We start from the raw sequence: 125,993 nt of genomic DNA, 5'->3' as shown, positions 1-125,993 counted from the left end.
GAAAAGCAAAGAGAAACAGCAAGAAATGCTTCTGGGTGGGGTTGGCAAGGCACCTGGGAGGAAATGCCAAAACAAAACCTACAAGGCTTTCAGCATTACAAATGGCTAGTAATCAGACCTACACAACCTTGATCTGCTCATCTGGGCTGAATGCTGTCATGAAGGAAAAGTGAGGTAGGAAGATGCTCTTTTAAAGCCTGTTATGTATGCTTGGTGGCCAGAAAATTCAACTTAAAAAAAAAAAGCCTCCCAGTACTCTGCTTGAGAAAAATCACCCAAAAGACATATTTGGTTATGAATACAAAGTCCCCCAGGAAGAGACAACCATGGGGAGGAAATAAATTGTCCTGCATGATGAAGAGAATTTACGATTTGACCAGAAGCAGTTCCCAAGAGAATGGAGGCGTGGGGAACAGGGGCTGATGGGAAGAGGAAGGAGACTGAGGGCAGTGAGGGATAGGCTGATAGAGAGCAGCGAGCCAGGGCTGAGGAAGGAAACTTGGCCAGAGAGTCATTGCCACGACAGCACAAGGATGGTTCTGTGCTCCAGGCCCCTCTCTTGGTGAAAGCTGGCAGTCCTCTGGCAGTGTTTGTAGGGCTTACAGACTACAAGTATCTGTTCAATTCAGGGAGAGAAGGAGGGGACCATCTCCAGAGATAAGACACTGGTGTTGCCTGAAACCACCCAGATCACACATGTGTCCAGTTGTCTAGACCGCTCTTATGTTTATATCAAACCACACAAGAACGGCTGAGAGCTGGTGGTAACTCAGCAGTGAAAGTAAGGTCTCATTTAAACCTCATATCTGGGCTATGCCAACTCATTATTCCCCAATTATCAGGCATGGACACCAAGTTTCAGAACACTAAGTACATTGTCCAGGGCTGGTCAAGCCAGACTGCCTGTTCACTTGGGAGGAAGACAGGATAGGGTCTAGTTTCTGGGCAGGTAACCTTTGACACCTGACAGATAAGTTGGAGATGTGAAGTGTGAGATGTGGCCAGGTCCCAAGGTTGAAATGGGAAGAATGAGAGGAAGCAATAACTTCCTTCTCAGCTAATTTGGGTCACGCTGCAGAAGAGAGAAGCAGAGACGCTGTCACTTGGCCTCACTCCTCTCTCAGAGCTTGTGTCTTGGAACCATCCACCCTCTCTTGGTGGATGTAGAGTCTCTACTTAAGAGACTCTAGCTCTTGCAGTTCTGAGCAGTCAGATGCTCAGGGCTATAGGCCTATGTGGTAGCCCTAGCTACATGTGGCTACTATTTAAATGTTGGCTGAAATGAATTAAATAAAATCTAAAATGCAGTTCCTCTGTTACTATTTTTGGTCTCCTCTGGTTTCCCATCTTGCAAGTTTTCAAGACCCTTCTGAGCACTTCATATCCACTTCTACAAGCACTTTGTGACCATCATGGGTGATCGCAGCTTCCACACATGCTTCCAAGAGCTTCCACGCTCTAATCCAGATTCTCCCTATCCAGATTCTTCTGCAAGCAGACAATCCATGTGTTAGTTCTTCAAACCCATGATTTCCCTCCTAGAAAGGGCAAGACATGCTTCTGCTCCTTGTGACCTGAGTCTAGGGACAAAGTGAAAAACACATTAGGAGGAAGTGAGTGACCGACCTTTCACAATCCTACGAAGTTCCCTGCATGGTCCTCGGGCTGTGATCATCTCTTAGAAGATAACCAACATTTTCCTGACTCCTACAGTTTTCACTACATGCCAGCCCTGGCGAAGGAAGCCTCCCTTTTCTGTGGACCAAGACTAAGGAGGAACTAAAGGGCAACAGACAGATGATGTCACATGGTGTACCCAGAGTAGAGAATGTCATTCCAGTTCTCTTCCCCTCAGGGTACAATTCCTCAAAGTCAGGGTCAGGTAGCTGGCAATGGGAGGGAGGGTGGGGGAGAATCAATAAGAAAGTCAATTATTCTTCTAAAAATAAATTTTAAAAAATAGAAAGTGCTTTGCCCACAGACTACGAATGACAAAACCTCCCAGCTTCAGGATGTTGGTTCTGAGCAGCAACCTTAGTTCAGATTGACTCTTTCGGCTTCCACAGGTATCTTCTGGTGATCACAAGGGACAGCATAATGATTTTCTTTTTTTTCATGTATTTTTATTGTAATTAATAAAAGGGTTACATCACATTCACCAGATAGAAGGTGCATTACTTCACATGCTTTCTCATGTCTTGGTCCCCATTTCCCTCCCCCCACCTCCGCCCCTCATCTTGTTTTCCCCCCTTCCCTATCCGATTTCAAATAACCAAATACAAATATATCCAATATATCAGATAACAAAGTGAGATACTGTAACAATATGAGATAACCAAGAGACAGCAAAAGAGATGAGAGATAACATAGTACCTTAAGAACAACAATCACTCATTATATGGCTTTTATTCTATATCCTGGACGTCCTTTCATTTAGCATCATACTATATGGCCTTATGTATCTAGGTTTTGTTCTATTGTAAATCTCTGCTAGGAGAGCCCAAGGTTTCTACTGATTATGACAAATGAGGGAAACCACTGAGCCTATGTTCCTTTGAGACTGACTTACTTCACTGAATATGATTTCCATATATGCAAAGTAAATGTGAAGAGATCTGGGTTCAGAAATGAGTTCAGTGTATTATCATCAAAAGACAAGGGAGGCCAGGCACGCCTATAATCCTAGTTACTCAGGAGGCAGAGATCTGAGGATCACAATTCAAAACCAGTTCAGGCACAAAAGTTTGTTATCTCCAAGTAACCACCAAAAAAATGGAAGTGACACTGTGGCTCAAAGTGGTAGAGCACTAGCCTTGAGCTAAAGAGCTCAAGAACAGCGCTCAGGCCCAGGCCCAAGCCCAGAGTTCACACCCCTGTCCAAAATTGTTGCGGGGGGGGGGGGGCGGCGGAACCAAGGAAGTCACAGACCTAGAAATATCAACATGGCCTTGTATGGGGCAAGATGCTCCCACAGACTCTTGCCATCCTGTACCTGGAGGTGTAGGGCTGATATTACAGCTGCCAGCTCTGCTGCTCTTACAAGATGTAAAGGAGCTAGCATCTGTTATACACACACATGCACACACGCTTCAAACTTTCCACCAGTCATAGAAGACTGGCATTTCTCTCCCTCCATCCTGAGCCCCCAGACTCAGCTGTTAACTGTTTTGCCTAGCACTTTCTTCTAACACTACCACACATCTATTCTCACTCAATTCCCTGGAAAGCTTTCTCCCTACTTGCCCCGATCACCAGAGTGGGCTTCCTGCTGCCCCGTCTACCTCATTACCCTGGCTAGACCAGTGAAGTCCTGGTTCATTCTCATAGATCTAGAGGCAGGAACACCTGTGCTTGTCCCCTGCTTTCCAAGTCATCTTGTCCAGGTTCCACCAAGAGGTTAATTTTTTGCCTAGCTGTTAGCCAAGAACATTTTTCAGCTGTGATGTTAATCTCATCTGAAACTGCTCTATCTTCTCATTATTTCTTTTCCAAGCTAGAATATATAAACTTCTAGTTCTTTGGGTTTTAAAAGCGTTTTATGCCATCTGGCATTTACCACCTTGTAGGATGAAGTGTGGTTTATTTAAAAAAAATCATTAGGTGGTTAAGACTTGGCAGCCACTGTGCGAGGCAATACCAGACTCAGAACAAAAACAATGTGTCTCATCTATAAGGGGACAATCTAGGGGGAGGCTATGCTCATAAACATATGCAGTGTTGGGGAGCAGAACCTGAGCACACATTCAATGGAGGGACAGGGAGTCCGGAAGGCTTCATAGAGTAGATGTTGAGCACCAAGTGCCTTCAAAGATTTCACTTCCCATACACATTAACTTGTCAGAGTGACCTTTTCCCCTAAACTTTCCCCTTAAAGACCGCAAGCTTAAGATCTCTCATTGACACCCTAATCAGATGTCACAAATTAGTAGCATCTAGTCACCCTTCCCTTCTCTGTGCCATGGGTAGTCTGCTGTAACTAAACCCAGAATCCTGTTAGGTGCTCCAACAATGGATATACAGTAAAAACCAACAACCCTCCAGTACTGAGACTGTGACTTAGCGACACCCATCCATCTTGGACTGAATGGACACTTGGGGAGGCTGGCTAGTAGCATCACCTGGGATTCAAAACCTTCCAGATCTCAGGCAACATCTTTCCGAGGTGGGAAAGTATTGCCCAAAATTTCCTGAGTGATCCCATTGGGCAAGTAAGGGCGAGAATAATTCCATACAGAAGTCTGCTAGAAAAGACTCAATTTGTTAACTCAGGTGGGCCATGCCTCAAGTTGCTGTTCCAGAGAGCATTTTTCTGAGCAAGGGGAGTCTCCAAGGCCAACATCTGGTCTACACACAGAGACCAGGAGTGAAGACTTGGCCACATAGGTTGACACTGTCACATCATCTAGATTCTAGACACAAAGGAGGTTGAACTGGACCACTTTGGAACTCAGGAGCTGGTCCAGACACCCTTTTTTTTTTTTTTCCCAATTACTTACCACAGTATGATGCCCTACCAACTTAGTAATGGTCATTTCTTATGCTCATTTCTATCTTTAATAAATGGATAAGGATTAAAGCTGTTAAAGCAATCAGCATAACTAAATGTACTTAATTTTGCTCAATTAAACTTTCCCCCTAAAGTCATTAAATTTGCATACAGCAAAGGAAAAATGAACTTGAAAATCAATGAAATGACATTTCGTTGCATTCAAAAGTGCACGCCTTCATAATCAGACCTGTATCACTGCTATTTATTGGAAAGTCATCCTGATAAATAAGTATCATAATTATAGCTTGGGGTTAGAGATAACAGAAAAATATTTACTTGGAAAGACATGTTAGTGTCAACAATGCTATCCAAAAAGAAACATTTTATTTCTTCATTACTCTATAATGGCTCAAATCCTTAAGAGAAAAAAATGTTTGTGACTCCTGAATCCTTTAAGGATTCCAAAATTCCTCCTCTGGGAAGAAACAGAAAAGAAATCTGCAGAATTTTCTGTCCCCTCCTCTCCCCCGTCAGCCCCAATACCCTTTGTCACTTGGAAATCTTGGAAGTAAAAGTGTTCTTGTCTAGATCCTGTATTGTGAAGTACAGACCTGTTTGGGTATAATGAAGTTTATAGCCAGCTCTTTCTGTGCTGAGAGCAATCTTGCCGATTTAAATTGGGAATCTGCAGCTGTGGGGCTCGGGGAAGGGGAAGGCGGGGGCAGGAGAGAGTGGGCTTCTGTGACCTGGCACTGGTCCTTGCTGATCTCAAATACAGACTGAGAATTTCTGGGACCAAAACTAAAATGATAAAGTGGCCACTACATTTTTAAAAATCCTCACACATCACTGAATCCATGTTTTCTCCTAGACAAAGCCATATTACAAAGGAAAGCCTATTTCATAGGATTTTTCACTCCCTTCCCATCTCTGAATTGAAAAGAAACAAGATCCAGTTTACAACTTGAGAATATTTAAAGGACCCACTTATAACTCCTACAGGTTTTGGCAAAATGACCTTATCTGTTCTTTGTATAATGCAATTCAGATTAAAGCAATGTGGGGGCTGCCCCCCCCACTTCCCACCAAGGACCAAAGAAAGGACTAGGCAAATGAACTCTGGTTCTCGGGGCCTGGAGGACAGCCCTCCAGCCTGACCATCCTAGACCCATCAAATCTCAAGTGGCAAGAACAGGGCCAGCAATTTCTAGGTAACTGGTGCCCATGAGAGGATCATTCTAGAACATTCCCAAAGACATCAGAATCAGGGTATCACTGTGTTTGAGTTAAAGCTACACTGCCTTTCCTCCAGACACAAATGCAGGCAAGAACATGGAGCTTGGGATTCAGGGGATGATACTAAACTGCCTGTGGATAACTGGAGGCAAAACACATTTTCAGCCCCAGTCATTATCTCTAATCCATCTGTTCTCTGTAGAAGAGGGGAAAAAAATGGGAGATTCGCCACAGATACCAAAACTTTGGATAATCTAGGACTTCTGGCCACCACTGGGTAGCAGGAGTGTCTGATTTGAGCAGGGGCCTGCAGTCACCGCTCTCCCTGGAGGCCTTCTCCGAGTTGGGACCACAGCCCCATAGGCCCTGGCGCCAAGGCAGCACACTAGGATAGACACATGCTCCATGGTTTTTAATAATCTTTTTTATTTAATATATATAGTACATGTAAACAAGTGGCATAAAATCCATAAAAATACACCTTCCTATTCTCCACACTTTCCTCCATCCTGCCGTCAGGAGAGCCATGGTGTCACCAGCTATTTTAAACTTGCCTCACTATAGACAGCTCTGCTTTTTGAAGATGAAGAACAGCGAAGTCGGCAGTCTCCTTGCCATCCCCTCTAATGCAAGAACATTTGCAAGTGCTAAAATATGTAAAATACTGAACTTTAATACTGCTTGGTCAGGTACACAGAACCTATTACTACTATGCTGTCATCCAACTGTTTGTACCATACAAACAGGCTGCTGCCATAGTACTCCAGGCTGATGCCAGAGGATTCCCTAAGGTCCATGTTCTAAACTTGCCAGAATCATACCTGGAGCTTGCTGGAGAAGTCACGGGAAGGACTTTGAGGTTCTTTGAGAATAAATAAATGTAAGACTATTTTTAATGCTTCCCAACACATGATAATAACAGCATGTGTTTTGTTTGTACACAGAATGTCCAGTCATTAAAGGTGAATCAACACAAGGGGAAAGGAGTTGTCAGAGGACAAGAACACAGGGTAACGTTAAAAACACTATGGGAGAAACCCTGTGCTGGGTATTCAGTGTCCACTTGAAGTGCAGGAGACACTGCTCACACCTTCCCTTCACACCCCCCCCCCAGGGCAACCCTCAGTTTTCTGGGTCTCCACATGACTGCTCATAACCACAACCCCTCAGCTGTATCCCCTGAACCTTGAAACTGATAAAAAGCTACAGAAACAAAAGTCAGCCAATGCAAAGGAGACACCACAACATGTGTTTCACAGAATGTGCCCGGGAGGGAATGGCTCTGGGTCGGGGAGGCATGGACCATGTGCTCCAAGGCCACGCTCCTTGGTGGCATGTGCGGCAGCTCGGGCAGCGCACGCCGGGCCTTGGCCAGCACAGGAAGGCAGAAAGGACAGCGCTGCGGTGGGCTGGGAGTGAGGACTCGGCCTTGCTGGGTCAGTCTGCCTGTGGCTGACGAGACTGGAATTAATGTGACCAGCCACTGTCGTGGTTTTTTATTAGAACTTAAAACCTAGAAACCATCCGCAGAACCATGAACCCTCATCACTTTGAAGAATCTCACTTGACACAAACTAACAAAACAAAAAAATCCAAACAAGGAATTCAAAGCAGGTTTGGAAATTTTCCAAACTAAAAACAGTAAGAAAAATAAAGGGGGAAGATTTGGATATACTAGTTCCTCATAAGAAAATGATGTTTTATGAACCAAAATTATACCAAAAGGCTTAAGGCTTTGTCTTATTAAAGACGGACAATCTGGAAAGTAAAATGGAAAAACAAATGATTTTTCATTTATTTTTGGCAGAAAAATTAGTTATGTTCTATTATATCTTATAGTAAAAGAAAAATTACCATACGCTACAGTCTACTGTAAATGATGTCTACTCAAATATACATTAGTTTCTAGATGCATTATATTTGAGGTTGTTCAAAATAGTTTCTTAAAACTGTAGTTAAACATGAAAAAAATTTAAAGTGGTTTAAAGGTATTAAAATATAAACATTTGAATACTAAAAATGAGAAAAATACACATTTACTGTTTTTCTCCTTTTTTAACCAAGAATAAGTACTTGTAAGCATCTTAATGAGTAAATAGCACTTATTTGACAAAAAATGTGGGGTGGAGTAGGGATGTGACCATAGGGCCCTGTAGCTGGAAGTTGAGGAACTGCTCCTGCCCACTGGGGCTGAGAGCTGGGTTGGTCACAAGCAGGAAAGCTTCATTCTGAGGGTGGCACAGAGCAAAGACCGGAGGAAGGGAGAGAAGCGGGAAATTCCACATGGCCCCTCCGCAACCCAGTGTCAAGAATCACGGAAATGTCCGAAGGCCATAGCGGGAGGGGGCCAGGGCAAGGGAAGCTGTGGTCACGTGCTGGAAAAGCAGCCCCACACAGTGTCTGCGTCTGTGCCTGATCCGCACAAACACCGCAAGTCCACACATGGATCATTTGCATAGCAAGTCTCAAAGGCTAAGTCATCTCTATAGTCAGAAGACATTCACATTGACCAGATGAAAAGTGTTCTCGGTGAAAATCACGAACAGTCCGAGTTAAAGGAACACATGACTTAGCAGCATCCGGGCTGTGCTCTGTGCAGCTGGGCTGGGCTGCAGTCACTCCTTGACAACTTCCAGGACTTTGTAAACACTGTTCTGAAACACGGTGGTAAAGTGGGGTCTGGACTCCTTCACCAGAACACTGCACAGCGGCGTCTTCCCAGCATTGCCAGGGTCTTCCACGTCCCAGATTTCAGGCATGCTGCAACCAGGTCTAGGAATGAAAGCTCATGTTAAAAGCACACACATCACAGGGTAGCACGTGTGCTTCTCCCAGTCCCAGCCCATCTGCCTGAATCTGCATCTGAATCCCATCTGCATTTAAGAATCCTGAGACAGTTATCTACATAAATGAAGATGCAGTGGGAAGGGGCGTGAAGACAGAAACAGGTCGTAGAAGAAGTTGTTTTTAATATCATGACTTTAAATGTAACTAATCAAAAGGCCATATAGTAGGATGCTAAATGAAAGGATCTCTAGGATATAGAAACATAAGCCATATAATGAATGATTGTTGTTCTTAAGGTACTATGTTATCTCTCATCTCTTTTGCTGTCCCTTGGTTATCTCATATTGTTACAGTATCTCACTTTGTTATCTGATATATTGGATATATTTGTATTTGGTTATTTGAAATTGGATAGGGAACGGGGGAAAACAAGATGAGGGGTGGGGGTGGGGGAGAGGGAAATGGGGACCAAGACATGTGAAAGGGTATCAATGTATGGGAATTAATGCACCATCTATCTGGCAAATATCATGTAACCCTTGTGTTAATTACAATAAAAAATATATGAAAAAAAGTAATCACTACAAAAGTACCTAAATGTAGACGTGAAAATGTAAAAAGAAATGGAAGTTGCTGGATTATTCTGGGGACTGTAACAATAAATGTGGCCCTTTTCTCATTCTTGTAAGTAAAGACTGACATTATTCTTTTTAATAGCTATTAAATCTCACATGTATTTTTTGGCCATTCCTTCATGTCCAGGCATAATGTACCAAACACTATTAAAAACATTGCTTAAGTCTATTACTCTATATAAGTTAAACTTGCATAGGCAGTGTTGCCACTGTGTTCAAGGACAGGAAGCTCTTGCCATGTGGGCCCTGGGAAAGGGTTCAGTGTACATTCCACATCTCCAAAGACACCACAAGCACCAATGCCAGCAGGGTTAGGGGCTTAGGGGTGTTCATCCTTTTTTTTTTTGCAAATCCTGTGGCTTGAACTCAGGGCCTGGGCACTGTTCCTGATACTTTCTGCTCAAGGCTAGTGTTCCAGGTTTGTCTGCTCAGGCTGGCTTTGAACTATGATTCTAAGATCTCTGCTTCCTCTGAGTAGCTAGGATTACAGGCATAAATCACTAGTGCCCGGCTGGGTTGTTATTTTTCACTTCCTCAGGCTTGTCAAGGCTGAACTATTATCACACCAAAAGGCCAGAGGGTATAGTTAAATACACAAGAAACTACCATGAGTTTCCCAGAATACAACAGCTCAAACGCAACATGGCTAAGACATAAAGTAGGCCCCAATTTTGGGGAAAGCTTGTTCAGAGGCAGAGAGTCTCTAATGCAAATGCAGCGCAGGGCTACCTTCTCATGTGTCCTCATGCCACTACTACAGAGCTGCCAGCACTCTGCCTTAAGCTCAAAGAATGAAGACAACTGAAGTAAAGCTTCTGAAAAATACCAAGGCAAAGAGAAACAATTTGGGAATTTATTAATCAATGCCAAGATAATTCTTTTATGGTAGAATATCCATGCAAATCATTATGAAGAATCAGATACATGATTAGAAAAGAGGACTCCAATCCAATTTTCTGTAAAGTTCTTCATTCATATCTTGAAAAACGTGGTGTATGTGCACTCAGTTGTGCATGTGTATGCACATATATATGTGTGTGCATGTCTGTATGCCATGGAAACAATACCAGCAGTCTGCCATATCATGCATAAGCTTCCCATGTCCCAAGATTATAAAGACCTCGCATTGAATATTACTCACTTGGACCTTCTTACACACCATGATTCTTCTAGAATGTAATAATTCACTTTTAACTTTATCAGCTCCCGCTTCACCTCTTCAGCAGCTTTTCGACTATACATGGAGTACACTATTTTTGTTCTGGCTCTTTAAAGAAAAACAAGTAGGTGAAAAGGTTAGAGGTTAACGGGATTTAGTCAGCACTATTTTGGAGAAAGCACAGACTAGACTAAGAGGATGAATGACAGCGGACCAGGCTCGGGGATCTCACAGGTAGGCCTGTGAGGGAAGGTGAGCTCAGGGCGCTAGTGCAGGCAATGCAGGTTCCAGGTACCCAGCCTCCTGTTTCCAAACTCAGTTTCTTGTTTGTTCACTTGCTTTTGCTTTCAAGATCTTCACCACACCATCTCATGTAAGGGGCCACAACAAATCTAGCCCCAGACTACTCTCAAGAGGCACCCAGGTATAAACAAAACTCAGCATCCTATATTGTCCTCTGTGCGATTTCAGAATGAAGAAAAGCAAAACTTGTCCTACAAAATTGTTCTGGATATTAGCTTGTGGAAGCTGATTTTTTTTAATGAAAAACCTTTTCATTTCTAAAATATATACTGTTAGGCAAATACTATACTTATAGGATCTGCTTAATCATTCAAGAAATGAATAACTTCATCCATCCTAGGAATATATCAACGTTAAATCTATTACTTCTAAGAGGATATTTTTTAAAAGAAAAGAAAGTCTCCCTAAAAAAAACCAACAACAACAACAAAAACACCTAATCTCATTTTAGGAAGATATATTGATGAACCAGAATAAACCCTCTTTGAAAAGGATCGCATTTTGATGGACTCCTCAAAATTCCAGAAAAAGTGGACCAGAAAACCTTAATCACAACTGACTGAGTGTTAATGGGTCTCTAGGCTGCGGGACTAAGTTTACCTCTACCTGGAAGCAAAGACACTAAGTGGTCGTGTTGCTGCCTGTGGAGCCCTAACAGCTGGGCTTCTAGCACAGCACTCAGCCCTTGAAGCCCAGACCTCACCACCTTGGATTCGCCCCACCCAGGAAGTCCAGATTCTGCCCTCTTTGGTCCTCTGCTGGGTGGATTCGCAGAACTCAGGCCAGCCATGTGCACCCACCTCAAGCCTGCATCCTCGTAATGTGGGTGATTCACAACAGGCCGCAGTGCAGACAGCTTCACACTGGCCATGGTGGGCATAGCACCCGCAAACACTGCATCTGCAACGAGAGGAGGGTCTCAGGACCAAGCCCCTCAGCAGGTTCTCCTTACCCAGCTCAGTGACTTAACAGCGGACACAGAGTGAACCCACACAGTGACAGACAGGAGGTCAGCACCCAGGCTGGCCCAGCTGCTTTCCATAGGAAACACAGTCTAACCTCCCACTTCTACGGTTCTTCTTTTGTCTTTTTTTTTTTTTTCTGTAAACACCTAAACAATCTTTCCTGATTCTGGGAAGCTATCAAGTTGACCGGAAAAGTTCCATAGCACAAAAGAACTCTGAAACACGACTTGACATTCAATCAAGATGCCGCCAATCCTCAGATAACAAGTCTCCCTTCCACACATGAATAAAAGATCACAATCCACAATGCAAGAGGAGATGGGAGGTACACTGAGATTAAGAATTCATATAGAAAACAAGCATAACAAACTTAATGCTAAAGTGTTATAAATTTGTCTATATTTTCTAAAATTCAAATCTATGGAAAACAGCAGAACAAGTTAGTGAGAAACAGAATGGGTATTTCCTTTCAATGTAATATTGGGGTAAGAGTGTGGGGAATCCTACTCAGAGATGACTGTTCTGCTGCTGTGTGTGATGTACTCTACTTTGTCTGATCTGTTTGTTTACCTGGTTTGGTGCTGTATCTGATCCACTCTATCAGTTCTTCTTGGGGCAAGTTGCTAAATTCTCCCACGATGTTCCACTGGGTTTGCAGATTTGCTGAACCTTGAATGGACATGGCAGCTAACACAGCAAAAACCACAGCACTCGGATGCACTTTGTAGAAGAGCCACCCGAACAGCTGAAATCAAGAATACATGACAACCATCAGCACGGCAGAAACCCCCAGAAGAGGGCCAGGCTCAGCCAGGGCCTCAGAGATAGTGCATTCCCTCTGCAAACATTCTTAAACTATGACCTGGACCAAAGGGAAGGAGACGTCAGCACGTGGGATGGACCTGAATGCAGACTCCTCTTGTAACTCCTGTTTCTATTCAAGACCCAGGAAAGCCAGGGGGCAGCTACACAAATATAAGGGCCCTATTGCAAATCGATAAGAAGTTCAAAGCAGGCTGGGGATACAGAAAGGGGCACTTGCCTTGTGTGTGCAATGCCATGGGTTTAATTCCCAGCACAATATACAAAAAGTTCTAAACGGCAGGAGCAAGGCAGACTAGCCCACACACTGGACCTGGAGAGACCAGGTGATGTGGAGCCCTGGATGCTGTGCAGAATGAACAGCCACCTCTGAACAATGCTGTGTCACCATCTGGCTACAGGACGGGACTGAAGAGGAAAGGCCTTGGCGTCCCTGGGCTGTCTTTCCTGGGCCAGCCTGGAAAGCAGTGATAGAATGGCAATGCCTGCGTAACACGGGTCCAGCACTCTGATGGAAACCTGGGGCTGGGGCTGGGGCTGGCTCCATTGGGCCACAGCACTCTGCTCCCTTCCCTCCTCCCATAGAACCGATCTCAAGCTTCTTAAAGGTATACATGCACTCTGGCTTTGTAATTTTTCCATCCACCAGTCCTGTCTCCATTCTAGAGCCTGGCTGTAGCTAAAGGATGCTGTGTGTATTCCTACTGGCTGGTTGATGGACGAGGGGACTATCAGTGAGAAGCAGAGCAAGGTGGCAGTTATCAAGGAAACCAAGCAGTACACAACCACAGCTGGATTAAATGAAACAAAATGTACACTTACTTGGTCAAAGTGTACTCAGTGAAAGGACACTCAATTAATGTACAGTCGGAACTTTTAAGCCTAGTAATGCGCCAGAACATACAATATTTTTGAGTATAACTAGAAACCAATTGTTAGAATTCTTTGTAGTATTAATCAAAAGTTACTGTATGGTGAAATCCTGCTTCTCGCAGTAATTGTGTGGTCACTGGTGGACTCAGCTGCACTGATTAGTGCCTGTTATATGTTGAGGGCTATTTTAAAAGTCAAAAGGATGTACAATGGTCAGCTTTGTTCGACACCCTTTAGGAAGGACAAATATAAAGACAGGAAGAAGAGCTGTAGCCATGACAACCACTCAGCATCAAGGCTGGGTGAATCCAATCCGGCTGCTCTGACTCCACCCCAACCACGTCGTCACCTGGCGGGAGCAGATCAAAGATGCCATGACACACATGTGCGGTGTCAGGAAGAGCTTCAGCCTCATGATCAGAACACCGAGGACGGCGTATGCCAACAGCTGCAATGCGTGATAAACCAGCTGAAAAAGAAAAAAAAATGCAGTTTTAGAATATACGGCTAAAGATACAGGAAAGGATTTTTAGCAACAAAAAATAATGCTTCTTTGCCTTTTGAAATTTCTAGAACAACTTTAAAAGTTTATTTTAAAACTGTACCATTTGAGCAGTAACGCTTCCATTTTGCTCACTCAAGCCTGCCCTTAGTGGAAACATTTCTCCATCTACCCCTGTGTTCCCAGCAGACAGAGGTGGGAAAGGGATCAAAAGAAATGAGTGCTGCCTCCAGACCTCACTCAGGCCTGAGCTGCCAGAGTGGCCAGGCTGGGCCTCCAGGAAGAAGATGGACAGTTTGGGCCTCCAGGAGGTGAGGGCAGCACCCAGTCACACTGGGCTGCAGGACAGAGCGAGAAGAGGCAAGTGGTTCCACGTGACATCACAGTGCTTGGAGCACCCAGAATCTCCTGTCTGAGCTCTCTACCAGAGTGGAGAGATTCCTCCCTACTTCACTGTTTCACCAATGAAAGCTCAGTGACCCGGCACAGTATTCTCGTAAAAATACATCCTGGGCTATCTTGATAATAGTGAATGACAACTGTCATGATCCCTAGAACTAGAAAAGCAGTAAGACAAGTGAAGTTAGCAATGCCGTATTTACCTCGCCATGATCAAGAAGGTGTTTCCTGAAAAGGAGAAAGACAAAACATGGCTATTGAATCATTACCACACACTTCATATTTTTGCATTTTTATCTTAAAAATGCCTAAGGTCCCATTATGTAAATCAAACCACTGATATCCTAAAACTGGTACTACAAAAGCATTTAAGACAATTTAAACATGACAAGCGTACATTATATCCTGAATATACGATGACTTGGCAATATACTATGCCCATAGCACACACCACGCATGGGGTTCCAAATCCACCATGGGTATTTAGCAAGAAGACCTCTTCTGCCTGCTTTCATATGCCTCAATCCCCAGGCTGCAGTTGCAGTGGAGACAATGTGGGCCTTGCACCACTGCCCTCTAGGAGGCATTCAGCACCAGCTGTGGCATGTACAAATATCCACCACATGCCACCCTCACCTCTGCTGGCACCTCTCACTTGTCACAGGATGCATGATGAGTGCCAGGCTGCCTTCATCACCATTGTCTAGGAAATGGCACAATCACTTATGTCAAAGCCTGGATGGTCCCCTTTGTAATTCATATCATCTCTTAAATTCTATCACACTACACAGTCTCTCTTGGCTGGTCCCATTTCTCATCCCTGACACCACATCCTTCTGCTTGATCGTGATCCTCTTCCTGCTCTCCTCCATCGCAGTGCTCTGGGGACAGACTGAATGACCCCTCCCAAGACCAGGGAAACCTCTGGCTCTTCACAACTAGTGCCCTCTCCTTGTTACCCCATCCCACTGAGTTGGTTTCTTTTCTCACAGAAAACATTCACACCTGTGGTCTTATCATCATCCCTCTCAACTAAATTGAACCCTTTGGGATCTACCTACACACCAATTCATCCACATCCATCCATCTACCCATCATCTGCTCATCCCTCCATCCAATCAATTTCACTGAGGAGCAATAATATAGAAGAGCATCTTTACCCTCAACAAAGCTTGCATAAAAGCCAAAGGATACACACAAAGTCAAATATCCCCATGCTTCTCAATGATCTAATGGTAATGAGTGCTGTGAAGATCAGTAATGGGTGCAAGACAAAAGGGTATGAATGCTTAGAAAGGTACACACTAATCAGCCGAGCCAAGTGGCCTCTGATTGGGGCCTGATGGAGCTGAGCAGGATACCCTGGAGCCCTTGCTGGAAGAGCTTTTCCAGCAGAGAGGACAGAGAATGCTAGAGCTCCATGGAATGGAGGTCTAATGAGCCCTGAGTTATTAGAGATGAGAGAGATGATGTGAGAGCAGGAGATACTAGAGAGGCTTAGGGCCAGAGACAGTAGAGGAGTCTGGTTTATTCTAGGTATTGTAGAAAACTGATTAGAGAGCAAGTGTCCATTTCAAAGGATCCCTTTGGTGCTCTAGAGGATAATGTCTAAGGACATAGGAAGGAGTGAGTGAGGAGGCCAATGGAGGTGGTGGCACCTTAGACCAGCATGGAAGTAGGCACTGTGGTGCCAAGGTCAAAAGAATTCTACAGGTGACAAGGGCAGGGTTTACAGGTGGTCTACAGATGATGGGGCTTCAGACCAGAGTGAAATGAGGCTCAAGTTTATTTCTGAGCTGTGCCTCAGAGAACAGAGGTACCAGGAGAGAGCAAAGGCGTGGAAGTTTCCTGGCAGGGAACACAGGTGCAATGCCGTTTTATAAAAAATGAGATTCTTTCTGGACACCTAGACCACTGTAGTCACACATATACAAACCTGCAGCTCAAGGGAGAAGTCTGACAAAAACAACACACACCTCTCAGAATTTATAATTTTAATAATTTGTGCTGCATAAAATCTGATCTGATAATCTGGCTTCAAAGACAATGATACATTAGCAAACTTAGTAAATATTCAGAGCAGCTATAAAGGTAAAATGAACACTTTATTCTTTTATGCCAGGTAAAATCTACCAGGTCCAGTTTTTTGAGCACCTACAATGTAATACATACATTTGTTTGGTACATTTCTCTCTGACGTTCTGACCATTTACCATGGGTGTTTCAGCCAGGGTGGGGAGGCCCAGAGCAACAGGTCAGCCTACATCAGCCAGGACTATTTCAGGCTGATTTCTGGTGATTCATTTTCTACTATGTAAAACGCCCTCTACCTGATGTGTGAGTGAGGGTGATAGTACTTTTTCATTTAAATATATAATATCTACCTTCATTCCTCTGTATTCCACCATGGCATTATTTCAGTTTTTATGCCACTCCCAATCAAGCTCTTATCTACCTGCATGGAGCTTCTATGAAGCTCCATGAAAACGTTCCATGAGCTGTAATCCCCCGTAATGGAACAGTGTTATGTAATCACCCCATACAAGACAGTTTCACATGAAGAAGAGCTGAAGTTACCCCATATAGGCAGTTCTATGTGAAGTAGAGCACTAGTCATTCCTGACTAGTTTTACATGGAAAAGAGCTACAGTCACCCTGGACAAGAGTTTTGCTTCTGTGAAAGTTCCTCTTTGCCTTCCAAAGCTGAACCTGCACCTTGGAATTGTAACTTCCACAGCTATATAGAAACCCACCTCACCTCAAATGAGGAAAACCTTGGCATTACACACCCAGCACCCATTTCCTTGTTTCCAACCTATCAGCTCCAATGCTGAAGATACAAGGAGGGCAATGCACTCACAGTGTTGAGGGGAGAGGGCTGGAAGCATGACTACCGTGTCCTGTTAAGCACTTAACACATAACTAAAGGAGAAGGAACATTCTCCAGTCATGCTTACCTTGTATTTGGCTGCTCCTTGCCTATCACACCCCACATATCAATAATGATCTGAAAAAAATTTTTAAAGACTTTAGCAAAGCTATTTTAAGGGGAGAAGTTTTTGTTTGTTTTTTTTTTTAACTAAATCAAGTTCTAAAGGCCTGCTCTTCTTCACAGACTGGAGTCTCTCTGGCCTAAACATGTTTCTGAGTTCAGCAATATAATCAATTTTATTTTCTTTGATTAATTATAATATTAACTTAGAAGTTACAGAAAGCTATAGAAATCATTTACAGATAAATATTAGATACATTTTAGGGAAATACATAAAAGTTAAAAGGCAATTGAGGCTGGGAGTTTGGCCTAGTGGTAGAGTGCTTGCCTAGCCCCTGGGTTCGATTCCTTCACATACATAGAAAAAAGACAGAAGTGGTACTGTGGCTCCAGTAGTAGAGTTCTAGCCTTGAGAAAGCCCAAGGACAATGCTTAGGCCCTGAGCTCAAGGCCCAGAACTGACCCCCCCAAAAAAGGCAATTGAGTAATAATTTACATAAGCAACACAAAGTTGAGTCAACATGGCCTCTGACCACATCCTCCAGAACACATGACCATCCAGACTTAAGCCATGATCCTCCAGGGTCTACTTCATACTAGCAGAGAGCAGAATATTATAAATGCTCATCAAAGAATACAGTGTAAAAGTATAGAATGTTTCAATAAATCACCACAAAACACTATCAGTTCTTCATCTACCTAAATATGTATGTAACTATTACATAAAAACAAGATATTCCTTAATCCTAAGAAGGGTCTTAAGTGACAGGCTCACCTTTCTAACAATCGCAATGAATATCACAAGGACAACTGGCAACAACAACGTCTTCGTATACCTGAGCGGAGTCTGAAATTCAGATACTGGTTAAAGCAAAAGACTTTACAAAACAAGATCTCATCCCAAACAATGAGATCTTGTGTTTCTAAAAATATTCAAGTACAGATTATGAGTGTAAGTATAGAATATGAACATTCCTACCAGGGAGGTGATTTCTCACCTCCCTGAACTGGCAGCTCTGAGTTGTTCAAGTGCACAATCCCTGAGTTCCGATACCCATGGAGACAGAGACAGAAATGAAGTCATGCCAACCTTAATAAATAATTTCTTTCATCACAGAAGTTACAAACAAACCCTCAGCAGCTTGCATGAGGTCCTTAGGGACACACTACTCTCCTTGACAGTCACTGTCTCGCTGAAGGAGCGTGCCCTCGTGTGAGCAGACACCTCCTGTCCTAGATGCTCTTCCTTTAAACTCTCCCCATGCTGCCTCTCTGTCCACCATCCTGTGCTAAACCAGGAACACTATGAACACAGAGGACAGGCTGGGAGGGAGCAGCAGGCCTCAAGATGGCTGGACCAGAATGCTGATGGTGGGCTGAAGTCAGGTTGGGGCAGACACAGCAGACTGTGTGCACGCATCAGCGAAGTACTTCTGGGTAACACATTCATACACAACCTTGAAGGAAAATGTGCTCCAGATGATAAAATATAACAAATCATACAAATAGTATTTAAAAGGCAGAAGTCACACAAACAGTATTTAAAAGGAAAACATGCACGTGCTTTTGAACCAAACCAATTCTGATAGTGCTACAAAATAATACTTTACTTAAAATATGAAAATCCATCCCTATGTGTTAGCAAATTTTGTCTTTACAACTTCTGTTTGCAGCATTCTACCAGAAACTAGCGGCAGTAACACACTTGTTCAAGACCATTAATTCACACTAGAGGCTTCTGTCTCCAAACGCTCTATATCCTGCTCTCTGGCTTCCTCCTAAATATCGGAATAAAGCATTAGAAAGAGAAATGTTGGAATGAAATCGCATGTGCGATGATATTTATAAGCAATGAGGTCATTTAAGCAACGATAAAATGAGAGGAAACCTAGGAGCAGGAGCCTGACGTGTTAATGCTGCCTTTGAGCAGAGGCAACTGAGAGCCTCTGTGCTCACCCAGGCTCGACGCCTACTTCCAACTCGCCAGATGAAAAGGCCACATTCTTCAGGGCCCGTTAATGTAAACAGGAACATCACTTTTAAGCTGACAGATTTTCTTTTTCTTTTTCCTTCAAACTGAGATAAGAGCGTGTGCAGAACCGGAAATAACCAGGCACCTTTGTGTAATGAAATCGGGTGGAAGCCAGGAAGGAGACTGGACGTGGCGCCTCACCTCCTTCTCCATGAAGTCAAACTCTGCCGCACAGGTGTACAGTAAGGTGTCAAAATCCTTGTAACTGAAGAACTTCGACGTTAACAGGTTGCCAATATGAGCCTAGTAAGAAATAAAGTGAAGATGTTAATGACATGAAGGCAACTATTGTAAGTGTGTTTTAGGTTTATCGCCGCTATGCGGTGTTCTCCTGTACTAGGTTCGTTGTTCTCATGCTGGGTTGCTGTATGGAAGAATACACTACCCACCTACCTCCCATTTGCCCTTTTACTACCAAGTGGAGCACCCAAGCCCCCACCTAGGCTCTCACTAGCACCACAGGTGCCCAGTTCACAAGGGCTTCCTTCTCACCGTGGTGACTGGGGAGGAGGTGTGGGCTGCAACCTCACAGACCTCAGTCAGCCATGCAGACTGAGGGGTAAAGGAAGGGAGGGCTCATCCTGGATTCTGCAAAGCCATTACAAAGCCTGCTTGAAGAGGCAGAATCCGGAGCTGGGGTTGCAGCTGCCTTCTGACTGACAGTTACTCTCCCAGACACGGCCCACGCTTATCTCCCCCCAAAAATGAGATGAGGAAAATGGAATTCCTTTCACTTAACAGTGAAATTTCCACTACTTTATGATCTAAAAAAGTGAAAAACTAGGCTAGGTGTAAGGGCTCATGCCTATAACACTAACTATCTGGGAAGTAGAGATCGCGAGGATAGGATTTCCAGTTCCATGACCATCCTGGCCAAAAGTGAGTGAGACCTCGTCTCAACAAGTAAGCCCAGTGTGGTCATGTGTTTGTAGTCCCAGCTGTGGGGAGACACAGGTAGGAGGACAGAGGTCTGAGGCCATCCCCAGGCAAACACACAAGACCCTATCTGAAACATGACCAAAGCAAAAAGGGCTAGCATGTGGTTCATGTTGGTAAGACACCTGCATGAAACCCAGTATAGGACTATCCAAAAACCCAAGACTAGAGAAAGGACTTCCTAAGACATAACATGCCATAATCATGTGGAATAGAAGGTCCTGGATGAGAGGAGAGCTGATAGGTGGCAATGCACTGCAAAGCACTTTGTCTCTGGGGGAAGAACTAGGAGGTGCAACATCTAAGAACCAGAGGCCCAAAGCAGCAGAAGGAGCCATCCCAAACACAGGGAGGGGAATGTCAGCACAATGACGCTACCACCTCTGTAAAGAGCTTAAATTAACTCATCACAAGATAGATGCTCAAACTGGCTTAAGGCAGAAAAAAGTCCAACAATCTGTAGTCTACAAAAGATCAAGTTAAAAGTCAAAAAGTTGATAACAAGAACAGAATAAAATAAAACAGGTCAATCTGAAACAAAAAAAAAATCTAAGCTACAATTTTAAGGTTTCATAAAACCAAATTCAAACAATACATGACAGAGATACTGGTGCTGTGAATAGCTAGGCAGATCACACAATCAAGTGCACTGACCAATCACCACAGAAAATCAAATCTAGATCTAGAAAACACTGAAGGAACTGAATTGAATTGATGAGCAGACACTACTCATTGGAAAATTTAAATACTGCTCCACAGAATTAAAAAAAAAAAGAAAAAGCTAACATAAATTGCATAATAAACTGCAAACAGAATATAAACTTTAAGATCACATAAGTTTTCCTCAACACAGTAAAAATTTTTACATGTTCATACACCATGAATATGTTAACACAATAACTGTTAAAATTGATATACATTTTTTCCTGATTGTAAATGAAACAAAACTAGATATAACTAGGAATGGCTTTAAAAGGCCCTTTACATTGGAAACTAAGTAACAAAATTTAATAAGCCTGGGATAAAAAGAAAACTGCAAATAAGCCAACTGATAAGCCACAAAAAGTCCTGGACAGAGAAAAGTATTAGCTGCAAACACTGTTACAGGAGATTGAAATCCAGAGCAGCAAGGGATGAGGAGCAAGGGGGGAGGGGGGGGCTGGAAGAGAAGAGCATTGGTGACAGGGGCTGGAGGGTGGCAGGAGGAGATACTCCACAGGTGGGCCAAGGGGAACCGAACAGCAGTTAGACAGGGGCACATCCAAGATAACAAATGCCCAGCAAGGCCGGAGTGCAGGGATAATGAATCACATATAGGAAATGCAGCATACAGGCAAGGACTCCCTCCAAAAACACACGCTAACGATGTGACACACCTGCCCACTGCCAGCTCACCCCCACATCATGATACAAACACACACGAATGACATGAGGTGACACACACTTGCCCATTGCCCTCTCCCCCTCAGGAGAGGGGCAATGCTTCAAAACATGTTACCCATGACAGATACATACTATAGCATCTGTCAAGTCAGAAAAGTGGAAAGTTAACACACAGAAGACCATTTCCCATATGTGCAAAAGTTTCCGAAGGAATTTTGTTAACAATATCTGGTAATAATTCTTTTATAAGCATGGTTCATTGGACAGCATATATGAAATGGGCAAGTTCTTCCAAAGACACAAACTACCCAAGTTCACTGTGGGTAAATTAGATTGTTTCCTAAGGAAGTTTGCCATCAAAAGCAACTCCCTCTGGAGTTTCTGGGGGCCATTTCAGAAGAGAGAACATTGGACCAACTCTACACATTCTCTGATGATGGAGATTAAGCTATTCCTTAACGTTACTCTGAAACCAAACCAGACAAAATCATTCCAAGAAGCCAGCCACAGCTTATACTCTTGCTGCAGGAAGAGTCATCCCCCTGCAGGAATTTGAGTCCCAATGCCACCGACCAGAACACACAGCCAGAACAGCACAGCTCAGCTGCCCACCATGCCTGACTGTGGGCTTCCAGAAAGCGGGTGGAAAGCCTGGCACATTCCCCACCCAGACCAATGACAAAATCAGACAGAATTGTCACAAATAGCCATTCCAGGTTCCAGAAACCAAGCAGAAGGACATAAGGCATGGAAGGATTCTGAGTGGAAGCTACAGGAGTCATCTCCTGCCTAGGTGGCTCCATCCACCATGGCTCAGACAATGCAGCTTAGCTCACACTGGGGCTAGGGAGACATGTGGTTCTGGAACAGGCTGACCTGATTTGTGACAGTGCAAAAACACCTGTGCACAGAGGTGTTCCCCTTCATAGCTGTGCAGTCAGCAGGGAAGGAAACACTTGTTTCTGCTAGGGCCTGCAATGGTGACCCCAGTCCAGGGACAGAGACCAGCAGGCTATCACAGACATCACAGTGAAGCCGAAATGAACTGACCAATCATTAGCTGCATGCTAAGTTACGAGCCATGGGAAATGTCAGCCAGAAAGCCAGGCTACAAATTAGAACCTAAAAAGAAAGTATTAACAAACAGTGCAACAAGGGATTGAGGCATGGAGCAGTAGAGTACGGCCTAGAAGGCATGAGGCCCTAAGTTCAAACTCCATATCACCAACAAAACCAAACAGGGAAAAGCTACTATGCACAAGAAGAATACTTAACAGTTATAAAACACAAATCTCAGCTTATTCTAGCTCTTGGTCAAACAACAAAAACAAATAAAACATTGTCTAACTTAGACAAATTTAGGCATGGTAACTATAAATGAACTTGTCATGGTGCTGAGCCAGAGCAGCAGGTGCCAGGGGGCTCTGAAGAGGAGGCCTTTATCTCCTACTAAAGGAACGGAGACATGCCAGAAGCTGGAAGCAGGATCACAAAATATGGGCAGAAATCTCTAGTTTTCTTGCTTCAAATTTTTTAAATTTTTGTGATATACAAAGAACAATGAACAAAGAGAATTCTGTCAAGAAATTGTCAAGAATTATATGCTTAATCACATTTGTTTCCTAATATTAAAGCTGAGCAGAAGTCATTTTAGAGTCTCATTTAAATGGTGTTACATTACTAACTCAAATAAGTTATGATTTCCCTGCTGGATCTTTTTGAAACCTACTACACTTAGGCAAGTTTGTACTTACATCATCTGTGATGCCAAAAACTCTAGATGTTAAATACTTGAGGACAACGGTCCCAAATAGCCAGAAACATCCTTGGATGACCTACAAAAGACAAAGAAGACGAAACTAACATCATTGCTTCAAGTGCCTAAGGAAAGGAAGCGAGTGTTTTAACTCTAAACCAAGTATACTTCTATCTCCAGGAGAATCTTGCTAAAGATCTGCCTTAATTTAAAATAATGCTACTCCCAAATGAAGGGTTCTGACCGAAAGGAGGCTTTCAACGGGACGTGCAGTGGCACACTCCTCCCACTGAGTCTCATGGGGCTCCTCCCGACAGAAACATGGTAACTAACACACATACCAAGTGAATGCCCGTGACCCGGCCTCAGACCACGCACTTCTCAAGACATGTTAAACTGAGCCCTAGCACATCATAAACCCAGATCTCCTGAACGACAGACCTCAAGAATAAAACATCAACCCAACAATGAATTCTATGTCTGCATTACAACATTGTACTAGGTTAGGCCTTACCCATAAACTAAGTTCAGACAAGTTCATTTTCAGAAGGTATGGTTTTACTGCCAGCACTCCCTGAATAGAGAACATAAAAGTTAATACATACAATTATTCCAAACAATTAAACTTTCAGGAATCTAAAATTAGGCACATCGCTGAGTCTCTACACTCCATCACTATGCTTATTTCAAACACTTGCCTTTTTTTTTTTTTTAATCCAAGTAGGTCAGTTAGTGACTTTGCAAAGTGAAAAAGAGAACCATGATTTATAATTTCCTAACCTTGGACATAGAGACCAAATCTAAGTTCACTAATCCAGTCAGCACAGATCCAGTCTATGAACCAAGAACTGCCATTGGTAAGTTCCTAACACAGGAAATTACTAAGGACAAACTACAAATGAGATTTCAATGGATCTGCTACACACTTCTCTGTTTGGAAGTACATGAACTCCCAAACTACTTGACAGGGGAATAAACTTGGTCAAAATAGAGTCAGGGATCAAAACTTGACCTTGGAAGTTTTCTCAACACCAAGGAACATAAAATATGGTATGATTCATTATTCAGTTTCAAGTGATCAAATGCAAATGGGAATGTGCAAGTATGCATGCATGCACATTCTATCTTCTATCATTGCTGGCATATACATATCTGAATTATGCATACACACACATCATTATACTGAAATCATACCATAGTGAGAAGCACCTAGTAAACAACAAGAGACCTAGCGTGCCTACAGGTGCTCAACTTAACTCAGTGGCTACAGCAGTCAGCAGTAGCACGTGAGGAGGAGGTGTGACCCCATGCACATATATAGTACATGTGACAATAATCTGAGTAACTGGAAAATCAGAAAACATTCATGTCAAAACAGTGCAGGAGCCAGCGTGAAAGTGAACATTACCTAGTGCTAAGGAGTAATCTCGATTTGCAAAAAGTGGGGTGATAGAACTCCTGAAATTGGCATAACCAGGGCTGCAGAACTAACTTCCTTTAGACTTTTATAGTTAGACTGACACTTAAGAGAGAAAAGGAAAAGGGAAAGGGAAAGGAAAAGGGAAGTAGAAAGAAAATGATTCTGAACAAACCCCCAAAACCAAAACACAGGAGAGGAAGAAGCTGAGGGGGGAAGAAGGTGCAGGCTGGGGCCACTGACAATGAGGTGCCCTGCTTTCTGATATCAACTGCCTGTGGTGTCCTGGAGTGAGAACTAGAGCTCATCTCACAGAGATAGATGTGCCAGAAAGTGTTCTTGCTGAACCTGATCCTGAGCCAGTGATCAACTTACAAAAAACCCACCATGGTCTTAGCACCATGACTTACCCAGATGATTACCAAGGAGGAAGCATAATAAGACGTCAATAGCATTGAGTTCCCAAACATCAAAACAAAACAAAGTGCAAGAGAAATCTGGAAAAATCCGAGAAAAGTGTAATTAGAACAAAGGCAGCGATGTTCATTGGGAAAAGGGCTAGGACTGGGGTGGACACAATTCAAAGCATTGGAAAGCGGGAGCGGAAAGGAAAGAGTCCACTCTCCACTCATCACTTTCCTTCCTAGAGAAAGATAGAGATAAGCCCTGGACTTCTCCCACTAGGGATGGATGGAGACAGACCCTGACTGCCCTCCCTAAGGACATATGCAAACAGACTCCATGCCCACCTACAGACTCCTGTGCATCTTTCCAGGTACCAACCTGAAGAAATCCAAGTTCATGTTTATTTGAAGGCACACCTATGTATTGCCAAACCAGCCTAACTCATTCTATTAAGGAACCAAGCAAAGTACTGCACTGCAAGGTTGACACTCAGATCACTGGGCACCCAGCACCATCAGCCTTCCACCTCTATTGTCTCATCCTTTCACATCTAACATCCAAACCACCATCCACATGGCACACTGCAAGTAAATCACATGAGTAGAGTTGATTGATAAAAGATACACACATTTCACTATCTGAAGAATGTTAACAGATGGCTCCAAACCAATTTACCCCCCACAACCAGGGCAGGAGAGTTCCTGCTGCTTTGTATTATGAGCCCATTGCTTATTCCTTTAAAAACTTTCCGATCTAATTGGGAAAAGAAATTACCTAATTGTTTTGCTTTTTCATGGTTTTAATTGTGGATGAGAAACAGTATGATTTTTTTTCTGTGTATATTGTTTACTTGTGAACTGCTTTTTTAGTACTGTACAATTTTCTGTTGGGGTTTTATTGTTTTTCTTAACAGATATCATTATATACCAAAGCACATAGATATTTATCCGTCAAACATACATTAGATTTGTCCCAGTTCATTATTTTAACCTTTGAAGTCTTTTTTTTTTTTGCCAGTGCTGGGCTTGAGCTCAGGGCCTGAGCACTGTCCTTGGGCTTTCTCAAGGCTAGAGCTCTACCACTTGAGCCTTAATATCACTTCTGGATTTTTTTCTATGTATGTGGTACCAAGAAATCAAACCCAGGTCTTCATGCATGCTAAGCAAACACTCTACCACTAGGCCAAACTCCCAGCCCCCTTTGAAGTAATTTTGTTTCACAATTATTTTCTATAATTTTGTTAGTCAAAATTGCTAGTTCCTTTAGCTGTTCAAAATTATTTATAAACCTTTAAAAATAAAATACTCCATAATTGCTTGAAGCTTTGTATTTTATCAACATACACATATGTATGTATTCCAAAGTGGATTTTAGAATTAGCTTTAGTTTGGAAGACTATATTTTTTTCTAGGATTAGTTTCCTTAATAACATTTACATAGAGTAATATTTGTCAAATGCTGAATATCTGACTTAAAGGCAACATATATTGCTCTCTTTATTTAGTCTTCACACATATTATTTAAATTGTTATTTTGTCAGTAGTGGAGCTTGAACTCTGTCTTTGCACATCTTATAATAAGTATAAAATTCTCTGCAGACAGATCATGAATATGTTTATGTTTATTTTAAAAAATATTATTTCTATTACTATTATATTCTATAAAAATAGAAGAAGGAACTCTACCAAACTCGTTCTAGGAAGCCAATATTACACTGACACCAAAATCAGATGGCATAACAACAACAACAACAAAAAACTCTGCCACTCTGTCCTTGATAAACAGAGATATAAAATCCCCAATAAAAGCCAACAAATTCAACATCACATTAAAAAATTATACAGCATGATCAAGCTGGTTTCATTTTAGTAATGCAAGGAGGGTTCAATGCCCACAAATCAATACATGTAATACAGTACATAAACATAATTAAAGATAACAATCACATGGTCATTGCAACAGACAAAGGTAGAGTCCTGGACAAAATTCAACATCCTACCATTAAAAAAAAACTCGGGAAAAGGCAGAAACAGAGGATCACACCTCACCATAACAAAGGTTGAAGACAAAAAAACTAAGCTGACATTCCACTGAAAACATAAAGCATCTCCTCTACCTCAGGAAGAGACTGGGGTACCCGCCCTTCAAAACCACTGTATATGGTATATCATGTTTGAATTCTTACCCAGGGCAATAGGCAAAAGAAAGAAATAGAATGGATACGAGTAGGAAAGGAAGTCAAATTATCCCTATTTGCAGATGATTTGATGTTATATTCAAAGGATCTTAGATTCCAGACCGCTAAGACCTCAACACTTTTAGCAAAGTCACAGACTACAAAATCAAATGCAAATGCCAATGACCTTTCTATACCCAAATTACAAACATGCTGAGAAAGACATCTAGAATGCGATCCCATTCATAACAGCTTCCAAACAAAACAAAAACCCAACAATTAAAACAGCATGGCCTGTGTGAATGACACACTTGTGGCTGTTTATTCTAATAGTGAGTCTCATCATAATCTCTCTGTACATAATGTTCTTTTGCATGTGTCAACTACCAGAGAATATAAACTAATAATGACATACTGTATTAACACTAGATTATGAGGGGAAGAAACCACCTAATTTATATTAAAATTTATATTAATGACAGAAAGAATACAAAGTTTTCTAAGAGACAAACATGCATCAACATCAACCAAACAGCCCTGGGGTCACCAAGCCACAAGGTCATTCCAGCAAAGTCCCACGGTACTCCTCTATAATCTCCAGTAGCTACTTTCTTACCCCCTGCTCTGCCCATTCCCCCTTCCACCGTGGTCTTCTACCCTGACATGGGCTCCTGACAGGCCCTACAGGACTTGTTTCTTCGCTCTTTAGTCTTGGCTGTCTTTGTTTCATTCACATGTGTTTCATTGGAGATTGACGCTGTACAGACACTGATCACTGGGGCCTGTCTTGCCTGCAGACTGCTGGTCTCTAGTTCTAGTCCATGTGGGACCCACATATGGGCAGAAGATGCTTGCAAGTGGGCTTCTGCACTCCATGGGTGCAGAGGGGACCATAGACACAAAACCCACCATTGTGTGTTTCCCTTTCTTGTACCGCTGTTGACCAATAACTCAAGAGGAAGAATAGCCTCAATCAGATAAAAAGACCAAATTAAAATAAAACCCACTTTGTGTGTTTCCCTTTCATGAATATTGTTGACCAATAACTCAAGAGGAAGCATGGCCTCAATCAGATAAAAAGACCAAATTAAAATATTCTGGGGGACCTATTAACGTCAAATGACAGCACCTAGTGCTGGAATGACACCAGTCTTCATTCACTGTGCAATTCTATACAGTTTGATTGGGAGTTTAAAGTCAGATTAAGTGGAAAGTAAATAATGAAAGAATTACCATGTGTATATAAACGATCTTCCGTAATTTACCTATGTCAATGTACCCCACGACATGTACTGCAAATAAGGATGCAATCTGAAATTTTTAAAAAGAAAGTATGTTAAAAATAAAAACCACATCTCAAACTTAAATATCTATAAGAATTAAGATGATTTTTACTGGTATGACTAACACAGAATGTGAACTTTCTGCTTATCTGACAATTTTTTATCAAAATGATTAACTGACAAATGTAGCAAATTCTGGCTGACTTCCTCCTCCTCTATGCATAGGTGTGGTGTGATTGTGAAAATACCATTCATTCCTGCTGGCCTCCAAACCAGGCTCCACTAGTGTTGTTTGATTGACACCAACAGGCATATAGCTATCATTCATTAACTGGAATACCAGGAGAGAGCCCAAGGGTTTTACCCCAGGAACTAAACTGAACACTGTAACTTCCTAGGACAGAAACTAACACAATTTAGCTACAAACATTACCAAACTAAAGAAGGACAAGGAGTCTAAAAGAGAAGATTCAAGAAGTACAAATCAAGCCTACTTAAAAATAATGATTAAAAAGCAGTGCAACGGGTAGGGCATGGGGTTACATATCTGTAATTCCAGTACTCAGGAGGCTAAGGTAAGCCCTAGGTACTGGGTTAAGACTCTCATATACATTAGATCATCTAACTTAACCACTATCCAGTAAAGTAAGCTCTTCTATTCCTCTGCTTTAGGAATGTGAAAAAAGTTTTTTTGTTCAAGCAGGAAAGTTAGTGAGTTGAGCTAAGAATTAAATTGAGTCTGGCTTCATTTCCGAAGCAAGACATCTCACAGAATGTTACAAAGCAATGTATGGAGTGCTTGACACAGATGACCAGCACAGAAAACACAGCAGAGGGGAAGGGGACAGAACACACACACAGAGGGAAGGGCAGGAGGGGATATGGAGACTTGGAGAATGATAAACATTCATCAACGTGGGGATTTGTCTCCCCATCCTGCCACCCTACATGTATCCACCCTACAGGAAAGAATGCAAGGACTTAACGATAAAGGAAAGACAGTTTACTTAAGAGAAACATTCATTTAAAAGCTACAGTCCTCCGCATTCTTCAAGCATATTAACAATAAGAAACTCAAATCTGAGTTCAATACATGCTCCTAATAAATAAGTAATATTCATTAATAATGAATCTCATACATCTGCTTTTCTAATTTCTCTTAAAAGCATTAAGCTTCTTTCTTTCTTTCTTTCTTTCTTTCTTTCTTTCTTTCTTTCTTTCTTTCTGTTCTTTTCTTTTGTGCCAATCCTAGGGCTTGAACTCAGGGATGGGCACTGTCCATTAGCCTCTAGCACTCTACCACTTGAGCCACAGTGCCACTTCTGTTTTTTTCTATGTATGTGGTACTGAACCAGTAGAACTGAACCCAGGGTTTTCTGCATGCTCGGCAAGCACTCTACCACTAAGCCACATTCCCAGCCCTAAGCAGCAGTTTTCTACTTCCACATACAATATTTCTGTAACTGCATCACATAATTGCTAAGTCAATGTAATAGCATTAACATGGTACCTGAGTAAGAAGCACAAACTGAGCGAACTGCCACGGAAGCATGAAGAACACATTGGAAATGCAAAGTGCAATCAGGCTTCCTCGGTAAAGCTTTGTAGCCCTTGAAAGATAAAATAAATATCAGTAAGTTTAACCACAAAATGGTCTAATATGCTCCCAACTGCAAATTAAGAGTCTCACACAATGTGGTTCTAACATTTTGAACATAAAAGGAACCAATGGGTCAGAATTATATCTCCTGACACTCAATCACAATTTCCCATGAAAAGTAAATACTCATTATTTCTGTAAAACTGATGCCTGGCCAGAGAAAGGGATAAATGGGCCAGCGTAGCCAATGAGTAATTTCAAGTTATAATACAGTGAGCTTTGTTTGGTTGTCCTTGTGTACAACCAAGGGTTTCACTAGGTAGCCCGTCCATGATGGTCTCAAACTTACAAAGCTCGTGAGTGCTAGATTACCACACCCAAGACACAGACAGGAAGCTGTGGTGCTGTGATAGTTTGCTGTGACCCAAGACACAGGTAGACAAAGAACACACATACCATGACCCAACATACACATGACCCAAGACACAGACAAGGAACATACACACCATGAACCAAGATACATACACAGCGTGATCCAAGACACAGATAGGGAACAACACTCAGCATGACCCAAGACACCAGACAAGAAACACACACATACCAGTACCCAAGACACAGACAAGGAACACACACACCATGAACCAAGACACAGACAGACAAGGAAGACACACCAAGAACCAAAACACACAGACAAGAAACACACACCAGGAACCAAGACACACAAACAGACAAGGAACACACACACCATGAACCAAGACACAGACGGACAAGGAACATGCACACCATGACCTAAGACATAGACAGGGAACACACACAGTTCCAAGAATAAGAAAATGAGGGTCGGGAGTTTGGCCTAGTGGTAGAGTGCTGGCCTAGCCTGCACAAAGACCGGGGTTTGATTCCTCAGTATTACATACATAGAAATAGCCAGAAGTGATGCTGTGACTCAAGTGATAGAGCTCTAGCCTTGAGAAAGCCCAAGGACAGTGCTCAAGCTCTGAACTCATGCCACAGGACTGGCAAAAAAAAAAAAAAAAAAAAAAGAATGCCTTTGGACCTGGAGTTTGGCCTAGTGGTAGAGTGCTTGCCTAGTATACATAAAGACCAGGTGGGGTTCGTTTCCTCAGTACGACATATGTAGAAAAAAGTTGGAAGTGGTGCTATGGATCAAATGGTAGAGTGCTAGCCAAGGACAGTGCTCAGGCCCTGAGTTCAAGTCCCAGGACAGGCAAAAAGAAGAAGAAAGAAAGAAAAAGAAAAGAAAATGAAGGGGGAGGGAAAGTAGGAGAAAAACATGGGAAGGAGTAACAATGTTCAAGAAGTAATGTGCCCACTACCTGATGAACGTAACTATAACCCCTCTATATATCACCCCAACAATAAAGTTTAAAAAGAAAATGAAGCCTGTGTTATGAGACAGTTCACATTTAGTTGAATCTTTAAAAATACAGAGAATTCAAAGATGCACAAAACCAAGTTGCTTAAACAAAATGTACTCCAAGCCTTATTTATAAATGGTTAGGATAGGTGGTGGTCTTTATACAGTTAAGATGGGACAGTCCTTCAGGTTTCATGAGCAGTCCTCTAGTTTTCTCAGCACTACGCTCTCCAATGACTACTCTTCCAGTGACTACCCTTCTGCCTGCCTGGGCCCCTCACCCCTGCTTCCTTTAGAATTACAAGGTGTTCACAGCAGGAAGCCTTGAACAAAGAAATGGTTCCAAAGAGCCAGGAGCTGTTGGCAAGGACTCCAGGAGAGGCTGTGTAACCCCTCAGCAGAAAAGCAAGAAGTCTGCCTAAGTCCTGAAAAGATGGAAGTGGCTGCCCAGATATACAGACTGAGCTTGGGAGCACAACTTTCACTTCCAACAAAATGAAAGCCATCCCCATGCCTGAAGACCAGGGACAGCGGCCACAGCAGTAGCCATCCTGGCAAAAAAGGGAGCATGCCAAAAGGACCACCACCCAGCTGGACACCGATGGCTCACATTAGTAATCCTAGCTACTCAAGAGGCTGAGATCTGAGAACTGAGTTCAAAGTCAGTTGGAGCATAGAAGTCCATGAGACACTTATCTCCAATTAACCTGCAGGAAACCAGAAGTGGTGTTGTGGCTCAAGTGATAGAGTGCTAACCTTGAGCTAAAGAGATCAGGGACAGTGCCCAGGTCCACAGTTCAAGCTCCAGGACTGGCAAAAAAAAAAAAAGAAAGAAAAGGAACACAGCCTGGCAAGGCCAGTAGTTCCTGCAAGGTGACTGTGAATGTGGTAAGAGAAGAACTAAATCCAGCAGTGGTAAGAAAACCCTAGAGAGAGTAAAAACTGAATAATAAACTTTTCAGTAAAGAACAAGGCGAGTAGGTGGGCCCGGCTGTAACAATAATCTAGGAGGCTGAGAGAACCAGCACCAAAGGCAGTTGGAACGAGCCCAACAGAAAACACAGAAGCCCAACACTGAGCATCCATTGTGTGGAAAACAATGCCTCCCAAAGACATCTCCTCAGCCAGGGAGCTGGACCTCTGAGTGTACTAGGTGGCATGGCACAGGAAGTGCGGGTGCAGATGGGGTTGATGTCACTAATCACCTAGTGCCTAAAGAGGACACACTCCAGACTGTCTCTGGAAGCAAGCAAGATGGCCACAAGATGGCCACAAGATGCAAAGTAGATGAAGGGCAGCAGAGGCAACAGTGGACTGACAGGATGACTATTACTGGCTGTCCTGATGGAAGAGGAACATGAGCCAAGAAACACAGGCGGCCTCTGGAAGCTGAGAAAGGAGGAGCTCTGTCTCCAGGAAGAGAGCCTGCCAACACCTTTGACTTACAGAACTACATGGAGGTAGGTTCAACTGACAGCCTCCCACCAGTCCCTGTGGGTTAAAGGAGACAGTACTCAGCAACTAGAGCGCAGTTATCCACAGCTCCTGGGTCAGATCAGAGGAAGCAGTAAGAGAAAAATCACAAGTTTGCTCTCACTGGAGCAGAGGGAGAAGAGAAACAATTCAGTGGCTGCATTGCACTGGAGAAAAAAACCCGAGCTACAGAACAAGGAGGCAGAAAAGCAGCTTCTGAAGGTAAATCTGAGGTGAATCCCTCCCCTCCCCCACCAAATCCTGGGGCTTGAACTTGGGCCTGGGCACTGTCCCTGAGCTTCTTTTGCACATAGCACCACCTACGGCTTTTTAAGTTTATGTGATATTGAGGGCTTCATGCATTTTAGCACTCTACCACCAAACCATATTCTCAGCCTCTCCAAGCCTTTTTGGTACAACATTTCTGAAAGAACTATCCAAAAAGAAACCATCTCTCAAGAAGCTGCAAAACCAAAGGACAGAACCAAAGGGGATAAATTCACAAATGTTCACTTTATGGAAAGATCGAACAGATGTTTAGACTCTTAGAACAAAGGATATAGGGACAGCAATAGGACTGGAGTTGGAAGAACTCTAAAACTTCTCAATGCAAAAGCCACCACCCACACCAACTGCGAAAAGTTGGGTAAAGATAGGACTGAGGCACACAGGTCTGAAATCCTCAAAGGAACACAGCTCATGATATGGGAGACTGAGCCACGAAGGGCTCAGGTCCTGAGAGGGAGGGACAGAGCTTGTATTACATAACAGACCTCAACAATTCTTCCAAATTCAGCACGCATTCATATCACAGTCTCAGTACAAGGCAAGTTTCAGATTTTATCATGCAATGCTCTATTCTTGAAGGCTCAATTTTGTTTCATTTTACCCTCTAGAGTAAGGTAACATACCAAACTCTGTACTTGTCAGTAGGAAGGGGAACAGTTCTAAGGCCCCCTGGTGTTTGAGTAGAGCTAAAAGCCGGGTTCCCATGTCCTAACCCAGCCCTGAGTTTCTAGCAGGAATTCTATCCCTACTGGGTGTCTGGGAATGCTAATGTGGGAAGGTAAATTACATGGGACTGCACCTGAGTATAATGACTCTGGAACATCTTTGCTCCACAGAGCTCCATCTTAGAAGACCAAGTCTAGCATAACTACCCTCCTTTTTCCATCCACTGTCTGTAGCAGGCTGCAATGGTATCAGAAAGACCTAGCATTGTGGAAATGTGGAATAAAACATCAATTGACTCTCTGTCAGCAGTCACTGTGGACCTAAGGAAAAAGGCAGGCCCAGGCAACATCTTTTCTAGGCTGCCCTTTTAAAATACCTTTACTAATTCAGCACACAAGATCATCCTAATTTATTATGCTGACCTTTAAGTTTTATTTTTATTATTATTAGTAAGAGGGTTTTAATCTGACATGTCCATGTACACCATGATTAGACTCACCACCTTTTTCACTACGTAGCCTAAACAAGAAATTATAGTTGAATCTACTTCAGACAGATCATAGCATAACACCCCAGGTCCCAGTTACCTGAGAATATGAGTCACAAGCAACATCTGGAGAACGAGGAATGGGTAGGAGAAGCTCTCGCGGAGAGGGGGTGTCCACATGACTCGGGTGCACTGAAAAGGAAGATGGAGAGTGTGATCCACTTGCAGTGTTTGCTGAGAAGTTCAAGTGCAAGCTGCTGTTTATAAGCTCAGAGAGGAGGGCTTTCCCCACACTGGTGGGCAGCACAAACCACACTACGGGAGTTTCCACAACCAGCAAAACAAGGAAAGGGGGAAGCAAGCACACGGCTGAAGAAGGCTCACAGGACGGAGCATCTGCCAATGGACTTCTCCATGAGCTACACCCCAGTTAGAAACCATGCCGCAGCAAGTGTGGGAGCTCAGGTAGGTATCTCTTGCCATTTCCTTTGCATCTACCCCATGAGTGGGACTGCCAGCAGCAAGGTGGGTTATAACAATCCATAATGTATTTGAGCATTACTAGTAGAAGTGATTCCTGTCTGAGGAATTAGAAGTTATTGCCAAGGCTATCCTCATCTAAACACCATTTCCCACTAATAGGACCCATGGCTGAGGAAAACAACTAGATCAGTATCTGGGGAAAAGAAAGTACAGATGACTCTAGGATACACTGTGCCACAAAGAAAACCTTGAAAGGCGAAAGGAATATGTCCAAGGAATCAAGAATGAACAAATGCATCAATGAACAAATAAGGTACATTAGAATTACTCTAACAAAGGCATAAAAGTACACAAAGCATTTGAGAGGAACTGAAGTAGCCTGAAACAAATGAAGAGCTATACCTATGTGTAAGGGATTAGAAGATTTGATTTGATAGATTTAGGAAGTCAATTTCTCCCTAAACTGACTTAGGGATTAGAAGCAATCACATTTAAAATCCCAGCAGGACACAGCAGCAAAGAAAGCTGATTTTATATTTATGGGAGCACAAAGGACCTGGAACAGCTCTGACGACGTTGAAGAAGAAGGCTGGAAACTCAGTATACAATATCAAACTTAAGAAGCTATAAAATTCAAGAAAGTATGAGACAAACTTAAAGATAAACAGACAAACCCGGAACCAAGAGGCCAGACACAAAGTGAAAACATAGACCAACATCCTATTTATAATCAAACCACTACTACAATTCAGTGGGAAAACTGTCTTTTCAATAAATAGTGCTAGATTAACTGAACACCTACTCTGGGAAAGTAAAGAAAGTGAGTCTTGAATCTACTTCAGACTAAACACAAAAATCTAGACAGAGCATAGACACACAAAAGCAAGGCCAATTAAACTTCTGGAGGAGAACATAAGAGATGATCTTTATGACTTGCAGTTTGTTTTTTTTTTTTTAAATCAGGACTCAAAAAGGACTGAACACTGATAAAAGCTTCCTTCAATGAAGAACTTCGGTTCATCAAGCAAATAATAAACAAGCAAAATAAAACCCAAGAAGGAGAAGGCAGCTGCAGCCATCCAAAGGCCTTTGCAGAAGGCACCCAGCACAGAGCTGCTCAAAGCAGAGACCCACGGGCCAAAGACCTTGCATTCTGTTCAATGAGCCAAGGATGTCAGTGGGTACATCCTACAGAGAATTTAAAGTAACACAGATAAGCGATGCAAAAATGGCCTACAGCATCAGGAGAAAGCAAACTAAGACCATAAGCAGACATTGTCGCATTTGACTGCCAATCGCTGACAGGGATGTGAAGGAAAACCCAGGTCCTTGCACTTTGCTAGTGGAGGGAAACAACGCAGAGGGACTGGGAGCATGGCCTAGTGGTAGTGTGCTCCACTGGCATGCACAAAGCCCTGGGTTTGAATCCTGGAACCACATACACAGAAAAAGCCAGAAGTGGCGCTGTGGTTCAAGAGGAACAGTACTAGCTTCTGTATACTTTTCATTTCTTTCAGTGAAACACTAGACGAAAGAAAGAAATATAGAAAGCCTTCTTTCTCCCCCTCTTCCTGTTACTTCTCCCCCTCTCCTCAGTTCTCTCTGTTCTCAACAGATGCTTGCCCATCAGCACAGCCCAAGTCCTGCAGCACCATACATGCCTCAATATCTGATGTCACAGCAAAGGAAGAGGGAGATCCCATCTCACCAAAAAGTGAAGGCAGAGAAAACTATCCATTTCCATCTACACAAGAACTTCTAATAGCAAGAGAGTAAATAAACTCTCTGGGCGGAGGCTCGATCCATGGGAACACCTGCAGACTTCTCTAAGTTTTAACTCAGTATGATTGACCATTGCTATGACAACCAAAGTGCCACTGACCATTCCTATGCTGGCTACTGTATTTTCAAGTTTCAGATTTGAAAGCCTTCTACATTTGGTTTAAATAAGGTGATTTGTCGACCTGTGCTACATTTTCACAGTTCCTTTGTTAAGGACAAAATTTTTCCTTGAAAAACCATGTGGAAGGTAAAAGGAAAACTTGAAAGGTATACTTCATACTATCTTAGATCCAATACATGGAAAAGCAGTCATTATAGAGCTTAAAAATAAGTAGTAACAATGTGAGGCATGAAAAGATATCACTTATAAGGTACCAATTGATGAGCAACAGAAATGCAGAGTACGGAGCTCAACGCTTGCCACCAGCCACAGGTACAGAGAGCACGAGAGCCTGCATCTCCTCCAAACACCCCATCATTTATCCACAGAGACACAATTCAAAAGAAATAGGGTCTAAAAATCTCATCATCTGAAAGTGAAAGAATATGCAAAAATCTATGAACGTAATGGTTTGAGTTGTCACTAGTATCTCACCTCAAACTGAAGTTCATGCTCTTATTCTAATATATGTCTCCACACAAAATATCACTGTTTTCACCTTCTGAAGCTCAACACATATAAATGCACTAGTTGTTTTGGCTATTTCAACAAAAATAAAATTGTAACTACAGTGAGTTACCTCTTCCTAAGATAGTGATATCTATTGTGTTTAAATAAGCCTCCTGAAGAGTATGAAAAAAGAAAACCAGCAGAAAAACAAAAACAAAAAAACAACGGAATCATCTGAATCCCACTGTCAGAAACTGAAAAAAAAATGATGCTCACATAAATGACTGTCAAAAAATCTAAGAAATCGTAAGTAGCCCTGGAGTACGTGGGTAGGAACACAGCAGGCCTTTGCGCTTCACAGGGAGTAGTCTTTCTAACTGCCTTAGCTCCAAAATGTCCAAGCATCGCTTCCCTCCAACATCTTACTGCTCACATACAGTGTTCCCTTCTTCCAATATCCAGCAGCTAATTCCCCTTTCCTCTGTCATGCTCACAGTCTGTGCTACAGAATGTTCTGGTGTGCACCACACAATGTGCATTCACAGTCTTTCCTTTGCTCACTGTATCAATAAACAGTTGTGCTGTCGCCAAGAGTGTAAGTATGGTATTGTCATCTACCAGGCCATAGCTTACACTCCTGTGACTCTAAATTCAAAGTGCGCATGACAGCGCTCATTAGTAACTCACAGATTAGAACAGTCTGCCAGTTACTCTGAATGAAATTTGTATGTGATTATTCACCAAGATATTTATAACATGGACAAAATCAGATGAGTCACTTCATACAAAGCAAGCTTACCATTTCCCTCCAGAAAAAGTCAAAGTCACAAGTGAGATATCTTACTAGGCATTTATTGCCAGCTATGATCAATTCAAAAGAAGATATTCATTAGTAGTTTGAATTTATATTAGAATTTAATTTGAACTAAACTTTTAGTAATAATAACAAATCAGAATAATAAGTTAAGCTAACAATTCCAAAGTTACTTATCCTTCTCTAAACATTGTTATAGGCATTCCACACACAGGATTTTAGTTGTACCTGAAGTCATCTTACAAAGTCCTATGAGATGCTCATGTATACGCAGATAACTATGCTGAGAGCGAAAGACATGCTCAGGTCACATGGCCATAAAGCAGAGGCAGGATCCGACCAGGTAGCCGGGAGCAGGGTACACACATCACAACGCTGTCCTCTCTAGAAAGGTACTCTACACAGGCAGATGTGAAAAGAATAATAGGATATGCTACAAAGGTACCTTATGCCTGAAACGAGCTTTCACAGTTCTAAAACTGTGAAAGTTGGGCACTGGTGGCTCACGCCTATAATCCTAGCTACTAAGGAGGCTGAGATCTGAGGATTGCAGAGCACAAAAAGTCCATGAGACTCATCTCCAACTAACCACCAAAAACCAGAAATGGGACTGTGGTTCAAGTGGTAGAGCACTGACCTTGAGCTGAAGAGCCCAACAACAGTGCACAGGCCCAGAATTCAAGCCACACAGCCAACCAAAAAAAAAAAAAAAACCCCAAAACTATGTGAAAGCCTCACAGACCCACTATTTCTTCAAATCAGTGAGAACTAGATCCCACATAATAATACATAGAGGGCTTAAAATGAACTTAAAGTGAACACCAGAATTTAAACTTTGGATCAAAATGATAAGATGGGTGCAGAGGCTCAAGCCTGTCATCTTAGATAGTTGGGAGGTGGCGATCAGGGGACTGCAGCTGGAGGCAGGCAGGCACGGAATTCAAGACTCCATCTCAACCAGTGGCTGGGCATGGTGGCACAACACCTGTTGTCTCAGCTGCAGGGAAAGTGCAGTAGCTGGGCACTGGTACATGCCTGTCATTCCTCGAGGCATGGGGAAGTAACCAGGAGGATCCAGGACAGCCCAGACACAAAGCAAACCCTACCTCAAAAATAAGCAAAGCAAATGGAGGCTAGAGGCATGGTTCAAGTGGTAGAGCGCTTGCTTAGCAAGTACAAGGCCCCAGTAGAGAGAGAGTAAGGAAATGTATAAATTAAATTTCAAGAAGAAATCATCCAGGGGTGATTCTGAAAACAATTTTGCTCACCACCTACCTCTCCATGATTGAAAAAGAAGCACAACACAGTAACCAGGCCTCCTAACCGGCTGCCACTGGAAAAGAGGAAAAGAAAAGTAATTCAGTACCCGAGATGCAAGTCAGACCTCAGAAGTAAAACAACGTACATGATCGCAGTGTCCCACTGGCACCAACCAGTTCTGCCACACTACAACTTCTTGTGCTGATTTACAAAACAGATTCCTTCCTTCACAGTATCACTAGAAAAAAAACACATACCATCCTTTACAAATCATCTTTTACTGCACAACTAACTGAAAGAATGGAGGACTCTTCAGTTGCACTGCTGCACATCAGACACTGCTGTTTCTCTTTTTTTCTTTAGAACCATGCATTCATTCACTTTACACAAATTGTTTTCCTTGGTATGCCTATTGTTATTAGGAAAGGACAGGGAAATCAGAGACAAGGGCTCCAGGAGACAGACACTGGGAAAAGTGAGAAGCCAATACTGCCTTCTCTCAGAAAGGCACAATCACACAAGCACACTAGACTTGTTCCACTACCTCGCACCCCGTCCCTGGCTAGACTTCTGCAGTTTTCCAGTACACGCTGGCATACACGTAAAATTCTACCACCTCCGTCAGTTGCAAATATCCAAGTGACTATCAGGCTAGCTACCACAGCTAGGAAGTTCCTGCTCCCTCACCACTCAGGAAGAGGAAGCAAGGCCAAACCATTGCTTCCCTAATCCTCACCCTTGAGGTTTTCTGGCTTAGTTTAGCTCATGCTGCTTTTTTATTATTCTGTTCAAATCCTTCTTTCTAGCCAGCAGAGATCAGAGGTAACAGGGAGTTAGGAAGAGGCCATCACAAGCTTTGGCTCTTACTCTTGAGGACATATGATTGTGGAGACAGTGGTCAACACGTGTCTGTCCCCTCGCCCCACCTTCAGAAGACAGGCAGGGCTGGGACCCCGAGCACATATGACCTGCAGCCCCAGACTACATGGGAGTTGGTGGAGTTTTCATTTCCCCTACAGAGCAAGCAGTATAGCGATTTGCTGCTTATGAGAAAAAAGACAGCATTAAAGGCCCTCAGGCCTGGGGTCTGGCACACACCTGACCTAGAAGGAGGCAAGTGGGGAACAAGAGGGTTTCTGAGCCATGGGTGAGGGAGTGACTGAGATTAATGGGGAATCTAACTGTAGGAGTGTCTAATTCTTTCTGCCCCTTGACAGCCTGAATGAGTTCAGAGGAATAGCAAGGGAAGTACAGACCAAGGAGAAGAAGGCAGATAAAGAGGCAGGAAGGAAGCTATATGGATAGCAGGCTCTGTGAGGGCTTCCAACGTTTGCCTCAATAGAAATGTTGCAGCACACTGACTCAACATTAGAAGGGTCAAAATACAGTTAAGTGTTTCTACAAGACGAGCACATATGAAATGTATGCGTGTGCACGCACACATGCATGTGAGCGTGTGTGCACACTGGTCCCAGGGTTTGTACTAAGGTCCCGCCTGAGTACTATCCTTGAGCTTTTTTGCTCAAGCTAGTGTTCTACCACTTGAGCCGCGGCTCCACTTCTAGTTTTTGGGTGGATAATTGAAGCCAGCCCAGGCTGGCTTTGAACCATGATCGTGAGATCTCAGCCTCCTCAGTAACTACGACTATAAGCATGAGCCACAGGGGCCCAGCTTCAAGGAAAGGACACTACTCACAGCTCTCTGAAACTTATTCTTTCTCTAATTAGCAGTGATCATTCCTAATCAATACAGGTAGTCTAAGCCATTCCTTCTACTGATGGGATCACTGACGCCATGAGAGGGAATCATTAGTGCACTCCAGGAAGGGGACAAAAAAATAGAGACATGGGTAGGAAATGAGAATCAAGAAGGGTGGAAATAGTTCTCCATTAGGACCTCTCCTAATGTTACAAGCAACAAACAAACCACCTTATCCTACCATCCACCAGTACACTAAGGGGCTTTGGCCCACTGGATTGTGAACTTCCTGATTCGTGGCAGCCGCTGTGGACCCAGCCCATAGCAGATACAAACACTGCTTCAGAACACTGCTGTCAAACACCCTCTCTTGTCGCCCATGCTCTCTGCAGCAGTGGTCAGGGGACCACTGCTCTACCTAGCTTCCATGCTGCTAGGTTCTCGGGAGACTAAGAACCGACTATACTGCCTACCTGCCTGCAGACACTCCCTTTTCCCAGCTGGAAGCATCACAATCCTTCCTGGAGTCTGCCTCCTCCATGGGAGGCTAAGTGTCTCCTCCCCCGACCCCCACAAACCTAGAGGCCTGCAACAGCCTCCCTTCTCTCTATACACCATTCTCAACACTCTTAAAAATAAAAGAATCCAACCACACTACCACTATCCACACCCCCTATGCTGGCTGCCCATTCCTAGGACTCAAAGCTACACATGGCAAAGTGTCTAAAATGCTTCCACGCAGCCCCTTTTCACTCTCCTTCCTCCCACCCAAGCTCTGTGCCACAGCTGTGCTGCTACAGACACAAGGACCATGACATGGACACAGTGTGCAAGAGTGTGGAGAGGGACCAAGCTGGTGGGAGGGCCGAGGGAAGCCTGGTGAGCCGAAGCTGGGGTGTCCCCAGACACAAGGAGAGTGGGCCAGCTCCAGAGAAGGAAGTAGCTGTTTCTATGTGGACGTCAGAGTCAGACAGAGCACAGTCTGAGCGCTGCTGGGGGTGCGATGGATGTGGACAGGTTGTCCTTTGCTAAATAACAGAGAGAACAAGGAGCAGGACTTGGAGGAAAAAAAAATATCAATATTTTCAATCAGTAACTTCCATCAATTTATGCATGCTAAACAGAAATACTTATCTTTTAAATATTCATATGCAACTGTTAGACCAAATGGATTTGATTAAAGATATGCTAACAGGCCAAGTTAATAGAACATTCAGGAAAACATGTAGTTGGAAAAGTTGGAGATGATACAATTCAGTCTATTTAAGGCATGCCGTTAGCCAAAAATCCAGCCTGTATAAACAGTAAGTGCTTGATTTTCTGAAGGTAAGTATATAAAAAAAATCACATACAATGATGGAACCAAAGTAGATATCATTCAATATAGGAAACTTAATGTTTTTCTAAAAAGGTTGGAAACTGGGAGAAGTGGGAACTTGATAATGAAAGTGATGAAAGTGATCCTTTTCAGTTACACTACTAAGCCTAGAATGCTAAGTGTCTCTGTGGGTGCCTTGGGTAGAATAATGATGGGGGACAGAGAAAGAAATATAAAGGCATTAAGCCAAATGAAAGGGTATGGATGAACATAACCAACTTGTAGACCTTTCAGTAACTTTTAGACCTTTCAGAAATATGACCAATGCTGAAAACTGTCCAGAGTGACAGAGCCACTCGAAGCCTCCCATGACCATTGTACATAAGAGAAGCACAGGCAACAGAAGATGAAGACATCATCTTAGAGTTGACTCAGTCCACACGTGGAAGAAACTGTCTTCTGCAGACTAGTGCAGCTGCAAATGGCCAGGCTTTCTGCACAGATGACAAGTTGCAAGAGAGAACTAAGTAGAGACAGGTAAGAATGAATATTTGTTCACAAAAGGCGGGCAAGAATAAAGTAGCCACCAGGACAAGAAGCAAGAAAAGTACACAAGTTCATGAAAAGGTATTTTATCCATTCACTTCAGCCAAAAGAACACTTTCTAAAGACAGACATTCTTCTCAGTACTTGGCAATCATGTATAATTTCATTCTTACAAAATGGTGTGTTCTAAACTCAGGCCTTCTCCCTCCTACCTGACTGATCGCTTCACAACAATTCTCCTAAAATTTCCCACTTCAAGCCTATTACTACTTTATACAACATTTGTTACAACTTATCTTCTGTCCTCTGGTTTCAGTCTTCACAGCCTAGGACTACCAAATATCCAAGAAAGATTCTGACCTAGAAGGTAGAAACCATAGCTAGAATAAAGTAATTTCTTTAAAGTACTCAAGCAACTATTTCAGTCTATAATCTATTACTCATTCCAATAACCAACTATCAAGGCAAAATGAAAACAGTCTCAAATAAACAAAGCTATACAAGTATTTACCTCCTGTTAACCTACTCTCAAAAATTACTAGAAATGCTCTGAAGTAGGCAAGTAAACCCAAGAAGAGGATGAATAAGCAACACAAAGCAGCAGTGAAGACAGCCAGCAGCATGGCGCCAGGATCTGGATTCTAATGTGCCCAAGCTCCTGTGCTCCCAGTTTGCCTGCCAGAGAGGTACCGTGGGAGGTGCTGGGTGCTGGGGCCTGTAGATGGAAGTCAGGTCATGGGAGTGTGCCCTGGAAGGAAAGACTGGGGACCTGGCCACCATGACGAGCAGCTCTGTGCCATCAAAATGCCCCTCCAGCTTTTCTGACCAGCCACAGGCAGGAAGCAGCAAAGCCAACAACTATGGCTGTCTGAATCTGTGAGGCAAAGGCTTTCATCCTTGCAAGTTGTTTCTCTCCAGTGTGTTGTCACAGCAACGGATGCTGATTGACACATGAAGGAAGACACCAAGAGTAAAGATGTGCACACCACCACAGACAGATGTGCATGCCATCACAGACAGCACATGCCAACAGACAGACGTGCACACCATAATAGGCAGTGCATGTTATCGCAGACAGTGCACACTATTGAAGACAGGTGTGCATGCCATCACAGACAGATGCCACTGCAGACAGACAGTGCATGCCACTGCAAACAGACAGTGCATGCCACTGCAAACAGACAGTGCACACCATGACCACAGCTAAGGCCACAGCTAAGAGAACATAGGCCACATTCTCCCTTTTATCTTACCTCAGCCCCCACATGTCTACCGCTCACATTGACCAGCAGCCCCATAATCCCTCTCAAGGTTCCTCCTCAAAGCCAGGCAGCAGAGTGAAATCAGAGCCTGCGGCTGTCCTGCTGTGAATGGTACTTCTGTCGCCCATACCACATTTTCACCAACTGGAATGACTCATGAGCTTGCCAATGGATGTCCTGAGGAACCGAGCTCCTCGAGGTCCAGGCCCACCCACAAGCACACTGGGGACAGATGTCCTCCCACACAGAAGTGGGGCCTGGTGGGTGCACTGAGGCAGGGGAGTGCTGATACATAGTCCCACTCTTCACAGTTCACACTCCTAACCTGGTACCTCCCTACCGGGACCAGGAGTGGCACTGCAGCACCACTGCCTGCTCTGTCCCCTGGAAACTGAGGGAAGAGCCAGAGCTTCTGGAGGATACACCCCATAGTATGCCACAAGCTCAAGATCTGCTGGGAGTCCTGGGAAGGAGCTGTGTCACCTCCAAAGTGACACATCTCTCACACTCTAATGAGCTGGTTGGTGGCCAGCAGCCCCTAGGTGGCTTCTGGCTGGGGACTGGTCACAGGAAAGATGAGGCAGTCACAAGGCTGGGACTTTTCATCACCTCCAGGGAGGGAAGAGGGGCTCAAGGCTGTGGTTCATCGATGGCCAGTGATCCATCAATCAGTAATACCTACGGAGAGAATGCTCACAAAGAGGTCTCTGAAAGCAATTCACTGAAGAGGGCAGGGCTGCTCTACACCTACCTCGAGCCTTGCCCACATATCTCTGACCTCCATCCTTTGTTACATCCATAAAATAAGCCAATGAATAGAGACAGGTTTCCGGGACTTTTGTGAGCCACTATTGCAAACTGATGAACCCCAAAAGGAGGTCTTGGGGACTCTATATAGCCACAGTGAGTTCGAAACACAGGGCTGACCATCTGAGGCTTGGAGCTAGCACTGGAAGTGAGGGAGTCTTGTGGAGCTGAACCCTCAACTTGGGGCATCTGACACCATCTCCAGGTGGATATGTGTCAGGATGAACTGGAGGGGGCACTGCAGAAAGAATGGCAGGGTGTGGTAGACAGCCTGTCAATGACCTGTAGTCACTGATGTCTTACGTGTAAAGTACAACACAGGCTACAGTAGAAGAAACAGATTCTGCTTTTCCACTTTCATCAAAGCTGCCTTTGGATAGGGCTAAAGAGATTATCTGAAGGTCAGAAAAAGCCCATAAACTACAAAGGCAGAAATAAGAAAATAAAGGCACATGTGGTGATGCAGACAGCAAGAAGGGGCCAGAGCAGCAGATGTCAGCTACAGCCAGCTGTGCCAGTGGCTGTGATGCAGGAAGCTGAGTCTGGGAAGCCAGTAAGAAAGACCCACATGATCCCTCTCTCCACCTTAAAACGGTGGACCTCAAAATTGTCTATTAGCATAAACTAATTATACAAAAAACTTGCACTGATATTTCCATACATGCCTATCATGTGTATCTAACCTAACTGCACACTTATTTTAGCACAACTACATTAAAAAAAAAAAATGAGACTATGTGACTCAGTACACATACAGAGATAATTCTGGCAGCAAGCCAAAGTTCCCACATCAGTCCTAAAGACAGTATGGTTTACTTGCTAAGTGTTTAGAGGTTCTTTCAGTTTAAAAGTAGCATAACTAGATCAGGTGTCTAGCAGTGACACTTTATTTCATAATGTAACTTCTGTTACTTCAAACCTTATCTCCCAAATGTGACACTGTATCTGTCAGATAGACAGCAGTTCTCAACAAAAGAACTTGTCCCTCAAGGCAGTCCTGGCCTTCTCCTGAAAGAGTGTGAGTGCTTCTGTGCATCTGGTGCATAAACAGACCCTTCCACACCATCTTTCAAACTTGCCATTTTCACTTCATTCGCCCAATTCACTAATTAAAAAGGGTTTCTTATATAAAAGTCAGAAATACTGGCATCTAAAAGTATCTTTAAATCGACACGCAGATATATTTTCCTTAGGTGAGACGTAGTTACAAGATAATTGCTATGTATCACAACACTAAGCTACAAACCATAGATTCTTGAGAACCTGAACACTGTGTGCCAAGCCATAATTTCAAAGCAAAGACAATAATGGGGGAAGGGCAGGTTCAAACTCCCACCTTATCCCAACTTAAAAACCAAATCCAAATGCCCTTACCTCTGAAGCATGTCAGGAAACATGACAAAGGCAGTGTGACAAATTGTCAGCAAAGAAACCTAAGGCCTTTAAGATGTGTGCTTTAGTGTTAGGAATCCTTAACAGTGATGTAAACAGGTCTCATATTAGCTACTTATGTAGAACAGACTTAGAAATAAGAGCCATTAAAATCATTAATATCATTTGGCAGTAATTGGTTTTCCCTTATGTTTTGATTTAACTATTACATAATGGTTATGCCCAAATACCAATAAATAGCTAAAACATATATAAATATCCTCACGATATGCTATATTTAAGCCTCTAAAACCATTTTGTTAAAAACTAGGTAAATGCAAAATAATGTTATAATTACAAGTAGACATTTTAGGAACATTGTAAAATTGAATAGTAAGTTATTAATGACTATTAACTATGAGCTGTTTCTATTATTATGATGTATCATAAATATGTACTAAAATATGCTTACCTTAAATATGTGCCATATATGAAGAATAAGGCCATCATTAGTCCATTTAAAATAAAGATTACAGCAACATAAAAGCAAGCAGGATCTCCCAATCCTTTAAAAATAAACAAAATGTATGTTCTAGCCACGAATGTCTTTATGTGTATCTTTATGTGTCTAGCAATTCATATTAAACAGAACCTATTTGGAAAATGGCTGTCAGATAAATCAAATGGCTGCCTTGGTTGGCATATGAAGGCAGGACACCCGGCTCAGAGAAGAACTGAGGAGAGCAGGGCAGCTGCCACCTGCAGCTCCACCTCTCAAGGAGGTATGAATGGAGTCTAGGCCTCTTCTGAGTCTGGTTATGAAGTAACAGTCCAAAGCTGAAGCAAAGTCAAGAACTTTCTGTGGAAGGCATTTGCCACACCCAGTATAGCCCCCACCCACATTCAAGCAGCCTGACCTAAAACCCAAGGCCCAAGGAAAGGTCTTATGAGCTGCGCCAGCTGACAGTACTAGCTTAGTTGGTCCTCAGGGCTAAAATGAGTAACGTGGCTCTGTCTAGCCAGGCAGGTCTTTCTAGAAGAAGCCCTTATATCAGACACAAATGAGCCCTGCTGTAGCTGCCCAGGCTTCTGACTTGCTAAAACTATAATAAAATGTTGTTCATAGCACTGAGGCGTGGTGAGAATCCAGTGTCACGGCACAGGACTGGGACATTACCTTCACAGCTCTCGATGGGACTCAGGCCTTCTCCTCGGGTGACTGTCCAACAGATCTTGGTTTGAATACCAATTAAGTCCATTATTTTGGTATAAATCCGGTACCAGCTGGCCAAGATGACCTATTTATAAGAAAATAAAGATGCTATAAGGTGGAATCCTGCAAAATTTCCATAAAGGGTGGTCTACAGAGCAATGATAGACATTAAGAATGATGTAGTGATACAAAGATGACACAGGAAGAGGGTTAGAAACTGCATGTATGTGTGTACACTTGCATATATGCACACCAGTACTGGGGTTTGAACATACAACTTCATACTGTTGCTAAGCTATTTTGCCCACAGCTGACGATCGACCACTTAAACCATAGGTCTAGTTCTGATTTTTTGTTGGTTAATTGGAGGTAAGTTCTCAGTTTTGTCTGCTTGGTTTCAAGCTTCAATTCTCAGGTCTCCGTCTCCTAAAATTATAGATGCGAGCCAGTTGATCTAACAAATATCCTTCAAGAACTGAAGGCTCAGGGGGGCCAGGAGTGTAGCCTAGTGGTGGAGTGCTTGCCTACCATGCATGAAGCCCTGGGTTTGATTCCTCAGTGCCACATACACAGAAGAAGCCAGAAGTGGTGTTGCAGCTCAAGTGGTAGTGCACTAGACAGTGCACTCAGACCCTGAGTACAAGCCCCAGAACTGGCAAAAGAAAAAAAAAAAAAAAACTGAAGGCTCTACAGAAAACTATACACCTCTGCTCCACATGTAAAGTCACTTTGGATATGCTCATAAAAGTTGCTCAGCAGGATACTTTCGTGAGAAGATGCACACTAGTTATCCATTTGGCCACTCCCTTGTCTTAGTGCCACCTGAGGATTGTAGTGGGAGACTGCACTCCTGGGTGGGAAATGCATGAGGGCCCGGGGGAAGCGGCTGAGCAGAGGCCCAGACAGGCACAGCCAGCCAGAGGACTGTGGTGCCACAGCAGGCCAGTGACGGCTCTCTCCACGCTCCTCCCTGACCTCCTAGGCGGGCCATCTTCTCCTCCAAGCTGCACATCCAGCCCAGCGAGGAACCTCAGAGGGCAGGAAAACCATTTGGCAAACAGTTGTGAAAGGTAGCCTGTTCCCCAGCTACACAGACAGATGCTACAGCCCCACCATCACTCATACCTCCACAGCTAATACTCCCACACAGCCCCCTAAAATTTCCACAATTGAGATGACTTTCTTCCCCAGGTACAATTTTCTTTGGAAAAAGAGAAAGGAGAGAGGAGAGCAAGAAGAGAGAAAGGAGAGAGAGGAGAGAGGAGAGAGGAAAGAAGAGGGGAGGAGAAAGGAGGGGAGGGGAGGGAGGGGAGGGGAGGGGAGGAGAGGGGAGGGGAGGGGAGGATGGACTACAATGTTGATTCAGACTAAGCGTTTAATATACAAAGACATTTGTAAAAAGTGACAAAAGCAATCACAACTGGCAAAGTAACCTACCTCAGGGTAAAGGTTGAACCTTTTCAAGGTGTTAATGACAAGGGGGAACTCAGTGAGTCTGTCGTTCATAACCATCCACACCCCATGCAGAAAGGAGGGTGCCTCCACGATGGTCTTGAAGTAGGAATAATACAGTCCCTGAAACAAGGCCACTCCAGTTACAGCACAGCCATGTGGTTATTAGGCTTCTTTTTAGATGAAGAAATATTTAAAGTACACTGTTCATTTAAAAAAAAAAGGCACTCAAGCAAGTAATAGCTACAGTTAATTTCACAGGCTGTGATCACTGATAAATTCTTATGTTGCAAAAAAATAGATTGGAGAATAGCCTCATTTTAACTGAAATAATTAAATGCAAAAGAGCTTCAAAAATAGTTTCAACATTCAAATATGTACACATAAAACTCAGTGTCATGTATTTCATCTAAGAAAACTCTATAACCCACACTAATGTGTAAGGAAAACCTATCTCATAACAAAGTGATTTATTATGGAGCGAAGATGTTCCAGCTATCAAGAACATAGCCTGAGTCAAATGCAATTCCCTTTTAACCCAAAATGGCCTCAGTCATCTTTCCTCCAGATTTACACACATTCACTCACTCCACAGTGTCGAGAAGACTGCACACTGGCGAAGTGTGTACCTTTCATTCCTGTTGTAATTGTACAGCTCACTTTCCATCACAGCAGCTGGGTGGAGCTGTGGGATGGCAGTGGAGGTCATGTTCCAGTTCAGACTGATAGGCTATGTGGCAAGGATACTAGGGCCATGGCATAGCCTGCCCAACACTCCCCATCCTGTCTAAAAGGTAGCAAGCACAAAAGTCCACAACTGAGGTGGGCTTATTGTATAAATACAGGATTACTTTTCTCTGAAAAACAGCTGTTCCTAATTCTGTTCACAAAGAGCTAGGCATAATGGCCAGCCCAGCAGTGATAACTTAAAACTGGGGAGTACCTAAATAACAGGGCCTAAATTATCCCATGGATTTGCTCTGAAAGGCGTTAAGGCTCCTGGGATAGGGACTGGGCAGGGGAAAGGGTGTGTTCCACAGGACTGGAAACAAGGAGGCCTCAGGAATACTAGTGACCTGGCTGCAGGACCAGAACACAGGGAGGCTGCAGGAACACTAGGTGAGCTGGCTCCCAAGGTGGGCAGTGCCAATCAGGGCATTGTCACTACAAGAGGATGGAAAAGCCATCCAGTTGCCAGGGGGTTACAACAGAAGCAATGCCTGTTGCTCTGACTACAAGATGCCAGAGGACCAGGTCATTTTTCTGAAAAGTGGCAAATGAAAAGAAAGAAGCATTTCCTGTCTTTCCACTAAGAAGTATGGCTCAGAGAAAAACTTAACAAACACTGAAGGGAGTTCTTTGCAGAATTAGTCAATAAATGCAGAAAAAGTAACAGAACAGATAATCACCTTCTGGAATCCAGCAGGGAAAGCTATTCTAGATGGATGATTGGACACTAAGAAGGACTAACAAAACTATTTCTAAAGCTATTGTACAAACCAACCTTTCAGAAAGCAGGACAGTGGCTCTTTGCAATGCCACCACCAAACATGCACAGTACCACTTAGCAAGTGTTCCTGCTAAAGATGATTGGGAGAGGGTGAGTGGGAGGGAAATGGGGACAAAAACATGAGAAGGGGTATACATGTGTGAGAAGTAATGTACCTACTATCTGGCAAATGTAACTATAACCCCTCTATACATTACCCCAACAATAAAAAATAAAATAAATTGTTTTAAAAATGAAGTAAGATCTGCAGCTACAGAAAGTCGAACCCATGAGTTTTCAAGGCAGAAGAAATAATGTGAATCATTCTGGCTACTTGTATAAGACAAAAATCCCTAGATTCTTCATGAATAAATGTCAGAATAGGAGTTTATAGACTAAACAAGTTAAGACCTATATCTTAACTTGACCTGACCTATGTGTCAGGTCAATACAGTGTGTAGGACACTAGATCCTGATTTAAACAAGTCCATTTTTAATGCCAGACAGGTCACTTAAACACCAATTTGTATCTGATGATACTGAGTTATATACTGATGGTTTTGAGTGTGACAAGGGTACTATGGTGAATCAAGGAAGTCTGTCTTGTGACATGCGTGGGAAAACACTGGTAGAGGGGACAGATAATCCACATTTCCTTCAACATGTGACCACCACGGGGCTGAGAATGAGGGTGGTTGTCAGTGTTCAGCTGAAAGAAGGTAAGGGAGAGTTGTCTACTCCTCTTACTTTAGAAAAACCCTATGAAAATGTCTGTGATAAAGACCTTTAAATAGTTTGGATTCCTCTGCTGAATGTGGTCACACACACTTATGCACCCCATTTTCTGGAGACTGAGGCAAGAGAGTAATGATTTGGAGGCCAGCCTCAGCTGCACAGCAAGACTCTCCTCAAAAACAGAAGGAAAAAGGTCCCTTCGTGCTACAATAAAGTACCACATGAAAACGAACCATTTCAGTGCGAAAAGCCATCTCCCGTTCCAGTGTTGAGAGGTGAGAAAAATGACGGTCATTTTCAAAGAGATGTGTTATATGACACCTAGAAAAATCAAAACAGTAAATCAACTTACAAATGCAACTTTAAAAGCAAAAATAAATGTAGACTTAATGGACAGGTAACTTTGCAACAGAAGTAAAACACAAGAATACCGTATGCTCTTTACCCATTATGTCTTAGCATTTCTACTGAAGCTTCTCTCCAGAAAAAAACACATTCCAATTTTAAAATTAAAATGCACTAGAACAATGATAGGGAGAGTGAATATAATAAAATATAGATTAAAATATAAATGTCGTTGAGTTACCATTTCAGAAATGTCTGGTTAATGAAATTCATATGTCTTTCTATCCAGAAAATTAAAAAAAATTAATCTTCCTCTCAACATGTATACCATATTAGTGTTAAGCAAATTAAGAGTATCAAATATAGCCTCTTTAATAATGGATATCTTTTTTATTAAAAATTATATCATTCTGACCCTGATATATCAATTAAGCTACTTTTCCAGACAACTGTGTTACATGTTATACATACTCAGCCTTCAGACTGATGGGAAGGGCTACTGAAATTCTAAACACATACATAAAATACATTTAAAAAAAAAAAAAAGCATCTCACCAGTGCAACACGGCTGCAAAGGCAGCTGTAAGAAAACAGAAATGTAAGTTAGTATTCAGCGTCAAGAAATATGTGCACCTTTCCGAGGCAGCTCCACTGACAAGCATGCCAACGTGTGAGGCATGCAGTACAAGGCCAGTGTAACAACAACCTGGGAGAACACTGGGTTTAGAAATGAGCACCCAGTACCCAGACTGTGCTTCTGCCACCAGCAGGCGGGGCAGGCACTGAACAGCAACTTCACACTCAGAAAAATGTCAGTGACCTATTATTTGCCAACTACTATAAAGGAGCCATAGAAGGGAATGATCACAAGAGCCAGGGGAAGACTGGCAGCCATGAAAGTGAAGCTCAAAGTGAAAATCATTTGGTGGTTTGGGCCTTAAGACTGTAAGTGGAAAGAGAATACTACTTTTTACTTATAATTTTACAATAAACCTTACTTGTTTGTAAATACAACAAAGAACAACAACAACAACAACAACAACAAAAAACTACCAGTCTCACAGGAGGATCGACAGTTTTCCTTCCAGCCAGTGGAAAACCGCATTACAGTGAACATAGTTAAGTATCCTCTAGCCCAAGCGGCACCTGACTGCAGACTTCTAGTTACATCAACCTTGGTGCTTCTGGCTACAGGCCTCCCCTGGGACCCCCCGAACCTGGATGCCAGCCCCAGAGAGACAGAACCCAAGGGGCAGATGGACAGGCAGATCTGGGATATGGGGAAGGGGACACCCTTGGCCCTACTCCCAAGCCCACCAGAAATGGTAAACTGCAAGAGGGTGAACCCCGCTTCCTAACAGGGATCTTGGGCTTCAAACCAAGAATTCATTGTTTCTAGTAAGATCAAGAACGCACAAGTCTACATGAAGCTACTTCTTTTTAATGAATAGTATTCTCTTGCAAAAAAATGTATCATTGAGCAAAACAGTGCTTTACACCAGTTAAGAGAAAAATGAGAAACTCTTTATTCTCATGGTGATGTTTTATTACAGAGCATTTTCAGGTTCTAAGCAGCAATGTCCCAGGACTCCTGTGGAGTCAGACTATGGCCCTTTCTGGTGAGACAGGTCACATATGGAAAGAATCCCGCTTCTTGTCTGAGTTCAAGCAAAACTGTTAAGTACAGTTCACCAATGAGAGCATGGACGCACAGGGAGATGAAACTGCCACAGCTTGGTGGACAAAGTAAAAAGGAAAAGTGGCAGAGCATACAAGCATTTCAACCAGAATTCCAAAGAGAAAGGCAAGAAGGAAAGTGTAAATATTTATGTACAAGTATTAAAGTAGGCCACAATACAATGACTCAACATGCCTTAAGAGCAACAAATTCTAATTCTTTTAAGTCTCAGCCTTATTTACTGTGAACAAAAATGACTAAATCAAAGAGTAACACACATCAATAACTTTCATAAAGTAATGTCTCCTTGCTGGAAAAAGAAAGCTATGCCTGTGTTTTAAAAACAAGCAGTCAGATAAAATATACAAGCAAAATAATACATGCCTTCATATGTGCATGTCCTCGTAAACCACACCAATCCCAGGATTATAAAGTCCCTCCCAATTGCAAACTTCTCTGGTTTATCGTTTAAATGATTAAGAAAAACATGACACTTAGTTACAATTTTATTCTTTGTACAGCAGTGCCAGGAAACCAGCCAACCCAACTTTTAAATTCAGAATCTGTAGTTTTCAAAAATTAGTTATGGCTGGCCACTAGTGTTGCACAGTTGTGCCCTAGCCACTGCAGAGGCAGAGACCTAAGGGTCAACAGTTCGAAACCAGCCCGGGCAGGAAAGTCCCTGAGACTCTTATCTACAATTAACTAGCAAAAGGCTAGACATGGAGCTGTGCCTCAAGTGCTAGAGTGCCAGCTCTGAGCAGAAAACCTAAGGACAGCACTGAGGCCCTGAGCTCAAGCTCCAAACACAAGCATACAAAACAACTACTTATGCAAAGTCAAAGACTGACAGGTTGGCCATAAGGAAACAGAAGATGCAAGACTGTTCCCATACAGTGCTCCCTCCAGAGCCCCCAGGCAGTGCTCCAGGTCACCTTCACATCACCAAAACTTTATATCTAGAACTCCCAAACTAACCAACCAATAAAGCCAAGAGACCTTACTTCAATCACAAACCTCACTCAGGGAACTGAACCAGCTCAGGAAATCTCCAGGCATCAAAGACCGTTCCACTAGCACTGAGACAGAGGAAAACTATCCTCGCTCCCTACAGGCATGATGGAGTGAGCCCAGACAGGCAAATAAATACATGGGTCTGCAGTCTCTATGAAATGTAAATGTCACTAACAAACATTTAAAAGGCATGAACACACATAGTACACCTACATTAATTCTAGCCGGTAGTAGTGGCTCATGCTTATAATCCTGGTCACTCAGAAGACTGATCTGAGGAGGTTCATCTTGGTTGACCTTGCCCCCATGCACACTTGCCCCTCTGCAGGGCAGACAAAGGCATGGCAGCACATCCTGGGGTGCCTCCATATCATTTGGGGGTTCCTCACACCTGCCCACACTATTGCAAGGAGCCCCCTTATTAAATCTGCTGCCTGCTGGAACACATACACCCAGGTACGCCCAGAAGAGGCTGCACTGTTTACTGGGCTGCCCTCACAAAGTTTAAGGAACTGTTCATGCTCTTTCTACAACACCGCCACCTCTGGCAGACCACAGGGAGTACCTAGGTTGTCTAAAACTAAGCAGGTCAAGAAACTCGCTTTGTAATTCCTCCCCTTAAGTAATGTCCAAGTATAAGAACAGACTTTATAACAATGAGTCTCGCTGATCAGCAGTGGAAAGGGGTCACTTGGTAAGTGATTTACTAGTGCCGCCAACACATGTGGACAAGAGCTCCAGCAGTGTGTAACACTTAGAAATAACTGCATCTAGTGAGGTGCAGTGGCTGGTGCCTACAATCCTATCTACTCCAGAAGCTGAGATCAAGAGGGCTATATCCCAGCCAGCCTGGGCAAATATAAATTTAAAGATGAAAGGTAAAAAACCACCTCCTCAATCAATAAAAAGCTGTGTGTGTTCGTGTGTGCCTATCACAGTCCAGGGAGACACAGGAAATAGCAAGACCCTACTTAAAAACTACTGAAAGCAAAGAGGACTGAGGCAGGGCTCAAGTAGTAGAACACCTACTTAGCAGGCTGAAGTTCAAACCCTAGCAACACACACATATATAATGTATTTTGTGTTTCTTCCTAAATAGAAATAAAACCATCTTTGTCAAGTTTAACATTTAGTTGTAGTACTTAATCAGATAAGTAGTAGCTCCTGAAGAAGAAAAGACTGTAATTCTTCAGGAAGGGGGAGAATGCAAGAGCCACTTTGAGAAACAGAGGCAGCTTTCCATCAAGTCTCACCTGCTCCCCTTCCTGGGACCTGGGCTGCTTGGATGCTTTGTTGGATGCTTCATGAGGCACAGGGTGGGGAAGAACAGGTCCCATAGGCGCACAGGCCGGGAGATGAACAAGCACCCGGGACCAGGCCTGAGGTGTCCCGTGCCCCTCACCAACGATGATCAGCTAGGATACGAATTCTCTAGCTCATGGCAGAAAGTTCATCCACCTTCCTCACATCTGATGACCACTGTCCCTGCTACACCAGAGAACTAGGACAAAGGGACAAGCAAGCCAAGGGCCACCCTGACCCTAGATATGGACATGATGAAATCCCAATGTGAGTCATCTGACAGAAGCAAACTCAAAGGAAATGCGCTTACAAGAAAAATAAGCAAAAAAGGTAACAGACGTCCTATGGCTATTCTTAGACCAGTTCTATCACTCAGGGAAGCAATGTCATTCTACAGATTACCAAAGCACAGTCACAATTCACACTAGCCAGTCGGGGACAGTGCAACTCTAGGCTGGGACTTCAAATCGGTATTACACCTTCGGTTTTATAAAGGCAACTAAAACGTGTAAATGCAAAGGACTACCGGGCCATGTCAAGAGGAAAAGAAGGAAGACATAAACCACCCTGCACAGCACAGAGGCTGGGCCTCCCCTGCCGGGCCTCTTCCGCGGTCTGGTGCTGCCTCCCAGAGAACTCGAGCAGCAAACGGGAGGGTCTGCCGGCTCAAGGCTGGAGGGGGGCCCAGTAAATGCTGGGAAGACTCAGATTTTTCTACAGAAGGAAAGCCCCCCTTCCTCCATGGCAACCCCACCGTCCCCACCGGGGGCACTAGGACCCTGCTTGAGAACACCAGTTCCTGGCTTCGGAGACCGGTGGCTTCCCGCGGAGGCTGCGACCGCCCCAGCCCGCCACTGACGCGGTTGCGGGCGTGAACTCTGGGCCTACGGGAACTTCAGGTCCGCCGGAGATAGAATAAAGACGGAGAGGGACGCACTACAAATCAGACCGCTCCCGGGCCAAAGCCCCTCGGGGCAATCTCCGCGCGAGGCGGGACGAGAGAGTGGTTGGAGTAGCCTTAGCACAAGTAGGCCGATCACCCGAACAGCCACAACTCCGCGCGCCGGGACGCAACCCGCTAACAAAGGAAGCCAGGAGTCGGTCCCCAGTCCCCGCACCAACTTTACGGGCCGCACGCCCCAGGCCGGCCACGTGGGGCTGGCGGGGAGGGGAAAGAGGAGAGGAGGGAGCCGGGAGGGAGGAAGGGGAGGGGGCGAGGACGCCCCGAGCCCGGCGGAACCCGGAAACTGACGGGTCCAGGGCGATCTCGGGGCGCCACCGGCGGTGGTGGCGGGTCGAGACGGACAGCAGCACGCCAGGACTTGACAAGTTTGGCAACTTTATAGGACCGAGGCCGCCGCAGCCGGCGCCCTGCGCGCGGCCCGGAGGGGTGCGGGGCGGCCCGGAGGGGCGGTGTGGCGGCGGAGGGGCCGGGCAGGAGAGGCGGACGGTCAGCGGCGGCCCGGCGCGGCCGGGCCAGGTACTGGTGGACTCGGGGCCATTTTTTGTCTCCCAAGCCCAGGCAGCCTGCGGCGGGTACGGGAACCGGAGAGCGGACGCGGGGCGGGGGAGACGGAGGTGGGGACGTCCCGGGAAGAAAGTCGGACGGGACGGGAAGTGGCGGGGACGGGGACCGGGTGGACGGGGAGGAGAGGCAGGGGAGGAAAGCGGGAGTCAGTGAGTGGACTGCGGGCCCCGAGCCCCGTCCCGCGGCGCTGCTCACCCAGCACGAGCGTGCTCCAGGTCCGGCCGCGCCCCGCGCGCCGCAGGCCCAGCGCCCCGCGCAGCCCGGCAGCCAGGCGCCCCCCGAGGCCGGCCCCCGCGGGCAGCGCGCCGGGCTCCGCGCGGGGCCCCCTCCGGCCCGCCGCGCCCCTGCGCCCGGGAGACGGCGGCGCGCGCCCCGGCCCCGGCTCCCCGGCGCCGGCGTCCAGAGCCCCTCTCAGCGGCGGCGGCGGCGCCTGGGGCGGCTTGGCGGCCTCCCGATGCCTGCTCCGCGCCTGCAGGACCATCTTGGCATAGTCGCGCCCTCCGGCTGCGCGCGCCCGGACGGCGACCCGAGAGCCGCCGAGAGCTGGGCCGTCCCTCCGCGCGAGCCGGGGGCGGGGAGATCGCCGTGGCCGGGCGGAGGCTGCCGGCTCGGCGGGGCGGCCGGGAGGCGGCGCCGGACTCGCGCGCGCCTGCCGCCGTTGCCGCCGCTCCGGTTGTCAGGGAGACCGCGGAACGCCGGGGGGCGGGGGCGGGGCGCTCTGGCCACGCCCCTTCCTCCTCCCCCGCACGGCGATTGAGGAGGCCACGCCCCTTCCTCCTACCGGGCCGGGGAACCGCGAGGCCACGCCCTCTCCCGCCCTTCACCATCCCCTGCCTTTCTCCCCTCCCTGCCCGGCTCGTGCCTCAGTCGGCTTCCGGTTTCCCCCTCTCTCCTCCCTTCTTCCCTCTTTCCCTTTTGGGGTGGAATAGCGGCCTGAGTCTGCCCCGCCCTGTGCAAGTGTCCTGGCTAAAAGAGGATCGCAGTCCCCGCGCGGGGCAACGATCCAAGTTGTGTGTGCGCGCGCGCCTGCGCGCGTGTGCCGTGTGTGTGTGTGTGTGTGTGTGTGTGCCGTGTGCGTGTGTGCGCGCGTGTGCCGTGTGTGTGTGTGTGTGTGCCCTGTGCGTGTGTGCGCGCGTGTGCCGTGTGTGTGTGTGTGCCCTGTGCGTGTGTGCGCGCGTGTGCCGTGTGTGCATGCGCGCGTGTGCCGTGTGTGTGTGCGTGTGCCGTGTGTGCGCGCCTGTGCCGTGTGTGTGTGTGTGTGTGTGTGTGTGTGTGTGTGTGTGTGTGTGTTCTGGGGCTTGAACTCGGCCCAGGCCCTCCTCTTTTGCTCGACGCCTGGGGCGTGTTGGTAGTTAACTGGAGCTAGAGACCCCTGGTCTTTCCTGCCCGGGCTGGCTTCCAACCTCGATCCTCAGATACCAGCCTCCAGAGCTTTGGAGCAGCTAGGGTTACAGGCGTGACAACCAAGTTTTGACCCCGGAGAGTGCAGCCCGGCGGGAGAAGACTCTGGAGGGAGGGAGGGAGAGAGCCAGAGAAAGCCCTCCCCCCCTCCCCCCTGTGCTGGAGGAGATGAAGCCCAGACATCTGGCACTTCCAGCTGACCTGGTCCTAGTCACCAGGCCTGATGTACAGAAAGCCCTGGAGCCTTGCAGCTTACGACACACCAGAAAGGCCCTTTTCCTGGCAGAGCCCTGTGATCCTGGTGTCTCCATTTTATAAACGAAGATCCCAGCCTGTCTACCTGGGGTCCCCAATGCTTCTCGGTGCCCCGATTCTCTGTAGTTCTTTGCCTAGTAATTTCCTCATTAATCCCAGCTTTCCTTGACTGAGTCTTCTTTTAAAAACAATGTATTCTTATTGTACTATGTAAAGTTACTTCTTTTCTCTTTTTTTTCCCCTTATAGTTTATTTCATGTTGTTTCTGTATCTGACTTTGTTACCGGGTATATTGTATATACTTTGAAACAGAGAAGAGAAGGGGAAAAACAAGATGATTGGGAGGGTGTGGGGAGAGGGAAAGTGGGAGAAAAACATGAGAAGGATTAACAATGTTCACGAAGTAATGTACCTACTACTGGACAAATGTAACTGTAACCCCTCTATACATTACCCCAACAATAAAATACAAAAAGAAATCATTTTTAAAAAAAGGTAGTAACATCTGATCCATTTAAATTTAAAAGATTAAAAGCACCTATTGCTATATTTTTTAAAAGAAGGAAATCTTGTTGATGAAAACAGCTGACCAGTGAGATATGCTGTTGGAGACAAATGTTGACTTTGGAATAAAATATCTAGCTTGGAAAAAAAAATGAACAACATATTCCTGTGTTAGAGGAGTGTTAGAGGAAAGACTTGTCATACTCATTAACAAATTGCTGGTGCTTTTTCTTTTTAAGTTTTGTGAATTTGGATGTTTAGATGCCTACTAGAACAAAGTGCAACTATTTCTGGACACTATGAATACACACAAGCACTGGGCTACAATTTAGAGCCTGGTACTCTCGCTTTGGCTTTTTAGCTTGGGTGCTCTTACCCACACCTCTGCCACCGTTTGCAGGTTAATTAGAGCTAAGACTCTCACAGACTTTGGTCTCTCACAATCTGGGAAGAATTGCAGATGTGAATTATAGGCACCCCATGTGGATACTTTTTTAAAGAATGACTGAAAAATGCTATGCAGAAGGCCGAAATCTCTGATGTAGGGTATGAGACATGTTCTATTAACTCTCTGGGATTAATGCTGAATTCATCACTTTTCCAGTTAAAATAAACCTAATTCAGTGTCTATTAGAAATAACTGGGCTGGGAATGTCTTAGTGGTAGAGTGCTTGCCCTAACATGAATGAAGCCCTGGGTTCAATTCCTCAGCCTCACATTAAACAGAAGTGGCTCTGTGACACCGTGTTAGCATGCTAGCCTTAAGCAAATGATGCTCAGGAACGGAGTTCAAACCCCAGGACTGGCAGGAAAAGAAAAAAAAAACAAAACTGGATGATTAATTTTGTTTTTTAATGACTACAAAGACACATAGGACACGGTAGAACCGTTGAACTGCAGAGTTAGATGGTTTCTCTTACATGCGGTGGATTGCAGAAGAGCTGCTACCATTTTACCAGATGAAGAAATGAGTGAAATATTATAACCCCAACTGTCTCATTGTACCCTTGAAAATTGCTTAGTCTTAGTCCCTCCCTCTTCCATGGTCTTAAATTTCTAGAGCACATAAGTTCTGTCCACCTTCAACTATCTCTCAGAGCCAAGCCCAGAACCTGACTCTGGAAATCAGTTACATTGAATTGAAATATATCACTCAGGTCTAGGACTCAGCCACTGGGTTCTTATTTAGTTCAATTCCTTTCTCCACGTAGAGAACCTGAGACAAATCAATGCAAGTAGTGTGTGTGTGTGTGTGTGTGTGTGTGTGTGTGTGTGTGTGTGTGTGTGTGTGTGTGTGTGCGTGCGCGCGCGTGTTATCAGAGACAAGCCCAGGTCAGATTTTGAAACAAGATCCTCAGATCTCAGCCTCTGAGAATCTAGGATTACAGGCATGAGCCACCAGCACCCATTTATCAAAAAGATAGCTTTTAAGAGATACTTTTGGTTGTACATGCTTGTAATCCCAGTACTTTGGAGGCTGAGGAAAGAGGACCATGAGTTTGAGGCCAGCCTCCCCTGAGCTGTCTAGCAAGACAGAACCTAAGTAAAAGTGGGAAAAAAAAAGAAGTGATCATTTTAGGCCCACATTCCAGACCTGACTCTGGTCCATACTAACTCTGTATGTATACTAATTTTAAATCTTAATTTCCTCATCCCTGAAACGGAGGATAATAGAGTTTGTGAAACATCATGAAGACAATATAACATTCATCAAACTAGTAACTCCAGGAAGAGTAGTTGTCTGAATGGAAGTAATTTCTCAGTAAGCATTCAGAGCAGCGAATGGCTACAAGGAAGTGGGGAAGGAAGTGGCACTGGTGGTGGCCGCCTGTAATCCTAGCAGTTTGGGAAGGGGAGGTGAGGAGAACTGCCATTCCACACCAACCTAGACAAAAGAAAAACAAAGCACCTGAGACCCCATCTCAAGCAATACTGTCAGACAGACAGTCATAGGTGGGGATATGAAGTACTGTATCTGGAGCCCGCCTAGAGCCTGCAGCTAATGATCCAGGATAGGCTGTGAGACCACGGTGGCAAAGAATCACTTTGGGCAAGTGAAAATCAGAGCAGACTTACCATCTGGGGTCCCCTGGGCTCCCAGCTTCTCCACAGTTGGATCCTTTGGCCCCTCACCAAGGCTCCCTGCATCCTTCCCCCAGGTGCTTTACAAAATAATCTCCACCACATGTCATCAAGCCAAGAGAGAATGGTCCTGGACATTGCCCCTCTCCCCCTCCCCCCCACAGGACCAATCCTCACAGCTTGCATAATAGACTTCATGTTATCTTTATGGTATCCAAAAGATCAGGAGATGCAGTTTAGCTATGTGTATTCTCAGGACAGTGTCTGCCACATAGTGGTGGATGTTAAAAAAAAATAATAATAAGCTCAAAGCTGCATTTTGAAAAGCTCATGAATTGATCCAAGGTTATAATAAATTTAAACATTATAATTAGTCCATCTTCCCAGTACTTTTCCTGAAGGGATTTCCAAATATACCACAAAGATAATTTGTAATGAGACATAGTAAATATATTAGCTGAGACAGATTCCAAGGACAAAAAAAGCAACTATTCAAGCTAGCCGCCAATTGTTCACACCTGTAATGCTAGCTAACTGGAAGGCCAAGAATGAGGATCATTGTTCAAGGTAAGCCAGAGAAGAAAAGTCCTCAAGACTCTTATGCCCAATTAATCAGCTCAAGTAATATAGTGCCAGTGACAAAAAAAAAGTGTGAGCTTCTAAGTTCAAGCCCAGCTGTGTCATGAAAGAGAAAGACAGACAGACAGAAAGAAAGCAAGCTAAATAAATTCAGAGACCTAAAACATGGCAATATGAAAGAATCAGAAAAGCATGCAGGCAACAAAAATAGAAAATGTGGTCAGAGGAAAACCATAATGGATATTTCTATTGGCATTCTGAGGCTCCAGTTTTTTTTTTTATTTTAAATGCCCTCCCTTTTCCGCTAATTTGTTCTCCAGCACTGGGAGCAGCAGACACATGTGAGACTGATTTTTACTTCTTGTTCCCTAGAGTCAGTCGCTGGATCTCCTATTTGGAGACATGTGCTAAGGCTGAGTTCTAGATTGTGACAGGGTCTTGGCTCCTACACACTTCCTAGAAACCTAAAATGGGACTAAGGGCAACCCACGGTATCAGCATAACATTACAAACTTCCCGGGAGCCCAGCATTAACTTGTCATTGTGTCCTTGTAATGTATTCCTTTACTCTGTCTAGAACAAATATAAATTACTACTTTATTGTTCTTCAGAGCTGATCTTCGGTCTTGTTTGTAGTTAGCCTCCTAATTTAAACTTCATGCTCCAGTGGAAGTTTTTGAGAAGCTCAGAGCGTTGGGTCACTGTTAATCTTACTTACAGCACCAGTGGCTTACACCTGTAATCCTAGCCACTCAGGAGGCTGAGACCTGAGGACTGAGGTTTAATCCAGAACACATTATGTCTCTCTTACTACTCACACCGAATCCATCACAGAATTCCAGTGGTTCTGTCATGTGCTTCCATCCTCATGCAACAATCCACCATGGCCTTCAACAGCACTGCCTACCTGGTCTCTTTGAATGCTTTCTTCCTACCCACCCATCTTCCAGAGAGGTATTTCTGACAATCAAGGGGGTGACTTCGTGGGGCGAGATGTAAGAAGTTCCCGCTCCTCTACACCCTCCTCATGATGTGCGCCTCACTCCAGTTCTCAAAGCAATCGTGAGAACTGACCCTAAACCAACCTTTGCTTTTTATGTAGCTGTTTAGCGCAGGTATTTTTTTTTTGCCAGTCTTGGGGCTTGAACTCAGGGCTTGGGCACTGTCCTTGGACACTTTTTGCTCAAGGCTAGTGCTCTGCCACTTGAGCCACAGCACTACTTCTAGCTTTTTCTGTGAATGTGGTACCGAGGAGTAGAACCCAGGGCTTTCTACAGGCTAGGCAGGCACTCAACTACTAGGCCACGCACCCAGCCCTTGGGTAATATTTTTAATAATCAGACAGAGTTGATAAACACAATACATAACACACATTTGTTGACTACATAAGTGAATCACCTCTCATTTGACAGAACTCTAATACATAGTCTTTATCTGTATTTGCTGTACCTTTTAGAATGCTTAATAATTTTAGAATAATCTTGAAGATACAAAAATTAAAGCATTCAGATTTACTTGTTTTGCTTACCAAGCAGGCAGTCAGTTCACCTATGTTCTTGCCAAGATTCTAGTTTTATTCTCATTTCACTAAATTTAAGGAAAGGCAGAAGATGATGTATCTCAAGATGGCCCCAAACACCAGTGTCCCCGGGACTGGTGTGGGTGGTATCTTCACATTTGCCTGGTCTCCAAGTCCATGCAGCTGCACCATCTATCTTGTCCTCCCCAACCGATTATAGCAAAGCACCTGGAAGGAGCATGCATTGTTCGAGGAGAAAACTCACTGGCTTGGTCCAGCTGCTGAATCTGGGGCCCAGAATGACCAGTGTTGTGTCTATAGGCATCGAGAGACTGTTCCATGTGAGCTGCAGAGCAACACTCAGTGAAATTACACTCCCCTCATCTGTGAGACATATTGCGTTGTCCTGGATTCCTAGCTACTAGGGGAAGATGAGTCCATCCAAACCTGAGAGTCTAAAATAGGACCTGAGATAAAGCTGCCATTGTCCCTAAGTCAATGACAGGATTAGGGGGACCGAGGCAAAGAGTTTGCTTCTTTGGTAGAATTGACAAAGGAGGAAGATAGTGGATTGCTAGGACACAGCTGCCATCCTTAGTCTGGTAACTGCACAATCTATGGACCTCTATCACATGTTTTAAGAACAAAGGGGAGCATCATGGATGGTGGCAGCTGGGTCAAGTATGATGGTGTTAATGATACTTCAGGGCTGGTGGGCTCCTTGACTCTGCGTTTCTCTTACTTCTCACTTATTCAGTGTGAAAGAGAGTTAAGTTGGACCTCTGTTTTCCCCTAAACAGATAACTCCACTGAACAATAATTGGTTCAAATGCTTAGTACAATCAGCATTTAGTCACAGGTGGATCGAAAATAATCTTGTTTGCTGATACTGACTAATCTGTGATTCCTCTGGCAGCTTAGCCTGACACCGATAGTTCCACCACAATCTGAGCTCTGCTTTGCTCATTGTCCATGATGAAATAAACACAACAGGGGTTCGGGGAAGAGGCCTATGGGGCACAAGTAATGCTTTCAATACTGGTTTGAGACTTTAAGCTGCAGCATTATTTTCTTTGTGGGAGTTAGACTTGCTTAAAGGCTCTGCTACAAGTTACCTGATGTAACACAGAAGCACAGAGATGGGAGATTCAAGCCTTGAGAGCCACCCTGGCCAATCAGAGTGATGCTTGAACAGCCTTAAACCTCCTCAGGCCAATCCAAGTCCTGTGGTCCCAAACCTATAATCCTAGGTACTCAGGAGGCGGAGATACTGAGGATAGCAGCTGAAAGTCAGTCTGGGCAGGAAAGTCCATCTTCTCTCTGACTAACCACTAAAAATCTGTGGTAGAACACTAGTCTTGAGGGGAAAAAAAAGAAAAACAGCTCAAGGACAATAACCAGGGCCTGAGTCCAGAATTCAAGCCCAAGGACTGGCACAGAAACAAAACAAAGCAAACAAACAGAAACAACTTTTCCAGCAGAAGGGCTACAACCAGAGATGAAGACATTAAGAAATGAAACAGCTACTCTGAGAGTTAAACACAAATGTTCCAAACATGAGTTTGCCTCATTGCAACCTCAGGTATACCAAACTTCTTTTCTTTGGTGACTATTTCTGACAAATGCACACACTTCTGATACCATTGAGTTGGATAACATTGTTGAGGGTAAAAGGATATGGAGATAGAAGAAGAACCAAGGGCCCCAACTAACAATGGTGGCCTGGAGAGAGGAGAGAAGATGTAGGAAGGGGACAGACACACTTAGGAGATGAAAAGTAGCATTATGGGTATTTTCCTCCCCTGGGACATCACTCCCAGTGATCCCATCCCCTGGTACTTAGCAGACCCCATGTCTTAAGGATTCCACTATTTCTTGACCTCCCCATACTGACAGCCAGCTTCTAGCACACACCTCTGCACAACCTTGTGCAGTGCACCCAGCCTCCTGTCTGGATATCAGAACATCACAAGTGAGATCACAGCCTTCACACTCTAGAGCCAGGGCTTAGTCCCTGACTCCAGGCTCCATTTGAACCTCCCATCCTTGCACTAGGTTATTAATGTACCCAGGATACATGAGGTTCCAACAAAGAAGTCTTGAACTTCAAACCTTCCAGATTCCAGGTCCTCCATTCTGTCTGGGCTCAGAATGGCTGCAGCTTGGAGAATCTGAGCACCTCCACAGCCACAAACAGCCAGCAAATATTGGCTATGGAAGGGCAAAGGAAATCAAGGTTCAGGTCGGAGAGCCAGGAAAGATTTTGGAGCAAAGTACTTACGATTTTTTCCCCCATTTTTCCCAGAGTTACTGGAGCTCTAGACACATTTGAGGACCCAGCCAAGGAAGAACTCCAAAGAATTTCAAGTATATGGGGACAAAAGAAATGCAGGCTTAGACAGCCCATGTGATTATGTAAGAGTAGGATTCAACACAGTTAATGATACATTAGTTCTCAGAGCCCAAAGACAAGAAGACCGATTTTAAAGAGAAAATCAAAAAATGTCACTCCAGAGCCAACAGAGAAGGAGGCAGCACCACCCCCACAAATAACACATCCTACAAAACAGTGCACAACGTGCATACTTTCATTGCCCCCAAAGCATAAGAGAGAGGACACAGAAAGGTTAAGGAATTCATTCAAGGTCACAGGGCTGCAGAGGGATGGACCCAGAAGGACCACTCAACCTTGCCCTTGACATTCTCTGATAAGGGGGGAAGTTCTTGACAGACACCCCCAATCTGTTTCCCTTTAGAGCCCAAAACTGGTTCTTTGAAAATAGAAGTTATGGAAATCCATAACTGTGCACAAATGCAGTCAGAGCAACAGAGGAGGCATATCATGGGGAACTGGCTTTTAGTCCCTTCACTTCTAAAGATGCCCCAGCAGGATTTGGGATTCTATTGTTGGACTCAAAGGGCGTTCTCCATGTTAACAGCTCACCACAACACCCTCCCATGTTGTGACACCATGGTGACTGGGGCCCACCAGGGTGACAAATCAAAGCTGAGCTGGAAAGTATAAACATACCCATGTTGGAGTGCTGGAGAAGGCTACTGGAGCACACAGAGGAAGAGACAGCATCAGACCTTCCATCTTACAGTCTTCCTAGAAAAATGGGCAGAATAAAGGAGCAGCTGCAGTCAGGTGCAGTGGCTCGCACCTGTAATCCTAGCTACTCAGGAGGCTGAGATCTGAGGATCAAGGTTCAAAGCCAGCCCAGGCACTAAAGTTCATGAGATTCTTATTTCTAACTAACCAGTAGAAAACCAGAAGTGGCGCTGTGGCTCAAGGGATAGGGTGGTTCCCTTGAGATGAAGAGCTCAGGAACAACGCCCAGGCCCAGAGTTCAACAAGAAATAAATTAATTAAAATAAAATAAAAAATTAAAGGAGCAGGTGGCCAAGCAAACGCATGCTGTGGTTGCAGTTGTGATGTAGAGATAAGCTTAAGAGCTCTAGCTCATGACCAAGGTCACAAACAAATAGCCAACTTCATAGAACACTTGCCAGGAAGCAACAAAACCCTAAGTCAGATCAGCCTCTGAGAGCACAAATGACAGGCCCAGCTTTCCCTGGGACATCCCAGGGTTTCTTTCTGTTGGGGCATTTTGGATCCCTAACTTTCCCCAGACACTGCTGCGTGACTTTGATCATCACTCAATGTTCTGGGAAGGAATGAGGTAAATGAGTCTTCTCATCTCAAAAACTCAACTGCAATGCTCCGATTAGAATGAGGTGCTGTGAGAAGGACTCACTGCAATAGCTAGATTTTCACCATCAATTCCTTCCTGCCTTCAGTCTTGCAGTAATTCATCCCCAATTATTTTCTTTTTCCATTTCAAATGAGTAGATTATTTTTCGTAAGAGTCCTAGTGTGTATTGCTGGTCCACAGACACTAAGCTTTAAATTGCTTGTATTCAATTTTTATAAGCATTATAGATTAAAAGAGATTAAATAATATTGACATGCCCAGACATTACGTCTGTAAATTTCCTTTGACTTTTATGTACTTTCCCCAATTCTATTCTTACCTAAAATGTGGGCTCTGAGATTTCCCTATGCAGAAGAAATGATTAAACTTTGTTTTCAAATACATCAACATATGCTGTTGATTACATTTCAAATGATCAAGCTGGACTTAAAAAGGTGCTGAATATCACAAGATTCTCAATGTCCCCCTCAGAGGCCAGAGACGATGAAGGCACAGCACAAGTTCTGCCGGCCTGTGTCCCCTTCTGCCCTGTCACCCTGAGACATCATCACTTCCCCCTCTGCACCCACCACTGCAGGCTTCTAGGACTTATCTCTTGGCTCAGCTAGTCCTGGACATCATGCTGGCTGCAGGTGGCTCTGGCATCCAGAGGTAGCACCAAGCCAGATGGCTGCCCTGGCTTGCTTGCCAGTTCTTCTCTAACAAGTTTGGTACAGAGCTCCAGGGTTGTGTTGGGGTGGGGGCTGCACAGATTCTAGCTCAGGATCCATGCCCATACTGCACATAGGATAGGTAAGTAATTTATCTATCTTTTTCATGTTTCATGAGTTAAATCAACGGAAACCTATTGTTTCTATTAGATTTTTTTCACTAATCTATCTATAGATAGATCATGAAGATGATATATAGATATACAGATGTATGGGCCAGCTTACTTTTGCATGCCATGAAATCAAAGAAACATTTTTAAAAATGTGGTTACATTTATAGTTTGGTTTTTTAGGTTTCTTTTATTCAAGCTACTTCTGTACAGAGAATAAAAGAGGAAGAAAAAGAAGGGGAGTAAAAAGTAAAAGGAAGATGACAAAGAGGAAGAATAAAAAGAGGATGGTGGTTGGGGCTAGGGGTTTGGCCTAGTGGTAAAGTGCTTGCCTAGCATGCAAAAAGACCCAGGTTCAATTTCTTGGTATTACATACATAAAAATAAAAAAGGCCAGGCCGGGAGTTTGGCCTAGTGGTTAAAGTGCTTGCCTAGCATACACGAAGACCCGGGTTCGATTCCTTGGTACCACATACATAGAAAAAAGCCAGAAGTGGTGCTGAGGCTCCAGTGGTAGAGCTCTAGCCTTGAGAAAGCCCAAGGACAGTGCTCACGCCCTGAGTTCAAGCCCAGGACTGGCAAAAAGAGAGAGAGGGAGAGGGCGAGGGAGAGAGAGAGAGAGAGAGAGAGAGAGAGAGAGAGAGAGAGAGAGAGAGAGAGAGAGAGAGAGAGAGAGAGAGAGAGAGAGAGAATGATGAAGAGGAAGAGGAACAGCAAGAAAGAAGAGGAAGATTGAGGAAAAAGAGGAAAAGGAGAAGCAGGGAGAAGAGGAAGGAGGAGGATCATAGTAGAGGCACACCCCTGTTCTACCTGGAAAATGACCAAGTAAAAGTGAGGTTTCCTTGGTTCTTAGGAAGCAAAAGTGACAGTGGGAGTGCTTGCAGTTCTGAAGAAGAGATGAAGGGTGAGGGGCCCAAGAGACAAGGAGGGAACTGTAGCCCACTGAGTCCATCATGGTCTCCTAACAAGTGAAGTTTCTATTAAAGTGTTTTTTGTTAAAACAGACTGTAAGCCAGCACCCTCATATTCTTGCAGGTAATTTCAGGGTGAGTGTTATAATGCACAAAGCCACCAGATGGCACTGAGAACATGCAGAAAGAACATGGAGCTAATTGCCTATTTCCCTCTCCCCCCCCCCCCACTCATCTAAATTACAATGCAGCGAATCATTAAGTTAAATTTGAAGGGATAATCTAGGATATGATCACATCATAAAGTGTTTGGAATTCAGCCAGAAGGTACTTAAAAATATGTGCACCAGCTCCAGTAATTTTAACTGCGTTTTTAATTTTCCTGGTAGGGAGCCCTGGGCATGTTGGGTTCTGCGGTCTGTTCTGTGCCTCAACGATTTTAGTGCTCAACCTCTGATGCTCTCAGGGGAGTTTTCTCCATCCCAGCACTTTAAACCTGGAGTCATGAGGTAGGATAGGCATATAATGGGAAAAGAGAGTATGGGACCCCTTGTCCTGACAAGTCTCTCTAGAATAGTGGGGTTCCCAATGAGGCTGAAACATAGGTGGCTACCTCTGGGTGGTTCCCAGAAAACTGGGAAACTAGGGGGTGGGAGGGACAGATTAGGATGGGTGACAGCTGTGGATCATGAAGAGGGGTTGGGGAAAGAGGAAGGTTTGAGTGAGAACATGTGGGATATGAGGTAGGTCTGGTACCTTTACCACCACGATGGTGGAACCTGCAGATAGAATACAAATGAGTGCTTGCCATGTATCCACGCTGTTGACCAGACAGGGCCGCATCATTCAAACCAGCCCAGGCAGAAGCATCTATGAGACTTCATTTCTAAAAGAATCGGCAAACCCCTAGGTTGCTGGCCTGGCTTCAGTGGTAGAGTACTAGCCAAGTAAGGTGGAGAAGGTCCTGAGTTCAAACCCTGGTATGGGCCATAAAACTTGCCTAACTTGGTTATGGGTGGGGGAGTTGTGTCCACCAGCTGTGCAAGCAGAGTGGTATTTATTGCAGCCACTCATCCTCTATCCTCCTCTACCCACAGCCGAGGTGGTGATTGCTGCTACCTGCCCTCTTCTCTTCCCTTCTTCTCTTCTCTTCTCTTCTCTTCTCTTTTCTCTTCTCCCTCTGTCTCTCTGTCTCTGTCTCTGTCTCTCTCTCTCTCTCTCTCTCTCTCTCTCTCTCTCTCTCTCTCTCTCTCTCTCTCTCCCTCCCTCCCTCCCTCCCTCCCTCTGCCAATGGTTTCATAGGGACACTGGGGTTATGGGAAATCAGGGGAAAATGTTTCATTGAATGAGGTTAAAGGTGCCACTGAATTCAGGCATAGTCTTTATCCTTCAAAAAGTAAATAACAATAATAATAATAATAATAATAGCCATTCAGAAAAAATTGCTTAATTTAGACAAAATGTCCAGTATTTCAATTTGGGGTACCAAATAAACACAACTACACAGAACCCCAAGATGAGCTGACATCATTCTGTGATGCGATAATACTCCAGGGTTGCTTAGTGGGCCAGAGAGGGTGAGGCGAAGGAACTGGCTTTTGTGCAGAGCCCCAATTGATCTGAGCCCCCCACAATGAGCAGGTGTGAATGCAGAGAATGAGGCTTACAGACATAAAGCCCTCAAAGCACTGGGGTCAGACTTGCACAGAAGGCACCCTCCCCACAACTGTTAAGTGGCCTCTCCTCTCACCTTTGCCAGACTCTGCAGAATGAGGTTCAAGAGCTAAAAATAGAAGAGCTCAGAGACAGTGCCCAGGCCCAGAGTTCAAACCTCATGACTGACAAATAAAAGAGCTAAAAATAAATAAAAAATAAAAGCTGGCCCATCCAGTGACTTAGGATTTCTCCCTTTGTATCAGAGTTCTTTCATAAGCAACATGGAACCTTGGCAAAGACTGAGAGAAGACAGAAAACAGAATTCTTCAAGTAGTTTTAAAATTATTTAATATACATAGTACAGGAAAATAGCAAAAATCCACATAAAAACATGTGAGTATGGAACATTTTAGTAGTCCTAGTTTGTTGAATTTTGTTATGGCTATTAAAATATTCCCTATGAATAATTTGACAAATTTTAGGTGTTCATTGTTTTCTGCTTTGCTACACACATCAAAATAAATATTTCAAAATGCTAATACTAGAATATGTCATGCTTCCTTAGCTGTTTTGTGACCTAAATTAAAATATTGTACAGCTATAAGAATTGAAAAATAATCTTTTTTTCTGTATATGATTAACTACTGTGTAAACCAACCTATGGAATTAAGTCATTTTGTTTTAACAAATGAAAAGGGCCAAGAATCTGAGGAATGTGTAAGTAAAAGGATTCCCAAATAACTAACTTAGAATAGATGCATGATCAAACATTACACATCTGGTATATTTAGTATTTTTCAGGCATTTACAAAGAGAATGTTACTCAACACTCAGCAATTCCATCTTTAAGACAACTATTTAGCAATTTTTCAAAATATTGTTGATGGGTCAGTTTTACTGGAAGAGAGAGCTTTTCTAAAGTATGACCTTTTTCATGAAAAACTAAAAATAAATAAAGTGAGACTTGAAAAGATCTCACAAAATAATGGGGGTGGAAATAAAAATTGTGTCGAGAGCACTGCAGACTGTTAAGGTAAACAAATTATGGCTTATTTAGGCTCCGGACCCCCAAAACTCTTCTTGGATTCATGTAACTAGATTTTCTTTTCTGACTAGGTTTAACTTCAAATTTTGGTTAGAGGCCCTGGAATTTCATTCTACCTGGAAAGACAAGGGACACCAAACCACAGGGTTCTAAAGACAGATTCACACTTGTAGGAGATTAGAGTAGGGAAACTATTTATCTGGTTGGCTAGATGAATTTCGAGAGATTCAAAGCATTGCAAAGCAAGTTGTTTTCTTTAAAACGCTTCAAGAAAGTATTAAAAGCTATGGAAGAGCTTTCCAGGAGGGCAGGGGGGAGGGCTAGTAAGTATAGCCCCTTGATTAGACTCTGGTAGATGGAGCTACAGGGTTTGTATTTGGGATGGGATCTTAGTGGTGTTCACAGTCCCCATCCTTCTGTCTGTAGGGACCAGAGGGCTGCACTGAACTAGAGGAAATCTACAGCAAATCACTGAGTTGGAATGAGAGGAGTTATACTCCCCTATTTTGTTACGTCCATGAAAATAGGGCCAAAATGCTAGCTGTCAACCCACTTCTTCGCATCCCAGAGCCAGGGCAGCCCAGCTGTCCTTCAGTTGACCTTCAGCACTCTGTACATGCTGTTCTGGAACACTGTGGTGAAGTGGGGCCTGGAGTCCTTTAGCAGGAGGCTGCACAGGGGAGGCCTGGATGCGTTGGACGGGTCTTCCACATCCCAGATCTCAAGCATGCTACACCCAGGCCTGAAAGCAAGCAGATAAAAAAAAAAAAGATTCATTTAAAAAATGTACTATGTTATTTCTCTTCTCTTTTTTTGTCCTTTGGTTAATCTCATATTGTTACTGTATCTGACTTTGTTATATACAAAGTATATTGTATATGCATTTATTTGTTTATTTGAAATAGGAAAGGGAAGGAGGAAAAACAAGATGATAGGGAGGGGTTAGGGGGAGGGAAATGGGGACAAAAACATAAGAAGGGGTATCAAGGTGTGAGAAGAAATGTATCTACTATCTAGCGAATGTAACTGTAACCCCTCTATACATAACCCCGACAATTAAAATAAAATAAAAAGCTCTTTGAGAGCTGGGTTTCAGTGGCTCAAGCCCCTAATCCTAGCTACTCAGAAGACTGATGTCTGAGAGTTGTGGTTCAACGCCAGCCTGGGCAAAAAAGTCTGTAAGACTCATCTCCAATTAACCACCAAAAAGTGGAACTGTGACTCAAGTGGTAGAAATCTAGCCTAACACACACTAGCTCTAGCTAGTTGTAGGACTGGCACACACACACACACACACACACATGCAAACCATTCATGTATATGCATTCTACATATCATATATATGTGTATATACATGTATAAATGTATAGATACATGTATGTGTGCATTACATAGGTACATAAGTATGTGTAGTATATGTGCATGCACACATGTGTACATATTATATGTTACATATATGCACATATACATATGTATATACTGTGTCTATATGTCATATACATGTGTATATATATATCTGTATCTCTCTCTATATATATATGAAGACCCACCAAACACTGCTTGAAAATGAGAAGGTGAAAGCAAACTTGTTCAAAGTATATCACATGCACACATAGAAATAACACAATCAGGGCCCGGAGTTTGGCCTAGTGGTAGAGTGCTTGCCTAGCATGCACAAAGACCCAGGTTTGATTCCTTGGTACCACACACAGAAAAAATCTAGAAATGTGCTATAGCTCAAGTAGTAGAGCTCTAACCTTGGGAAAGCCCAAGGGCAGTGCTGAGGCCTTGAGTTCAAGCCCCAGGACTGGCAAAAAAATATATCACAATCAAATTCCTTTGCATTATTTATGTATACTAATTCAAAAATAAAACTAAAAGATATATTCATTATACATAATTTATAAACTGATTTCTAAATTTCCAGGGACTCATTTCTTTAATAAATTAAAGATATTTAAACCATCATTTTAAGAATCAAATTCATATTTAGAAATAAAAACTAAATGAGATTGTGTTTACAGTATTTTCATCCACCACTTACCCAAAGAGTGTGACTTGTCTTCATAATTAAGAGTTAATATGAATTCAGTAAAAGTTTTCTCTCAAGATGAAATACAAATAGATGTATTTCCCAGACACTGTCACTATCTAAATATAAAATACATTTGTAGTTGAATGAGATGAATTAAAAGTGAAGCTCATTGAATTCCTGATTAATCCCATATTTCTGAGCATAAATTGATTTGAATTAGCATAAAAATATATAGTCTGAAGCAGTGAAAGCAAGTTCTCATGCCAAGTTTGTTTTCTTTCCTGCTTTCTTCTTTTGGGATGTCTCCCCAAGTAGACCAAAGGAGACACTGCCTAGCAGAGAGTCACCAAAAATGGATTCTAATTGCTCCATCATTTCTGAGATATAATGTAGAGCCAGTAAGATCCATCCATTTTCCATACAGGATTGGATGGCCAGATGTGTGCAGATGTGCAGGCACCACTGAGATCACATCACAGAAAATCCTTATATCCTAAGCAGTTCCATTTGAGTCCTTTTTTAGCCAATCATCGGGCCAAAATATGGCCCTAGGCAAGCCAGGCCTTTCTGCACTGGAGTTCAGCACTCCATACAATAAACATATCAAACAAGCTTCAATTACTAGTTTCTTTATCTTACCCTGCTTCTGCTATTTGCCTGTTATGCTGCAGTTTCTACAACTATTGCTGTCATTTGGTGGTCCCTTTGTTTTCGTTGCTAACTTGCATATCCATTTGCAAGTTATTGAGATTTGTGGCAGTCTTGGATTTAGGTATTAATTTTTTAAAAAGGATTTTTGGTTATCCTTTAGTTTAGGGAGACATCGGGTAGGGGGATGGCAGTATTGTGTGGTTAGGTATTCATTTAACTTCATAAGCAACTTCAAAATTGCTCTGTAGAGCTTCCTAGCTGAGATGCGGCACTAGAAGTTTTCTTTCTTCCATGCCACTGGGAGCAAGGGAGGAGGAGAGCTGGGATCATGAAACGCATGAAAGAAGCTGAGAAGCACAGGAACAACAGAAGGCCATGTCCAGAAAAGTAGGTCACAGCCGGCTCATGGCTGCCTCCCTCTCTGGGCCCCAGTTCTGTGAATCACTTGATTTCCTTCATGTCCTCTCTCTGGTAGAGTGGTTCCTTCCCAGGTGGGATCTGAATGTCAGGTCCAGCGCTGCTCTTACTGCTCTGCTTGCCTCCTCCAATCACCAAATTGCCGCACAGAAACTGAACTCAGGGCAAGGTGGGTGCTCTACCAACTGGACCATGCCTGAAGCTCCCCCTCCCCGACCCCGCCTTTAGCACTTGATCCTTCTGAATCCAGTGAGAAGCCAGGTGCCTTTCCTCTCTATCTTTCCTCTTACCACTTTGACCTGTGGTGTGTACTGCTCTTTTTATCTCTGGGCACATCCCACCACCGATGCAGACATTGTTGACCATCAGTAGCTTTTGACAACCGTGAGACTTATCCGACTTATATTTCCCATATTTTGTTGTTGTTACTGTTGTTCCTTTTTTCTTTTCATTCTTTTTGGTGTTCGAAGTTTTGATGCATTGGACTACTTAAGGCTGTTCCTAGAGTCATCGCAATTTTTCTCTTGCCCCTTTCACCTTTTGTCTTTGAATAGGCTGCTTTTTGTTGTTGTTTAATCTACTTTTAAATTCACTTGTTTTTCCCACTGTGCTCACCTAAAGTCTGTTGTCTGCACATTTAAAAAAATTGTCATTTCAATTATTCCAATTTTTGACTTTTCTTGGGGCCAGTGATTCTCTTTTCCTTCTGGGATTCCGTGTCTTCATTGCTTGCCATGGCATCATCCTGTAGTTCTTGAACACTGTAATCCCTTGGGTGTGTCTTTGGCTCCTAAACCCAACATTTGGACTTGCTCTCATTAGTGTCAGCAAATGCCTTCTCTTCCCAGCATTGGTGATGCTTGTCCAGTATGTTTGCACATCTGGTCGTTTTTTACCTGAACTGGACCGTAATACACTGCAGTGCTTCTGCAATGCATTCTTTTTAATTCTGCATCTTGTGACTCTGTTAACTTTTTATCTTGTTTTGCAGTACTGAGTTTGAACTCCAGGCCTCATGCCTGCTTGTCAGGTGCTCTACCATATAAGCCACATCTTTAGTCCTTTTAACTCTAATTATTTTGGAGATGGGATCTTGCATCTTGTATCCCCCATCTCTGGGGCTGGCCTGGAGATCCATCCTCCCATTTACATTGTGACTGAGTCTGAGACAGCAGGCCTCTAACGCTGTTCCCAACTTTTTCTGTTGGGGAGGTCTCACAAACTCTTAGGCCTGGACTTGCCCTTTGGCATGAACCTCTGATTTTGATATCCTTAGTAGCTAGAATTACAGGAGTGAGTCACTGTGTCTGGATACATGGACAGATATTTATGTTTTTAGGTACTAGAAAAAAATTAATGAAAAGACCTTAAATCAGAAATCAACATACCCAAAATATTATACTCTTTTGAAACTGCATCTTTCTTACATGATAGTACAGCTTTACTTGGTTCAAATATTAGAACAGAAATTCCAGGGCAAAATTTTTATATAATTTTGCCAAACTAGAAAGTCTTAAAGATAAAGACTACTATAATAAACTGACATGCATGGCTTCCAGTATTCCAGTTCCCATGGTGTATAATTATTACTCACTTAGTTCGCACAACACACCACGCTTCTTCTAATACATAGTAGTTCACATGCAATTCTGCCAATTTGTCTCTCACTTCTTTAGCGGATTTTCGACTATATGCAGAGTAAACTATTTTTGTTCGAGCCCTTTAAATGTAAACAACAATTGTAAACAGATTTCAAAAGTAATGAAGAATTGAATATGTAACATTTGTTAGCAAGTTGAGATTTCAATCCTCACTGGACTATTGGCATATATGATCCAAAAATAACATAAATTACTTTTGAGATACTAGTTTTTTCATTCCCACTTGAGACCTATAGTAGTTTGCACTCTTCACTTAAACTGCCTGTCTGGAAGTGTACTGAGGAGCAGGATAGCAGAGGACATGAAATCTGCTCCACATATCTCACCAAACAATTTATCTGCTCCCAGATACTTGTAGAGGCAGAGAGTGTAGTCAAAGCATAGATTTCAGATGGTAATTTCACCGATAGACTCTAAGAACAGGTGAGCCAAAACAACCCAATATATATTGCAAACAGGATTTTTAGACAGTGGGTATCTAGAGTACCCATGAGATTTAAAAATCTAAAAGAGCCCAGTGCCAGTGGCTCACGCCTATAATCTTAGCTCCTCAGGAGGCTGAGATCTGAGGATCATGATTTGAAGCCAGACAAGGCAGGAAAGGCCAGGAGACTCTAATCTCCAATGAAACTACTCAGAAAAGGCTGGAAATGGTGCTGTGGCTCAAGTGGTAGAGCACTAGCCTTGAGTATCAAGAAAGCTCATGAACAGCACCTAGGCCCTGAGTTCAGAACTGTCAATAATAGAAAAGAAATAAAGTACCTTATAGGTTCTTGGAAAACAAGGATGATCACCAAAATATGGTAAAACAGATGGCTTGGAGTACTATGTTGGAATTTTTTTTAATTTGGAGCAAATTACCAATTGTGCATTCAAGTAGATTGCGAGCACATGGAATTCTATGTTGGAATTTTATTTTTTAATTTGGAGCAAATTAACACGCAAATTGTTAGTACTGTGAGCATATGGCATAACAATCACTCAATCAGACTTACAAAACCTTAAATAATTTAAAATTTTGTCTCTAACAACAGGTAAAAAAATGCATTAACAAGAAATGATTCCTTGACACTAGATGGATCAAAACAATTGTTAAAGCTAAACATGTAAGGAAAGTAAAACTTTTAGGTTTCCGTGGCTGACAGTTTGCATAATCAGCTAATAAAACATCCTGGATTTTCATAAAAGCATACAATATGGAAAATACCATTTTTCAAGAGTAGTTGCTTTCTCACACACTCATCATTTATACATGTATGTATGTACATTCACGTACTCATACATGCGTATATATCTTTATATACATATAATCTATATGAAATGCTTTTCATTGAATTTAAGTGGCTTTTGGTGTTTTCAGTTTTTTAGGGGTTTAAACCTACTTCAGAGAGAACTGAGCCATATTGTCACTCGTGAGTGATCACTGAGATTTTTTTCCAATGTGGCTATGAGGATTGGAGCATGCTATGGAGTGTGTCTTTGCGTGTACATATGTCCCATCCCTAGGAAGCAGGGATGCATAATGAGTGGGAGAGGCTGCCATACACACCCCTGCCCACCTCCAGTCTGCATCCTGGTATGAGGTCCCCATGCCCCCCCAACACCTGCCCACCTCAGGTCTGCGTCCTCGTAGTGAGGGTGGTTCACAATGGGGTGAAGTGTGGACAGCTTGATGCTGGCCATTGTGGGCATGGCACCTGCAAACACAGCATCTGGAAAACAAGGTCCCATGTTTTCATAAGACGATGGAAAGGAAGCTGAAGCTTCACCCACCCATAGTGCCTGAATTCAAATGAAGACAAATGAGGCCCATTTAAATAATAACATGTGTGGGCCAGGAATGTAGCCTGGTAGTAAGAGTGCTTGCCTAGTATGAATGAAGCCCTGGCTTCCATGACCTGGTACCACATACACAGAAAAAGCCAGAAGTGGTGCTGTGGCTCAAGTGGTAGAGTGCTAACCTTGAGAAAGCTCAAGGTCAATGCCCAAGTCCTGAGTTCAAGCCCCATATTGGCAAAATAACAATAATAACAATAACAACAACAACAATATTTACTGTACAGGAGTAACCAGAAGTAAGCATGTGGTCACTTGGCCTGCTTTGATTTCTGGTTTGTCTCTTGGAAGGTATAATTGTGGAGATTATAACCAGTTCAGTCATTCAGCAGAGCCAATGATAAACATGAGTGCATTTTTCAGAGCTGAGTGCACTCTCCAGCCATCCCACTCCGATAACTGTGCTTCCCTGCCAGTCCTCTATCCTGAGATAGGAGGTGGGGGGTCCATAGCTGCCCCGAATCACAGAAGAGCTGTCACAGGTTCTTGGCAAAGGATCACAATTTACAGTTTGAAGCAGTGTTTCCACAAATCTCTGTTGCTTCTACACCATTGCAAAGTCAACACATTGATGCTGAGTACCAGCGGCTCAGATCTGAAATCCAAACTACTCAGAAAGGCAAAACCCGGAGGACTAGAGTTTGAAACCAGCCCTGGAAGGAAATCTGCAAGACTCCATTCCTAATTAGCCAGCTAACTGCTGGGATGGAGGCATGGCTCAAGTGGTAGAATATGGGATGAGCAAGTGCAAGGCCCTGAATTCAAGCCACAATAACAAACTACTGCCAGCAAGTTGGTGAACATATGTATGCAAACTACACACACATACAAATAACACAGAGACTCACATGCACATACATATGCTCACACACATACACATACACGCATACTCACACCACATCCACATGCAGGCACGCATATACACACTCATAAATGTATGGACTGATAGTTGTGTGTGAGCTCCTCAGCTACGTACCTGGCCTGGTGTTGTATTTGATCCATTGTATAAGTTCTTCCTGGGGCAAATTTGTGAATTCTCCTATTATGCTCCACTGGTTGTGGAGGTTTGTGCAGCCTTGCAATGACATGATAGTTAGAATGCCAAAGACAATGTTCTCAAAATTAACTCTGCAAAAAAGCCAGCCAAAGAGCTGAAATGAAAAAAAACATTTATTTATCATTCTTACATGAAGATCTCTATAGGGGCAAAGGGAAATTCCCACCCTTACAGCCTGCACCAATGTGGATGACCCCTCAGTACTGGTTCACAAATTCACCAAATCATCACTGCCTTTTGCTTCAAAACAATGAAACTGCTGAGGGTCTCCATTCAAAATAATTAAGGACAGGTCGACTGCTAGTGGCTCACCCGTGCAATCCTAGCTACTCAGAAGGTTGACATCTGAAGACTGCGGTTCAAAGCTAGCCTGAGCAAGAAAGTTGGTGACACTTATCTCCAATTTACCCAAGACCTAGTGGAAGAGTGCTATCCTTGAGCTAAAGCAAGCATGGGGACAGCACCCAGGCCCCGAGTTCAGGGCCAAGGACAGGGGTGGGATGAGGGGGGCACAGTGGGGGTAGGGAGATTAAAAACAGAATATTTGATCTTCCAGGACTGATTTCCAATCATGGGTTAAGATTAGCACAATTACAGTTTTGAAAGAAATCATGAAACATTTGACTGCATTTCATGAGCATCTTAAATCCATCTTGACACATATATTCCTCTCAGTAAAACAGGTCTTAAAATGTTTCTCAGCCAAAAATCGAATAATGGAAAGTCATTAAAGTTTTTCCTAAACGTGGCAAAATTCTCGCAGACTTATCTGGCTGTTTTGCAGCACTGAAGGGAGCCCTGAACTGATCTTAGGGATCTTCTGAGTCACACAGGGCTCTGCTAGCTTTATTAGCTGCACCCACCTCACTCAGTAGGGTGCGGCTTTAGGGTGTTCCTGCTGTTCTGTGCAGGAAATCCTGAGCCTACAGGTATCCTGTGCTAGCACAGGTGAGGCCAGCCTCATCACTCCCAGCCTTAGACATGGCGGTGACAATCCAGGCTAACACTTCCAGCCAGTGGAAGTCACTTTCTCCACTTTATGGGGCACCGTTGACCGACTTGGAAATGATTTCTACATGACAGCTTGAGGTTGCTGTGTTTCTATGTTTGGGAGCCTGTCGTTGTGGGGTGCTGCCCCAGCACAGTGCCTTACCCTTCGGGAACAGATCAGGGAGGCCATCACACACATGTGGGGCGTCAGGAAGAGCTTCAGCCTCATGATGAGAACAGCCAGGGCTGTGAATGCCAATAGCTGCAAGGCGTGAAAAACCATCTGGGAAACACAAGAGAGCAGAGCGTGTCACTTTGCACCCATTTGCTCAGGAAACATACACTGCATCCAAACTCTTCATCAGCATGAGATCTTCTCACCTAAGCCTATGGTTGCCTCTGTCCACTCACACAGACTTTATCATTCTGTTCTGGGTGCTTCAGATACAACATTTAAATGGTTGCTGCCCCGGGAAAGCTTGTGTATTACTATATTTACTTGAGACAGACAGATGGACAGCCCTTGACAGCCTGCTTGATGCTTGAGAATGCAGTGGACAGGAATGGAGTGGAGAAAGAGCTGGAGAATCTCACAAAAGGTGTGAGTGGGGTGGGCAGGAAAGGGGGTCCTCATGGAAAGGGGCCTGCGATCAAGAGTTTGTGCAGAGTGAGAGGAGGCATGGAGACCAAGAAAACACACAATGCCTCATGGGAGTGCGCCATTCAACCAACAACAGAAACCACAGTAGCACCTAAGCAAGGGTTTTTGTCTGCTCTTTTTTTATGGGCCTGGGGTTTGAACTCGGAGCCTTGTGCTTCCTAGGCAGGTGCTCTTACCCTTTGACTCAGCTTCCCACTGATTTCTGATACAAGTCATTTTGACATAGGATCTTACTTTTTGTCTGAGCTTGCACTGGGACTGCAAGCCTTGTACTCTATGCTTCCTACGCTAGCTGAATGGCAGGCATGTGCCATCACTCCCATGAGCTAGGTTATCTTTAAAGTCAGGGAATGAAGAAGATATGTGTATTAATTCGGAGGAGAGCCTGTTTTGATCAGGGTAAACATTTTCCTGAGCAAAGGTTTCTGGTAAGCATTTCCAATGGACATATTTATGATACCAACTCCTCTCTGGAGAAATGGGCAGTGGATGTGGGGAAAAAATGCAACCACAAGTTTATGGCAGCCAGATTTTTTTCTAATGCTCTAAATTACTAATGGCCAGTCTATCCAAATGTTAGATAATCAGTTATTTTCATTTAAGAATCTGACAAATATTACGTTAATGCTGAATGCTAGGAAAAGATGAAACAAAAACTAAAATAATAAATTGATATATTTCAGAAATTTCAAAATATTTTTCCAGGGCCTAGCAAAAAGCCAGTTCCTTTCTGCTTCCATTCTAGAAATTTAAAAGAATAATCTAAAAGAATAATCAAAACATACAGAATCAAATATGCAACAATGTATCAGAAGCACACTTTTTAATGTGTATTTTTCTGTGTGTGGGTCATGGAACTTGTACTTGGACTGGGCACCGTTCCTGAGCTCTTCAGCTCAAGGCTACCTCCCTACCCTCGAGCCAAGCCCCACTTCCCGTTTTTTTAGAGGTTAATTGGAAAATAGAGACTCAGGTCCTTTTGTGCCTGGGCTGACTTTGAACCTTTATCCTCAAATCTCAGCCTCTTGAGTAGCTAGGATTACAGGTGTGAGCCACAGTGCCTGGCTCCCTAATGTGTATTTTTAATAACAAAAAATATTATAAAACTTAGTGATCAATGCAAAGAGGAAATAACAAATCACTGCTATCCACAAGCATGTGGTCATTGTATTCGCAAGTTACAAGACTGTTTAGCAGCACGGGAAGTTTTCCAGCATATAAACTGTGCATTCAGAATACTAGTTCCATAAAATACGTAAAAGTGTCATGGGTGTTAGTGCATGGGGCAGAGGGAAAGATGAAGTAAGAAAACATGAAATGAAAAAGCTAATGTGTTATTTCCAAATAAAGCTTCCAAACCGGCTTTCAAGAGCTCATTACTTCTCAGTGGTAACAATCAGGGAGAAGGATGGGCAAAACGCTCCCTCCCCCAGCTCTAGACAGTCCAAGTACAGTGGATGTGAACTGGGTTCAGGATTCAGCCTTGAACTCATATTTAATATCCGGGTCTATAGGAGAATAAGAGGAGACTTTACCTCGCCATGTTCCAGGAGCTGTTTTCTGGAATAAAACACAAATATTATCTCCTTACTGAATGTCCACTGTAACATGATTATACACACATAGCTCCATTTATTTGTTCATAGAATGTCAACATGTGATTCTTTCCCAACTATTTTAGGAGCATATATAAAAGGAGCAGACATGACCACTAAAAGTAGTAGTCAGTTGAAAGATGAAATTGATAGGCATCGTAGTGAAGGTAAGTGAAGATGGTCTGACAATTCCCGCATATTCACCAAGATCATGCCTTATGCTCATACTTCATCCCCCACAGCCCCACTGCAAATACTCTGTGCATCAGAAATACCACCAGTGTGAAAAGACCTTGGCGCTGGAGGAGGCTCCCTCCCCTACACAGTGCCAGCTACTGGGCCAAACGCTTACCAGAGGTACTAAAAGAGTCACACATAGGGTAAACAAGACGGTTCAGCAAAAGTAACATGGAGAGGCATAGTAAGAAAATCCTCCCCCTCTCCACGTTCTTTTTACTGACCACACACAAAGGCACAAACATCAGCTCCTTATCCAGCAGATCCCTGGGGGGCTACAAGCTCTCCTGCTCCAAGACTGCTTTCTGCCAATGAATGCAGCAAATGCCTATTCTCCTTGTGGTGGAAACCTCTCCCCAACACACACACACACACACACACACACACACACACACACACACACACACACACACACACACTCAACATCCATGCCCCTCTGAGAAGAAATCACTCTCTCACATACCTGCAGATGCCAGCACGCAGTGCCCTCAACACACCAGTGCCTCCCCCCCCTGGACCCCCATCCGACCAGACCAATTTAGAGTAATATATTACCACCTTTATTCCACGAAGGGATGTAATTCTTACTTCCTAATTAGCTTTTCTGGACATCACACAGCATCAAAAATGTAAGCCCTAAGTATGAAGCTTAGGATCTTCATAATTTTTCTTTAACTCGGAAAGTGTTGTAAAGTCAAATGTCCTGTCTACAAATATAAAGTGGCATTTGAGAGGATGCTTGGGGGAATCAGCGTGGGAGGAGGTGATTTAACCTCTGCTGTATTCGGATGGGGAGAAGTTTAATGCTTTGATTCTAATTATCTTACTGAAATCAGTGAAAGAATGGAATACAACAAATTGTCTTGAACCACAAATGTAGAAAAAAATGTCATAAGTATTCAGTAAAACAATCTCTTTCTTGAACGCACACATGCACACGTGTGTGTGTGTGTGTGTGTGTGTGTGTGTGTGTGTGTGTGTGTAAAAGGCATGGCCAAAATAACTTTGTAACCTATTTCTGTCTACTGATATTAATTTGTAGTGATTTCTAGTAAATATTATTTACAGGGGCCTCATTTATCCTCATCTGAATTTAAGAACTATAGTCCATGAAGCTGAGGCTTCCTTCCCAGGGTCTCATGAAGACATAAAGCCTTGCTTCCTGGATGCTGTGTTTGCAGGTACCAGGCCCACCATGGCTACCATCAAGCCGTCCACACTCCACCCCACTGTTAGCCACACTACTTTGTTATATCAGCCAAACCTTAAGCTATTTCACAAATTAGCATCTCTAAAACAGGTTTAAATATATAAAGAATACATATGAACAGTAGTCTTGTTTTAGAGAAGCATCTAAATTTGGCTCCTATCTTCTTTTGTAATCACAATGTTGAAGCTTAATGTACACTAATTTAAAAGGTTATCATTTCCATAGGTTATTTAATGATTAGTGATACATATTTGAAACTATAGTATAATTACCTTTGGTAAGTGTTTGTAGATAAGGCACACAAAACATCACGGACAGTCTGCAAACAAAAGTAAAGTATGAAGCGTTTTTAAGCAATCACTATTTTAAATGCTCTTATTCATTAATGTAATACAAACACCTCACGTTAGAAGGCTATTTTTTAAATGTTAGCATGGGGTCTCATGAAGAATTTAACAAGATAGACTCTTCTTTTCTTCCTTCCTTCCTCTTTCCAACCTTCCTTCCTTTCTTCTTTCCAACCTTCGTTCTCCCTTCCTCCCCATTTTTCCTCCTCTTTCCTTTTCTTTCTCTGTTTTATTCCTCCTCTTCTTCCTTTCTTCCTTCCTTCTTTCTTTATGTAACCCAACTTAAATAACTTTTAGGAAAACTGTCAGACCAAGAAAGTACAACATTAAAATTTTAAAGATTACTGCTTTATACATTTTTTCTTCTGTGAAAACAAGTGGTTGTGTAGAAAGAAATTTTAATAGCTAAAATAGTCTAATTGAAATAGATCATGCTTCATATGTGAAAATTACTGATGTTGCCACTCTATTCTTCTGTCTGTCCATTCACCAGCCACAACCAGAGTTCTTGTTTTCTGGGTGATTATTTGCTTGGTGTTTGCACAATCAGGTCCCCTAGAACTGTCAGAGATGGGAGTGAACATGTTTTATGTTTTACTTGTCTACGTCATTAATTTCCTTCTCCTTATCTATTGAATGACTGACTAAATCTTTTTTTTGAGGGGAGCAGTCTTGGACCTTGAACTAAGGGCCTGGGCACTCTCCTTGGATTTTCTCAAAGCTAGAGCTCTACCATATGAGCCACAGCACCATTTCTGGCTTTTTTCTATGTGTGTGGTACCGAGGACTCAAACCCAGGTATTTGTGCATACTAGGCAAGCACTCTACCACTAAGCTAAACTCCCAGCCCTGACTAAATCTTTTGAAATAGTAAATGCAAATATTTTATTTTTTTAAATTTCTATATAACTTTATTTTTTCATACTTTTATTGTAATTAATAGAAGGCTTACATGATATTTGCCAGATAGATGGTGCATTAATTCCCATACATTGATACCCTTTCACATGTCTTGGTCCCCATTTCCCTCCCCCCTACCCCCACCTCTCATCTTGTTTTTCCCCCTTCCTTATCCAATTTCAAATAACCAAATACAAATATATTCGATATATCAGGTAACAAAGTGAGATACTGTAACAATATGAGATAACCAAGGGACAGCAACAGAGATGAGAGATAACAGTACCTTAAGAACAACAATCATTCATTATATGGCTTATGTTTCTATATCCTAGAGATCCTTTCATTTAGCGTCATACTATATGGCCTTTTGTATCAAGGTTTTGCTCTATTGCAAATCTCTGCTAGAAGAGCCCAAGGTTTCTACTGATTATGACAAATGAGGGAAACCATTGAGCCTAAGTTCCTTTGAGTCTGGCTTACTTCACTTAATATGATTTTTTCTAAGTCTTTCCATTTCCTAGCAAATGGGGCAATGTCATTCTTTCTGACAGCAGCATAGAATTCCATTGTGTACAAATACCACATCTTGTTGATCCACTCATCAACTGAGGGACATCTAGGTTGGTTCCATATCTTTGCTATGGTAAATAGTGCTGCAATGAACATTGTTGTGCTAGTGGATTTAGTATGTCCTTGTTTCTGGATGATTGGGTAAATGCCAAGTAGTGGAATTGCTGGGTCATAGGGGAGCTCTATGTTTAGTCTTTTGAGGAACTGCCATGCTGCTTTCCATAGTGGTTGAAAGAGTTTGCACTCCCACCAACAGTGTAGTAGTGATCCCTCCTGGCCACACCCCTCCAGCATCTGTTGTTATTAGTTTTCTTGATCCTGGCCATTCTAACTGGAGGTAGAATCTTAGAGTTGTTTTGATTTGTAAATGCAAATATTTTAATCAATTTTTTTCTATACCTTTCCTATACAACAAGTACAATACTAAATAAAAGAATACGAGAAGAAATGTTCCAGCAAAATTTATCCTAAAAGTAAAAAGGAATTCCCAGCAATCAGAAAGTGTCATAATCTTTACCTTAAACTCAACAGCATCCAATAACAATTTTAAATACCTTTCTAAAGATAAAGTAGGTAACTGCCAAAACAATAGGGAGCAGTAGTGTCTTCGTGTACCGGAGGGGAGTCTGAAATACAGTAAGTTATTCAGAAAAACTATTACTGATCAGCGCACGCATGAGGACAAGCCACATCCAGGTGAGTGCCACTGTGGTATTCTTAGCAAATTATGGATGCATTAATCTCCACATTCTAATGCAAGAACCAAAAAATATAATAATTTTTAATTCAATACTAAAATCTACAAGCTATGCCTGTTATTTTTCCCTTTTAACTATTTTGTTATTTATATAATACTATATCATTTTAACATGTGTTGGTTCTACCAACCCCTGGGCTCAGCCTGGCCTTATTTTGTGTTGAAACATTCTGTTCTATTCATGAGCCAAAGAAGAACTGGGGATGGGTGGAGGAGAAGTAAGCCAAAGTAACATGTGAAAGTGCCACTATGTAATCAGTACTATCAGATAAAAAATCTTCACTTCCACTTTAGGGGGAGAGATTTGCTGTGTCAATAAAATACATGTTCCTTAAATAGCAGGAACAGACTGTTTCTCTGACAGGTAATTCCTGGTCAAGTATACTTTTGTTTTTAACTTTAGCCTCCCCCCCCCCCCCAGTCCAGGAGCTTGAACTCAGTGCCTGGGCACTGTCCTTGGACTTTCTCAAGTCTAGAGATCTACCATTTGAGCCACAGCACCACTTCCAGCTTTTTCTATATATGTGATACTGAGGAGTTGAACCCAGGGCATCATGCATGCTGGGCAAGTACTCTACCACTAGACCAAACTCCCGGCCCTCCATTATACTTTCTCAACAAATGAATGAATGAATGGTGGGAATTTCAGGGGCTAATAGTTATTGATTTTCAATGATAAAGCAGGGAAAGGAGGCTAGCAAATGTTATTGTTGAAAAAGAGGGAGGGAGGGAAGAAAGAAAGAAAGAAAGACAGAAAGAAAGAAAGACAGAAAGAAAGAAGCAAAGGAGCTAGGCACTGGTGGCTCATACCTACAATCCTAGCTACTCAGGAGGTTGAGATCTAAGGATCACAGTTCAAAGTCAGTCCCAGCAGGAAAGTCCTGGTGAGAGTCTTATCTCCAATTTAACCACTCAGAGATCAGAAGTGGCCCTTTGGCTCCAAGTGTAGAGCCTTAGCCTTGAGCACAGAGAGGCTCGGGCAGGTGACAGGGCCCAGGCCCTAAGTTCAAGCCCTACAACCATCCAAAGGGGGGAGAGAGAGAGAGAGAGAGAGAGAGAGAGAGAGAGAGAGAGAGAGAGAGAGAGAGAGAGAGAGAGAGAGAGAGGAGGGAGGGAGGGAGGGAGGGAGGGAGGGAGGGAGGGAGGGAGGGAGGGAGGGAGAGAGGGTATGAACATTAACGTTCATGTTTAAAGTAAAAGGAAGAAGAAAACCATCACAGCTACAGAAGATGAAAGAAAAATCAAAACAAAGAACACAAACATCCATACCGCCTGTTCCATGAAGTCAAATTCAGGAGCGCAGGTGTAGATCAAGGTATCAAAATCTGTGTACCTTAAGATTCTGGCGGCTATGAGGTCGCTCAGGCGAATCTGGACACAACAAACAAAAATAATTCAAGTCACAGCTATGAATGTGATCAATGAGAACCGAGTTGTCATCAGTCAACCCAAAATACACAGACACATCTCAAAATCTAACAAAAATGAGGCAAGCCAGATTTTCCCTGAGCTGACTTATCAAAATAACTGAAGATAAAGTGAAACACCAAGAGAAAAAGACAGCAAAACAGGCTGGAAAGCTAAGTAGAGAAAATAATAAAGCCAGAGTAGATGCTTGCTGGGATGAAACCACCGGTGTTTCATCATGAGATTTTATCATGAGATCATTTTCCTCCCAGAAGAAAGCCCACTCTCACCTCCTCCCAGACACTACAAATCATACGGGAAATTCCCACACATCATCAGGTTCACGAAGATTCCTGTGCTGACTGCCTTTCTTCTGGCCATTTCTCAGACACACGTTTAAGCTCTTAAATACGAGAGTTAGTTCCCATGACTGTAAATTACACACAGTAATCAGCTTCCGTTATTGATCACTAAGGCCTTAAAACTTCACGCCACCAGCCAAACCCAAGGTGGACCTGCTGTTTTCTACTTCTATTTTCTTACTGCCTGCTTTCAGGGAGATAATTATTTTCCATAATTTTAGGAACTCTTTGTGTAACTGGGAAGAACTTACATGGTCTGAAACACCGAAGACTTTAGATGTCAGAAATTTCAGAATGATGGTTCCACACCACCAACAACAACCTTGAACAAGCTAGAAAATAAAACAGAAGCCCCGTGTTAAAAAAAAAATGACAAATGAAACAGCTACACTGTTCAGTTGTACATATATGTGACATAAAAAGAATTTACTCATACAAGCTATGTGAAGCGTGTGTGCTGGGCTCAGAGAAAATGCTGCTGCTGCAGAAAGTTCTGTTGTTGAGGAAATAATTGAAATTGACAACACTGCTACAAAATACATAACAGGAGAGTTGACAAATTCAGAGTCCAGAGGACACTGTAGGAAGCTATTTCTTTTCAATCTGTAATGGATCGGGATTGTGTGCTTATTTACAACATTAAAACTCATACAACTTTTGTAGAAATACAATTTATAAGTTCCTGTTTAACAATGGAATTTTTTTTAAAAAATTGGCTTCTGTGTGTGTGTGTGTGTGTGTGTGTGTGTGTGTGTGTGTGTGTGTGTGTGTGTACTTGTGCTAGTACTCGGGCTTTAACTCTGAGTAACTCTGAGCCTGAATGCTATCACTTAGCTGGCTCATGGCTCTACCCCCCCCCCCCAGTCACACATCCACTTCCAAAAATCTTTACCAAGGAGAATTTTCTCTTTCCAAAAAGAGAATTGCACACTGAAACTGACAAGGAGGCACTGGTGTTGCTCCTTTTTTGGCTTCCCTTCTCTTGAGCATACAGACTGGGAAGCCTTGGGAAAATGGTACCTGCCTAAAATGAAAGCCCTGGGGTGATTGGGAATGGACTTCACAGCCATGACTTAAAAAAATGCCCAGGATAAAAGACATAGAGCTCAGGAAGGCATTCCTCCTGGAAAGAAAAAAGGGAGGAGAGACAGAACAGCGCCCTCTGGCCCATGCATAGTAAATGACAGAGGAGGCTGCAAAGGGAAATTCAACAGGACAAAAGATTATCAAAAGATCATGCTTGACTGTTGCCAGAGAAAGGGGGAGAGAGGGGGGGGGGAAAGAGGGGGGGGAGGAAGAGAGAAGAGGAGAGGAGAGACAGAGACAGAGACAGAGGAGAGAGAAGAGAGAAAGTGTGAGAGAGAACAAAGACACAAGAAAGTAGAGAAAGTGGAGGGGAGAAGGGAATGGAAAAAAAAAGAAATTTACATTCACTGAAACTACCCCTCAACTTGTGGCTCACGCCTATAATCCTAGCTACTCAGGAGTCCGAGATCTGAGGATCGCGGTTCAAAGCCAGCCCAGGCACTAAAGACAGTGAGACTCTTATCTCCAATTAACCATTAGAAAATAGGAAGTGGGGCTGTGGCTCAAGGAGTAGGGTGGTAGCCTTGAGCTGAAGAGCTCAGGGACAGCACCCAGGCCCAGAATTCAAGCCCCAAGACTGACAAACAACAAAACAAAACAAAACCCACCCTCAGGACACTTCTGATAAGAGATTTTTCCTGGGCTAGAAAACATCACTAATAATAATTACACCACCAATAGTAATAGCACCACCAAATAATTAGATAAAAGACTCTTGCATGTGTACTCAAAACACATTCCATTTGATGCAATCCATACCGTCAAACTACCCAAAAAATGTGCACAAAACAGAAGAGATTTCTTGTGCAGAAATAAAAGGTGAAGAAAGCACAAAGTAATAAGGAGATAAACATATTGATCATCTTGATCTGATCGGCATACACTGTGTACACATACTGAAGTCAAACTCTGTACACATGTCTTGAATTGTCACATCATATTCCATAAATTATATGATTACAGCAATTATTGAAAAGACTATAGTTTTTTTTTAAATGTCACCATCTTATTCGTCTCAGCATTGACATCCATTGATTGCCTTTCCTTGTTTGACTTGTTTTCCTTACTCTTATCGTGACAAGAGGTTTTCTACTGAGTTCGGTTCATTCTGGATATTAGAGCGCAGGCTATGGGTTCTAATTCAGCAGAGGGTCCCCTCATTTAGTTTGCAGGAGCAACTCTTGGCCTTCTTTTCTGTATGGTTGTAACAATGACAATTTAGCCTCCAGTGTCACGGCAGAGCTGCTCTGGCTGTTTGAATTCACCTGGTGCCTCTGGTGGCTTCTCTTTGGTTCTCACCTGCGCTGTCCATGGAAGAAGGCACCTGAGGAGCATTGCTTCATTCATGTCCAGGAAAGGCAAAATGATACTGGCACAGACACGGACTTACAGACCAGTGTGATAGAATACCCAGGAACAAGACCAGCTATGACCGTGTGATTCTTGATGAAGGTGACAAAAAAATATATACTAAAACAAACACAAGACGGCCTCAACAACAAATGATGCTACAGAATCAGAAGAAAAAAATCTTTACCTGACCCCAAAGTCAAACACCAAAAGAATAAACAACCTTCTCAATGAAGGAGCAAATGAACTAGTTCTCAAAAGAAGCAAAAACAGAAAATGAACACATGGAAAAAATGTCCACTATTTTTAGCCATGGGGGACATGTGAATCAAAACTATGCTGAGATTCTGTCTCTTTCGTGCAGGAGAGCTGACATCAAAGAAACAAAAGCGGCGGGACCAGATGGTAGATGTTGGTGACCTCGATAATGAAGAAGTGAGACGGGAGGAGGATGTGAGACCTTCTGTGGAAAACTAAAAGCAAAAGAACTTGAGGGCAAGACGCAAATGCTATGGTACTTGCCTAGAGTGTATGAGGCCTTGACTTCAATCCACAGAGCGAGACAGAGACAAAGAGAGAAGCAGAGACAGAGAAACAGAGACAGAAACAAAGAGAGAAACAGAGACAGAGAAACAGACACAGAGACAAAAAGAGACACAAAGACTAAAAGAGAAACAGAGACAGAGACAGAGGGAAGGAGAGGGAAGGGGAGGGGAGGACAGGGGAGGAGAGGTTGAAACAAAGGAGAATGTCTCTTAAAGACAAGCATTGCTGTTCTCTTAGTGATGGAATTTAGAGGAAAAAAGGATAGAAAAGTAGGAGGACCACCAGGGGTGTGAGGGAGAGGGAAAGGGAGAAGACAGCGGCAAGGCCAGCGTCTCACCTAGGTACATTTTGTGAACTCATGGAAACGTCAGGATTAACATGTGCTAATAAAGTATTGTATTGAATACACAGAACCTCACCCAAAAGTTGAGTTCAGACACTCCCATCCTTTGAATCTTGCTTCTCTTCAGTATAATCGCCTGAAATGCATTTCCCAAGAACAAATGAATTCAACACATGTTATGAAATAGGAACTGGACCCATGATACAAATTACAGAACTCTATCCTTCCGTCTCAACTGTTGCCAGCCACTTTCATCCATCGCTGGTGACCTTGTCAAACCTGGGCCACCTCAGTGCTCCATGTATGGAGCTGTCACCTGGCCCTTCAGTCCTCCCTCCTCCCCCAGCTCCCCACCCCCGGGGGGGGGGGAGGTGTGGGAAAGAAGGCGGAGTGGAGAAGAACAGGAGCGTGGTTGTGTTGCGTGTGGGAGAGGAGGGGAAGAGGGTCGTCATCATTCGATGAGGAGGAGGAGGAGGAGGAGGCGGAGGAGGAAGAAGAAGAGGAGGAGGAGGAGGAGGAGGACCCCACCGCATGATTTCCCGGTGGCCAGCAGGTAGATCTAGAGCTCGCAAGTTCCACGGGTGTCACCGAGTGTCCCCTGCCTGGCTGAAGAAGGTGCCGAGGTGCTGCACTCCTCCCCATTATTCTCCCATTGCTGAAAGTAGCCCACAGAGGCCGTTTACAAGAAAATAAGCCGTGATTGCAGTACTTTAAAGTCTTATTTTCTCGTGATTATTATTATTTTAATATTAACTTCAGGACTCCCTCTAAAAATTGGAGCTGTGCTGTTTTTCAGTGGCTAGGCAGAGAGTTAGTTTCACAAGAACCATAATCAGGAGAAGGTCCCTGTGTGTTCTTCCACACTCCCGTCAGACAGGTAAGCTGGCTGGTGGACAGGCAAGGGAGGCTTCCCGGTTCAGCAAGCACTCACCCATGTCATCAGCAGGGATGAGGAATAGTAAGACGTTAAGTACATGGGATTTCCAAACATCAGAATGAAGCAGAGGACAACTGAAACCTGAGAAGGCAAGCACAGAACTCAAACTCACTGCCAGGTATGAAAATTCAAGATAAGCCATTCTACATAGTAGAATTTAATTCCACCCCCCTCCATCTATTTTACTTGCTTTTTAAAAGCAAAAACAATCTAATGCTGTGTTATTTCTGTAGTTCCCATGATGGAACGACATGAGGCAGATTTAATTATAAATATTAGATTGCTTCAATTTTGCTTTGACAACTCCCCCCCACACAAGCAACAGTATAACATTTTAGTTGCAGTGTCATGCTCATGCAAAAGTGTTGTTAATAAAATATCTGATGATAAGGGAGAAAGGCAGTTTCAAAATTAGTGACAATAATGAGATACAGAAATAAAAACATTGAAGCTTTCAAGAATATACCCGCAACACAGTTGGAAGTATAACATACAGTAACGTGCATGTCCACTTTTCTTTCTGAACACTGTCACAATCACATGTTTTCATTGCTACCACCCTAAAAAGCGCCCCAGAAAAAAACAGACTCTGAGAATGTATTCCAACATGCCACTTATACACATTTTTTAAAATGTTACCATGTTCATATAAATAATCTTCTGGAATTTGCTTGGCTCAATGTATCCGACCACATACATGGGAAATAATGAGGCTATCTGAAATTTAAAATTAAAAAAATGGAAGTGTAATTGTGGAAAAACACACAAAATAACATATTTCTATAATGTTTTATATTGTTATTCTATTTAGGTCTCTAATAAGAGGAATTTGAATCCATTGTCCCATTGAGAACTCTAGTTTTAGGAAATATATAAATATAAAAAATACAACTGTATGAGATTGTTTGTCAGATGAATAGGGCTGGTGAAGATAGACTCTGGGATGGGCTTGGCATTCAGGGTTCTTCCTCTGTCAGGACTGCAGGATGCCCTCAGGCAGCTGCCTGTGGCAGGCAGGTGGCTCAGAGACCTGGCGGATGACCAGGTATCAAGACACATTCAGTCACCAAGGACTGCAAGGGCCATAAAGAGCTTCAAAGGGGACTAGATGAGCACAGTGTCATCCTATAGTTAAAGATTCAGCAAAAAAGAAGAACTGGAAAGACATGGAGAAGCCTTCATTGCAGAGCATCTGAGTTGCCCTCTGACAACTCTGTCATGTTTTATAAAAAGCACAAGTTCACAGGCAGGGAAGGGTCAGTAGCTCCCCACAACTGTGTGTCCCAATGATATGCTGTACTATATCACACAGCGAGATTGCAAAAGAACTTTCCTGAACAGGACAACAAGTGTGAGTTCATCCCTGTGTATGTTCATCAAAACCCATGTCTGCACAGCACAGTGTGAATTGTAATAAGAAATCAATATTAGTTAATCAATTGTAACAAATATACCAAAAAGGATACAAGATATGTTGAAGGTGCTGTGTGAGGATTGAGGATGGAAGGTGTGGGAAGCTAGGAAAAAAATGTCTTCAAAACTAATTTTGATTTGACTTCTCATAATGAGGCAGAGAGGACAGTGGGTAGACATTTGCACAACACCAAGACAAACGAATACAAACTTCTTCTAACCTTTAATTATATACCTAGAAAGCATATCCTTCAAAGACATGCTTTTACTTCTAGAAGTAAAAATCAAGCGAAACTGTCAACATCAGTTTCATGCAAAAGGAAAATGGTAATGGTTGGACATTCTCTGAGCATAAAATCCCATATGGAAACAGACTCAGGAAGGATACAAGAATAACAGAAAAACATGTGAAACCTTATCAAGTTTGCTGTTTAAAAGAATAAGGATGTGATTGGTGAGGTATAAAAATAATAAGAGCCAGGAACTGTGGAGGAATGTGCCTGTAGTCCCAGGGAAACTGAGGCAGGAGAGTTTTGAGTACAAGGCCAGCCTGGGCTATGTAAAGAGCACCTGTCTCAAAACAAAAACAAAAGTGAAGACATGAATCATAGGGAAAATGGGTTGGTGGTATGGCTCTGTTGGTCAAGCACTAGCCAATGGGTGACAGTGTCAGGTACCAACTTCAAGTCCAAGTGTTGGACCTAAAAAAGAGAAAGAGAGAAACAGAACAGAAGGGATGGGAAGGGGAGGGGAGAAGAGGGGGGGAGGGGAGGGGAGGGAAGAAATATATAAGGAGGGATGGCAAATTGCAGACACCTTCCTGTGTCTTTCCTGTGTCCTCATGGGCCTCCTACACTGGCTTAAGGAAAAGACAAGCTCAGATGAGAACATGAGCAAAAATATAGGCAGACAGAGACTTAGACTGGTGGAAATTAAAATGATTAAATCATCAGTCTCTAAAAGAAAACAGAAGGGAGTAAACTGTACTCAGACAGAGCTCAGAGCAGGGCAATTCTGCAACCCAGGGTCAAGTGGGGGGTGGGGCATCATGCTCAACACAGCAGTGAGATTTGAACAAAAGGAAAGGTTTGTGAAAGGACCAGAATAGAAAGTCACTGTCTGGATAGGAGGATGCTAATTACTGACATCATTACTGATGGTAATTACTTGGTAATACCAATAGTTTGGCTTTGCATATCAGTCATCAACCATTCCTGTACTGAATGACCCAGTTAAAAGGCAGTAACAGATAATTAACCTTTCCTAAAAGATGGATTATATACAGCTTACCAAAGAAATACCAAACAGGAAAAAATATTTAAAAACTGTGAATGTGGGCCGGGAGTTTGGCCTAGTGGTAGAGTGCTTGCTTGCCTAGCATGCATGAAGAACCAGGTTCAATTCCTCAGTACCATACACACAGAAAAAAGCTGGAAACGGTGGTGTGGTTCAAGTGGTAGAGCTCTAGCTTTGGGACTAGCAAAAAATGTGAATGCTAAAAACACAAACACTAATAAAACCCCCAAAGATCCTACAGCTGTTCCACCACAGGCAAGCATGTCTGTAGCACTGAACAGCAACATTTCATAAGAAAAAAAGGAATGTACAACAGCTGTGCACAGAAGGTTGTATGAACATGTTTGAGGCCGTAATTTACAGAACTAAAAGAGGTATGCACAAATCCACTGGGAAATTTTACCACACCCGCTCCAGTAACTTACCTGTGTGAAGAGTATGAACTGAGCAAACTGCCAGGGAAGCATGAAGGCTGTGTTAGCCAGGCAGAGGGCGAGGAAATGCTTCCTGTGACCCAATGAGGTCCTGCCAAGGAAGAGAGAAAAGGCACCAGCCAGTTGTGCTATGGAGAGCACTTACAAAATGACAGAATCAAAATAGTCCCCTGGGGGGAAGGGAAATGGGGACCAAGACAGGTGGAAGGGTATCAATGTATGTGAATTAATGCACCTTCTATCTGGCAAATATGTAACCCTTCTATTAATTACAATAAAAAATATATGAAAAAAATAGTCCCCTGGCCTTGACAAAATACAAAGAGAGGATAATGCGCTTTGGAAAATGCTTGACTGAAAAGAACTGAAGTTATCTGGACCATTAAAAACAAAAACACTGAATTACACATTTTCAGTACAAAAGTTTCTGTCCCTGTAAATTTGCATGCCATTAAAAATTGAAGACTTTACAGTGAGTCATGTGGCCTGAAAGTTCATCCTGTCTGCAGAGCAGCAGTTTCTGTCACCTTCCACTTTTATGTTTCAGAAAGCAGGGAGCATAAGGTAACAGAGAGGCAAATAATTAAGGAAAACATTCTAAAGCAACAAATTAAAAGGTTATTCTAGAAAGCAGTTGTGTTAACTGTAGCTGAAAGTTACATTGTCCATTCTGCAACATCATTCTGCTTCATTCCCCCTAAATACAGGGGGAAAAGAAATGCAAACCATGAACCAATAATGGCTCCATTTTTAAACCTTCTATTTGGTTTTGACAAAGCCCGTATAATAGGTAAATTTTCCAAAGCAAAAATGTAGATATTCACATTTTCCAGTAGTATCACAAAATTAGTAGACACTGGTAATCTATTTAACAAAGTGACTTTTGGCTAGGATGCAATGGACAGCAAATGCAGTGAGAGTCATATTCCTCAGTTCTCTCAGAGGGATATGTCATCTACGTGACCTTGAAACTCATGGCAGCCTGAGGTGCTCTCCTCCCCTTCTTCTAGCCATTGCAGAATACGCACATGCTCTGAGGTTGCAGAGACAAGTATGACATGGTCCCTGCTTCCAGTGGTAGTGCTTAGAAGGGAGGGAGGGAGGGAGGGAGGGAGGGAGGAAAAAGGAAGGAAGGGAGGGAGAGAGAGAAAAAGAGGGAGGCAGGGTGTTAGGGAGGAAGGAAGGAAAGGAGAGAGGGAGGGAGGGAAGAAACATGTACACAAATCATCTTTGTGCAAGGTGGTATCTGCTGAGGATTAGAACAGGAAATATGTGTGGTTTCCTGGGCATTTGGATAATGGTCATTTCTCCTTGGGGAGGGAACTCACAAACATTCCATAAAATGTATTGTAGAAATACAATGTTCTGTCGATTTTTTTCATTTTGTTTCTCTGATCAACTAAATTTCTGGAATGCTTATAAACTTAATCCCAACAAGCAGTGTCCAAGTGAAACAAGCATTTGAGATGTATAGAAGCATAAAATATTTATATGTAATATGCATATAAGTCACAAGTATATTATACATATACGCATCCATTATGTGTCTAACCCAGCATTTCCAAGTTTACTGAGCAAAGGGGCTTTCATGACACATGAAAGAGAACTGTGGTTTTTCCAGCAAAACCAAAGTTGGGAAATCGATCCATCAAAGTACCAAAGCTTTGAAAAATAATGTCATTGTTTCTCAGAATCTCTCTGTCAAGGCAAACAACAGGACATATGCCTTGATTTATCAAAACATAACATTGTTATTAAACATTTTAGTGGACATCAATTTTTATAGAGTGATTTTTGGGCTATCTTAACACTATACTCAATTCATTCTGCAAATAACATTTATATTTATTTGGTGGTTATAACGTTGAAGGTCAAAGCAAATTTTATACTCTGCCTTTATTCTATAAGTGAAAATTACCTGAGAATTTTAGTTAAAATATACATCTGAAGTACGAGGAATGGATAAGAAAAGCTTTCCCTGAGAGGAGGCGTCCACATTACTCGGGTGGCCTGAAATTAAGGAAGCACTCAGTTCATAAAATAGGTCATTCATTAAAAAAAAAAACCTCCTGATTATCATGTCATCAATCTTCCCTCAATCAGCTATTACAGGATTGCCTTAAACCCATGAACTGCTGAGGGCCAAGTGCTCTGGGCTCATCCTGAACACCTGGCAGAACATCTGCTTTTGGATTTGCTTAGTTTGGGGACATGGTCATCAAACAGAGAAAAGCCCAGCCTAAATTCTTTGAGACTCTAATCTCCAATTACCCACCAACAAAGCCAGAAGTGGTGCTGCCACTCAAGTGGTAAAGCACTTGTCTTGAGAAAAAAAAAAAGAGTGCCCACGCCCTGAGTTCAAGCCCCAGGACGAGCACCCAGACATACAGACACAGACACAGACACACACACACACACACACACACACACACACACACACACACACACACAACTAAGCATATATCTTTTTCCTCTTTTTATTGGCATATATTTACTGTGCAAAGGAGTTTCATTGCAATGTTTCCACATGTAAGTGTTTCTTTTAAGCTGAGGATTTAGAGGCTGCAAATGTCAAATGAGAAACTCACCTTCATGGTGCAGGGACTGGAAGCTGGCAACTAACCTATCCTCACTCTCCTCCATTTTCCTATCTTGACACCTCCAAGAGGCCAGGGGAAATGTTCCTGACTACCTAAGTACAGTGTTTCCTTCCCTGTGGTTTTAGGTATTGGCTCCAGACAAAGCCTTTCATCTCATTTAAGCTCTGGTGATTTTAAAGCTTTAGATCAACACAAGCAAAATCTTGGCTTTATTTTTTTTCAACACAAGGTTCTTCAAAATATTGTCAAGTCATCAGTATTATGCAACTATATGCCACTTGATTGTATTTCTTTCTTCCTACATACTCTGCTTCTTAAAAATTATTATCTAAGAAACACACCTCTCCGTGGTTGAAAAAGTAGCACAGTACTGTAACAATGCCTCCCAACTGAGTCCCACTAGAGAAGAGAAAAAGAAAGAAATGGTAAGTCATAGGAGATATAGTAAGTTTCTCACTAAAGCACCTCAGAAATTGAAATAATACTTTTTGTACTTAAAACATGGCATAGGCCATATAATAGTAAATATTTCCCATGCACTTTGTATTTTAGTCTTAAATATACAAGCAGACTGTGAGGGTAGAATGTAACTTCAGCTATAACTTATTATACCTAACATGTTTTTATTATGAATTTTTATAATTTGTTACATCTAATATATTTTCTAAATAACATATCTAAGTTCTTTACATGGAATAAATTTTAATTTTGCTATTTCAGAGCATTCTGCATTCTTTGAATAAACCCAATGGAGGCAGAATTTTGTGTTTGAAATTGCACTTAAAGTAACTAGGCGATGAAGGTAAGAGTCTAATAGGTTTCTTTTTTTTTTCTTTTTTCTTTTTTGCCAGTCCTGGGCTTGGGATCAGGGCCTGAACGCTGCCTTGGGTTTCCTCAAGGGCCAAGCTCTACCACTTGAGCCAGAGCACCACTTCTGGCTTTTTTTTATGTATGTGGTACCGAGGAATCAACCCAGGTCTTCTTGCATGCTAGGCAAGCACTCTACCACTAGGCCAAACTCCCAGCCCATCTAACAAGTTTCTTTACCAATGATTTTGAACTGCCTATAATGACTGAAAATATTCATACACATAAATACTATATATAATTTGACATATGAAGTAGAGGTATTCTCATTAAAACCTTTGTTGTGGTTTTTTATCTTAATTTTGAAATAATTGGGGGGACTGCTTTCAAGATACTGATTTTTGTTTGTTTGATTGTTCTTTAGCAGCAGCTCCACTTTCTGGCTGCATGGTATTAGTTAAGAGTTGTGTGTGTGTGGTGGGGGGTAATCAAGTTCTACACATTTTGTGACTATGAGTCAATTAATCTTCATTAATCTTCTTTATGGATCAACAAACAGCCAGTCTCTGTAAGCTCACTTGTAGACCTGATAGTTCGTGTGTCTTACCTGAGATATGCTCCATATATGAAGAATAGTCCCATCATTAGTCCATTTAAAATAAAAATCACACCAACATAAAAGCAAGCAGGGTCTCCTAGCCCTTGAAAAAGACACAGATTAATCAACAGTTAGCAAAGAAATGCCTTGGAAACCACAAGATGTGCCTATTTTATTGCTTGGGAATCAAGAACAAGTACATTTGCTATGAACCCTTGCTTTTCTGATTGCTGCTCTCTTTTAAGACTGGTAACCATCTTTGACTTTCTTAGGGTTTTGGGGGCAGGGAAGAGGTGTTTATTTTAGTTTCAGTTTGATTTTTGTTCTGTTGTGTTTTTGCTTTGTAGTTCTGGTGAATAGAAGCCCAGGCCTCACACATACTGAGCAAGTGATCAGTCACTCATTTACAGCCCTGGTCCCTGCCATGTATACTTAGGTGCATTTGTTTGTCCATTAATGAAGTATTTTATACTGTAGTGAGCTGTGAGGGCTTCATATTAGATTAGTGGCTGTTATTATTGTCCTGTGTCTGGGACTATCACTAGAGCTACTGAGGTCCTCAGACAACAGCTTCTATATATTCATCTTATCTTTTCAGGACACTTGGCAGTGCCTCAGTTTAGCTGAGAGGGTCCAGCCGTCCAGCTAAGAGGCACCAGGTGGTATTTGCCTTTGAGGTCTCCAAAGTATTCCAAACCAAAACACCCAAAGTGAAATGTAGGGGCTCGAACCTGGCACTTTCCATTTAAAGGGACCTAGATCCTCAAAGTAAACACCAAGCTGAATCACAATGCCCTTAAAATGTCTACTTCCAAAAACACCTCTGTAATTTTTCCACAATTGTTTGCTGAAGACTGTAGTACTCTTATCTGGTTGGCTAAGAGACCCCTCCACAGGTCCCCCAAAAATATCCTCTCCGAGCACTGCTAATGCCATGTGTCAGCCTGTTGGTCTGCTGGAGTTCCCATCCTGAACCAGTCTGCAGCCACTGTGACATGACCTTTCATTCCAATGGTATTACTAGTTTTCTTCTCTGTCTGTTCCAAGAAATCTAGTCTTTTCATTTTTTTCTTGCCCCAGGAATTTGGAATATGGGGGACCTTCTTCTTGAAGTATTGCTATTATGACTCCTAACATCCTTATTACTTGTAATCACGCATAATGGCTCAAAAGTCCCAGTGAGTGCAAACTATCTGAAGATAAAGCTCAACACCCAGCAATCTGAAAGTACCCCAGCGCCTGCTGAAACACTGAACTGTCACTCACTGGAAACCTGCTGAATACAACGTGTCCCTTCAACAGGTGGTCATTTTCAACATTTCAGAAAATATTATGTTTTCTAGGACTGAATCATTACAAAACTGCCTCATTTTCTGAGGCACTTTGTTTCCTTGTGTTAGAAAAAAGGTGTAATTGCCCTTCAAATATCTTCCACTGTTGTTTTAAATTCATTTATTAAAAAAACAAAAAACAAACCACTGAAACTGGGGCCGGGAGTTTGGCCTAGTGGTAGAGTGCTTGCCTAGGTTCATACAGGTTCGATTCCTCGGTACCACATACATATTTTAAAAAAGCCAAAAGTGGTGCTGTGGCTCAAGTGGAAGAGCTCTGTCCTTGAGAGAGCCCAGGTCCTGAGTTCAAGGCCCAGGACTGGCAAAACAAAAAACAAAAAGAAAACATTGAAACCAATCAGTGGAAGTGTAGAGGAAGCACAAATCTTGTTTATGTTCCGATAATTGAATGCTACAATAAACAAGACTAGAAAAAAATGTAGATATAGCCAAGTATATGTGGCTCATTCCTGTAATCCTAGCTACTCAGGAGGCTGAGATCTGAGGATCACAGTTCAAAGTCAGCCTGCGCAGGAAAGATCATGAGACTCTTATCTCCAATTAATCATCATAAAACCACCAGTGGAGCTGTGGCCCAAGTGGTAGAGGGCTACAAGATGCATAGCAAGGGTTTGATTCAAATTATTCACAGGCTGTGAGCATGTGGCAAAGCCTTATTTCCAATGTAGTCTGATTGTCTATGAGTCTACCTCTGACTGTCTATCTGATTACTGGTGTGTATGCATCCTTAGAACCTTAGCTACTAGAAGCACATAGTTGGCTGTTAATTCCCTAAAGTCACTCAAAACACTTTGTTTTGTGCTATCTCATTCTGAAACAGAAGACAGAGTTCCACTCAGCGCTGTCTGGCATTGGGGCAAACTGGCACTCATATTCCAATTTGTACTTCAGTGTTTTGAGGACAAGGCCTTTGGCCCTGAGGACCACGCAGTGCATAGGTCATCTCCAGCTGTTTAAAATGGTGCTGACAAGATGGTGATGGAGACACCCTGACCCTGTCTGTGTGCTCTGGGGAGGTGGGGGAGGGGGCATGCCTTCACAGCTCGTCACTTCATTAAGAGGCTCCAGCCTCGTGACATTCCAGCAGGTCTTGGCTTCTATCCCGAACAGGTGCATTATCCCCATGAAAATTCGGTACCAGTAGGCTATGACCACCTACAAAAGATAAGACCAATATATATAGATACAGATAGATAGATAGATAGATAGATAGAGATACATACATACATATATATATATATATATGGAGAGAGAGAGAGAGAGAGAGAGAGAGAGAGAGAGAGAGAGAGAGAGGAGGAAGGAAAATACATCAGCTGTTCCAAAATACAATTTTTCATAGATACATTTGGCCTTGCACACTTGGATCCATACCAATATCATTTCTCTTTGTTATCATCCATACAATCATCAGTCCTATAGTACAAATGTAAAGCCAAATACTTAAACATTCGTGATTAAAATATGATAGTAATTTGGGCCTGGAGTTTAGCCTAGTGGTAGAGGGCTTGCCTAGCATGCACGAGGACCCTGGTTCAATTCCTTGGTACCACATACATAGGAAAAAGCCAGAAATGGTGCTGTGGCTCAAGTGGTAGAGCTCTAGCCTTGAGAAAGTCCAAGGACAGTGCTCAGGCCCTGAGTTCATGGCCCAGGACTGGCAAAAAAAAATGATAGTAATTAATGGGAAAATATGAGTACAGAAATAATGACATTTCATGTAGAATTTATTTCTTCATTGAAATATACAATGTATATTATTTTTAAAACGGGGATGAAATAAAACAACAGCTCTGTGGCTGTGCGTATGCATGTATTTTTATGTACGTGTGTGTGTGTGTGTGTGTGTGTGTGTGTGTGTGTGTGTGTGCGTGTTGGTCCTAAGGCTTGAAATTAGGGCCTGACACTCTTGCTTGGTTTTCTTGATTGGGACTAGTGTTATACCACTTGGGTCATGTCTCGAGCTCAGCTTTGTGCTCATCAGTTCTTGCTATATAATACCAGGGACTGAAAATTCCTCTGATCTGCATTGTTTTTAGCTCTTGGTTTAGGGTTTTCTCTTTGGAAAAATACCTCAGGAAGACAGAAATGCCTCCTCAAACTCTCTTACCATGGGCTAGGGGATAGCTAGTTCACTGGCAGGGGACTTCCCTCTCAAGCACACAGCACCGGAAAAATATAACCACCTCTTTTAAACCTATTCTGCTGTGATTTTCTCATCCAAGTCTAGTCAAGGTCATGTCTGGACTCAAAGCTGCATCCTGAGGGGGTGGGGATGCCTTCACAAGAGGAAGATACCACTGTGCCTTCACCTGTTCTCCAGTTACTGCCTGCTGCAGTGTCCTCACCAGCTTCCTCCTCCAGGAGTATGGCCTGAGTGTGAATGGGCAATGCATAGAGCTGCTGTTCCCCTCACTGGCAGCAGGGGGTGAGCTTCCCCTGGATTTGTCCCCTTGTGTTTCCTGAGAGCCTGAGGACCCCAAGGGCCTTCCCCAGCAGAAGCCTTCCAGTTCATTTCACCTTTCTACTTTTATTTCCCTACTGGCTTATGTGGCAATGCATAGCATCCGCCCTTGACAAGCAAGCACTCAGAAACTGTTTCTTTGTGGGTACCTTAGAGAAGGAAATACAAAGTTTTATAACTCCTTTCTTTTGAATTTTAGTATAAAGCTGTAATTAAGAAAGTATGAGCTGGGCGAAGAGACTCATGTTTGTAATCTTAACTACTCAGGAGGCTGAGATCTGAGGATCAAGGTTCAAAGCCAGCCCAGGCACAAAAGGACCTGAGACTCTTATCTCCAATTAACCACCAGAAAGCGGGAAGTGGGAGGTAGCCTTGAGCTGAAGAGTTCAGAGACAACGCCCAGGAGCAGGGGTAGGGGTAGGGGTAGCCTTGAGTTGAAGAACTCAGGAACAGCACCCAAGCCAAGTTCAAGCCCCATGCCCCACAAAAAAAAAGTGTGATACTGGCAGAAGTTATACATGCATACAAATGGAATAGTAGAATGTAGAAATGAGCCCACAATCATAAGATCAATATGCAACTAAAAAAAAAAGCAGGTCAGTATGATTCAAGGATGAAAAGAGGGAGTAACCTTATGGAATGTACAGAAACTCTGTGAAACATTTATAAAAACATCATTAAAACACTTCATAATTAGCTGACCTTGTGCTCATAAGTTTCTTACACTTGTCAAAACTCAAAGAACTTGTTTCCATCATGATTACGCAGTTAAAACAAATCAACAGATAGTTCTCAGAAAGTTTTACAAGTATGAAGAAAAAGTACAGTACTTTTCATTGGTACTAGCTTTTAATCTGTCTGAGAGTTCTGAACAACAAAATGCAATGTCCCCATGATGTCACATATAACATTGGTGTTTATCACCCACAGCAAATTGGTTGTTTTTTTTTTTTCTAAATTCTTAGAACTTGCAGCCTCCCTAGACCCATTTTTTTTTTGCCAGTCCTGGGGACTGAATTCAGGGCCTGGACACTGCCTTTGGACACTTTTTGCTCAAGGCTAGTGCTTTGTTACTTGAGCCACAGAACACTTCCAGTTTTTTCTGTGTATATGGTACCGAGAAATTGAACCCACAGCTGCTGCATGCTAGGCGAGCATTCTACTCCTAGGCCATCCTCCTGGCCTAATTTCTACGGGAAAGTGTTGGATGATATCCATGGGTGTCAGGCCATGTGGCTAATGAGCCCTACTTTTGTGGCATGACTCTGGGGTCACTGTGGTCATCCCTCAAAGCCAGCTCAGGCACAAAAGGACCTAAGACTCATCTCCAATTAACCTCTAGAAAATGGAAAGTGGGGCTTGGTTCAAGGGTAGGGTGGTAGCCTTGAGCTGACGAGCTCTGGGACAGCAATCAGGCCCAGGAGTAGGGCATTAGCCTTGAGCTACTCTTCTTAGCACCCACGGCTATCCCTCATTCATCTTCTCCAGCACCTTTGGTCACTAATATTTGAGTTTGCATGAGCATGGTTTTTAGGGGTTCAAATTTTTTAGGAGAACTTTGATCCTTGTCCTTAACTCTAGGGAACATCTAAACTGAGTAAGCCTAAAGTCACTTTCTTTTTTTCTCAGCACCATTAGGCTCAATACTGTTCCTGCACAGACAGTAAGTGTGCAGATGTGACTCACCTCTGGATACAGGTGGAAACGTTTCACTGTGTTGATAACCAGAGGGTATTCCGTGAGCCTGTCGTTCATAATCATCCACAGCCCTTCTAAAAATGAAGGCGCTTCGATAATGGTCTTGAAGTAGGAATAATAAAGCCCCTTTTTATTTAGTGGGAGGAAAAAAGGCATACATTATCAATAAAAGTAAAGCACTGCTACATCTATGCTCTTTTTAGAACGTATTCTTCTGGGGAAAAAGAAGTGAGGAGCAAAGTTTCTATGAAGATTCTCTAATGCCCCCTTACTAATGCATTACATGACTTCAAGAAAGCATGTTCAGGTCGGGAGTTTGGCCTAGTGGTACAGTGCTTGCCTAGCATGCATGAAGACCCGGGTTTGATTCCTTGGTACCACATACATAGAAATAAGCCACTAGTGGTGCTTTGGCTCAAGTGGTAGAGCCTTGAGGAAAGTCTAAGGCCCTGAGTTCAAGCCCCAGGATTGGCAAAAAAAAAAAAAAAGGAAGAAAAAAACAAAAAAGAAAGCATGTTCGTCCAGCTCTGACTGCACTGTTATGTGAACTTTTCTGTAGGTTTGATATCTGCATGCTCTCCTACTTCAGCCAGCTACTTTATTTTTTGGTGGATTAAGCACATTCCCAGCATCTTCTAAATGAAGCTAGGGTCTGATGGAGCATTTCCTTAAGGTTTTGTTTTGTTTGGCAAAATAAGTCCACTGCAGGAGTCTCCTTTCAGTTTAGGAAGCCAACAGCAATGTAAAAATGGCAAGAGATCTGAGATTCAAGGATGCTTATTTAGGGAAACAGTGAGTACCTAAGTGAGCTTCATTAATGAAGGGCGATCCTTTTGTGCCAACTCTTCTTCCCAATTGTGGCCTGCTTCCATTTTTACTAATCTTTGCCAGATTGGCTCTCTCGATTTAGCAAAAAATAAAAAAGAATGTGGAAATCAGAGATGACTAGCTTTTTGAATCTGACAATCTGTCACCAAAGCCCAGACTGCCACAACTACCTGGTTTAGTTCATAAAACTGAGTTTTTTCCCACTGGAGAACGTTTCAGTGTCATACAGATATTAATCCACCCATTTTTCAAAGCCATATGAGGGCTATGGAGGTGAAAATAACGATGCATTAGCACAGGTATGTAGCATGCTCACAAGTTTACAGAGATAAAAAGCACATACAATTCCCACCTCCCCAAAGCCACTTCAGTTCTATTCAATTTCCACTTCACAGTCTTGCTACTGTTACATCACAAAATAAATCATTAGGAGAAACCTAACCATTTCAGTGCGGAAAGTCATTTCCCGTTCCAAAGATGAGAGGTGAGAAAAATGACGGTCATTTTCAAAAAGTGTTACTAGATGTATCCTGGGGAGAGAAATGAAATATCACATTACAAATAAGGAGAGGCTTCGGAAACAGTAACAAAATAATTTCAGTTTGGGATAAGCACAGTCAGAAAGCCATAAATTGGAGAAAGTTAATTGTGTAATAAATATTGAAGCAATGCTCGAATTTGCCTACAAATGTCCATGCTTGGGAGTGTTTAGAATTCATAGCAGTACATGTCTCAGAGTCTGTGACTCCATTCTCAAACTTTAGCTGTGGACCTAAACTTTCTGTGTTGATCTCTGTCTTCCTTTTATCCAAGGCCTCTAGGTCAGGGAACAGGCAGGCTCTGGCTTGTGTTTTGAAGTTTCACAAGTGACTCAAGGAGCATCCGTCTGGAAAGTACCTATGTCACTGTTCAAAAGCACTGGAAAAGTAACTGTGAGTGAAATAACTTCTGACTGAAGTAGAGAAACACACAGGTTATGTCTAGGGAGGCAGGCATGGATGGGACTTACAGGCATTTTAAGACTGCAGCCCCAGTCTTAAAATCTTCCTGCAGGAAGATTCTGATGAACACAATTCCATCTGGCCAGTAGTGGTGGCACATGTGGCTTTGTTGTATTTTCCCACAGAACTGAATAGAAAGCAGAATTCCCAGTCCAATCTGGGGCCTGGAGTCCTACTCTCCCTTTACTGACCTGGGAGCTCAGGTGTGGAGGCAGGCTCACAACACAACCTTCCCTCGAAACTAACAGCCAACTAGGCACTGCCCCCACAGAATATGGTATAAATCCCACATTTCCCAAGAGAAGAAACCTCTGGGCTCAGTGGAAGATATTCCGGAGGAAAAGTATACCTGTCTTGCATATGATTCTTATATGTAAGTCATTGTTACTTTTGTAAACAAAGTGCCAGTGACTGCACAGTGAAAGATTCAATCACATTTAATTCTGCTTCCCCGCCATCAAAAAAACCTCTTTTTTGTTTATTTGTTTGTTTGAGGCTGGGTCTCATTCAGTAGCCCAAGTTAGCTTCCAATTTAGAATCCTCCTGCCTCTGCCTCCTGTCCCACAAGTACTGAGATTCGAGGCATGTGTCACCGTGCATGTCCCAGGAAGAGTCTTTCTCTTCATTTCGACTTCTTTTTTCATTAGGTGGTATTACTAAGCCGGTGTCTCAAAACTTATGTACTAATAGCATACCATCATTAGTTAATTAAAAAGTGTTGTAAATAAAACAAACTGTAATATTCACTGGAAATAGCTAGTGATGTATTTAAAGAAATACACACACCCAGAAATTATTGTTCTCTAAGTAAACACAAATAATAAAGCTTTGATCCAGTTTTTTTAAATATATTTTAAAATAAAACTCAATCTTACCAGTGCAAAATTCCCAGAAAGGCAGCTAGAAAAGAGAGAAGAAAATGAAATAAAGTCATTTAAAGCTCCCTTGTTAGAAAGTACCTTTTATTTATTTATTTTTTTAATTTTGCCAGTCCTTGGACTTTCTCAAGGCTAGAGCTCTACCACTTGAGCCTCAGCACCACTTCTGGCTTTTTTCTATGTATGTGGTACCGAGGAATCGAACCTGGGTCTTCATGCATGCTAGGCAAGCACTTTAACCACTAGGCCAAACTCCCGGCCCCAGAAAGTACCTTTTAGAAGCATCATTTCATATGCATTCATCATCCACAGACACAGCACCAGAAGCTACATGACCAACTGCGTCCATGTGCACACAGGAAAGCAATTCACAAGGACACAGAGTCAGCAGCATATACCTCTGCAGGGAAATTTCACACCCAGCAAAGGGAGGGGCTTCAACAGCTTCTAGCTCCCTAGATACTTTGTGAAAGAGTGATGAAAGCCAGGTGCTAATGGCTTCCACCCATAATCCTAACTATTCAGAAGGCTGAGATCTGAGGATCCCGGTTCAAAGCCAGCCAGGACAGGAAAGGCTGTGAAACTCTTGTCTCCAATTAACTATCAGAAAACTAGAAGTGGTGCTGTGGCTCAAAGTGGTAGAGTACTAGCTAGCCTTGAGCAAAACACTCAGGGCCCAGGCCCAGAGTTCAAGCCTCATGACTGCCGAAAGAAGAAAAGAGAGATAGAAAGAAAGAGTGATGAAATGCGGGCTTTAGACCTTCATTTTTTTAAAATTCTCTATTACGTGTGTGTGTGTGTGTGTGTGTGTGTGTGTGTGTGTGTGTGTGTGACTAGGAAAGTCCCTAGTCACATAGGAAGCACTGTGCATCACTGTGTCTCTCATCTCATTAGAAGATGGTTAAGTGCAGAAGTTCAACTCCCGAGCAGTTCATCTCCCATGTGCAAACTTTAGCTGTTTGCAAGCTCCTGGGCAGAGGCACCCCTACAGGGCACAGATTCCGCTGCTCACTCTGAGAGGGGTGCAGTAGCCTTGGTCCTCTGTGCATGGGCTTTCTGAAGAGCTACCACCTAATTTTCCAGCCTCTCTGATGACTGGAAAGCTGCATGTCTTCAAGAACACCCTAGAGCCCCAGTCCCCACTTCCCACAGAGGCCCCAGGCTCTCCTGTAACGAATGCTCATTGGATTGTTACAGGCTTTGGGGTAATTTCAAATTAAATTCTTTCTTTAAAAAGAAAGAAATGCTGATTTTGACAATTTTCCAAGTATCTTCCTTATTGTCTTATATCTTAACTATTTCTGAAGTTCTACTTTCTCACCAATGTTTTGTAATGGTGTTCCTTCTGCTTGTCCAAAATGCACTTGGCAAGTTATCTGACAAACAAGCAACATAAACTGCTTTAACAATTTGAAAATTACTCAGCTTGGATACCAAAGCAAATGCAAATTAATTTGTTAAAGAAATTTAAAGCCAGGCACAGTGGCTCATGCCTGTAATCCTAGCTGTTCAGGAGGCTGAGATCTGAGGATTGAGGTGCAAAGCCAGCCCCAACACTAAAGAACTTGAGCCTCTTATCTCCAATTAATCAATAGAAAATGGGAAGTGGGGCTGTGGCTCAATAGGTAGGATGGTAACCTTGAGCTGAAGAGCTCAGGGACAGTGCCCAGGCCCAGAGTTCAAGCCCCATGACCCACAAAAAAAAAAAAAAGAAAAGAAAAAGAAATTTAAAACTGCAGTGTTGAAGTTCCCAGCCCTGCCTTCGAGTTCTCCACCTGTATTACTATACTAGCCCACTTCAAATACTACTTTGTAAATCACTGCTTTGTGCCAAGCAAGACAAGCCGGTTTACTATGGTCTGCTTTCCATCTGTCCACTAGCTGAATATGGTCATTATGCTTGTAAAAGTAAAGATGGAACAGAAGATGAAACAACCTATATGTTTCTAAAAGCTATAAAATACTCATTGGCTCTCTACAGAAAAAAATATATATAATTTGCTTCATATGAACCACTCTGAAACTAAACCTCACAACCTTCTCTCAACTTGAAAGACATCCACCATGGATAAACCTTCATTATCTTTAAGACTCAGATTGTCCTATTCAACCGCTTTTATACCTTGTATTCTTATACCCTGAGTTTCCCCCAAAATCATATATACTGCCAAAATTCCTTAAAGGGTTTGTTTTTTTTTTTGAACTCAGCATCTGGGCTCTTTTGCGCAAGGCTGGCTCTCTACTACTTTGGGCTACAGCACCACTTCTGCTTTTCTGGTGGATAACTGGAGATAAGAATCTCACAAAGTTTCCTACCCAGGCTGGCTTTGAACTGGGATCCTCAGATCTCAGCCTCCTGGGTAGCTAGGATTACAGGCGTGAGCCACTGGCATCTGGCTTTTAAAAGAACATTAATCAAAATGGAATATGCTGTCAATCCATAGCCCTTTCCAAAGGATCCTCGAGAATCTTCATGCCTCTCTCACTCCTCTCTCCCTCTGCAACTGCCCTGTAAAATGAAGTATAATTATGCCCCAATTCCCAGGGCACAGAGCATCTCCCGAAGACCTTAGAGCTAGCTGTCCCCTGCTTCTTGCCTCCTATCATATGAGGCCAATTTCTGAGGCAACCCAGCCTTGCTCTTTACTGAAACAAAGCCATGTTTCAGTCTTCCCACCCTTTTATGAATTTTCAACATTTCTCAATATAGTAGTTCTTGCTTCTTTCATACAAATTTAGCTTCTCGGATTGTGCTTTAATTCTTCCTTCCCCAAATCCAAGACTGCACTTCATCCTTCCCTTCTGCCTCTCACTCTCCCCAAACCTACAGCACCTCCCATGAGACTTCGGATTCTCTTTCTTTCTCTTTTTTCCTTCCCTCCTTTTTCTCCCTCCCTCCCTCCTCTCATCCAACAACAATCTTTTTGGCCCATTTCTCATGAAATTCCCATACATCTTTTAAATGCTCAATGGTCCTGAGTTACTGAAACCACTATTCTCCTTCACCCTTACACTTAAGTCTTAATAGTAGTTTTGGGTGTGATTCCTGGATTGTTTTCCTCTCTCTCCTGCCACTCAATGCGTTCTCAATTCTGTTTTTCTGGGAATCCCCATTTTCTATGCTTCCCTCGTTCTTTCTCTTTCTTTCATCTTTTAAAACTAAATTTAAAAAGATTTTCCCAAGTTTTCTCTCTTCACATTGGTATCTTTTGAAAATATCCTTCTGGCACAGTTTCAACTGTCCCTTATACTCAGATAACCCCAGGTCCATAAGCTACAGCCCTGATCATTCTCCCTCCTCCTCCCTCTTTTCACTGCTATCTCACATCTACCTAACCCTCTCTATCCGGCTCACTTCTCTCTCCATTCCTCTCCACTATAGCCTGGTTTCTAGTCACAGCTTACCAACTGGCCTTTCTGTTTCCTTTTCTCAGCCCATCTCCAGCCTATCTGGTACACACTGCTGAGTTCATCTCTGTGAAATCTCTCTTATTCAACTCATTCTCCAAGCTATTCAACACTAACAATGCAACTTATCAAGTGCCACTGGATTGTTTAAGGTGGTTAATCTTAGGTTAAGCAATTTCTTCTCATTAGGGGAAAAAATGTAAAGAAAAGGATCAGACAGTGTCTTCCTCCAGAAATTCAAATGCCTTGCTCCTGGCTTTGAATTAGGCTCTCCAAAACTGATTCTACTCGCCTGTTTCCTCTTTTTCTGCCGTCTTGTGTCTCAGCCGGACCATGCATTAATGTCATGCTATCTTATTTTCATGACTTCAATTATGGCATTCTATCAGCTCTTGGATACTTTCTCTCAGCTCCTCACATTTAAATATTAGCCCCTAGTCATAATTCGATTTCTACATTTCCTAAACGTCTTCCCTGATCTCAGATTCCATTTCCCATCCTTCCGTGTTAATTCCCGCTTCCCAGCTCCGGAAACACTGTATGTAGCCAGATGGTAGCCAGGTGCCAGGCAGCCTTGGTGCCTTGGAGCTTGGGTTTGGGACAATGCCGTGTACCTCAACTGTGTGTTGATTGTGGCGGTGGCTGAGTCTGTTGGCATAATCAGACAACTGATAAAGTCAAAATCCAAAATCTGATTTAGTTTGGTTACCACACTAAATGTGGGAACTCATCCTCCTTAGATATCAGAAGTCAGTGGGCAAGTGGTGGCAGGAAACTACAATAATTTGCATTATGAGTCTGCTGACCAAGTACCAGGCCAAACATTTGTTTTAAAGAAACAGAAATAGCAATGAAGTAAGGCTACAGAACATGAGATTTGTCAGGCAAAGAGGAGGAGGCGGGGGTTGGGGGGGAACGTTTCAAGTGATGCTTAAGGAAATTCTTCAGGGTTAGACAATGACATTCTACATCAAGACCAAAACCAATGGGAACCAGCATGGAGTGACCCTAACTCCTGTGTTAACGATCTTAACTCATCCTTCTATCAATCCTCTTTATCTGTCTATTGGCAGTACTGATGTTTGAACTCAGGTCCTCACATTAGGCAGGTGCTTTACTACTTGAGCCACACCCCTCACCTTTTTTTTTTTGCCTTCCTGGGATCCTCAGTGTTTGCTCAGACTGGCTTCCTACAGGGACTGTCCTACTTACAACTCCTGCCTTCTGCCAGGACCACAGAGACTCATCACCACATTGACGTGGGGGCTGTCTCAATATGCTTTTGCCCAGACTGTCCTCCGTAGGAGATCCTCCTGCTCTCCATCTCCTATCCACTACTTTTTGTTTTTAAGCACTGCTGGACCTAATGTCTCACACCTGTAACCTTAGCTCCTCCGGAGGTTGGGATGTGAGGATGGTGATTCAAAACGGCCTAGACAAGAAGGCCTGTTGGGGCTCTTATCTCCAATTGACCACCAAAAACCTGGAAGCGCTGCAGTGGCCCAAGTAGCACACCACTAACTCGCCTTGAGGGGAAAACAGAACAAAACAGGGACCGAGGCCAGTACCTCCCCCGCCACACACACCCCCTTTATTTTGTTGTATTTTAAACGCAGAGGAGTCGTGTCTGTCCAAAAGCAAACCAAACGGCAATACATAGCTGCTTTGATGTTGGCAGACTGCAAAAGCATATATATGTATTAAACAAGGACTTAGGAGACTGAATCCTGGCCAAGAGTCTCCAGCGCGCCCTTCTCTTAGTTTTTGTTTGTTTTTCTTTTTCTTTTGTTTTTGTTTTCAGGAATCCACAGAGGATCTAAACTAATCTCCTGTGGAGGGAAGCCGGCCCTCCGACCTGTGGGGCGGGCTCACCTATGCCCCAGGTGATGCGGCTGGAGAAGCGGCGCGCCTGCAGGCCCAGCATCTTCTGGCGGATCTGCTCGGCGAAGCTGTGCAGGAACTGGAAGCGGCCCTGCAGGACCGATCTGGCCACGGCTTCCAGGTTCGCGTAATTTTGCCCGTTCAGATTTCGGATCCTGCGCGGCGAGAAGTCGCGGGCGCCCCCGGGCAGGGTCCTGCCGCTGCCCGGGAGCAGGGGCTGCAGCGGGGAGCCCGACATGGGCCCCGGAGGCGCCTGCGGCTCCTCCTCCAGCTCGGGCTCCCCGGCTCCGGTGGCCGGGCGCCGGCGCTTGGCCGGCGCGGCGCGGGCGGGGAGGGAGGGCTCCGGGCCCCTTGGCTTATTCCGCGTCCGCCCCACCATTTTCGCATCGTCTGGGCGCCGGCGGGTGGGCGCCCCCCTACGGCCTGGCTCGCTCCGCGGCCCCAACGACTGGTTCCCGCCGCCGTTGCGGGAAGCCCGGTTGTCCTGGCGACCGCCAAACGCCGGACGGGCGTGGGGTCCAGCGGGGGCCGCTCCCGCGCGCGCGCAGCCCCGCGCGGGGCCCGCCCCGGCCGCGGGGGACGCACGGACGGACTGACGGCCTGGCGCGGGGCCGGAGACCCGCTCTGCAAACCCCACTGTAGGTCCGGACCAAGTCGCTGAGCCCGGAGCCCCGGAAAGGCTGGGCACCGCGCCCTGCGCCCCGGGGCCCGACGGCGGCTCTTCGGTGGACCCCGTGGGACCCCGACCCTGCCCCTTCCCTCCCCGGTGTGAGCCCGAGGCTGGTTCAGCCCAGCTCCTTCTTAGAAGTACACTGCATCTTGGTCCTTAGTCTTGATGAACTCACGAAGCCAAAAAGTAAAAGGGCTTATGTGTCAGATCAAGGTCCTGATTCTGTGTTCTGTTCTCACGCCTTTCCTCTGGACCCGCTCACCTGCTCGCTTCTTCTTCCGTTTTCTTTCTGACTGCCTGTTGGGACAGGTTCTTAACCTGTGGTCTAGCCCAGAAAAGCACAAATCTGGTCATTTAATCCTTCCAAAAACAGCCTGTGATACGGATATTTATTTACTGTGCTGTTAATTGTGTCAGTGAAAAATCCACAATGGTCTCACCAGCAAACACTGAAGTCCTAGGAGATTCACTCAGTGAAGAATTATGGACATGGAGATAAAACCAATTTAAATGAATATTTAGTCATGACACCATATCAAAAAGAAACAGAAACACACTTTTAATCATATAGTAAACACAAGGCACTGTTCTAAGCCGTGTGCATAACAGGGTAAGCAGTGATGTGAGCTAGTACACCCCATCCTATTTAGCTGCTCTGAAAATAAGTTGCTCATCTGAAAAATGAGTGAAGTTGCATCTGCCATAACTGAATGTCGTAATGTTCTATACAGTATTTTTGTTTTGTTTAGGTTTTTTTCCCCCCGGTCTTGGGGCTCAGTCACTGGGCTTGGACCCTCTCCCTGAGCACATTTTTGCTCAAGATTAGAACTCTACACCACTTGAGTCACAGCACCACTTCCAGTTTTTTTGTAATTAATAGGAAATAAGACTTTCCTGCCCAGGCTGGCTTGGCACAGCAATCTTCAGATCTCATCCTTCTGAGAAGCTAGGGTTACAGGTGTGAGCCACTAGCCCCCAGCTCTATGGAGTTTTTTTTATTAGGCACGAGTATATCTATAATTAATATTTAGTTTCCCTGTCAGAAAGTTGTGTGCTAATTCTGTTACTAAATAATTCCATGTCTAGGTTCATGTGTTGAGAAAGGTGAGTGGTTGCCTAAATAACTTCATGTTCTTCAGACAATGACAGATGCTGGCAGGGTGGTGGAGAAAGAGGAACCCTACTGCACTGCTCGTGGGATTATAAGCTCGTTCAGCCACTCTGCAAAGCAGTGTGGAGGTTTCTTAAAGAACTGAAAATAGACCTTCCCTATGATCCCGCCATACCACTCCTGGGCATCTACTCTGAACATCATAACCCAAGTTATGATAAGGACACCTGCTCAGCTATGTTCATCTCTGCACTATTCACAATAGCCAGGTGATGGAAACAATCCAGATGCCCTACTGCAGATGAATGGATACAGAAAATGTGATACACACACATACACACACACACACACACACACACACACACACACACACACACACACACACACAATGGAATTCTACATAGCCAACAGACAAGATAAAATAATGGCATTCGCAGTGAAGTGGATGAATCTAGAGCGAATCATGTTGAGTGAGACAAGTCAAGACCAAAGGAACAAAAGGCACATGGTATCCTTAATATGTGGCTATTAGATCCAAATAGTTCAAGAGCGAGGACTCATTATTCACGTACCCAATACTATGGACATGGTATTGGAAATATAAACACAACTACATAGACATAAAAATTTATGACTCTATAGACATAATGTTTTAATACATAGATTAATATGTATCTATGACATACAAACCCTCAGCCTAACTTCAATTATGTTCCAAAATCTAAATGCCAGTGATTGCATATAGAGATTCCCTTCTTGAATACTTGTTTGTTAAATATGTCATTTGAAATGTGATGTAAAAATCAATGTTAATAAATTCTTTAATAAAAAAATTAATAACTTCATGTTCTGTTTTTAAGCAGAATAGATCTGTGGATGAAGGAAACCAATATTTGATTATTTAATTTGATTCACAGGGAAACAGAACCACAAATGTCCTCATCTTTTCAGATGCTTTCTTGTTTTTATTTCATTATTTAGAGCAGCATGTGAGTCAGACTGTAGCTACATTCTTAATAAAAGCACTGACTTAAACCAGAAAGCCTGATGTTTCATTCTACTGTGAAATGACAATTAAAACAACACAAAATAATTACATAATTTAACATATTTTCTACTAATTTTTGTTGTTAACCTCTTACAATTATTTTTTTCTTGCATAAAAATTTTGGATCCAATCAGTTATCTATCTACCTGTCTATCCCTTTGTGTTGTAATGATTAGTAATTTTTTTAAAAAAATTAAACATTATAACCAGCAGGTGGCAATAACGTCCCATAAATCAAAAATTTTTTAAAATTAAAATTCATTTTTAGACAAATCACTGTTCTTGTAATAAATCAGTTCACTATGAAATGAAGGGAAATTCAAAATGTAACCCCAAGTAATTTACAGTGCATATTTTATTTAAAAATAAATTATTCACTGAGATCAATATTTAGTTTTTCAAATAATATTGATTTTGTTATATTTGCTTCTGATCACTTATGTGCCAAATTTTAATGTTTTGACTTTGTCGAAATATGCAAGTCTATCTAAGATGTGTGCTGGTGGCTCATGCCTGTAAACTTAGCTACTCAGAAAGATGAGGATCATAGTTTGAAACCAGCCTGGGCAGAATGTCTGTGAGACTCATCTCCAAATAACCACCAAAAATCTGGAAGTAGAACTATATGGCTCAAGTGGTAGAGTGTTAGCCTTGAGCAAAAAGATCTCAGGGACAGTGTACCCAGGCCCCAAGCTCAAGTCCCACAACTGATGATGTTGATGATGATAATGATGATGATGATATTAAAATAAAGGGCATCTATAGCCCTAGTTAGAGGAACCAGGCAGTGTAGCTAGCTTTAGTGGTAAAATGCTTGCCCACCAAATATGAAACCCTGACTTCAACTCGCAGTACCACCAAGATAAAAACAAAATCCCTACAATAACAAAAGAGTTTTCCTAGTCCTTTCACAGTTCGACAATAGACTTCTTCTTAGTGCTAGAAATTAAACCCAGGATGTCACTTGTGTTGGTAAGTTCTCTACCAGTAAGCTTCTTTTCTATTCCTATACATTTCCCCCCTGCTTTTTTTTTTTTTGGCAAGTCTTTGGGCTTGAACTCAGGGCCTGTCCTTGGGCTTTCTCAAGGCTAGAGCTCTACCCCTCGAGTCACAGCACCACTTCTGGTTTTTTTCTATGTACGTGGCACTGAGGAATCGAACCCAGGTCTTTGTGCATGCTAGGCAAGCACTCTACCACTAGGCCAAATTCTCAGTCATATATATTTCCTTTTATCACTAGCATTTTCTTTTCTCATGAATTTATATTCCTTTGTAAGGATGGCGGGCATCCACAGTCATTTCATTGTTCATCTGTTGAACAGAATCTTGATTGTTTTTAAGTTTGGACAATTATAAATAAAGCTTCTATAAACATTCATTTGCAAGTTTTGTGTGATATAAATTTTCACCTCAGTTTGGGTAAACATCTGGCACAATTACTGGATTATATGGGAGTTCATTCTACCTCAGCTTTGCAAGAATCTGCAAAGGGTCTTTTGAAGCAGCCGTTCAGTTTTGCCTCTGCTGTTGTCTTCATGTTCACCAGCAGAGTTGTTGTCAGTGTTTTGGATTTTAGACATTCCAATAGATGTGTTGTGGTGTTTGGGGTTGTCTTCGTTTACACGGTATTGAGAATCTTTTCATTTGCTTATTTTTGGTCTTACACCTTCCTACGTGTTATGTTCACATAATTTGCCTTTATTATAATTTGGTTGGTTTCTTATTATTGAGTGAGAGGAGATCTTTTGTGTTTTGAATGGTCCTTGAGCAGATATGTCTTTTGAAAATGTATCCCTTGCCTCCCCAGTCTATATTGTCTTTTCATTCTCTTACCAACATCTATCAAAGAACAGAACATTTTAACTTTCATGTACTCTTTTGTATTAACTTTTTGTTACTGGATCATGCTTTTGATGTTTTGCCGTAAAAACTAACGAACCAACATTAAACAAATAACATTACCTAGACTGTCTCTTTTTATCCTGTAGAAGTTTCATGTTGATTTTGGCATGGTGATTTTTCAGATGCAGATTTTTCTAGACATCTTACGTTGGAAAGACCACTTTCCCCACCGCATTGTCTTTGCTTCTTTGTAAACCATTGGTTAGTTATTTTCACATGGGTCTATTTGGGGAGGTTTCGCAAATCTGTTCTATCCTTTAGTCTGTTCTTTTTCTACTGCCACGCTGTCTTTAGTATTGTAACTTAGTTGTAAGTTTTAAACCCAGTTTGTGCCAGTCTTCTGGACTTTGTCCTTCAACATTGAGTTGGCTTTTCTGATTTTTCCATATGAACTTTTGGAATAGCTTTTTATGTAGCCATTGGGTTTTCACTGAATCTATAAGTTGAGCAGCATTGATGTCACAACCACATGGTATCTTCTTGTTTCTATACGTGGAGGGTATCTCCATTTATTTAGACCTGCTTTCCTTTCTTCCTTAAATTTTTGTTTTTCCTTTCTCTTTTTATATTTTAGTGTTGACATAGATGATGCTTTATGTTTATTTCAACTTCCTATAGTTCATGACTAGTATAAAAGAAAACAGCTGGCTTTGTATATTCACTCTGCACCTACAGCCTTATTATAAACCCTTATTCAGTGTTCTTTATAAAAAAAATTTATAGATGTATGTATATGCATTTAAATCAGTAAGAATAGGGGAAGACATCTTTATACCAATAAGCTGTTGAAAACAAAACATGGAAAAAGATAACTGCTTTCAGTTATCTTCTCGTTTAAGTAACAAAGAAATCACAAACAAATCCTGACTTCTTCTAGAAGTTTGTTAATGATGGTTGTGTCAGTGAAACAGTCTGAGACTAGACTGTCTGTGATAGGTTGAAGTGAACAGATATATACTACTGTGGTCAAGAACCTGGGGGCTCACTGTGGAAGAGGGAGAGAAACAGGGCCTGGACAGGACAAGGAAAAGGGGAGCACTTGATTGGAGACGTCAGTGTGAGCCCATGATGTCTAGTATTGTGTATGCTCATACAGGCATAGAAATATTTGAATATATATGCGCATATGCATATCTCTAAGTCAGACTGCAGAATAGACCTGGAACAAACATATCCCGAGACATACATGTGGTAGGCAAATCGTGGTTTCTAGTAAAAGAAACACAGGTTCCGTGGAGAAACAGCTGTGGTGAGGATGGTACTAGATGTGCCTGGAATACCTCATTATGCCGGGAACAAGGAGTACTTTAAAAAAAAAAAAAGAAAAGGAAAGGAAAGCAAGTCAAAAAAGACAAAAGCACCAGTTTGAAGTGGTTCTTAAAGACAAAGTCTGGAACTATTTTTGAATCAAAATCATTCAGGATACAAATAGATTATGAGGGCTGGGTATGTGGCTTAGTAGTAAGTAGAGTGCTTGCACTGCATGCACAAAGCCCTGGGTTTGATTCCTCTGTACCACATAAATGTTTTTTTTTTTTTAAAATCCAGAAATGGTGCTGTGATTCAAGTGGTAGTGCTAGCCTTGAGCAAAGAAGCTCAGTAACAGTGCCCAGGCCCTGAGTTCAAGCCCCAGGCCTGGCAAAAAAGAAAAAGAAAGAATGAATGAAACGAAGGAAGGAAGGAAGGAAGGAAGGAAGGAAGGAAGGAAGGAAAAGGAAAGGAAACAAAAGAAAAGAGAAAAGAAAAGAGATTATGAAGCCAGGCACGGTGGCTCAAGCCTGTAATCCTAGCTACTCAGGAGGCTGAGATCTGAGGATTGCAGTGTTCAAAGCCAGCCTGGGCACTAAAGAACATGAGACTTATCTCCAGTTAATCACTAGAAAACAGGAAGTGGAGCTGTGGCTCAAGGGTTAGGGTGGTAGCCTTGAGTTAAAGAGCTCAGTGACAGTGCCCACGCCCAGAGTTCAAGCCCCATGACCAACAACAACAAAAAAGAAATAGGTTATGAACCATTGAAAAGGTTAGGATTATTTGATCATGAAAGACAAGGCAGGCTGAATGAGACCTAAGAAACAAGATAGCTAAACAAGTATGCCTTCCTACAGCAGGTCTGTACTAGAGGGTCAATACATGCTACAAAAGACAGTCCTGGTGCACAAGAATGCATCAAGGAACAGATGATAGAGATTTGATACATGTCCTGAAGTTTGCTAACATTATTGTCATTATTGTTCTTACTGTTTTGAGTTATTTGGGAAAACTAAGACATATGTTCAGGTTAGTCTCCAATCATTCAACAGATAATTAGCATACATTCCCTATCTGCATCATTGTATATATATAGCTTTTATATATTACCTGTTGGTGCACTTGCATTTCTGTATGTGTGTGCTACTCAGTGTTCACACGATAAAAATAAACAGGGCAAAATGTTAGTAATTGTGCAAGCTGGGAAAAAAATGTACAAGCTTTTTCATGCTATATTTGCCACCAGTTTTGTAAGCCTAAATTAGGTGGTGTGTGTGTGTGTGTGTGTGTGTGTGTGTGTGTGTGTGTGTGTGTGTGTGTGTGTGTGTGTGCAGAGTATGGATGCTGTCCCTGAGCTTTTTTCGATTAAGGCTAGTTAGTGCTCGGCCTCTGGAGCCACAGATTCACTTTTGACTTTTCTGGTGATGAGCTGGAGATGAGTCTCAAAGGGCTTCCTGCCAGAGCTAGCAGATCTGATCTCCTGAGTAGCTATGATTACAGATGTCAACCACAAGCACCCGCCACAAGCACCCAGCTCAATTAAATGGTCTCTAGATTGGTTTCCAACGTGCTCAAAAAGCATTAGAATAATAAAAGAGACGTACGAGTAGAAGATATGGCAGCACCAAATATTTTGACAGAGTGTCCTGTGGAAAAAGGACTCAGACTATCACTTGGATAATTTTATGTTGGGCCTACCTGCTCCCTGTAATGCCATTACAGCCTATCATAGTGCCTGTGGTTGGAATGAGAGGGAGGTGTTTATCCTTTATGAAGATGCCAAGCGCATTTAGCATGAGAAATGAAAAGGCAACTTTCTTGAAGGGTTCATTAGGTGACATTATGGGTGAAGGGATTCATATAGGAAAATGGGTACATGAGATTAGTCATTGCTAATGGGGAGACCCAGCTGTGTTACCCCGATCTCATTTGTGAGACTGTATCTCAGCCAACCCTATTTTATTGCTTTGACAGTTGAGGAAATAGGTACCAAATGTCACAGAATATAAGATAATGAAAGGTGTAAATAAATATATATATATATGAAATTACACATATATTTCATGTATACATGGATGCCTCAAAATTTTTTTTTGGCCAGTTCAGGGGCTTGAACTCAGGGCCTGTGTACTGTCCCTGAGCTTCTTTTTGCTCAAGGCTAGCACTCTACCACCTGAACCACAGTGCTGCTTCCACCTTTTTTTCTTTTTTGAGTAGTTTATTGGACATAAGAGTCTCACAGGGATTTTTCTGCCAGGGCTGGTTTTGAATGGTGAACCTCAGATCTCACCCTCCTGAGTTGTTTAGATTGCAGGCGTGAGCCACTGGCACCCAGCTTCACACCATTTTTCAATGAAAGAAATATGCACACATCTGCACTTTTGTACAATTTAGGGTAATATATAATTTTAAGCTGTTTACAAATAACATGTTTATGCTTCAAATATTACATTAGGTTGATAATACATTTCTAGCAGAAATAAATATATTGCACTTAAAAAGAACTTCATCAGATGTTACTTCATAGTATTAGGCTTATAGCTTCTTTTCTTTTTCTCCATAAAACATTTCCCACACCCTCCTCCCACCCCAACCCCCACCCCACTCATCCCAGTGACCACTCTCAGGCAATTCATTATGCAGCTGAAGAAGACACAGCAAACAGAAAACTGTGATAGCACATACTAAAGAAGCCAGACCCAAGCTCATCCCTTAGCGAATACAACAACTTTCAGGTTTTCCAAAAAAGAAAAATTAAACTTAAGTACAATATGTTAATGTAACAGAAGTAAAATACAACAAATTATTTTTTTTGTCCAGAGATACTCCCCTCTCTCTCCCTCGTTCTCTTGCTCTCTCTCTGTCTCTCTGTCTCTGTCTCTGTCTCTGTCTCTGTCTCTCTCTTTCTCTCTCTCTCTCTCTCTCTCTCTCTCTCTCTCTCTCTCACACACACACACACACACACACACACACACACACACACACAGAGGTTTTATTGTGTTGCTAAACTACTTTGTATCAAATGGGAGGGGACTGAAATTATTTGAAGAACAGGAAAAAAAACAAGGCTAGAAAAAAACTTAAAGGATTATTTACCAAATACTTGTAAATGAACCTTTTTATATTTAAACCTGCAGGAAAGGGGTAAGTGTTAGCACATTTTACAACTGGCCCCAACTAATATGCCATGAAGAAAGGACTTTATGATTTTTCTAAAGTTTTAAAAGTTTGTAATGTGCCATTAGCTTACTTGCAAAGTTATTTTTCATTCTAAAATAATACAGAAATTTTGGTAATACCCATTTTCCTCTCGGGTATATCTCTCTAGAGGAGCAAGACAAAAATCTTAACTTGTGTCTCATGCTTGGCTTAGACTCGGGACAGAGTATTATTTTGTTTTTAATAATTATATGAATTCTATATTCCTCTGATAAAATCGTTTTCTTTATGTAGCTAATAAGTTACTGAATGAAAGCATCGATTTGTAGCAGGGCACTGGTGGGTCATACCTAAAGTCCTTGCTACTTAGGAGGCTGAGCTCTGGATACCAAGGTTCAAAGCCAGGCAGATAGAGACTCTTATCTCCAATTAACCACTAGAAAACTGAAAGTGGTGCTGGGACACAGGTGGTACAACACCAGCCTTGAGCCAGGAACAACACTCAAGCCCAGAGTTCAAGGCTCATGACAAAAACAAAAAAGAAAGCATCCATTTGTAATATATAAACTTGTACCTTACATGACTGAATTTTTAGAGCTTTCACTCCCAAGTCTCCACTAAGCTTGTCTGTGTATTCAATGCAGTGTAAAGTCATTCCTACCACTTTGTCTGAATTTTACATAACTATTTTACATGTAAAGTTCAAAACTTTATATCTACAAGGCAGCCTGAAAAGGGAATGCAAAGTACAGAAATGGGACAAATATTCTCACATCTCCCTGGGAAATTCATGAGCAGTAGGAGACGAGAACACTTGTGGGTAGTTAAAAGTTTTTCTTTTTCCTTTTTGCCTGAGGGGTTCAATAAGACAAGAGGGCAACAATGTGGAAAAGGGTGGAAGCAGGGAGATCTTGGCATGCTCTAGAAGTTGAACTCCCGTAGCAAACCCATGCCCAAGACATCTATTGAGTGACGCTTCCCTGCTCTGAAACTCGCTAATATCATCTGCTCTATCAGCCCAGTAAGAATGAGTGTTGTCTACAATCCCCCTGTTACTAATGGAAAAGGACGTGCAGTCTTTCATCTAGACATAACAATTTATGATGTTAGACACACAAGCTGAGTATATTTGCCTGTGTACAGGATGGGCAGGGGAGCAAGAAAGATGGACTGTATTAATTAAAGTAGGATTGAAATGTAATTATTGCTAAATGCTTCAGAAACATACCACAAAGCAGAAACTGGTAAGTTATGAATTCATCCCTTTAGCATTTGGCAAAGTAGGGCCAAAACAGGACATCTTTTCAGAAGCACCGCCCTTCTCCCTTCACCCCCAGTGGTATTTTTTCAATATTATCTGTCAGTAGTTGTACGAAGGAGTTTCAGTTCAACAGATATACTTGTAAGTTCAATTGGAACACTACCTTCTGACACTGTAATGTATGCAGAGATATAGAGGGGAAGCCATGAGTTTATTTCAGCGATCTCCTAACTCAGGGTCACTATCATTCCCATTGGTTGTATAATTAAATATCTAGCTTTTTCCATCTATTTTTGGTCAAACAGACTTTGGAATTTTAAATAGGAAAGTCTCCAGAGGGTTAATAACAATCAGTACTCAGGATAGTTCAGAGAGGCTCACTTTGGGTCCACTTCTACCCTTCTCATCTTGTGGCTGCCCCCACTGATTCAATGTAGCCCCCCCCCAACACTGGGTTTCTTCTTAAACAGCATGCTTTCCTTTTCTCTAAGCACTTGGCTTATTTTCTGTCTTGTATTGCTTAGTTAGAAATTTAAGTTATAAAGTGAGGAAATACTGGCATAGAAAGAGTAAATTGTCCCCTCAAAGCACATACACCTACTATGGGGCACACAGATAGGGGAGTACCTGTCAACATAGTATTAAAATAAGCCTTTCATTCCTTTGAAAAGAAAATTCAAACACAATCACATTAGGACATCAATACTATATCAGCGTATTGCATATTGGGACATATCTGGTGATTTCTGTGGAAGCAACAATGCTCTGTATTCAAAGGAGCCATGGTCATCTATTCAGTATAAATGCCTATACTAACTCTATGGATGCGGACCTCAACCAGCATTCCTCATTGTTTTTTAAAAGAAACTCTCACCAGTACTTCATTTAAAAACAAGAATGCCCTCTGTATACTAAAAGTCATGCAAGAAGTAGAAGTGAACCTAAGGTGTTTGTCAGGAGACTCTGAAGTGCTTTTGTCAACAAAGTCCCTGCTCTTTTGTAAGTACTTGTGGGGAAGGAAAAGGACTGGTTTCTGCCAAAACTTAACTGCCACAGCATCCCTGAGTTAGGCTGGGCCACGTGCTTTGTTTCCTAAGCCTGATACATCCCCCCCAAAGGTGCATTAGATGTGGAAAAGCCTAACATTAAAACAATAGGACAAAATCTCAGGGGAGTCCATTGTGATACACATATTGCATTTACCCCCAAATCCATGTCTCTGCCCTCAGGACCAATGCATCCCTTCTCTTCTCAGACTTTTGCCGGAAGAGCAGAGTAGAATGAAAATTATATTAAAAATGAATGTTTTTTTGGGGTGTGGGGGACTTGCTGAGAAGACAGATTACATTCTGTAGCTGGAATGCCTTATATCTGAAGTTGAAAGACTGTTGGAAGATTAAAGCTTTATGAACTCTCTATCATGAGGACACAATACTATTGTGAAACAAGCAATGTGCCACTCTGACTGTAAATGCTAAAATAGACGTTAAAAAATACCATATAGGTTACATGGGACTAAAATAGAATCCATTGCTATTATACACATAACAGAAAGGCTTAGGACTGCAAGAGTTGAAAATGGAGGAGATGGGAATCTAATGTATTTATAAGAACTGCCAGTGCTGCCAGCAGAGATTCAGTGAATTAACATGCCATGTCCTATGGAGGCCTGAGAAGAAGAGAACACAAGTTGGGAAATAGAACCTACTGTTTGAAGAAGGGTCAATCAGATTCTTTTTGTGGGCATCCATTAATCAGGACCACCCAGACATTTAACCCCAAATCTGCAAGCAAATTTATCAAAAATGAGAATTTGTCTCCATACACTTTAATATCAGTGACGTCTCCCAAAGCTAAAGTGAAAATAAAAGGATGTTAGCTCCCATGACAGAGAAATTCCCTGTCAGTGTTGCAGGAGAGTCTCCGGGCCTAGCTGTGTCTGAGGTGGCAGAAGAGTGTGTGTGTTCGGTGCAGCTTAGAAAACCCAGACCTCAGTCTAACAGTGTAGCACAGACAGCTTGAAAGGTGTCCATAGAAGGGTTTTCTACCATAACTAGCACGTGATTGTGAGAGACAGAATGAGGAAGCGAGATCAAAGCCTGAGCTTGTGGAGAAGTGGAATGGTCACCCTTCCATATGGCCAAGAAGAGCGTGGTGCTAACATCAGCACACAGCCATCCACTCAAGGAGCCTTCTCCAAACTAGCCTAAGGAGAAACACAACATGCGTAAGCTACAGCACTACAAGATTTCTCTAGTAGCTCCTACATCCTATAGGGAGAATCTGAGTGAGGTTGAAGGTCAGTATGCTGTATGGTATTGCCTCTCTGAAGATCCTTTAACC

General features: G+C 42.9%; 2 protein-coding genes across 3 annotated transcripts; both read right to left on the bottom strand.

Annotated features, from left to right (window-relative positions):
* Nucleotides 1–6,997: 6,997 nt before the first annotated feature.
* Nucleotides 6,998–57,745, bottom strand: Dpy19l1 (dpy-19 like C-mannosyltransferase 1). 2 transcript variants are annotated; one of them, XM_090332650.1, is made up of 22 exons: nt 57,346–57,745; nt 52,184–52,208; nt 51,517–51,604; nt 49,045–49,182; nt 47,572–47,692; nt 46,867–46,960; nt 39,407–39,464; nt 34,543–34,634; nt 30,061–30,160; nt 28,501–28,578; nt 25,097–25,183; nt 23,784–23,843; nt 23,268–23,348; nt 19,336–19,437; nt 17,938–18,009; nt 17,128–17,177; nt 14,374–14,398; nt 13,619–13,738; nt 12,145–12,319; nt 11,410–11,509; nt 10,289–10,414; nt 6,998–8,497 (listed from the first exon to the last, which is right to left on the bottom strand). In XM_090332650.1, the coding sequence occupies exons 1-22, from the start codon at nt 57,629–57,631 to the stop codon at nt 8,341–8,343; spliced, it is 2,235 nt and encodes a 744-aa protein (XP_090188776.1). In that variant the 5' UTR covers nt 57,632–57,745; the 3' UTR covers nt 6,998–8,340. The 2 variants fall into 2 exon arrangements, with proteins under 2 accessions (XP_090188776.1, XP_090188777.1); XM_090332651.1 differs by lacking the exon at nt 57,346–57,745 and adding an exon at nt 55,574–55,662.
* Nucleotides 57,746–70,935: 13,190 nt separating this feature from the next.
* Nucleotides 70,936–113,718, bottom strand: Dpy19l2 (dpy-19 like 2). The gene is made up of 22 exons (XM_090332649.1): nt 113,243–113,718; nt 107,960–107,984; nt 106,526–106,613; nt 105,244–105,381; nt 102,131–102,251; nt 99,754–99,847; nt 98,681–98,738; nt 97,658–97,749; nt 95,731–95,830; nt 93,236–93,313; nt 92,591–92,677; nt 91,736–91,795; nt 88,586–88,666; nt 87,835–87,936; nt 86,363–86,434; nt 84,261–84,307; nt 82,482–82,506; nt 80,449–80,568; nt 79,215–79,389; nt 78,015–78,114; nt 76,336–76,461; nt 70,936–72,380 (listed from the first exon to the last, which is right to left on the bottom strand). The coding sequence occupies exons 1-22, from the start codon at nt 113,628–113,630 to the stop codon at nt 72,230–72,232; spliced, it is 2,328 nt and encodes a 775-aa protein (XP_090188775.1). The 5' UTR covers nt 113,631–113,718; the 3' UTR covers nt 70,936–72,229.
* Nucleotides 113,719–125,993: the final 12,275 nt, after the last annotated feature.

The sequence above is a fragment of the Megascapheus bottae genome, chromosome 5 (assembly GCF_031878675.1).
Source record: "Megascapheus bottae isolate mThoBot1 chromosome 5, mThoBot2.hap1, whole genome shotgun sequence".
In the NCBI taxonomy this organism is placed as follows: domain Eukaryota; kingdom Metazoa; phylum Chordata; class Mammalia; order Rodentia; family Geomyidae; genus Megascapheus; species Megascapheus bottae.
The sequence above is the reverse complement of the archived record's forward strand: the minus strand, read 5'-3'. Positions and strand labels throughout refer to the sequence as shown.

Coding starts and splice junctions, on each gene's coding strand:
- Dpy19l1 (XM_090332650.1), bottom strand. CDS start 57,631: ATGGTCCTGCAGGCGCGGAGCAGGCATCGGGAGGCCGCCAAGCCGCCC. Junction 52,209..57,345: donor CTGGAGCACGCTCGTGCTGG/GTGAGCAGCGCC, acceptor GTTTTCTTACAG/CTGCCTTTGCAGCCGTGTTG. Junction 46,961..47,571: donor TCCCATCGAGAGCTGTGAAG/GTAATGTCCCAG, acceptor TTATTTTTAAAG/GATTGGGAGATCCTGCTTGC.
- Dpy19l2 (XM_090332649.1), bottom strand. CDS start 113,630: ATGGTGGGGCGGACGCGGAATAAGCCAAGGGGCCCGGAGCCCTCCCTC. Junction 99,848..102,130: donor TGAAGTGACGAGCTGTGAAG/GCATGCCCCCTC, acceptor GTCTTTTTCAAG/GGCTAGGAGACCCTGCTTGC. Junction 86,435..87,834: donor TTGACTTCATGGAACAGGCG/GTATGGATGTTT, acceptor ACTGTATTTCAG/ACTCCCCTCCGGTACACGAA.